General features: G+C 38.8%; 4 protein-coding genes and 2 long non-coding RNA genes across 11 annotated transcripts; 2 read left to right on the top strand and 4 right to left on the bottom strand.

Annotated features, from left to right (window-relative positions):
- Nucleotides 1-28,451: 28,451 nt before the first annotated feature.
- On the bottom strand, nt 28,452-45,409 carry SPRYD7 (SPRY domain containing 7). Of its 2 annotated transcripts, XM_027116359.1 has the most exons (6): nt 45,099-45,407; nt 43,370-43,582; nt 39,867-39,983; nt 37,505-37,671; nt 32,647-32,749; nt 28,452-29,347 (listed from the first exon to the last, which is right to left on the bottom strand). In XM_027116359.1, the coding sequence occupies exons 2-6, from the start codon at nt 43,383-43,385 to the stop codon at nt 29,250-29,252; spliced, it is 501 nt and encodes a 166-aa protein (XP_026972160.1). In that variant the 5' UTR covers nt 43,386-43,582; nt 45,099-45,407; the 3' UTR covers nt 28,452-29,249. The 2 variants fall into 2 exon arrangements, with proteins under 2 accessions (XP_026972160.1, XP_026972159.1); XM_027116358.1 differs by lacking the exon at nt 43,370-43,582 and having other exon boundaries at nt 45,099-45,409.
- A 2,030-nt stretch (nt 45,410-47,439) lies between these two features.
- On the bottom strand, nt 47,440-73,827 carry LOC113625634 (uncharacterized). The gene is made up of 5 exons (XR_003434757.1): nt 73,641-73,827; nt 71,809-71,950; nt 60,618-60,959; nt 48,922-49,005; nt 47,440-48,735 (listed from the first exon to the last, which is right to left on the bottom strand). It is a non-coding gene; the product is annotated as an uncharacterized LOC113625634 (long non-coding RNA).
- Nucleotides 73,828-80,700: 6,873 nt separating this feature from the next.
- Nucleotides 80,701-83,972, bottom strand: LOC113625549 (formin-like protein 20). The gene is made up of 2 exons (XM_027116121.1): nt 83,931-83,972; nt 80,701-82,883 (listed from the first exon to the last, which is right to left on the bottom strand). The coding sequence occupies exons 1-2, from the start codon at nt 83,970-83,972 to the stop codon at nt 81,945-81,947; spliced, it is 981 nt and encodes a 326-aa protein (XP_026971922.1). The 3' UTR covers nt 80,701-81,944.
- Nucleotides 82,529-94,921, top strand: TRIM13 (tripartite motif containing 13). Of its 5 annotated transcripts, none has more exons than XM_027116363.1 (3): nt 82,529-82,613; nt 83,192-83,308; nt 93,326-94,921. In XM_027116363.1, exon 3 carries the CDS (start codon nt 93,334-93,336, stop codon nt 94,555-94,557), a length of 1,224 nt encoding a protein of 407 aa, XP_026972164.1. In that variant the 5' UTR covers nt 82,529-82,613; nt 83,192-83,308; nt 93,326-93,333; the 3' UTR covers nt 94,558-94,921. The 5 variants fall into 5 exon arrangements, with proteins under 5 accessions (XP_026972164.1, XP_026972165.1, XP_026972163.1 ...); XM_027116364.1 differs by lacking the exon at nt 82,529-82,613 and adding an exon at nt 82,624-82,639; XM_027116362.1 differs by lacking the exon at nt 82,529-82,613 and adding an exon at nt 82,882-83,075.
- Nucleotides 94,922-96,015: 1,094 nt separating this feature from the next.
- KCNRG (potassium channel regulator) lies at nt 96,016-101,528 on the top strand. Its single transcript, XM_027116366.1, has 2 exons — nt 96,016-96,828; nt 100,424-101,528. The coding sequence occupies exons 1-2, from the start codon at nt 96,248-96,250 to the stop codon at nt 100,662-100,664; spliced, it is 822 nt and encodes a 273-aa protein (XP_026972167.1). The 5' UTR covers nt 96,016-96,247; the 3' UTR covers nt 100,665-101,528.
- A 70-nt stretch (nt 101,529-101,598) lies between these two features.
- LOC113625639 (uncharacterized) lies at nt 101,599-105,746 on the bottom strand. Its single transcript, XR_003434762.1, has 3 exons — nt 105,306-105,746; nt 104,781-104,836; nt 101,599-103,644 (listed from the first exon to the last, which is right to left on the bottom strand). It is a non-coding gene; the product is annotated as an uncharacterized LOC113625639 (long non-coding RNA).
- Between the last annotated feature and the right edge of the window lie 31,274 nt (nt 105,747-137,020).

The following is a 137,020-nucleotide window of genomic DNA, read 5'->3' on the forward strand; positions in this document are numbered from 1 at the left end:
AATAAAAAAATTGGGAAAAAAATGAAAAGGAGAGAACAGGGGAAAAAAAAAAAAAGAATCAACAGTGGTACCAACCCCAATTGAGTCAAAGCATTTGAAAAAGGTTGTTTTAGCCTTTTAAAGATTCCGTATCCAGCCTTGTCCCGCAATTCCAAATGCTGTCATTGAAGGACTGCCCCCACTGGAGACTGAGGAGGGAAAAGGGTGATGCCTCACAGAAGGGCATGAGGGTGCCAGCTCTCAGCCCAGGATCCCGACGGGCATAAACAGTGTTTGTTTGTAATCCTAGTTAATGGCCTACATTTATAAGTCAGGAGTTTTGCAAGCAAAATCAAATTTCTGGTTTCTTTAGATAACTGGAAACTCTCTCAACCCTGGGCCTGCAATCTCATGTGACAATGGCAGAAGCTGGCCAGTGGTGGCCCCTTAAACTGAACACATGCTCTCCTCTTGGACACAGCCCGTCTGTGGACACCTGGTCATTCATGTTCCGCTGGCTCCAGTAGTCACTGGAGATAAGGAGATGAGAGGGCATGTCCAAACACAGGGGCGGCCCCAAGAACAGACCAAAGGACCCAAGCACTCAGCACTCTCTCTCATACACACACCCTTGCATCCTAAACTCCAGCCATAATGAAATCCTTTAGTTCCTTTCACTTTTTCTCCTCCCAGCCTTTGCTCAAATTGTTTTCTTGCCTGAAATGCCCTCCCTCACCCTCTCCCATTCACTTGGCCAATTCCTACGCATCCTTCATGATGTCAGTCCCTTTAGGGAGCCTCCTGGGCCTCCAGTAACTGGGTTCAATTAGAAGACATACAGGTTCAGATGGATGCCAGCGAGGTCCCTAATAACTGTGATTTTTTTTTTTTTTTTTTTTTTTATAACTGTGATTTTTAAAAGGCAGATGTTTATTCTCTTTTCTGGGAGGGTCCTGTCTGGCGTGGCCCTCCCCAGTACCTTGGCTCTTCTCTCTAACTGCTCCACCATCCAGGGCTGACTTACCCATTGGGTGGCGCAGCAGGCAGTGCCCAAGTCCTGTGATATTTTTAGGGGTCCATGAAAATGTTTAATTTTAATTTGGTTTAGAATCAGAAGAAAAACATGAGTATTATAATAATGAATATATAAAAATGAATCCAGCCTGGATTACATGTGCCATTATATCGATGCAGTTGTAAAATATAACTTTTAATACTTTTTTATGGAGGAAGGGGTCCACAAAGGCAAAGATGTTTAAGGCTCCCCAAATTCATAGAGTGGCCCAGCCGCCATCCTGGGGGCAGTTATGATTGTCTGTATGTCTACTCTGTCTCAGCAGTGCGCTGAAGGGAGAGAAGGAAGGAGAGGATGTGACACTTCTCTTTAAAGGGCATAACCTGGGAGTTGCACATATTATTTTTGCAACCACTGTCCAAATCTCAATCCCATGGCCACACCCAGCCATATAGGAGGCTGAAGATGCAGTCTTTATTTTGGGCTGCCCGGTGCCTAGATAAAAAGTCTCTTGTGAGACAGGAGAGATGCTAGTGGGAGAACCAGCTCCCTCTGCTGCAGTGACCTTTCTGGGTGTTTCCCTGGTCCTCATCCAGCACATGCTGCCCACTGCCACAGCTCCCCACTTGTAGCCACCTCACTTGTGTACATACCTTACCAGGCCGTTGGCATTGAGTTTCCCACCTCTGGGCTAAAGAGATTACAGTGTGTCCAAGGGCAGACAAGAAGGTCGGGATGAGCTCTTTGTTACAACTCCAGTACTCAGCATAGAGTCTGACTCACAGGTGACTGAAAAAGAGTTCGGATCGATGCTTCTTTCCTAACATTTAATTTTAAAACTTGGTAGCCATGCACATTTATAGCACTCATTCAGCCTCTGACGGCTCAAGAAACAGCCTAAGTTTTCTGCCCTTTCTTTGCACCATATTTCCTCTTAGCCTGATTTCTTTCGTTTCGATTCTAATTTTTGTTTTATGAGACCAGACATGAAGTCTTCTAATATTCAACATTAAAGTTTAAGTTATACCATACTAGATAGGTAATTTTCCACTTGGTTCGCAATATTACAATACTGACTCGTTTAAAAAAAACTTTTTATCAGGAAATCTTCAAACATATCCAAAAATTTAAAAATTTTAAAGGGAGAGAGAATAGAGTAGTGAACTCCCCTACACATCTATCATCTAGCTTCAACAATTATTAACTGACAGCCAATCTTCTTCAAACATACCTCCACCAACTTTTCCCTACCATCAGATTGCTTTTAAGTCAATCCAAGACAATATATCATTTTATCCATAAATATTTCAGTATGTTTGCCTGTATCAGTTATTCATCACCGTTGTAACAAGCCACCCCAAAACATAGTGGCCTATGACAACGATTTATTTGCTCACACTTCTGCAATTCAGGCTGGGCTCAGCTGGGTGATCCTTCTAATGGTCTCCCCTGGGTGATTCATGCAGCTGTGGTCATCTAGTGGTTTGAGTGGGGTGGGCAGGTCTAGGATGGCCTCCCTCACTGTCAGGGGTCTTGGTGCTGGCTTGTCAGTGGTGGCTCTCTCTCCATGTCATCTCCCATCATTCAAAAGTCTGGCTTCGTTCCGTGGCAGTGGCAGCATTTTTTTTTTTGCGGTACGTGGGCCTCTCACTGTTGTGCCCTCTCCCGTTGCGGAGCACAGGTTCCAGATGCGCAGGCTCAGCGGCCATGGCTCACGGGCCCAGCTGCTCCGCGGCATGTGGGATCTTCCTGGACCGGGGCATGAACCCGTGTCCCCTGCATCGGCAGGCGGACTCTCAACCACTGCGCCACCAGGGAAGCCCAATGGCAGCATTTTAAGAGTATGTAAGTGGAAACTATGAGACCATTGGAGGTCTGGGCTTCTGAACCCACATGGCATTACTTCCACTTCATTCCATCAGTCTAAACAAATCAAAACATCAGCCCAGACACACGCAGTGGGAAAGTGGATGTATTCCCTTGATGGGAGGAACTGCACTGTGGCCAGGTTTTTCAATCTACCACAGTGTCTCCAAGACAAAGCCTCTGGTTTTGTAACAACCACGATTACACTGTCAAATCTAAAAAATTTTAACAATATAGTATAATCATTTATTATTGATTTGTAACTTCAGAATTATGAAACAAAAATCGTGTTAATACAAATATAATGGTGTTCTGGGATACTGTTTTTTTTTTTTTCTTGGTAGATATTATTAATGTGGATTTGAACCTGAAGAGAAAAACAGTGATGTAAATCTCCAAGATTTAAATTTTAATGTGTCTAACTGGCTCCTTGAAAAAGCAATGTAAAAAACAGTAAATGTTTCATGATTAGAAGAATAGGGAGCCTCTTCTGAGAAATTACATATTTAGTTCACTGCAATTTGATTTCTAATTTGCTGAAAGATAATGCAAATGGACTATGTTTATTCATGTTGTAATTTCTGAGACTTTAGAGAGACAAAGAGAAACTAACTGGGGCGGAATCCCCAGCCTCCTCAACAATAATCCTAAATGTGCCTTTGTGATAAGCCACGGCAGCTGCGGACCACAACGACTGCCAGGCTATAAGTGGCCCACAAATCCAGAATGCCAGGAAGTCGGCCAGGTGCGGGCTCTGTCCAGCAAACAGGGCTTCCTCCAATGTCGTTTTTAATTGTAGAGTCACTCTATTAACAGTTGAGGCCATAATTACATAACTGGGCTTATCAACAGCAAAAAGGATTCAAAACTAATTTACAAAAAAATAGAGAATTTACCACCCCCCCCCCCCAAAAAAAAGGTCTAAGGTGACTATGAGCTCTTCAGAGGGCAAGAATTCTCAAGGAACTTGAGAGGCAGCACTGAATAGCAGGAGTCATAAGGTTTAAGAGCCCTGGCTTTTATAGTCAGAGGCGGCTTGGCTCCCTGTTACTGTATGGCCTTAAACAAGTTACTCAACCTCTCTGAACTTCAATTTCCTCATAGTATTGCTTTGAGAGTTATATGAGACGATGTGTATAAAGTACTTAATGGCAAGCCTGGCACATTTAATCATGAGATACATAATGGCTATTATTGGGAAACATGTATCACTCATCTTTATATTCCTAAGATCCTGTCAAAGTGCTCAGGGCAATGTAGATGGTCAGTTAATGCTTGCTCAATTAACACTAATGAACTGACTGAATGTCGTTGTGCTAAAGATGCACATTATTTCCTGATTGGCACCATTTCTTTCTTGGAAAATTTGCCCCTGCTCCTCCCTTAACCCATCGGGTCTCACTGCGGCTATTTGGCCAATATTGATTTGCCAACAGTGGACACCAGCCTCAGACGTAGCCCATTACATGGTACTGGGCCCTGGAGCTGCGATGTCCTGAAGACCCAGAGGTAGGCAATCCACGACTGTAGAGTCAAATACAGCTCACTGCCTGACTTTGTAAATAAAATTTTATTAGCACACGGCCACACCCATTCACTTAGGTATTGTCCATGGCTGCTTGTGCACTACAAAGGCAGAGTCAAGTTGAAGAGTTGCAACAGAAAGCACAGGACCTGCAAAGTCTAATTATTTACTACCTGGCCCTTTATAGAAAAAAGTTGGCCCCATGATGTAGACCAACAATGATGTTTTGCCATTTGTATGTTAAAAGGTAAGCAGAGGGGCTTCCCTGGTGGCGCAGTGGTTGAGAGTCCGCCTGCCGATGCAGGGGACGCGGGTTCGTGCCCCGGTCCAGGAAGATCCCACATGCCGCGGAGCGGCTGGGCCCGTGAGCCATGGCCACTGAGCCTGCGCGTCCAGAGCCTGTGCTCCGCAACAGGAGAGGCCACAACAGTGAGAGGCCTGTGTACCGCAAAAAAAAAAAAAGGTAAGCAGAAAAGGTCATCTGCAGAGAGAAGTGGGAGAATGGTACAGACAACAGAGCATTTGGCCACAGTAAGCAAGAGAGCAGAGAAAGGAGTGGCAGAGACAGAGAGGCTTGAGGAGGACTGGAGGGTCCACTTCCAAGGGGGCTGCTCTCGAGGTTGGCAAGTAGTGGACGGGAGGCCTTGGCTCCTCCCCAAGTTCCTCTCCTGGGAACTCCTGAGTGTCCTCGGGAGATGGCAGCTGGCTTCCCCTGGGGCAAGCGACCTAAGACAGTGTCTTTTATGATCTAACTTCAGAAGCCACACACACACTGTCGTTTCCACAATCCTGTTGGTTACTCACAGGTCAGGCCTGTTCAGTGTAGGAGGCCTGTGCACCAGGGCAGGAATACAGGGAGGGGAGAATGAATCACTGGAGGCCATCTGCTGACCTTCCATCTGCTGAGGCCCCTCTGAATTCCCCACTGGGATTCAGTGAGACTCTGCTTATAAGAACTGTCTCCCTCTTTTTCACTTGACATGACAAGTACATTTCTATATCCTTGCAATAAATGAACCCTAAGAAAGAGATGAAGAATGAAAAAGACATATTATTTGTCCCATCACTTCTTATCAAATGAAGGGGTCTCTGAGGTCTTGGCCTTCCAGGGCCCTTCTTGGTAAGCTCTGTCTCTTCCTGGTATGCGGCACTCCAGCCTAGACCTTATTTATGCAACAAGAGTGACTGTCAGGCCCTGGGGAGACAAAACAGAAAAAGACCCTGCTCCCTGGAGCTTACATTCCAGTGTGGGGAGACCAACACTAAAGAAATAGAGAACATACCAGGTGGAGATAAGGGTTATAAAAATAATTAAAGAGTGTGTGTGTGTGTGTGTGTGTGTGTGTGTGTGTGATTTTATAAAGGGTGGTCAGAGAAGGCCTCTCCACTGAACCGACATTTGAGCAAAGACCTAAAGAGAGGGAGTGAGCCATGAGAATACTGGAGGAAAGGGGACCTGGGAAGCCAAAAAGTGGGCAGTAGGAGTAGGATGTGGGATCAGGGAAGAGTCTTTTAAGCTGGAACTAGAACACGTCCAGTAGCCAAGGAGCATCTCATGATTCAAGGATGGAGGAGAGAGAGGGATGAAATCCAGAGGCTAATGAAGGGCAACGGCCTCCAGCAGAGCTGGGACCCTTCTCTCATTGTAACGGGAGTGAAGATGGGATGTGGAAGCAGGTTGAAGATGTGATGGGAAGATGAATTCAGTATGACTGCTTCTGGGATTCTCAATGAAGTGTGAGGCTGAGTGATGGGCCACAGGGATTCAGAAGGTTTGAGGAGAAAGAGAAAGATGATGAATGAATTTCTGGTGATCCAAGAAAGCAAACCACTAGGACAGCGCTTCTGAACATTTAATGCGGAAATTAATTACCTGGGGACTTTGTTAAAATGCAGATCCTGATTCAGTAGGTCTGGGTGGGGCCTGAGCTTCTGCATGTGCAAAAACTCCCTGGTGATGTCTGTGCTGTTGGTCTAGGACCACCGCTTAAGTAGGAAGGGAAATATATAGGATTTGTGGGCAGTATGCAGGGACTTTTATGATCTGTGGCCATGAATTAAAGTGAGAACACTCACCCCAGCTGGTGTTCTTTTTTGGGTGATTGGGTATAGGAATAGAGTAGGGGACAGCTGAGAGTTAGTGGTATTTATAAGGAAGTGCTTTTAAAAATATGCCATTTAACCTAAGCTATGATGGGTGATGAAAAAATGATAAGGCCAATGAATCATGGGCATTGATGAGGTCAGAGAATTGCTGGGATGCGAGCATTAGAACCAATAAGCCAGAAGGAAAGAAAGAGGTGGTCAGAAGTGAGGGGCTTCACAACATAAGTGTCCATTGACAGATGAATGGATAAAGAAGATGTGGCACATATATACTATGGAATACTACTCAGCCATAAAAATAAATGAAATTGAGTTATTTGTAGTGAGGTGCATGGACGTAGAGTCTGTCATACAGAGTGAAGGAAGTCAGAAAGAGACAAACAAATACCGTATGCTAACACAGATATATGGAATCTAAAAAAAAAAAAATGGTTCTGATGAACCTAGGGGCAGGACAGGAATAAAGACCAGACATACAGAATGGACTTGAGGACATGGGGAGGGGGAAGGTTAAACTGGGACGAAGTGAGAGAGTGGCATGGACATATATACACTACCAAATGTAAAATAGATAGCTAGTGGGAAGCAGCCGCATAGCACAGGGAGATCAGCTCTGTGCTTTGTGACCACCTAGAGGGGTGGGATAGAGAGGGTGGAAGGGAAACGCAAGAGGGAGGGGATATGGAGATATATGTATACGTATAGCTGATTCACTTTGTTATACAGCAGAAACTAACACAACATTGTAAAGCAATTATACTCCGATAAAGATGTTAAAAAAAAGAAAAAAAGAAATGAGGGGCTTCAAATTGGGACTTAGAAGTGACGACAAGGTCAAGCATATGACCCCCAGGATGGAAACCTACAGATCACTCAAGGTGAGGTCAGGAACATAGAGGCCAAAGTGTTAGATAGATCATTCCCCACATAGTGACAGAAATGGTTGGTGAAAATGAAGATAGTGAGCTCAGTACTCAAGTCCTTAAGGAACAAGGAGGCTGTAGATGAAGGCAATTGGAGGGTGGCATGAACTTTGAAGGAGCTTTGTGCCAGCACAAAGGGATACAAGACAGACACAGTTCCCTTTCTGAGTGCAATGAGAAGCCATGAAGGGTTTTAGACAAGTGCTATAGACCAAATGTTTGTGTCTCCCCTAGATTCATATGTGGAAATCCTAACACTTAATGTGACAGTATTGGGAGGTGGGGCCCTTGGAAAGTGATGAGGCTCCACCCTCATTAATGGGATTAGTGCCCTTATAAAAGAGCTCCCTCGCCCTTTCCACCATGTGAGGACAAGAGAAAACACAGCCATCTGTGAACAACGGAGTGGGCCCTACTAGACACAGAATCTGCCGCCACCTTGATCGTGAATTTCTCAGCCTTGAGAATTGTGAGAAATAAATTTCTGTTGTTTATACACGACCCAGTCTATGGTATTTTGTTATAGAAGCCTGAACAGACTAAGACAGCAAGGAAGTGATATGATCCAACCGAGATTTTGCAAAGATCTCTTGGACTGCTATGCAGAGAAAGGACTGGAGGGAAGTTCAGTGGCATCTGGAGGCTATTACAGTTATTTGGTTGTCAAAGTGTGGACTCCAGCAGCATCAGAAATGCTCATTCTCAGGCCCCATTCCAGACCCACTGAATCAGAAACTCTGGGGGTGGGGCCCTGCAATCTGAGTTTCAACAAAAGCTCTCCCAGGGATTAGATGCAAGTTGAAGTCAGACAAAAGAAAGTGGTTTGGATTAGAGCAGTGGAGAGAGAGCGAGCATGGAGCTATATTTCACTGGAGGAAGGACCAGGACAGAGTATGGGATGTGTGGGTGAGGGGCAGGTCTCTAGGAGAAAGAAAAGGACAGATGCAGTGCTGTGCACTGGAAAGGGGAGGATGGAGGAGAAGCCAACTTGCTGGGCAAGATCAAAAGTTCACTTCTATCCACGGTATGGGGCAAATATGTTCTGGAGAAGTTGCTGGGAAGTAAAGTTGCTGGGAAGTAAAGCTGTGGGTAAAAACCACACTAGTTCCCAGCAGGAAGTTGGTGATGTGCTCCTGCAGGAAAGCTGCACTGGCCACTGTGGGACACAATGTGATGTGTCATCTGTGGCTCTCTAACAGTCTGGCCAAGTGTCAATATTTCACACTTGTAGTTGGGGGCATGGTGGAAAGAGCACTGAGTTTGGAATCCAGAGGAGTCAAGCCCCTGGGCTCAAGTCACTTCCTAGCGAGTCACCTCACTTCTGTGAGCTCCAACCTCCACATCCCTGCAAAGGACATACTATATCTGTCCTGTCTAAAGGGGCACTCTCAGAGTCAAATAAGAATTCATTGATAATTCTAAATCATTTTACAAATGTAAGGGAAGCAGTATTCTACTCTCATCATTATTACGAGATTCTAGTCTCAGAACAGGTCTCTGTTCAGTAGCTGCCCCCTTGCCGGGATACAATGACAATGGAAAGATGACCAATCCCTCCAAATACATTTTCCTTCCTGGTTATGACCTGCAATCTACTGTACAAGGTCATTCCTTTGACTGGACTTTGTGCCCTGGCAAAATACAGGTACCTCAGGGGAGGAAACACTCTTTACAAAAAAGATTTACCACATACCACATGCTTGTGTTTTACACCCATCACTTCCTGTGCCCAGTAGGAATTCTGTGCACTGGACATTACTATCCTCGTTTTACAGACAAGGACGCTGGGCCTGGAGACCAGGCGACTCACCCACATGGACAGAGCTTCTGATGGGTGGAGCCAGCCCCTGCCTCTTGTGCTGCCTCCTTCTGGACACTGTGCTCTTCCTGCTCCTGCAGCTTTGGATGGATGGATGAGGACACTGGGCACCAGGCTGGGGAAGGGTGCTCGGCCACGCACAGGGAGAAGGAAAGGGTGCTGAGGCCTGAAGATTTGATTCATCAGCACTACCCAAGGCACCGGAATTGTTCTGTAGACTTTCTTTTCTTCTATTATGACTTTCACCCACTAGCACCTTTCAAGTGTCTTCGTTCTCCATGACACCCAGTCACATTTACTTAGATATTGGTGATGGCACATTTGAACAAGGGCTAGGGAGGGCCTCAGAGGCAGGCGGGCCTCCCTGAGGCCACTAACCTATAGAACAAATGCACAGCAAGGGGTGGGGGACAGGAAGGCTGTCTCGGCCCTGGAGTCTTTTTTCCAGGGATCTCAATACAGTTCACCTTGCACACAGCATTATGCTTGTGAACTTTAGTGTGTGCAGGAGAGATGTTAAAGTTGTTTCAAAGCTGTAGCAGTTGATGACACCAGCTTGCAACACTTCTTGTGGAGCACGGGCTCCAGGCACGCGGGCTTCAGAAGTTGTGGCAAATGGGCTGTTGTTGTGGCTCGCGGGCTCTAGAGCGCAGGTTCAGTAGTTGCGGCACATGGCCTTAGTTGCTCCGCGGCATGTGGGATCTTCCAGGACCCGGGTTCGAACCCGTGTTCCCTGTACTGGCAGGCGGATTCTTAACCACTGCGCCACCAGGGAAGTCTCAACACCAGCTTGTGACATGAGAGACCAGCAGAGTCAGAAAGGAGCCTGTGTTCCTTGTTTTACAAACACAGAAGCCAAGGGCCTTGTCCACAGGCTCAATCTGGGGTTGGTGAGTGCAATAGAGAGGACCAGAATTCCAGCCTCCAGCTGCTCCTGTAATCACTCCTATACTCTTAAAAAGAATTGCTACAAGACCAAACAACAAAACATCCAGAAAGAACTGGCATCTTTTTCATGAGTATGTCCTGCATTAAAGAGTGTTTTCTGAATATGCATTTGGTGCCAGTTCTCCTGTCAGCGCTGCCCTGCTGGATCACAACTGCAGATACCTAGCAAGGTACACTCCTCCATGGTTTGCATGTTGTGGGCCCTGAACTATTGTCAGGATGGTAGGTGGATGGATGACTGCAGGAAGGAGCTGGAGAATATCACCTGGACAGCCGCAGAGTACAAATTCAGTGACACAAAACATCAAATTAACAGTAGTTATTTTCTCTGGCACAGGAGACCATGTCTTGGAGGAAAAACTCTGCCGTTGGCCAGCAGTGTAGACATCAGCAGTCAATTACATGTAGTTACTACTGTTGTTTTTTAATGTGTCCTGACTCCTTCAATGGAGAGGCAATAAAAAAAAAACACTTGCTCCTACACTGTCCTATATACTCCTTTGAAGTGACTGTGAAAATCAACCATCCTGAGGGATAGAGAACAGGAGAAAAGAAGGAAAAGGAATTAACCCTCAACACCTTCACCTTCAGAATTAGGGCGGTAAAAAACAAATAAATAATAATAATAAAAAATCACCAGTGGATGCAAAGAGAGACAGACATACCTAGGGCTGCAGAAGCAGCAGCAGGATCTGAGGAGAAAAGGCAAGTATTAATAAAAGCTGTTTTGGCCCTCTTGTCCCTGGGGTCTTCTGCTGGGCCCATGACTAGGCCTGCAAGTCACTTGGTCCCCGCTGGAGAGCTGGACACTTGGGGCTTCTGGCCACAAAAGTGTTGTGCTGCTTTTGGAGTCAGGCAGAGCTGGGTTCTATTCCACTAGCTGTGTGCTCTTGGCCACTTACTTAACCTCTCTGAGCCTTAACTTACTCATTTGTGAGAAAAGAACAGGACTGTCCAGAGTAAGTGATGTAGCACACTGGGCATCAGGGCACGCTCAGCGAAGCCCTGGAAAGTGAGCGTTTCCGCTTTCCCGAGTTACTGTGAGCAAACTGCCATGGGGAAGAAGCGGGACAGCTGGAGGCGCGCCCTCTGCCGGGCCTCAGATCCACTCTCCGCGTTCCTTCCGCCCGAGGGGCGAGTCCAGGCCCGAGCTCTGAAGACAGTGCGCCTCCTAGAGGCCGTCCTCTGGAGCAAGTGGAGCAAGGACTGCTTGCTACACAGGGTTGAAGACAAAGCTTAGGGTCTCCCTAGGCCAAGACACAGGGTGGAAAGGAGTTGCCCAGAGCCGGCAAAGCCTTTCACTGTTTTCTGAGGGCCTAGGGCGGATCCTGTCGGTAGCAGGCTGCATCCCCAGGCTGCCGAGCTGACCACAGTCGGGTAAGCTGAAAGAGCTATTTGGTTTATTCAAGCAGGAAAGACTCAGACTCAGCTAGCATTTACTGAGCACTTACTGTGTTCCAATGTGGGTGCTGGGTGCTCTTCATTTACCTTATCTCGTTTAAACTTCTCAGCAGCCCTGCAAGGGAGGGTTTATCCTCTGTTTTCCTGATAAGGTAACTGAAGCACCCTAAGAGAAGTTATTTGCATAGTTGAAGCATGGCTACATCGGAATTTGTATTATTTTGAGGGGGCTGCTATAATGAAGTACCCAAAACTGGGTGGCTTAAACAACATAAATTTATTGTCTCACAGTTCTGGAGGCTAGAAGTCTGAAATAAGGTGGTGTTGGTTCCTCCGAGAGGACTGTGAGGGAGGGATCTTTTCCAGGCCTTTCTCTTTGGCTTGTAGATGGCTGTCTTCACTCTCTGTATGCATGTCTGTCTCCAAATTTCCTCTTTTTTAAGGACACCAGTCATATTGGCCCACCTTAGTGAACTCGTTTCAACTTGATTACCGCTGTAAAGATCCTATCTCCAGATAAAGTCATATTCTAGGGAACTGGGGGTTAGAATTTCAACATAGGAATTTTTGGGGACAATTCAACCCATAATGGCATTTAACCCAGGACTCCTGATTCTAAACCTGGTGCCTGCCTGTATAGTCAAGCAGTAGTTCTCAAACGTGGGTGTATATTGGGTTTACTTGGAGAATTTTAAAAATATTGATGCCTGGGTTCCAGCCCCACAGATTATGATTTAATTGACACTGTGTATGTCTGGACATTAGGATTTTAAAAAGCTCCCCAGGTGGTTCTAGGAGAAGCCAAAGTTAGAACCACTGGCTTAGAACACCTTTCCATCACCATCTCTAGGTTCCACCTCAGAGGAAGGCAGCACCTCTCTCCTTGCTTTGCTGCCAGGGAAAGGAGGCCAAATTTGTCTTTAATGTTCTAGCCTTGGTCCCACTTCTGTTCCCCCTTTTTAATTTTTGAAGAACATTTGCTCTTCACATCTGTCAGAATCCGGACCTAGCACAGTGCCTGACCTGCAGGAGGCCTTAATAGATGTCTGAAGAAGTAGGAGAGGGAAAAGAATCACAGAAGAAGAAATGTGAAGGGATGGAATTGGGAAATTCTTGAAAAACTGGACAAAGGAGATTTCCTGATACTCACTGAAAGAGAATGTTAGCACAAATCTTGCCCCTTGATGGGTAATCTGCCAGGGACTGGCCTCCCAGTGATACGCAACAAATTAGATTCACAACTTTAGATTCAATAATTGTGCTTGGAATGAGGACTAATCCAATGAGGACTATTTTGGGTTTGTTTCCCCTTCCCCTCCAAACCCCCAGGGCTGGCAAATTACAGTCCAAGACAGTCTCCTTCTAATGCTGAAGATCCCTGAAAGACAAAGAGTAAAGTCCTGACTTCAGTGTTTTGTGGTGGGGAATGAGTGACCCTGGTTTTCTTGTGCCCAGGCTTCTTTCCCCACCTTGGGCCTAATCCACCCCACCCTCTGGGCTAACTGGGGCTGCCTGGGAATGACCTAATTAGGACTGGCCTTCCTCTCTATGCATTACCAGACAGAGAAACCTCTACCTCCAGGGGAAAATGAATTTACACATCCAAGTAACATGAGATTTGAGAAGCACAACTATTTGAAGTGAAAAATAACATATTAGATTACAGAATCCAAGTATACATATGAAAACAAATGACTCTAATTTAATTTTGGCCCAATAAACATACAAAGAGATAAAAGAATATATGGCAAGATAAACAAAAACAAGAAAACAAACTGATAAGAAATCTTAGATGTGAAAAACATAATAGCTGAAAAGAACCCATCAGATGGATAAATAACAGAATGGATAGGGCTGCAGAACAAATTAGCAACTTGGGAGACCAGGTGAAGGAAATCTTCCAGAGGAAGGAGGAAAGGACAAAGACAAAAAATATTTTTTAAAATCTAGGTTATTTGGAAGATAGAAGTAGGAGTACTACCATGTGGCTAATAAGAATCCTAGAAAGAGAGGAAAAATAAAAATGAAGAGGAAGAAATGTGAGGAGAAATTGAGATAATTTCTGTAATTATAAAAGATGAAAGATTGAAAGGGTTATAGAGGAGTAATAATGAAAAAATCCATACCAGGAAATTTTATAGTAAAATTAAGAATTTCAAAGAAGCAGAGAAAATTCTAAAATACTGCAAAGGGAAAGAGAAGATCACAAAAAGAGGACAGAAGTCAGGTTGACATCAAATTTTTCAACAGCAACAAGTGATTCAAGAAGATAGTGGAGTGGTATTTTCAAAATATTGAGGGAACAGAAATCAGAAACAGCCTCTTTCCTATGTCCAGTCTGCCACTCAAAAGCAAGGGCATGATTAAAAAATATTCTCAGGCATAGAAGTCTCCAGAAAATTTATCACACAAAGACTACATTGGAAACTGTTTTGGACCAAGGGCATAAATAAGGGGAGAGAAAATCTAGCAGATATTGCAAGAGATATGTGAAGTAAAGTTGATCAAGTCCACTGGTAAAATTTGTTTGACTTAAAAGAATAGCTATGACTAAAGAAAAAAGAACACATATTCCCAATAAGCTGGCATTAAAGTGTAGGTAATAACATGATGTAGATTTGGGGAGTAGAGATGAAGAGATATGAGGGTACAATAAAGCTCTCATTTGGGGAATATATACCTATTAAAGAAATGGTTAACAGTAAGTATAGAAAAAGTGGGTCAGACTGAAATAAAATATTAAGATCACAGAAACAGGTCCAAATATATAAATAATTACAGCAAATATACATGAACTAAATTAATCAGTTTAAGAAAAAGATTGACAATTTGGATTTTTTTAAAAATCCAAGCATGGGGACTTCCCTGGTGGTGCAGTGGTTAAGGATCCATCTGCTAATGTAGGGGACACGGGTTTGAGCCCTGGTCCAGGAAGATCCCACATGCTACGGAGCAACTAAGCCCATGCACCACAACTTCTGAGCCTGTGCTCTAGAGCCTGTGAGCCACAACTACTGTGCCCATGTGCCACAACTACGGAGCCTGCGCTCTAGATCCATGCTCTGCAACAAGAGAAGCCACTGCAATGAGAAGCCCACGCACCACAATGAAGAACAGCCCTCACTAGCTGCAACTAGATAAAACCCACGCGCAGCAATGAAGACGCAACACAGCCAAAAATAAATAAAAAATAAATTTATAAAAAAAAAATCCAAGTATGTGCTGCTAACACGAGACAAACCTAAAGCATAAGGAAAATGCAAAGGCTGTACATAAATGAATGCAAAATGATACATCAGGAAAATACTAATCAAAATAAAGTTGGTTTATCTACAGTAGTATTAGATAAAATGGATCTAAAGCCAACAGCAAAAAGATGCATAGCATCTATGTATGTAATAAGCAAAGGGATGCCAAATTCATGAAACAAAAATGATGGAACGACAGACAGAAATGGGTAAATTTACCACTGTAATGGGAGATTTCAACAATCTTCTCTTGATTATTGGTAGATTGAACAGACATCCCCCCAAAATATATTTTAAATTCATTGTAGAAAATTAGAGATAGACACAGTTAAGATGTTGGCATAGGGAAAGATATTGTAAAGAAGACACAAAAAATATTGACCATAAAAGACTGATAAATATTACTATATAAAATTAAGAACTTTTGTTCATCAAAGTTACCTTAGAGAAAGTGAAAAGTTATATATATAAGATATTCAAAATACATAAAACTGGCAAAGGATTGGTATGAATATGCAAAGAACTCCTACAGATCAGTAAAAGAAAACAAAAAAAGCATAAGTAGCCCAACAGGAAAAAAAAAAAAAGAAGAAGAAATATAAGGGCAATAAATATATGGAGAAATGTTTACCATAATTATTAGTTTGGAAGTATAAATCCAGACTGCAATGACATACCATTTTACACTCATTACGTTGGTAAAAATTTAAATAGTCTGATAATACCAAGTTTTTTCAATGCTCGTGGGAGTGTACATTTTTTAACTACTTTGGGAAATGGTTTGGCATTTTCTTCTAAATTTGGACACTTATATACTGTTATAGGTTGAACTGCGTCCCCCAAAAAGTATGCTGAAGTTCTGACTCCTGAAACCTTATTTGGACTTTGCAGATGTAATTCACTAAGATGACATCATACGTGAGTAGGGTGGACCTTAAATCCAAAATGACTGATGTCTTTATAAGAGAAGAGACAGAGAAACACACAGAGAAGGCCATGTGAAGACAGAGACAGAGATTGGACATATTTTTGTATTTCTACCATCCAGAACTAGAAAAGGATAAATTTCTGTTGTTCTAAGTGACATAATTTGTCAAGGTCTTAATTTTTGCTTTAGATGGTGAGTTCATGGGTGCTTATCTATATTTACAACTATATTTATATCTATACCAATAGAATCATATCTACTGGAAGAGGCCACCTAAGGACCATTGAGGAAAGTATGTCATAAATAGGATTATGATTAATCCTAATCCATAACTGTATACCTGAGGCTATCTACTTCCCAAAATAGTTGGGCTTGTCCAGATTGGTTCATGTTTCTACAAACTGGTCCTTCGAACTCACTTTGATTTTCCCAAAGGTCTGGAAGTTGGAACACTTTTTCCAGGCTAACGACGACTAGCAGTATGGTTAATCAAACATGCAGGTCTGGCTTGCAGGTCTGGCTTGCTTAGTGTGCCAATTAAGTTAGAAAGCTCCATTGATTAAAATAAAGGAATCCAGGGACTGAAAGTTCATTGAGTTCAAGTGCAATCAACATAGTAGATGAGAAAAGGAAAAAAGGAAGGGCATAAGTTGATGGGACCCTCTTAGATATACAGAGATACCAAGTAGCTTTGGCAGGAAGTGGCAGCCAAAAACCACGAAACTACAACCTTAATAAGTATTAATCAGAGGGTACAGCAGGGATAAGAACCAAAACCCAGGTGGAAAAGAACAGGAAAATGGAATCTTCACTGCCCATGGATCAGAATGTAATGTTTCAGGTATGTTCTTCTCAGCAAATATTCCTACCATTTGCTTTTGAAATGATGGAGCTGGTTTAAAAACAATATATGTCAGGCGCCTCAAGAACCCTACATTCTGTAGGCAAAAGTGAAGACAGAGTTAACAGAGCACAAATCTGTTTCATCTGACTGTATGAGTTTTACGTTTCTCCTTTAAAGGCCTGGCTACTGTGTGGTTCAGAAGCAGTATGACACAGGGATCTGGGAGGCTTCAGGGATACCCACACCCAGAGAGAAGTCTGCCAGTCAAGGAGCACTGAATTGTCATGGTGTAAATTTGCAAAACCTTGACAGCTTTAGTGATATGGCATTGGTCTTGAAATTCAGTGCACGGTAATTTTATTTTATGGTAAGGAAAAGGATATGAGAAAAGAGAAGGTAGTATAAGTATGTTTTTCAAATTTCTTCCCTCTTCTACCCTATAAATAAAAGGGCAAAGATATTACTGAGCAAATGTTCTTTACAAAAATTTGATGTATTCTCATGCTTAGAAATTTTGCTATAGGGAAAGTCACTGCTACTGTTTACATGAGACATTCCTACTCTGAAATCTAAACTCTGAAGTATTTACTATGCTTAGATAAATCACATATTTTTCCTTGTGAGTATAGCCTGTTCAGGTTTATACATACCACTGTGTAATTCCCCAAGCACTGTTCCCAGTTTAAAGCGTGATGTTGGATACATTTGTGGAAACTGATGTGAAAGGTATTTGCTCTTTAAAATACTTGCTAACTGGCCAGTTAAAAGCATGCCTTTGAATCTGAAACTGAATTTGGCTTTGGTCGGTAGAGGCTCCAGGAAAATTGATAAAATAGGAGAAAGAGAAATCAGCTTCTTTTTAAACTTTTTTTTTTTGGCTGTGCCATGCAGCTTGTGGGATCCTCGTTCCCCTACCAGGGAGCGAACCCGTGCCCCCTGCAGTGGAAGCGCAGAGTCCCAACCACTGGACCGCCAGGGAATTCTCTCAGCTTCTTTTTCTAGAATGTGAATGGAGAATCCAAGACTGAGGATGGGAATTTTGTCATAATGATGGCAAAATTTTAAAAAGAAGAGACACACATGAATGCAGCTCAGGAATCCAGAAACTTTCCTGGTTTCTGGCCCTCCTGAGGCTTTGATTCAAGAAATACCCTAATATCTTTCTGTAATCTTCTGCCATGCTCTAAAAGATCTGCAAAATCTAAAAAGTCTGTATTATTAGGAAAAAATTATTCAATTGTGAACGGAGCCCAGAAGATGGTAAAAAATATTTCTTTACTGTTCTCATCACATCATTGTTCATTCCTGACCCCCAAGCTATGCTCCATGACAAGGCCCAGAGCACATCTCCTTCACTAAAGCATTGAGAATTGCATTCATGAGTGGAGCCCCTGCAAGCTCTCTCAAAGGAGATCTCTGTAGTTGCTTTCCTTGGTAAGACAGGTAAAAGGTACTACCACTGATACAGTCTTTCCAATTCTAATGGGGATAATGGATCTCAGAGTGGCAGGGGTAGTGGCAGCACTTAATCACCAAAGACAAATTGGATGCATCTACTGTGAGGGGTAATCAGAATGCCTTGGCCTGCAGAGATCTTTGATGGTGGTTAATTTATCATGCTACTCCTAGGAATAAAACAGGTAGACAGTCTATTAGAGTACTGCTTGATCTATATGAGGGGAAAACTTCAGGTCTGGTAGCCAAACACCTGACTTGAGTCACCACCGTGGACAGTCAGGGCATCTTATCCAGTTTCCAAATGTAAGTCAATTCACAGACCCAAAGCTCCTTGATTAAAGAGGAGGCAGGTGCCCCTTGGGGAAGAACCCTGCTGTCTCCAGAACATAACCGGAACACATGGTCCAGAATCAAGGGGTGAAAGTAGGAGTGGCTCTTCTTACTGTTATACCCAATAACTCACTCACAGGTAATTTTCACTTGTCATCCTGATGAGAGCTCTGCTGGCTGGGAGGTCTTCGTCCCCAAAGAGAAAATCTTTCCACCAGTGGAAATAACAGTGGTTCTATTAGATTGGATGGTGAGGCTTCCACCTGGCCATTTTGGGTTCCTCATGCCATTGAACCAACAGGCAGAAAAAGTGTTACTCTAATGACTAAAGTGATTGACCTTAATTACCGAAGGGAAAGTGAGTTGCTGCTACACAATGGGGACAAGGAGGACTACATCTGGAACATGGGGGATTTTCTGGGGTGTCTTTAGGATTTCCATGACCAACGTTAAGGGTTAATGGAAACCATAGAAACAAACAAACAGAAAAACAAGATAATTGACTACTGGGTTCTTTTGGGAATGAAGGTTTGGGTTATTCAAGTAGAAACCCCACCAACTGAGCATCTGACTGAAATACAGAATGATTCTAGTCTACTTGTTACCGTGACATATTTTCACTGTAATGCTAGATAAAACAAGTCTATGTCAATTTCCTTCTGTTCCTGCTGGTGGAGCATACATGTTATGGAGCCATAAGCATGGTCATGTGCTTCCTTCAAGGTGAAGACTGCCTTACTCATCTTTCCATCTAGCCCAGCCTTGTGCTTGGCACATAGTAGATGCTGAAAAATATTTGTTGAATGAATAAGTTCAGTCTTCCCAAAAGAATCAAAAAGAAAATTTACTGTATCATGTTGAGATTTCAAGAGCTTATTTGGGTTCTACCACCATTTCTGAGAAGAGTTATGGATAATATATAAGTTATGCCAGTAAGTATACCAATCTTATTTTCCAAAATCCTTAACAAATAGGCAGGAACTGTTTTATAACTAGTGTGACAATTGCTTACAGGAAGATATATGTATGCTTCTAAAATGTGGGAACATTGTTCTTGTGATGAGTTTAAACATTTTCCCTGTAATTTAACTTCTATTATTATATTTGTTTTAAAGTATCCTTCAAAAAAATTTTTTTTTTTTTTTGGCCACGTCACGATGCTTGCGGGATCTTCATTCCGCGACCAGGGATTGAATCCGGGCCCCGGCAGTGAAAGTACCGGATTCTAACCACTGGACCACCAAGGAATTCCCCAAACATTGTTTTAAAAAGATGGGCTTCATTGTTTGAATCTTCATAAAGTCTGAATCTGTAAAGTCCATCAAATACTGAGCCTTTTCTAAAAATGAGTTTAATGGGAGGAACAAGGTCCAGGAAAAAATTCAGGAATGCCGACAGAAGACACGTTGTAGTAAAATTCATTAGTTTTTTTTTTTTTTTAATTAACCGCACACAGCACACGGGGTCCTGTTTCCCCAACCAGGGATCGAACCCTCGCCCCCTGCAGTGGAAGCATGGAGTCCTAACCACTGGACCGCCAGGGAAGCCCCTTCTTTAGTATCAAGTATTGTAAATTTCTAAGCCTCAGTGTACATAGTCCAATCTAATTACAACAATGTAACATAAGGCCAAAAAACATGTTTTCTCATTAATTGTCTTTGAGGCCACACCTCCATGTCTGCACATGACCCAGGAATGACAGTCAGTGAATCATTAACTGCTGTTTATTTATGCTAATGGAGAGCTGTCGCACAGATAATCCCGAAAGGCAGATATTTATTTCATCATTTTTGGCACCTTTATAAGAACCAGCCACTGAATAAGGGTAATCAAATGTGAATCTCTCTAATGATCTATCCTGGCCTTTGTTCAGTCTTGGACAGTTGTATTAGTATGTGTTTTGTAGGACTGCTAAACTATCTTTCATGTTCTCAGCGTTAAAGCAGATATACTCCTAGATTCCTAGCTTCTATCAAAAACCCTTTAGAAACCTTTCCTTTAGAAATTGTTAACGGATTTGTCTAATCACATGGCAGTGTAGAATGAACTTTATACAGTGCCTGAAGGAGTAAGTGCTTATATTTATTTAATGAATATTCAATTACCTGGATTTTACTGTATCACCTTGCCAAAGACACCTAACCTCTCTTGGGCCGCTTTCCCCATGGCGGGAGTGAGGATTTGGACAAATGGTCTCCAACATGCCTTCTCGTTTAACAATTCAGTTTCAAAACATCTCCCTATACCACCTCGCAATCCTGTTTCTTACACAGCATGAAGATAATATGGAGCTTTTTGCCTCTAAATATTCTTTTCCTTAAGTTTCAAGGGTTGCTGCCTTAATTTTTAGTGTTTTGGAATTTGACAGCAAGTCCAAGTTCACCGCACCCATCCACACTCACCACGATTTTATAGATTGGGGTAACGTTCCTCCTCAGCCTTGACTTCCAGACCGAAAGGCTGTTGTGTCTTGTGTGCCTTCTCTGGGTCACTCGTGCTCTTCTTCCTTGAGCTTCTTCAACTCACCTTTTCACCAGAAATGCAATAAGTGAACCAAACATAGGTCAGGAAGGACAAGTTTTGTGTCTTGTTTCTTATTATGGTTGATAAGATTCTCTGCTTAATTTTCAAAACCCTTTCTGATAATAACATTTTACATATGCTTTTGATTGTGACCACACATTGGACTGGCACTTCAGAGATCTCTGTGTGACCTTAAATAAGACCTAGGAGACCATCATACAATTTATCCCCAAATATACAATCTCACTGTTTCTTGTTCATCACTGGTAAGTCACTTCTGTCTACTCACAAAACTGTGTGAAATCTCTTATTTACCGTGTTGAACTAGCACTACATTCCTCAATAAACTATAGTATCATCTCCCCTTTTCAGAATTAACACAAAAATTTTTTTTGCAATATATCATTTTATATTTTATTTATTTTTCCTTGGTTCTTTGCTGTACTTTTTTATTTTTCTTAACATCTTTATTGGAGTAGAGTTGCTTTACAATGTTGTATTAGTTTCTGCTGTATAACAAAGTGAATCAGCTATATGTATACATATATCCCCATATCTCTTCCCTCTTGAGTCTCCCTCCCACCCTCCCTATCCCACCCCTCTAGGTGGTCACAAAGCACCGAGCTGATCTCCCTGTGCTAGGCAGCTGCTTCCCACTAGCTATCTATTTTACGTTTGGTAGTGTATATGTGTCCATGCCACTCTCTCACTTTGTCACAGCTTACCCTTCCCCCTCCCCATATCCTCAAGTCCATTCTCTAGTAGGTCTGTGTCTTTATTCCCTACTTGCCCTTAGGTTCTTCATGACCTTTTTTTTCTTTTTCTTAGATTCCATATATATGTGTTAGCATATGGTATTTGTTTTTCTCTTTCTGAGTTACTTCACTCTGTATGACAGACTCTAGGTCCATCCACCTCACTACAAATAACTCAATTTCTTTTTATGGCTGGGTAATATTCCATTGTATATATGTGCCACATTTTCTTTATCCGTTCATCTGTCGATGGACACCTAGGTTGCTTCCATGTCCTGGCTATTGTAAATAATGCTGCAATGAACACTGTGGTACTTGACTCTTTTTGAATTATGGTTTTCTCAGGGAACATGCCCAGTAGTGGGATTGCTGGGTCATATGATAGTTCTATTTGTAGTTTTTTAAGGACGCTCCATACTGTTCTCCATAGTGGCTGTATCAATTTACATTCCCACCAACAGTGCAAGAGGGTTCCCTTTTCTCCACACCCCCGCCAGCATTTATTGTTTTTAGATTTGTTGATGATGGCCATTCTGACTGGTGTGAGGTGATACCTCATTGTAGTTTTGATTTGCATTTCTCTAATGATTAGTGATGTTGAGCATCCTTTCATGTGTTTGTTGGCAGTCTGTATATCTTCTTTGGAGAAATGTCTATTTAGGTCTTCTGCCCATTTTTGGATTGGGCTGTTTTTTTGATACTGAGCTGCATGAGCTGCTTGTACATTTTGGAGATTAATCCTTTGTCAGTTGCTTCGTTTGCAAATATTTTCTCCCATTCTGAGGGTTGTCTTTTCATCTTATGGTTTCCTTTGCTGTGCAAAAGCCTTTAAGTTTCATTAGGTCTCATTTGTTTATTTTTGTTTTTATTTCCATTTCTCCAGGAGGTGGATCAAAAAAGATCTTGCTGTGATTTATGTCATAGACTGTTCTTCCTATGTTTTCCTCTAAGAGTTTTATAGTGTCTGGCCTTACATTTAGGTCTTTAATCCATTTTGAGTTTATTTATGGGTATGGTGTTAGGGAGTGTTCTAATTTCATTCTCTTACATGTAGCTGTCCAGTTTTCCCAGCACCACTTATTGAAGAGGCTGTCTTTTCTCCATCGTATACTCTTGCCTCCATCAAAGATAAGGTGACCATATGTGAGTGGGTTTATCTCTGGGCTTTCTTTTTTTTTTAAAAAATTTATTTTATTTTTGGCTGCGTTGGGTTTTTGTTGCTGCGCGGGCTTTCTCTAGTTGTGGCAAGCAGGGGCTACTCTTCATTGTGGTGTGCGGGCTTCTCATTGCAGTGGCTTCTCTTGCTGCAGAGCACGGGCTCTAGGAGCACGGGCTTCAGTAGCTGTGGCTCTTGGGCCCTAGAGCGCAGGTTCAGTAGTTGTGGTGCGTGGGCTTAGTTGCTCCACAGCACGTGGGATCTTCCTGGACCAGGGCTCGAAACCGTGTCTGCTGCATTGGCAGGAGGATTCTTAACCACTGCGCCACCAGGGAAGCCCTCTCTGGGCTTTCTATCCTGTTCCATTGTTAACACAAATTTTAATGTGACAAATCCTTGTATAAATCCCTGGAGATCCTGCATCTCCTATTTCCTTGTTTTCAAGTTAACTTATTTGGAGACTCGGCAATTGTCTGAATGAATCGGAATCACTGAGTTTTAGAAAACATCTAGTTTGGTCTCTAATCCAGTGGGAACCATATTTATGAGATCTCTGGGATAGTCATCTAGACTGTGTATTGATTATATTTTCTGTATTCTATTTTTTTTTTTTTTTTTTTTTTGCAGTACATGGGCCTCTCACTGCTGTGGCCTCTCCCGTTGCAGAGCACAGCCTCCGGACGTGCAGGCTCAGCAGCCATGGCTCACGGGCCTAGCCGCTCCGTGGCATGTGGGATCTTCCCGGACCGGGGCACGAACCTATGTCCCCTGCATCGGCAGGCAGACTCTCAACCACTGCACCACTAGGGAAGCCCTATTTTCTGTATTCTTAATGCTTTACTGAGGCCTTATTGTCAGAGGAGGGACTGCTTCACCACGGTTAGCTAATTCCTAAAGAAGGCAAACCACTCCTCCCAAGGAGCCTGACTTTCATTTGCAAACCAACCAATCCAGAGCCCCCCACCTTCCTTACCTGGCTCTTACTTTCCATGTCAATCAATATTTCCCTGTCCTACTCACCCCAGAGCCAGGTACCAGACAACTTGGGACAGCCTCTGTACCCCAGAGCCTGCTGAAACTATTCAAACTAGCCAATCCTGAGTATGCTTACCCTGCCTTGCACATGGAACCACAATAAGGGCTCACGCCCATGCCTTCCCCTTGCTCCTTCGGCCTCCTGACCAACCCTGATGCTTACCTGTGAGTCCCTGTGTGGCAAGGTGTGCCCTCTCCTCTTGGAAACTGTAACACTATCTTTTTCAACGGCAGTAGCTTCCTGCTCACCATACCTGAATAAGAACAAAATCTACATTTTAAAAACAACTGTTAAAACAATTCCAGGGACCAGAAGTTCATTTCTTTGCAAGGCAGCAATTTCAGTAGTGAACTAAGTAGGAAAGTTCTTTTCCATCTTAAACTAAAATCTGCTTCCCTGTACCTTCTAATAATTCTTACTCCAGGGCAACAGAGAATAAGTCTACCCATTTTTTTTCAAGTGATGAACCATCAGATATCTGAAACACATCTATGACTCTCTTTCCTGAAATACATTTGTGAGAATCACACACATGAATCTACAGATTTTTTTGGGGGCTTTATTTCTAGTCAACTTCTTCAAATGATTAGCATTTCACAAGTCATACCAGCTTCAACAGCCCAGTGGGTTGAATACATTCTTCCAACATTCCCAGTGTCACGGATCATTCATTCATTCATGCATGGATTAATTAAGCAGCTTCTCAGCAGCCTGGTAGCCTTTGCTGGTTTATCACTGCCCTTGATTTCAAGTGCAGTGTCTGCTGGAACTGGTCTACTCCACATGTGGCTTCATTAGCACTTACTTGCCTGGGTCTGGGGACCCAGTTTGTAGTGGTACCAGGCATGGCATAGACTAAAATTTCTGAATCCTTTAAGATGAATTGCCATGAAACACTTTTTATCCTGTACTTAAGTAATCATGTTGTGATTCTACTGCAGCCTTTTAGATTTCTAAGTGTGAATGTAAAATTCCCCCATTCTCTAGTGTACAGGGCTTCCTCCAGAGTCACGTGCTTTCCTCTTGTTTAAAATTCTTTTTCCCAAAATAGGTTTATTGTAAAAAAATTATCAGATAAATTTGCAATGAAAGAGCTAGATCCCTGTAGTCTTATTCCCAAGATATGGTATTTTTGATGTATATATTACATCATATTTTTCCTATACATAAGGCTCTAGTTTTCTGGGTTTTGTTTTTTATCGGTTGTTCTATGCTTGCAGGACCAGGGATTGAACCCCAGCCCCGGCAGTGAAAGCACTGGGTCCTACCCACTGGACCATGAATCAGATTATACACACAAATTTTCACAACTTTTTTTTCATTTATCAATATATCTTGGGTATTGTAGAGCCATACTTATGAATGAATTACCATTAACAGAGTTCCTTGAGGCCAGGGACTATTGTGTTTAAGTATTTATGAAACACAGCACATAAGTGATTCAATTTTTGAATGACTACATTGTAATGATTCCTACGGAACTACAGATTACACATTTCAGCCAATACTGGGACAATTTTTCCTTTAAATTTCTATAGAAGTCTTGGGTGGTGTGTGATTCATTTATATTGCTAATTATATCTAACGTTGTGTTTATACTCATTATTTCAATAATTTGGTCTCAGTTTTTTTAAAAGAGCAAGTTGAAAGGGAGTCTCATATCCTATTGCACGAGTTTAATTGATTCTATTGTTTCCACTCATTCACGTGCAGTCCAGTTAGCTCCCAAAAGTATTTCCCTGCCAGGTTGCATAAACAATGCAAATTAATGTAAGTGGTAGTTGATTATATTCCATTTATGAGTACTATGTACAGGGAAACTCCACAGTTTTGATTATAAATTTTCCACTCACAATATCCAGTGTTTTTACGTTATGTAAAGGAAATTATTGATTTAATGTAATTTATCAAGATTACTCTAAGATTTCACTTCCATTTCCAGCTATGCTTTTGCTGGTCCATATCTAGATTTACATTAAGAAGTAAACATACAGGGACTTCCCTGGCAGTCCAGTGGTTAAGATTCCTCGCTTCCAATGCAAGGGGCATGGGTTCCATCCCTGGTCGGGGAACTAACATCCGACATGGCGTGTGGTGCAACCAAAAAGGTATTAAAAAAAAAAAAAACAACTGTTTGGTTAAAAAAGAAAAAGTAAACATACAGTAAAAAAAAAGAGATGTGAGCAACACTGTCATACATGTGTCTGTTTTTGTTAATGATTTTTAAAAGCCTTAAATTATATTTTGTACCATTCTTAAATTATAATACTTTGTAATCTAAGTTGAAAATATATTCAAATAATCTTAACTGATGAGCCAAAAGCAGTTAAAAGCCAAATTCTCTTTTTCTGGTTTTTAATAATGTAAACTTATTATTTATGAGATTTTCATTGTTTCACATATCTAACATTGCAAGTCCCTTGCAATGTTTAAATCACTGAAATAATAATATGGATAATAAATCACTGATTAATTTTCAATGTGAGTATAAAAAGCTACACCAGTGGGCTTCCCTGGTGGTGCAGTGGTTGAGAGTCCGCCTGCCAATGCAGGGGACACGGGTTCGTGCCCCGGTCCAGGAAGATCCCACATGTCGCCGAGCGGCTGGGCCCGTGAGCCATGGCCGCTAAGCCTGCGCGTCTGGAGCCTATGCTCCGCAACGGGAGAGGCCACAACAGTGAGAGGCCTGCGTATCGCAAAAAAAAAAAAAAAAACTACACCAGTGTGAACAAATGGATTTTTGCAATAAACAGAATCAAGACAGTAGACAGTCTCTTCAGCCAGGAACAAATTGTGTGTTAAAATACAAGAATGTTTTATGTCCCATCCATGTCTATATTTATTAGCTATCATTGAATACTTAGGCTATAGGTATATATCATACTAATGGTCTACTGGCTTCAAGAAAGGCTTTATTTTTGAATTTTTCCTAGCTCAACATAGTTTCTTAAATAGACTTTATTTTTTTAGAATGGTTTAGATTTACAGAAAAATTGAGACAATAGTACAGAGTTCCTATATATCCCCTCTCCCAGTTTCTCCTTTTATTAACATCTTACATTATTATGGTTCATCTGCTATAATTAGCAAACATATTGATACATTATTATTAACTAAAGTCCATGGTTTATTCAGATTTCCTTAGTTTTTACCTAATATCCTTTTTCTGTTCCTGGTTCGCACATTACATTGACTTGTCGTGTTCCCTTAGGCTCCCCGGGATGTGACAGTATCTCTGACTTTCCTTGTTTTTGATGACCTTGACAGTTCGGAGTACTGCTCAAGTATTTTGTAGGACGCCCCCCTACTGGAATTTGTCTGATGATTTTCCTCAAGATTAGACTGAGGTTATAGGTAATTTTCCTAAGAGAAATTAGATACCTAGAAATTAAAAACACATCTAGACTTCATCAAACTGTTGCCATGGACATAACTCATGTACCATTTTTAGTATTGTACCTATTCTGTATGATTAGAGGTATCAAACATAGTCTTGAGAAAAGAATATGATGATTAAAAAAAAAAGTTTGGCTTTTAAAAAAATAAATAGGAGGTAGATAACATTATAAAGAGAGCAAACAGTAGTCATATTAATTCTCTTTCCAAAATAAGCATATTCTTTATGAATTAAAACTACTAGGCCAGAAAGTCAGGTAAAAATGCATAAACAATATAAAGTTAGTTCAATTCTATATATCTACAGAGGTAAATTTGGGATTTATGTAAATAGATGTTACTCAGGTATATCTATGTTTTCAAAACATTGTCACGTTTGTGTCTATCAAATGGAACAATAAATAAATATTGTGCAGGATTCTTTTGTCTATGGGGCAAAAATAAGTCTTAAATCCTTAGAAAATTTAGAGTAGGCAATCATTCTCAAAGAATTCTCTCCTGAGCAGTGGTTCTCAATCTTTCGCATGGATCAGAATCACCTGAAGGGCTTGTTCAAACACAGATTCCTGGGTGCTACCCCCAGCAGTTTCTGATTCAGTGGGTCGGGGGTGGGGCCTGAGTGTCCATTTCTAACAAGTTCTCAAGTGAGGCCGAGGCTGACGGTCTGAAGGCCACACTATGAAAACCACTGAGCAGAGAAAACAAAGAAGCTACGTTCGTTAATTGCCTACGATGACAAAAGTGTTTTACGTATGTAATATTATTTAACTAGTTACAGAATCTCATCAAGGGTATGATTATTCCTTTTATAAATGGGGAACCTGAGCTCAGAAAGACTGAGGAACTTGCCTGAAGAGATAATGGGATCAGGTGGCAAAACTACAATTCAGATCTCCTTCAATTCTAAAGCCCTGTTTTTCTAGTACAACATACTGCTCCACGTTGGTAAAGGAGTGAAACGCATGCATCCTTTGCATGCCCATCTGGAAAGGAGACTGTACCAGATATAGAAAGTGATTTGTTCAGCTTAGTAGGGTGTTATCTAAAGGTCAGGGATTCTTCCTGAAAACTAGGCAAAGGCTCAGGGTCGTGGAGAGAATTCACTTATCTCCAAACTTCTGAAATAATCAAGGGTGAAGTGAATTACTGTATAATTAACAAAACAGGAAGAACATGTATTTAATATACTACTGAATAGTCCTTAATTACTAATATTTTATTATTCCTTACAGAAAAATGCACATTTAAATAAAAGTCCTTAAAAGAATAATCTCATTTCCACTTAAGTTGAAAGCATGATACTATTCTAAATGTCTGCTGTGTAGGCTACATCACCAATCAACCAATACTTACTCAGGTATTGAAGTAACACAGCATGACGGTCTTCAACAAAATACTCTGACAGCTACTACGACACTTATCTCCTTTCACAAAGAAAATCAAAAGCAATGACATACAAACAAAATAAGCAATTTAAATTTTAAGAAAAGTGGTACATTTTATAGTAAATAAATCGCCAAAAATGAAGTTGCCAATAACATAAACTTGTCACTTTGTTATACTCTATATAAAAAAAGACACTGAGACACAAAATTATTGGACTGCAGACTTAAAATAGTTAATGAGGTCTACACTTCAGAATGACAAAAACCTCCACCCAACTCTGTATCTCTATCAAAACAAATATTTTATGTTAAGATTCCCTTTTAAATATCTATATACATATTTCCATTTAATACTGTTAATCAAACCCACAGTCATATTTATTTAAATAAGAATTAAATAAACTGCCCCAAATGCTGATTTCATTATCACAAAACCTAAGTATTTTAAATCACAACTTCAGGATGGTATATTGTATACTTTGGTTCCTTAGACAACATTAACGAGCATATTTTTAAGGATATATTGTCATCTGTAGGTCAGGTAAAGCTTTATTAAATGGTAAACACTTTTAACAGTGCAGAAATACAAGTTTCAAAAACAAATACATTCAGAAGATCTGCTGTTCAAATAATATCTTTTCAAAACCAGGTGGAGGAGTATGATAAAATTCACTGAACTGGCAATCCAAAATTGCACTGTCATCAACTAGAGATAGAAAAAAAAGAAAATAAATTAGAAGCAAACACCTTAATTTGAATGAATACATAAATTATAAACTGTTTTCATAATGCCATAACATTAATAGGCAGGAAGAATAAACGCATCTGCTATCCAGGTTACAAAACATGATCCTATTGGGTAAAAATAACCACAATGAAGAATAAAATCTATCAAGAACACTGAAAGGAAATACATCAAAATATTACTAATAATTATTTCTAGATGATGTAAATATCGGTAATGTGAGTTTTTCCTTCCTTACCTACCCGTATCTTCTCAATTTTACACATTAAGATAAATTACTTCTTAAAAAATATTTTATTAAAAAAATTATAGATTCACAAAGAGTAGCAAAAATAATACAGAAAGTCCTGTGTACCCTTCACTCAGCTTCCCCTAGTGGTAACATCTTACACAACTACAGTACAATATCCAAACCAGAAAACTAACACTGATACTAACACTGTTCATTAGACTACAGGCCTTATTTAGCTTCTACATATTTTTACCAGCATTTACTCAAGAGAAATGAATGCATATATCCACATAAAGCCTTGTACATGAATGTTCACAGCACCTTTATTTGTAATGGCCAAAAACTGGAAACAACTAAATATCCATTAACAGGTGAAGGGAAAAAACAACTGTGATATATCCACACAATGAACAATACTAATTGGTAATAAAAATCAATGAATTGTTGATACATGCTACAACATGGATAAATCTTAAAATAATTATGCTGAGTAAAAGAAGCCAGACAAAAAAAGAATACAAATTGTATGATTCTATTTATATAATACTCTAAAAATGCAAGATAATCTGTAGTGACAGAAAGCAGATAGTGGCTGCATGGGGTGGGTGGGGAGAGGTGAGTAGAAAGCATTAAAAGGGGGCAGGAGGAAACTTAGGGGTGATGAATATGTTCATTATCTTGACTATAGTGATGATATGGGTGTTCACTTTATAGCTACTTGTTAAACTGCACATATATGTTTAATACACATTAGTATTTTATACTTAATAATAAATGCAGAAAAAAAGTTAAGTACTGGATTTGACATTCATGAATCACTAGTGATTTTAACAAGGGTGGCTTCAGTGAAGTGGTGGTAAAGGCACCAACACCGGTTGAAGAACAGGTGAACGATACAATATAAACAGTGATGGAAGCTATTCTATAAGAAATGCAGCCATATAGAGAAGGGTAAACAGAGGACTGGTGAGGGTACGAGTTTAAGGGAGGGTATTTTGGAATGAGAATGATTCAGAATGTTCAACAGACATTGAAGAGAGAGGTTGATGACATGAGACAGAGATGAAATAATGACAGTAAAGTCCCAGAGTCGGGGAGTTTGAAATCTAGACCAGAGACTGAGTTTTCTGAACATGAAGGGCACCACTTCCTCTAAGATGGGATGGGAAGAAGGCAAGACTGGAGTAGATCCAGAAAAGCTTCAGGAGGATGGGGAGGAAAGCTGGAGTTTACCACTGATGGTCTGTTTCTCTATAAACTGGAAGGGGAGGTCAATCTATGGAGAATGAATAGGGAATTCAAGAACTACAATGAAAGTCTGGAATGTGCAGAGATGTAACAACACTTTTCTTTAGTGTTACGCAGTGTTGTCTCTCCATAGGTTGAACGCAAGAACTGACAAAATGAATGACTGGATGGATCTAGGATTAGGGATAGGATAGAAGACAAAGGGTAAGGGAATTTGAATTTTATTTTTATCTTTGATAGTATCTGGCTAAAATATTTGATTTAATTGGACTGATTTATCAATTTCAATTTATAAAATATATTACTATATATAATTTATTACCTTTAACTTTATTACATTAAAAATAATGCCAAATCAAAGAAACAGTTTAGAATAAAAATCTCATTTGCTATATTCATTTATAACTCAGTCATTCTACTGATATTTATTTCATTTCTCAGACTAAACTATTTTGAATATTAAGCTACATTCCCATGTATTTAAGTAAATACATTTCTTTTAGGCTTACCCAATATTGCAAATACACTAACCTATATCAAGCTTAAAAATACACCTTTACATGCAAAGACATGCAAAGATATAGAAGGCAAAAATCACTGAAAAGTAATAATTTAGGAAAAAAGAAGATAAATGAAAACCTTAAAATAAAGCACAGGCTATGACTGTTATTATCAAATTATTAAATATTTTTATTTGTTACTGTATATTTTTCTGCCATTCCGAACAAACACTGCTATTTTTCCAGTAAGTTACTACAAAAAAGTTAACAATTTGTTTTTATTATGGCTCAAATCCTTAGATTAATTGATTAAAGTAATTAAATGAGAAAATGTTTTTAAAGCAACTAAAACCACAGGCAGAAAAATCATATACCTGTTGATTTAAAGTTGATAACATAAAAAATGAAGAATAGAGTGATAAAGGCACAGTGCTTATGTATATTTTTTATAAAGAGAGACACCTTATTTTTTAGAGATACAAATAAAATAGTTAAGAATAAAATGGTATAATGTCTGGCATTTGCCTCAAAATACTACAAGGAGGGGGAGATGAAGAACAGGAGGACTGCAGGGAGGTGATGAAACGTGACTGGCTACTAGTTGATAATTGTTTGAAGTTGAGTGATGGGTACATGAAAGTTAATTATTCTATTCTCTTCTATACATGTTTGAAATTTTCTGTAATAAAATTAAAGTAACTAACTGGTACAGAGTCATCTCTAAGTAACCCAATTCTTGGAGGGATACACTTGTACAGAAACTATAGTACTTACACATACATGGCTATCAAAAGCAAAACAATCAATATGAAACCATTCTAAGTCAATATTTCTCTCAGAAGAGTTTTAACATTTAGGTAATTTTATAAAGGTAACCAATGCTCAATCTACATGAAATTCCCATCCCTATTTCCAAAATATTCTTTACAATTACATTTCCTGGCCATCTAACCCTCTCTAACAAATGGCAGAAATATCTTTTTGTAAATTCCATAAAGCTTTTTGGAACTTTCTAGAATATAAGACTATATGATATAAAAGGGAATATGGTTATTGCATATTTAAGTATAATCATTGTATTTAGCAAGTTTACTTTTTAAATATATGGGGAATAAAAACTTTCCTTGGTCCTGTCAAGTGGGATTGTGATAACCTACTGAGTACACTACAGAGGTCCTTATTAACTTGTCCAGCCTTCCGAATGACAGTTATAAAGTTAATGAAAATGCTAAGCAAAAGTTAACATATATCTAATAATGTTTAGCAATATTTTAGCTTACCATAAACAACTGGATACACTGTCCCTCGTATACCTGATGCTGGACAATGCATGTTTTTTCCATTCAAATATACATTTAATTCTACATGGTCATATGTAATACCCTAGGAAGCAAAGTAAATATTAAAATGGGTAAAAATATACATGTTCCATAAAAACCTGAATAGCCAGAAAGCACTGATTGGGGAGCATGGAAACACAAAAAACTAAGCAAAAGGTCACAACAGCTTGTATTAAGGTTTACAATTAGGTAGAATTCACTTGAACTGAGCTAAAAAAAATTAGTGGTGATTATGTGGGGGGAAAAAGGTAAAATCCCGAGAGTCCACATTAAAGGTAAAACTAAATCTTAGTATTATATTCAGATAATCTGGATTTTATATTTTGAATATTAAGATGATATAAGTACTATATACTGTAAACAAAGAGACCTTTTAAACTCATATAGAAAACACTGCTCTTTATATACAGAATTTGATCTCAAGGGGGGAAAACAGTGAAGTTTTCACCATTAGGGATTATTATCTGTCACTGCTTTCAATTGTGATGAATTGTCTTTATACAACTTATTTCCAAAAAGAAATGATATATTTCTGTATCTCTTTACCTTGGCTTCAAATATGTCAAGTGTATTACCAAGGTAAAGTGGGTATTTACAACTGCATATAATTGGTAATTAGTGTCAAGTTGAAAAATAGAAAAACAACAGCTCAAAAGACTTTAAAAAGACAATAGAATAAAAATATATTACTTTGTACATTATTAATGGTACACAAATCACAATTAATAACAATTATTATTATTAATGCTGGAAAACAAATAATCTGTATTATGTACCAAACACTATTCTAGGCACTTCATATTTACTCATTTAATCCTCGTAAGATAGGTATTTTTATTATCCCCATTTTACAGATGAGGTAGCTAAAGCACAGAGAGGTCAAATAATTTACCTGAGTTTGCACAGTTAGGAAGTGGCAGAGCTGGGATTTAACCTCATGCAGTATGGCTTCGGAAAACTTATTCTTTTTTTTTTTTTTTTTTTTTTTTTTGGCTGTATGCGGGCCTCTCACTGTTGTGGCCTCTCCCATTGTGGAGCACAGGCTCCGGATGCGCAGGCTCAGCGGCCATGGCTCACGGGCCCAGCCGCTCCGCGGCATGTGGGATCTTCCCAGACCGGGGCACGAACCCGTGTCCCCTGCATCGGCAGGCGGACTCTCAACCACTGCGCCACCAGGGAAGCCCAAAACTTATTCTTAATTGCCACGCAATTCAAAACTTCAAAACTTTTAAGAACTTTTATACTTTTAAAACTCTCTTTAAGACTTTGTACAATATTTACTAATTGATGACAAAAAGAGAGCTTTACTTTGAAGAATTAAGAATAGACAGTGGAGACCTTTCAAAAACCATCACAGACCAAGAAGCAACCACTTCAAGGATTTCTGACTGTGGATAAATTATATGAACCTACAAGCTTTTAAAGGTAGAAAAACATCTTACAGATGATGTAGTCTTAACTCCCTCACTTTCCAGTTAAGATAGCAAAGGCCCAGATGAGTCAATGTGTTAAGTGCTATAAAAGATTCTCAAATCTTAGCAAGGCCAGGGTTAGACTAAACAGAAAGATAAATGCTGCTTTTGTTTCACTTCAGTTTACGTACTTAAATAATAAAGCTAAGTGATGGCTAGGATTAGCTTTTTTAATGAAGTCGTCTTTTCATTTAGAAAACATGATTACAAAAGTAAATAAATAACATGATTCCATAAAAAGCAGTGTGTTACTCCCTTCACAGGATTACTGGGAATCTAGCAGTTCAGATCAGCAGGCTGTAGTCTGGGCACCCTTCCCCACCTGCTGGCAGCATCACGTACTGCAAGCAAGCAAATTTTCAACCCCTCCCTCCAGCACCAATACCTAGCACCCGAGAGAGAAGCGAGGAAGGATGTGAGAACCCCTGCCCTCCAGCAGCAGAGTTTAAGTTCAAGTATTTTCTAACTTAATCTGTCCTTTTTTTTTTTTTTTTGGCTGTGCCACGTGCATGAGGGATTTTAGTTCCCCGACCAGGGATCGAACCCATGGCCCCTGCAGTGGAAGTGCTGAGTCCTAACCACTGGACTGCCAGGGAATTCCCTTAATCTGTCCTTTTATATGCTCTAGAAACTAGGTTTGATTCTCTCATAATGATACCGAGAAATGTGATGTGTTCTAAGGATTTATCAATAATTATTTGCAGGTTTGGTGAAGCGACTCTGAAATTAGACTGCCTGAGATCACTCCAAATAAGAAGTTATTACTTAACTTCTAATCTGTAAAATGGTAATAATACCACCTATTTCACAGGGTCATTAAGAGGATTAAACAATTTAATCCCTGCCAGGCACTTAAAGCCATTCTGGCCCATAATAGATGCTAGAGAAGTGTTTGCTATTATTATTATTGTTACACAGAATGTTTATGAAACTTCTCTGAAATTAAACTGAAAACAGCAATTTTAAAATGTAATCTGCACTTTTCTAAACTATATATAAAAGGAAAAAATAAGCATAAGCTGTTTCAGGAATGCCTCCCTGGTGCTGTAGTAGGCCCTGTTGGTACTATTATTACTGTATAAATACAATCATTTGGTTAGATGTTGAAAGCTTGTTTTTCTTGATTCTCCTGAGAGAATGGTATATGACTGAAATTCTACACATGAGAATGTTTTTCCTGTCTTATAATTCATTCCTCTTTTCCTATGCTATTGTCAGTAATTTAGTGAAATTTGTTCTCAAATGTTTAAACTAGGAAGATAAAGTTAATAGAGTAGGATAATGTTTTACTTTTCAGGATTCTGCTTATATTTCATCTTTTTGAGTCCTCCTTTTATCAGAATGGGCATAAAAACTCAAAGTCTAATTTATTTATTTATTTTAATTTTTGGCTGCATTGGGTCTTCATTGTTCTGTGTGGGCTTTCTCTAGTTGTGGCGAGCGGGGGCTACTCTTCGTTGCAGTGTGTGGGCTTCTCACTGCAGTGGCTTCTCTTGTTGTGGAGCATGGGCTCTAAGTGCACAGGCTTCAGTAGCTGCAGCACGTGAGCTCAGCAGTTGTGGCTCACGGGCTCTAGAGAGCAGGCTCAGTAGTTGTGGTGCACGGGCTCGGTTGCTCTGCAGCATGCTGGATCTTCCGGGACCAGGGATCAAACCCGTGTCCCCTGCATTGGCAGGCGGATTCTTAACCACTGCGCCATCAGGGAAGTCCCTCAAAGTCTAATTTAATAATGCTGACAGACTAAAAATGACATTCTTAAATCTGTCAATTTGAGGTATCAGTCACCTCAGGGAATGAGACAGGAAGGCAAGAATAACATACAGCAGAAGTTCAGTATATCAACAAAGAAAAACATTTGTTACTGATTAACCTATCTTATGTTTGAATTTCATTTTTTAGTATAAACAGGTTGACGGCACCAACCTGACTTCAAGATTCTCTTCCACGAAATAACCATTTGAATAAGGGTGTTCTACATTATGGGTATCTGGCAATGACCTACAAACACAGAACCAACTATTCGAAAGGAAAAGCAGATTTTAAAAATGGTTTATGCCTTTAGTTTCCTTTAGTTAATTTAGGAAAAACATACTTTCAATAATTTACCTATTTGAAGACTCTTCTTCACTTTTTTTTTTTTTTTTTTGCGGTACGCGGGCCTCTCACTGTTGTGGCCTCTCCCGATGCGGAGCACAGGCTCCAGACACTCAGGCTCAGCAGTCATGGCTCACGGGCCCAGCTGCTCCGCGGCATGTGGGATCTTCCCGGACCGGGGTACGAACCCGTGTCCCCTGCATCGGCAGGCGGACTCTCAACCACTGTGCCACCAGGGAAGCCCCACATTTTTTAAATTGCATAAAAGATCAGACCATAATTAAAAATCATTTCCACATCTTCCTTCACTCTTTTCAAAATATTGTATACTTCTTTAATTCAATAACCTGGATTTACCTTGTCTGTTTTATCTTATTATTAGAAACTCTCTCTAATTGTTTACAGATTCCTTTCAACTTGGTATGAGAGCCAGGAACCGAAGTCTCTGCATAAGGAGACCCAAGAACTCTGTTCTCAGTCAATAGCTAATGGCCTGAACTCAGTGTATAAGGTTCTTGGACAACACTGTTTGAGAGGAAGTATCTGGAAAAAGGCAGAAAGGGATCTCTGGATTACATTTTCAATAGGGTGGCTTTGGTAGAGACTTAAATATATCTAGTTGGGAATAAAATCAGAGAAGTCAATAATATGTAACTCCTTCTATCCCCTGCTTTCCAAAAAAAGTTTTCTACAATCAAGCCTTAGAATATTGAGTCAGTTTTTTGAAGAGTTCTGAAAGTGAAGGAAGTTTAGTAAGGTTATGTTTAACGAGGACCAATGCTCCTGATAAAATGCTGTACTTCTTTAACAGAAGTTCATAACAAATTAAGCAATAAATGTCAAATTTTTCTCTAAGAGATCTCCAGCTGCAAAAATACCTAATATTTTCTAATATAAGGGTTAGCAAACTTTTAAAATTGTGGGCCAAGATTTCTTTTATGTGAGAGAAGCAGGAAATGATCAGCAGCCAACCTGTCATCAACTCTCCCTTAAATGGAAATAAGGGTTCTCGCTTATTTTCCTGGCCAGTGGCAGCTCTAGAAAGGAGAAGGCAGTTAGGTAAGGCAGCAGCATCGACATCAAGTGCTCTCTTTGGAAAATGTACTACCTCATTAGATCCAATTCTGGTGCTTTGGAATTCAAACCACAAACTCAGAGGCAAAAGTAGAAATACTAAAAGCAGTTCAAGTTTAATAATTTACAGTGGAAAACAACTCCACAAGAAAACTCACCACCACGTCTCCCTCCTGTGGAAGGCTGTTTGCTGGCAGCCTATTTTTCTCCTCATTGTTGTGATATAGGGCTCCATCATTTCTCATCACCAGACTATGCACATCTCGGCCAAGAGGGATCTGATTCAAGTTAACTTTCTGAGTTGCAACACCAATACCCCAGATTCCTAAAAATATAATAATTTAAATGCTCCCCAAATCTGCAGTATACAAATATGAAAGGAGTTGTTTTTAAAGAAAGTGGCATATTATCACTAAACTATTTTTTTGTTAATGTTTAAAAAATTCTTTTAAAAGTAGTTTGCAAACTATACCATGTTCTCCTGCAGATGTAGTACAGCCTGGGAGATAAGCGAGTGGGCCCTGGAGTTGTACTACCTAGGTTTAAATTCTGACTTTGCTATGTCATCTTGGGCAAGTTACTTAACCTCCCCCTGCTTCCTCACCTGTGAACTATGGATTCTAACAGTACTATCCTCTTAAAGTTATCAGAAGATACAGCAAGATCATCCAAGTGAAGCACTTGCAACAGTGTAAGTATTAAAAAAAAATGGGTAAGTAAAGCACAGAGGAAGTATTTTTAAAAGATACTAACTATTGTCATTATTATTATTATTATTCTCTAAAAATATTATTAAAAAGCTACACAATGAATATAAATGGCCTGGGGTTCTATTTCAAGCACCACGTCTGAGAAGCAGGAATTTACTGTCTTTACTTTTTGCATCTATAATATGTGACAAATAATATATGACCTGGTCAGTATCATGGAGAGGAGAAAAATAATGATAAAGTGTAAAATCATTTTCTTATCCAATACCTTAAGTTCATGAGTTTAAAACCTTTTGGTCTAAATTGACTTTTAAAGCAAGCAGCTCTCTTCTTAATCTAACAGAATACCTACAACTCCCGGTTACATCTCAAAGGGTTTCCTTCTCAGTTTTTATCAAAATCAGTTAGGAGAAATTCTATAGATCAAAGAATGTTTGAAGACCATGTTGTCAATCAATCAGTTTTCCTGGATTGAGTGAGACCATCAGAAAGCTGCATGTCTGGACTTCACTGTCTTGGCCTCCTAAATAATTTGATTATATAATTTATCCTCCAAGGTGGGACAAGAGTGACAGCAAGTGATAATACTAATTTCATGGGACAACAGTTCTAGACAGGGTTACAGAGTCCCCTTACTCCTAAAGAACTGTGCACACTGTGATACACTTGGGCACAACTGCCTGAAGCTTTCATTGAGGGAACAATGCTACAAACTCCAATAATGCACTTATTCTAGAGATATTATTGAGGATAGCACCCTTTATAGAAAATCCACATAAAAATTTGTATTACATTTCAGGCTCAAGGAACTATCTGCTTCTCTTGAGAAAAGGTATGTTATACTTGAGAAGATTACAGTAACCAGAGACATTATGCAGCCAGTGAGTTAACTTACAAAAGAATGGAATGGAGGACAGATTCAAATTTATTTCACACACTTAAGAAAAATCAGTATTTAAAATGAATTTAAAAAACAAGCCCCAGAGGAATATTTTATGTCATTCAAGTAAGAGTAAGAGCAGAATTAATTTACTCCACTCTAGATTTCCAATTCTGTACGTATATTACTCATGCCATGTTTCACTAGACATTTCTTTATAATAAAGCCTTAAAAAAATTTCCCCATATTCAACACTGCCACAAGTTAACTAATTAATAACTATCATAATACTCATGTAGAATTGCTATACAACTAAAGAAACTTCAGAATTAAAAAAAATTTTTTTAAATTTTTAATTGAAGTATAGTTGATTTACAATATTGTGTTAGTTTCAGGTGTACAGATTCATAAATTTTTAAAGAGACTTTAGACTTCTATCAGAATTCTAAATCTGCCAATTGCTTCAGAAGACACTGAATCAGGGAATCTTAACAAGAGTTAAGAGAAAACCTCAGGATCATAAGTTTAATTTTATCCTAAGATAAAACAGCAAGAGTCTACACCTTATATGCTTGACCAAATGAAATGGTTCATCTAGCTGCCACTAATAATTAACCATATTAATAATAATGCTTGTGCCTTAAACTGAACCAGTATGTCGTGTCTTTTAAACACTTTCATATATATAGCTCATGTGAGGCAGGAAGGGCAGCTCCTGTAATCCATTTTATAGATGAGAAAACTGAACCTAATATAACGAAATTGCCTAATTAAACCAGGATCACACAATAAGATGTGGAAGAAAATGGTCTTCTAAGTAAGCGTTTGGTGTTTTTTTAATTACCTCATTAATCTTTTTCATATATTGAAAATTACTCCTCATATTTTGAATAATTAGGACTTTTAATAGTCAAGTACCATTATACCAACCTGTGGACTGGATTTTGAATTCAAAGTAGCTTTTGTTTTGATGTAAAGGTGCACTGGCTAAACAACCTCCTGTTCCACATATTCTTCTTCCATTTTTTACAATGACAACATCCGTTCCTAAACAAAAGAATATAGACACTGTGTAAAGTTTTACATTCTCTTAACCAACAATCAAGATTAATTTGTTTCACTTTTAACTCTTGGTCTCCAAAAAATAGGGAGACTATATATACTTCGAAATATAAAAATACTGATAAATTATTTAAAATATTTAATTTACTTTTTTCCTGGGAGAACATTAATATTAATTTGTGGCTAGAAATCTTGTTTAATTAGGCAGTTTCAAATAATAATTCTGAATTATACTGAATATTTGAAACACTTTTAAGGTAGAAGTAGACTTTTTTTTTTTTTGGCTGCACCACGTGTCTTGCGGGATCTCAGTTCCCCGAACCCCGGACCACGGCAGTGAAAGCCCAGAATCCTAACCACTAGGCCACCAGGGAACTCCCAGAAGCAGACTTTCTTAAATTTTAGCCAATGAATCAATTTGATGATTTCATAAATATCTTGATTTAAATAAAAACATAAACACTTGAAAGAAACTGGCAAATTAGTACCATTTTCAGTTCAATCTAAACAAATCAATCTGCTAAAAACTGACTGAATGTCTACTAGGTACAAGGTCCTATGCTAGTGCTTTGGTCAAGTAAGAACTGAAGATGAATGGAACACAGAAAGGAACATACATCTATGTTCTTGAAACAGCTGACACGGGGCTTCCCTGGTGGCGCAGTGGTTGGGAATCTGCCTGGCAATGCAGGGGACACGGGTTCGATCCCTGGTCCGGGAAGATCCCACATGCCGCGGAGCAACTAAGCCTGTACACCACAACTACAGAGCGTGCACTCTAGAGCCCAAAAGCCACAACTACTGAAGCCCACGCACCAAGAATCCATGCTCCGCAACAAGAGAAGCCACCACAATGAGAAACCCGCACACCACAACGAAGAGCAGCCCCCGCTCACTGCAACTAGAGAAAGCCCGCACACAGCAACGAAGTCCCAACTGAGCCAAAAGAGAAAAAAAAAAATGGGGCTTCCCTGGTGGCGCAGTGGTTAAGAACCCGCCTGCTAATACACGGGACACGGGTTCGAGCCCTGGTCCGGGAAGATCCCACATGCCGCGGAGGGGCTAAGCCCATGAGCCACAACTACTGAGCCTGCGCTCTAGAATCCGCGAGGCACAGCTACTGAGCCTGCGTGCCTAGAGCCCGTGCTCCACAACAAGAGAAGCCACTGCAATGAGAAGCCCGCGCACCACAACGAAGAGTAGCCCCCGTTCGCCACAACTGAAGAAAGCCCGGGCCCAGCAATAAAGACCTAACGCAGCCAAAAATAAATTAAAAAAAAAAAAAAAGAAATTGCTGTCATGGAAAAATGCTAATTTTAGGATTTTAAAAATGTTTGTAAGATAGCTGCTGTCAATCATATTGCAAATATGTAAACAAGATTTCAACATCATTAAATGCATTGTATTTTCATGGAAAATTTTAGTTCAAGTAACATTTGATAGATGAGAGTGAGAAAAAGTCTCTTCATAATGTGACTCCAATACCAATTCTCTTCCAAATATTGATTTAGGAAAGCTTATCAGAGAACATGAAGAAAGTTAACAAAATTCTAATACGTAAGAAATATCCCGTAACATCGAGGCATGTGATTCCCAAGATCTGTAACCAGTATGACTTTTCTGGTAGTAAGTGTACAAGCCAAGCAGATCTGGCTGTGAGAACTGTAGGAAACTCCTCCAGAGGGGGTTAAATAAAACTAGAACATAGTAACAAAAGGAGGGAGGCAGGTCTCTCATTAACTCACTGTTGAATTCATACTTAAAAAATTATTTGGGACAAATACATAAGAGAAATACCAAATTTTCAGATTTTATCACAATTCTAAACTGGTTGATTTAAGAAGGACACTCTCTTATTTAAGGTAAAACTAAGATCCTATTATATGATTATTAAAAACTTATTAGCATCCTTTTTTTTTTCTAATTACAAATGTTAAACCGCAAATTCTGGGAAAGTGTCTTTATACATAATTTACATCTGGCTGCCCCATATACCTCAGCAGTTTCAACTGGAGAACATCCAGGGCCCAGCTCCTCCTTGATGGCAAAGACCATGGAGTGCTTGGCATCCAGCAGACGCTCGACAAATAACTGATACAGAATTGAATGAATATGCTCTGCTAAGTACTGTGAAGTGGACATGTAGTATCTGTTTTCCCTTTCCCAACAGACTTTGCTCTGGAGATCAAAACAGTTCCAAGGAAGCTGACTCAATCTCTGGTTTCAGGGGTACAGCTTTGACCTAGGTTAAGTTAATCAGTGCATTCCACATTTCCTGGCCACACTGACTGAGTGAAAAACGGTTATATGACCTAAGCCACTACCATCAGAGATAGTCTCAGGACTTTTGCAGAGAGAATGAAGGGATAAAGATTCTCTCATTCTTGCTGGATCTGAATGAGGAAGCCTACAGCCCAGGGAGAGGCTGCAAGTTATCATGGATGCCAGCCTTCAGGAACAAGCAGCAGAAGACAGAGGAAAGAGATGAAAAGAAGCTCAGTCCTTAGCAGCACTGAGTCTTCCTGAAGATAGTGCTGCTTTTGTACTTTTTAAATTTACATGAACCAATAAATTTCCTTCATTGTTTCAACTGTTTTGAGTTGCAGGTTTTACAGCTTGTAACTGAAAGCATCCTAAGTGAAAAACATTTCAAAGAACTACGCAAATAAATGTTTTTTTTTTTCATACCCAGCAATACTTTTTGGTTCTCGTACATATCTGAGTTGGAACCACAGAACCAACTCTGAATATGCTATTATTCTCTTACTTCAATCTCATTTCTTATCTCCAAGGCATTCTGCTAGGTACTGAGATGTTTTATACAGAAAGATGGATATATTCACAGAACATTTTAGAGTGTTTGTGAATCACTGGAGAATTATCTTAAGCTTATTCCATTTCTCTTTTTTAAGTACAAAGATATCCTACACTTGGATCTATGTGATTTGTACAGTTTCATTAATTATCAAGATTGCTTAGAAAGCCAAGGCAAATTTGAGTATAGCCAGAACACATATAAACATAGCCAAAGTGTATTTTTTAAAAAACATTAGACATTTCCAAATGAACGGCATCCCTTTCAAAGTAGCTACCTTGGAAGACATTTATTTCTAAAAAGTCAATTCACAATTAAATATGGAGGTTGTGGCAAAAATGAGGATATTTATAAAAACTGCTCCACAGAAAATCCCAAGAGGAATTCCAAATCGTTTTAAGTGATGCAGCATCACCAAAGTAAGTGACAACTTGGAAAGAGACAACATTCATTTGCATATGACGTGTATAGACTATTTTCTTAACAAAAAACGGCAATCACATTCTTTAGGTGACCTAATACAGCCTTTCACATATCCAAATACATGCATACTCACTCAGTGTGCTTCTCATATTTCAACTTAAGATCAACTGATGCTTGAAACCTGTTCCTAACTTGATGAGCCTCTCCTCTTATATTATTTGCTTTCTAAAATCATGCTTCTTCTGTGATTGAAGAATTTGAATTTACTGGAAGACAGGTTAAGAAAAGTTTCCACGCAGATGGTAATGGGGGATGACATTACTCTACTGAAAGATGCTGGGCAGCTCTGGAAAAAGGAGAACATAGTGGAATGAGTACAAGTGACCGGTTCTTCGTGGAAGAAGAGACTAGAGAAAAGGAATACTTTAAAGAGCAGATTGTAGTAATTCAGGAGTTTGGCAGTAGAGATAGAAAGAGCTAAAGCTGACCATATGCTCCAGGATCTACGCGTGGTTTTCCTTTACTGTGTTCCTAGCATCTAAAACAATGCCTACCGTATAACATCAGCCAATAAATATCAGTTGGGTGAACGAATAAATGAAATGGAAACATTTTCTGAGGGAAATTATAGAATTTGAACATCTGTCTATAAACGATGATGAATAAGAAATAAAGAGATATACATACATATATATTTATGTATCAGGGGTCTATATTATACTTGGGATATCTAAGAATTAAAATACCCACATACAAAGTGGTAAACAATGATCACATCTGTGATTTAGTACATGCTACAGACATATAATGAGCAGAGTATTTCCAGAATTATAGAGAATCTGGGCGGGAGAGGGTTTTGCTATAAATATTAAGAATTCCCTTTGTTATTTCAATGCACTGTCCTTTAGCCAAAGAGAGATGTGGGGAAAACTGAAAGTGCAGATGTATACTTTGAAGAGAATAATCCGCAAAAAAAACAGTACTCTGAAGTAATTATAGTGGGAAATCTCTCCTTCTAGAACCATATTCCAGAAGCATGGAACTACATGGGACAAGTCTAAGAACAGAAATAATAAGGTGGTAAAAGAGGCTACAGAGGGGAGGAGAAGAACGTTAGGAGAGAAGCTGTAAGCTCATTTGACAGTGGAAGGAAAAAACATAGATGCGAAGAAGCAAAGCGCTGTTTTATTTCTGCAATAGCCTGACCTGCTGGGAAGAGGCCGGTCAGGAGAAATTACAACACCTCTAAGCGTGACTAACAGGGGTCGGACAGTGGGAGGTTTTCGTTGAAATGACAGGTTCTGACCTGAGCGGTGGCTTCAGGCTTCTGCAACTTGCCTTGTTTTGACTTTAGGAGATGAGAGGAAAATCATTTCCAATAAAACAACCGATAAATGATGGGCTAAGAGAAAGCTGTCAGGGCAGAGGAAGGAGCCGAGGACAGCTGAAGCTTTCCGAAAATGTGTGGGACTGGACTGGAGCTAGGCAGTGGAGCATTGTAGGAGGAGAACAGAGTCCTCCCCACTCCCCTCGAAGGTGACGTCTTACACGAGTCCCAGGAGGCGGCAGCCGGGAGGACACTGCTGTGGAAACGGGTAGGTCCACACACCCATCTTCCCAAGACAGGAGCTGACAGGGCTGCGCAGCTCTGAACGCAGAGCCGAGCCGAGGTGGGGTCGGCCGGAGTCTGGAGGAGACCCGCGAGGCCAAACCGGGTCCAGGGCAGCGTCACAGGGTGAGGGACAGGGCGCGGAGCCCGGCGGGGCCCGGCAGCGTGCGGTCCTCGTAACTCCAGGCTGACCCCGACCAGCCGCGCCCGACCCGGGGTGGGCCACTGGGTCTGGGGAAGGGAGAGCCCTTACCCATGTGCTGCGTGTCCAGCTGCACGGCCGGCATCTCCTTCAGAGGGATGTGGCCCGTCCCGCCATCTCTGCAGCACCGCAGGCAGCAGAACACCGAGGCGGCCATATCTCAGGGACCTCCGACGCCGCCGCCACCGCCTACCGCGCCTAGACCGCGGCGACACCACCCCCCACCCCTCTGCTCCGCCTCCCGCCCCCTCCCGAGGGCCGGAGGGCGTCTGGGTGGAGCGCGGAGGCCGGTACCGCGACGCCGCAGGCCGGGAGGGCGCAGCGCAGGCTGAGGCGAAGCCAGCTAGGGCGGAAGATACGGAGGACCGGCTGGAGGGGCGGGGCCGAGCCGGGGGGCGGGGCTAGTGGCGAGGAGAGGCGGAGCGCGTGCCGGACGGGCGGGCGATGGCGTGCGCCTGCGCGCAGGAGACTTTTCCTTTCGGGCCGCCCAGTCTGTGTGCCGATATTGACGGCCGCGCGAGCTTGTCTGGTCTCTACGGAAGCTCAGGGGTCTTCGGGTGCTGTATTCTTAAAACTGTGTCCCGCACTTCGACGTTATCTTTAGGGATGAGTTGACAGAGGCAAATCTGGCTGGGGGAGTGGGAGCTGATTTAGAAGAGCCCCACGGTTTCCCCCGCGCGCCCAGGAGTGAGAGAAATTTGCCTCCTGGGAGAGCCTCCGCCACACACCCCCATCACGCCCCCACTACCGTGGCGGGTTTCTGAAGAGTTTTCTAAAGTCCTAAACAGACGCACACGGCCCGGAAGTAATGGCTGTTAGTGACTGCACCGTGGATATGCACCCGGCGCTCTAAATTGTCGGTCCTGCTGCATTTTAGGTGCAGAGATGGGCGTTCCGTGACCTTTGGTGCCGCGCGGCCGCGGGAGCCCCGGAAGCCACCTCGGGAGGGGACCTCTGGGGCGGGGCGGGGCGGGAGGGCGATTCTTGACCGGCGTCTAATAGGCTCACCCTGTTCGTGGACAGAGGATTCGGATTCTCATGAGTGTGATGGGAACTCGGAGGCAGTAGGAAGGCTGCGGGGCCTCCAAGGGAAGTACTCAGTTCCTACCGCGTGTTCTTTCTTGCGTCCACGTAGGATCCTCCCGTGGCGAGCGCCTGTCATCTCCGTGCTTACTTAGATCATCCGCCCCTGATCCATTTTTGCATCTTATGATATCATTTGGCGTCTGGAGATGGTCTGGGACAACCTCTAGAATTAACCTGGCTCAAACCTCTGTTCCCAAATAAGGTTTCCATCCTGAAGTCTTCCCCAGGGTTCAAGTCTTGTGAAACTGGATGCGAAATGCCCCCTTAGAATGTAATGGGTTCCTCTACACAACTTTTTAGTGACCTGAGTACAAATATCCTTTATGGAGAATTTTTCTCCTCAGAATAGGAGAAATTTTTCTGGGTCCTGGGTCTCTGATGTTTATACAAATGGTGTTTTCATTACAATACTTATGAAAACCTCCAAGTTTTGTACTTGAGATTTAGTTATCATAGGATTGGTAACCAAGGTGATTACTGAACCCCTCACTGCCTATAAAGTACTTTCTTGGTAATCACTTTACACATGAAATTTTATTTTACTGAAAACCTTGACCAATATTCTGAGAAGTGTTAACGTTCTAGTTTTTTCCATTGGGAAGGAGTGGGGAGTTGAATAGAATGCTGCAGAAACAAAAATTTTCTGCCTGTGTGTGAGGTAGGCACTCTTTCACATCTGTATCTAATTGAATTCTTGAAAGGTTTGAGAGTGAATATTGTCTCTACTTACAGATGAAGAAATAGGCTTGGAGGGATTAAATAATTTGTGTAGCCTCAGATGACTAGGAAATAAACAAGGTAGGATTCAAAACCCATCAGTCTGACTCCTAAGTCTGTATTTGCTCCACCAGATCATGCTGCCTCAAACTCTGAAGTTCTAACTCTTGCAATTAATGCTACAATCCTCTTAAATGTGCTCTCAGTTCAAAATGCAGATGTGTGCTTTATTTTTGTATGTTTCATTAATCTCTAAACTGGCCATAAACTTCCATAACTCATGTGTTTAGACAATAAAATAAAATCAGTTGTTATAAGGTAAAATATTCAGAAATATTATTAAAAGTAGTTCGTACATGTATTAAATATATAATAAACATTCAGGCCATTCAAGTTAGTCACATCTTCAATGAAAAGCCAGAGTCTTGGGCTTCCCTGGTGGTGCAGTGGTTGAGAGTCCGCCTGCCGATTCAGGGGACACAGGTTCGTACCCCAGTCCGGGAGGATCCCACATGCCGCAGAGCAGCTGGGCCTGTGAGCCATGGCCGCTGAGCCTGCACGTCCAGAGCCTATGCTCCGCAATGGGAGAGGCCACAACAGTGAGAGGCCCGCATACCGCAAAAAAAATAATAATAATAAAAAAATAAAAAAAATTAAAAAGCCAGAGTCTTAGATGGCTGTGAATTGGCCATTACTGTAGAGACAAAATTGCCCTAGTCTTTCCTGTCTAGAAAAGTAATTTGCTGGGGCACTGCCCAGTGAACTTTGCCCCCATTATAGCAAATCAAGTGTACTCAGCAGTATGAAGCAAGCAAAACTGGTTAACTCCTGAGACAGACTTCCCTGTCTTGGCAGATGAATGCCATCCATGAGCTCGCAGACCTTATTCCTTCTTATATCTGAGATTCTATTATCCTTTCATTATTATTTTCAAAGAAATTAGCCTTTCTTTTTGAACAGCACAATGTTAGAGCTATTTTGACGGTCTTTCACAGCTATCACTTTAAATAACCATCACAAATAAACCCTACAAAAAGTTTCCTAATAGTTAGTTAGAAGGTCGTTTATCTATGTCAAAAGCAATAACAGAGAATGACTACTTGAAAAAAAAGTCTATCTGCTTCAGCGACACTTGCCAGGAACTCAAGAACTGATAGGACAATAATGTAAAGCACGTGCTTCCGAGTTGACTTTAACATCGTGCTCAGGATTTTCTTTAATGATTTTTATGCCAGCCAGACATCTCCTGTTAGTCAACTCTACTCCCTGTACTGGGTCATACAAAATGGTTTCTTTCTTAAAAACTCATTTATCAGTGTATTAAGCCAAACTTCTTTTCTTGGAGTAATCCAAGCCACATTTGTGATCTTTTAAAAATCAGAAACATTACAAAAACTCAGACCCCTAAAAACTAACAATGTTACTAGAGCCTTGATCTATTCATTATTATAATTTTGAGTAATAGTAACTGACATTTATGTGGTGCTTACTGTTCCCAGTCACTGTTCTAAGTACTTTTTATAAACTGATTTAATCCTTGTAGCAACCCCATGAGGTCAAGCTGTCTTCCACTTTACAGATGCAGAAGCTGAGGCAAAGAAAAGATAAGAAATGTGCCCAAAGTCACATAGGCAATAAGGGAAGTTGGACTCAAACCCAGGCAAGTCTGGCTCTAGAGTCTGTGTTCTTAGCCGCTATGCAAACTGCCTCCCTAAGGTGCTATATTTAAGAATAAATACCCAATTTTCTTTTTGTTTCCTTCTCTCCCTTACTTCAGAAGTTGATATTTGATATTTCAATTTACCAGGCAGGGACTTCCCTGGCAGTCCAATGGTTAAGACTCCTCGCTCCCAATGTAGGGTTTGATCTCTGGTCAGGGAAGATCCTGCATCCCGTGTGGCACAGCCAATGAAATGAAATGAAATGAAATGAAATGAAATGAAATGAAATGAAATAAATTTACTTGGCATTAGTTGCACTCATTTAATCTGGGTTTGCTGAATTATAAGGTATATTACCGATATTCAACAACCAAAAATAAGGCAAATAGCATTGAGACACTTTTACTTACAACAGATTGACATTAGTCATGTTGCAGCTTTGCTGTCAGCAGCAGCGTAGAACATTTTCCAGCAGTGTCCTTTATCGGTTGTCTCTAGATGGCCCAAAGAAAAGGATATTTAGTACTTTCAATTGTTAAGACACTTAAGCCAGGTTGAGATGGAAAATACAGAGCTCTAGCATTAGGAAAGAAAAAGAAGATGGGGTAAGGTAAAGGAATTTGATAGAGGTACAGAAAAGTAAGAACAATAGAGGATAAAGCAGAACAATTTTTTAATATTAAAAAGGAAGAAAAAGAAGCCAATAGCAAGTGCTCTATAAATAAAGGGCCAGGGAGTAAAAAATGTGATTTACCAAAAACTTTCAACCTGGAAGAAGTGTACCTTCATCTCCTTCCCTTCTGTGGATGATAAAGCAGGCTATCCTTATCATGAAGTGCCTGTTCAAGTCTTTGCCTTTTTAAAAAAACTGAACTGTTGTTTATTCATATTGATTTGTAGGAGTTTTTTTTTAATGTATTCTGGATAAAAGTCTTCTGTCAGATATAAAATTTTGTGAACATCTTTGAAAACAACCAGGACCCTGTGGGGCCCTCCTGGGCACAAAAGTCTTTCTGTGTCCTCCGTTTTTATATTTGCAGGAAAAAGGCTTCTGTCTCCTAGACTGACCTTAATGAATACCAAAGAGCAGATTCAAACAGTTGCTGATCAGGGAAGTAAGGGAATGCAGAAACAAAGGAGGAACAATCAAAAAACTATAGTGCAGGATCATGGTTCCTCCTCAAGGGATATACGTGTAACAATACCCTTGAGTTCTGCAGGAACTAAGGTCCCCACCCAGGTAGAGGATGATAACTTCAGGCTGAGCTGCAAGATTATTGGAGCACCGCCCTGTTACCTCACCACCAACCAATCAGAAGAAAGTCTCACACCCTGCAGCCCTCACCCCCAATTTTGCCTGTATAAGCTTTTCCCCCCAGACCAGGGGAGTTCGGGGTTTTGGAGCATGAGCCACCCATTCTCCTTGCATGGCCCTGCAATAAACCTTTCTCTGCTCCAAACTCCAATGTTTTGGTTTGTCTGGCCTCACTGTGCGTTGGGCACACCAACTTGTGAACTTGTGTTTGGTAACATTTTCTCCCAATCTGTGGCTTGCCTTTTTGCTCTTTTAGTAGTGTCTTTGATGAAGCTCTTAATTATAATTAGATCCAATTTGTCAATTTTTTTCCTTTATAGTGAGTGCCTTTTGCATCTGTTCAAGAAATCTTTCCCTACCTATGAGTTTACTCTTAATTTTTAAAAGTCAGCATTGATCACCACATTCATTGATTTATGGAATCTCTCACTAGGAATTTTGGCTAATAAGCTTTGTTGATAAACAGTGCGGGCTCAGTAGTTGTGGTTCACAGGCTCTAGAGCACAGGCTCAGTAGCTGTGGTGCACGGGTTTAGTTGCTCTGCAGCATGTGGAATCTTCCTGGACCAGGGATCAAACCCCTGGTCCCCTGCACGGGCAGGTGGATTCTTAACCACTGCACCACCAGGGAAGTCCCTGGTGTTACATTTTAGGTTAGCTCCTAAATTTTGATTGCTGATCAAAGTAGCTTAGTATTTCATTTGTTGTGCACTCAATAACATTGGGAAAGAGTATACTTTTTCTATGAAATAATTTTTAAGGGTTCACTATTTGACAAACCCTATATGTCTATTGTCAATAAGTTTTAAAATAACATTTCTTTTTTTACATATAGGCAGTAAAACCTCATAGTCACACAGGTTATGTTTGTATACTTACATATTAACTATAATTCATCATACAGGTGATTTTTGACATCTTAATGATTTATTTCAAAGCTGTATCATTGCTTAATGGAATAGGAGAAATTATTTCATGTGAATTTCCTTTAATTATCGTACCAATAATTTATTTTCATATAAATTCTTCTCCAACATTATGTGGCTCTTCCCATTTTGTGATTGTGCCATTCTGTAAGGAACAAGACTTTTATCCTTTTAATTAAAAGATTGAAAAAAATTCCAATCAGATTATGATGGTTTTCTAACATTTCCTTTAAATATCAGAAATATTATATATTTTGCCAACTTTATCAATATTTCTCTGTAAAATGAACACTTAATCTTGATGGTTTCATTGCTTCACTAGAAAGGCATATTGGCACAACGGGTACTTTATCTGTGAGCAAAGTTATGAAACACAACTTCAAATAGCTAACTGAATGTTACCATCTCTTTTTTTAATATTAGACATTTTGAAATAAGAGCCAAATAAGAATGTTCATATATGTATATATTTACCATATATATATATGTATATATATATGCAGTTCTCACAACAATGAAAAAATGGAAACTATTCTGGCTAATGCAATTGGATGGGTGTTAATACTAATCACCAAGACACCAAGGTTTTCTCATTTGTGTCTTATTAAACCTTCACAACGACACAGTCGAAATTATGATCCACATTTACAAGATGTGGAAATGGAGATTGAGAAAGATTAAGTATCTTAACCAGAGGCATAACTAATAAGTGCTAGAACCAGAAATCAGGACTACTTGCTTCTTAAACAGGTGTTCTTTCAGTGTTATCTTTCGGCATTTGAGGGTATATAGAGTAGAGCTTAGATTAGTCAGACTAAGGCCATGACTATGCATTATGACTAAAATCTTAGATGGATTAGTTGTGGGGGAATTTCTTAGTTACATTAAATGGAGGTGATTATTAGACTTGGAAATTAAGTAACAAAATTTCTGCCCTTAGATTTAATTTAATAAACTCACACATGACGGAGATTAGCTTCCCAGGAGAAGTAAATCAAAAGACGATATATGACCAGAGAACATCAGGTGAGATGTTCTTGATAAAATCCCACAGAGACCAAACTGGACTGAGTTGAGGAAGGACGGCAAAGGTGGGAATTCCCTGGTGGTCCAGTGGTTAGAACTCTCTGCTTTCACTGCCGAGGGCATGGGTTCAATCCCTGGTCAGGGAACTAAGATCCCACAAGCCGCGCGGTGTGGCCAATTAAAGTTGTTCTGTGTGTAGATCAGTGAATAAAGCTACAATTGAAAAAAAAAAAAGAATAGCAAAGGTGCCTGAGAAGAGGCCAGTGAAATAGGATGAGAAGCAGGAGAGATTCTTGTGTCAAAAACCAAATGAAGAAAGGGTTTCAAGAAGGAGGGAGTGAACAATTGTGTCAAATGCCACTGAGAAGATGGATAAAATGAGGGCTGAGAATGGCTGCCTAGATTTAAGAACATGGAGGACATTGGTGGACTTGATGAGAGCTGTTACTGTAGGGTACAAAAGCCTGACTAGAGTGGGTTCAGTAGCAAATGGGAAGAGAGGAAGTGGACATAACAGGAATAAACAACTTCTGAGTTTTGGGGGGCTTTTTTTTTTTACTGTAAAAGAGAGCAGAGAAATGGCCTGGTAGCTGGATAGAGATGTGTGAGCCCAAAACATTGTGGGGTCTAGAAGTTTTGTTTTAAAGAAGGGAGACACTACTGTTTGTTTGAATGCCGATGGGGAGGGATCCAATAGTGAAGGGAAGATTCCTGATTCAAGAGAAAGAATTGCAGGAACCATATCCTTGAGTAAGTGAAGGGGTGGGATCTAAAGCATAAGTGGTGGAGTTGACCTTCAGTAAGAGCACAGATCATTCATCCTTAGTAAGAAAAGGGAAGGCAGAGCATAGAGGTCTATACAGTTGAAGTAGCTTTTGATACAGCCATTTAATAACCTCCTTGTCAATCATTTGATTTCTCAGGGATTCTGATACCAGGAAGAAGGTACCTAGCACAGCAGAAATGGGATATTTATGTTACTGGAAGGGAATATTACATGTTGTAAATTAATAAATCGACATTCTGGTTGGTTAGTGAGTGGCTTCGAGTCCTGACAAAGTACTGCAAAGCAATTTAGACTGCTGACAAACTGAACACAATCTTGCAATGAATTTTCAAGGAGTTAATACTCTAATATTTAAAGAGCTCCTAAAAATTGAGAGGAAAGAGACTAACAATTCTTAGAAAAATAGGGAACAGACATGAACAGTCAGTCCACAGATACAGAAAAGCCAATGGTCTTAAACATGTGAAAAGATACTTAACCTTACTTATAACAAGAGAAATGCAAATTAAAGTTACTTGGAGGAAATACTATGTTTCATATTAATGATATTTTATACTTAAAACATTTTTCAGAATAGCTTACAAAAAAAGAAAAATAAATCAATATGCCATTTCTTAACAACTAGATTGTCAAAAGCCCAAAACTTCGATGATACACTCTGTTGGAGAAGCAGTTACTCTCATACACTGCTGATGTATTGATAAATGCAAAATGGTATAATCACTACGGAAGAGAATTTGGCCAAATCTAGCAAACGTAAATATGCATTTACCCTTTAACTCAGCAATCCCACTTGTGGGAATCTAGCCCAAAGTCACACCAGCAAAAATGCACATGATGTTTATATAAAACTCTTTGTTGTGACTTTTGGTTTTTTTTTTGGCCACTCTGCGTGGCATGTGGGATCTTAGTTCCCCAACCAGGGGAACCCATGCCCCCTGCAGTGGAAGCGCTGGAGTCCTAACCACTGGACGGCCAGGAAATTCCCTGTTGTGGCATTATTTGTAAGAGTAAAAAAGTAGAAATAACCCACATGTCCATCAATAAGGGAATTAATTGAGTAAACCATGATATGTTCACATAATGAAATGCTATGCAACTCTAAAAAGGAGTGAGAAACATTCCTATATATTGAAATGAAGTAAACTCCAGGATATATTGTTAAGAGAAAAAAATCAAGCTGAAGGATAATAAAGCATGCTGCCTTTGGTGTAAGAAATAGCAGATGAGAATAAGAATATATAAATGTATATGACTGCATTTTTTGAAGGAAATAATGAAAGGATAAACAAAAAAACAATAAAAATAATTACTTAGAGCAGGAGGGAAGAAACAGGGTGGAGGGGATGACATGGAAGAAAGTGAGGCTTCTGTGAATGTGCCTTAGTATACAGTTTTGACTTGGGGACCATGTAAATATTTTACATATTTAAAAACAAAATTAAAACAAAAGAAAAAAAGTAATCCCTAAACAAAACAAAACAAAAACCTGAAACTAATGAACCCAAGTTTATGACCAAACCATGTCCCATTCTGGGTTTGGGGCACCTCACCTGGTTGGCCCTGCTAACCCTGGCTGGTTCCAGGTACCAGAGAGAGACTTAGAAAAGTTGGAAGAAGGAACTCCAAAGTGTGAGGTTCCCTGAAACAAGGGGCCCAGAGAAGAGGTTTAAAGGGATGGACTGATTTTAGGGCAACCAAATAGTCAATGATAGAAAGTTCTCCCTTACCGAAGAATCACAGAGGGTAAATGGAAGAAGAATGATACCATTTAAATGTTATCCTTAAAAAAAAACACAAATGGGGCTTCCCTGGTGGCGCAGTGGTTAAGAGTCCGCCTGCTGATGCAGGGGACACGGGTTCGTACCCTGGTCCGGGAAGATCCCACATGCCGCGGAGCGTCTGGGCCCGTGAGCCATGGCCGCTGAGCCTGCGCGTCCGGAGCCTATGCTCCGCATCAGGAGAGGCCACAACAGTGAGAGGCCCGCGTACCGCAAAAAAAGCAAAACAAACAAACAAACAAAAAACCACAAATGAAATAAAGGATCAGGGCAATGATCATCAATATTCATTGATGATTGATGATTCGTCTAAAATTATTAGATGAAATGCTGATGGAGAATTATACCGTACTGAAAGCAACTGAATCCACTGGATAGGCTGAGCATCGCTAAAACTGGAAAACCTGATGTTACGTCTCCTAACGTGGTGTAAGAAAAAGGACACATCACCAATGCAAAGTGTTTCTGCCTTAAAAGCTGAGCTTAAATCTGATGAAACGTCTAGATTTGGCTTCCAATTTATAGGCATAGAGAACAAGTTAAATGACTCCACTAGAGCACCATCAGCCAAATCCAAATATAGGACTGTCAGGATCTGTGCAAGGCCTTGGATTGTACCCTGCTTACAAGCGGTCCTGTTTTGTGGATGCCGGCAGAAGACCCAAAATTCCTCAGTCACAGACAAAGGACTTTATTGCTCACAGCAAAAGTAGTGTTCAGAGCTTTATGTTGATTTGTGTTGGTTCTCCATGTCCCACAAGCCCCACAAAGGTGACACAAAGGGTCCGTGATGGATGTCTGGGAATGCAGTGGGTTGTACTAGAGGAAAGAATCATGGACTGGGGAGATTCTCTGTATAGTAAGTGAAAGCCAGCCTGCTCTTTGTCTGGGAGAGACATTACCCCTTCTTCAAGGTTGCTTGCTACAAATACAACTCTGAAAAATGGCCCCAGGAAAGAAAGGTCAGAGGTTTGCATTCATGGCATACCCAGCAGGAACATGCAGAGACACCCAGGGCCCATGGCAGATTCCTCTCCACCCCTCAGCCCGGAATAATGCAGTCTTGGCCGAACTTGAGTTTTTACTCAAAGTGTGCCACTCCACCAGCTACTCTGATTAATCTGACCACAGAGACTGGGAGCAAATTCATTTCATTTGTCTCATTCAACATTTAATCAAAACTACTATCAACAGGACTCCAAGCAGCAGGATGGGGCCATCTTGTAGTCTTTACTTCAGTCACACTCTTCCCCACCAAGGGTACAGACTCAGCCAGCTATGAGTAAGTCCCATAGGGGATCAGTAGGTCTTATTTCAGATAGCCAGGATGAGGTCCAAGGTGAAGCTATAATCCATTATGATCCACACAAGGGGGTTTAGACTGACCTTCTGGTCTACAGTGTCATTGCAATAATTACAGAGTGCAATAGTTGGGCCAAAAAGCAATCCCATCCCCAACAGAGAGATTGTGGCCCACACTTTCCCACATAGAAAAATATAACCTGAGCACTCCACTTTGAGATTTGTCGCTCAACGTGGTTTGTATTACCATTACTTTGGTTAAGCTACAAAACCACTGTCACTAAGGAGTTATAGTCTTGATCACCATATATGACATAACCAAGGCCACTTGGGCATCAGGAGAAGCATATGATTTTGATTTTCTTTTTTTTTTTTTTCTTTTTTGGTTTGCTGGCAGTTTAATCAATGGATTCCTCAAGTACAGTTGAGTAAAAATAGGTAACAAAGGATCATTTGATCTACATTTTTATTTGTCTTCTGATTACTTTAATGGTCTTTCATTATGAGAAAATGGAGAAACTCCCTGAAAAAACAAAAAAAGTAGAGTTATCTTGCTCCATTTTATTCATCATTCTGTTTAAGTGAAGAGAATAACTTATTCCAATTGAGCTTGGGAATGGGGTTCCTGATGCCTAATTAATGTAATTCTGGAATTCAGAAAGAAAACCTCCCTTTTCCCAGACAAGTCGGACCAAGCTATTCAAGTCATATGCAAGATTAAATGTGTTGAAAATGGGCTTCCCTGGTGGTGCAGTGGTTGAGAGTCCACCTGCCGATGCAGGGGACACGGGTTCGTGCCCCGGTCTGCGAAGATCCCACATGCCGTGGAGTGGCTGGGCCCGTGAGCCATGGCCGCTGAGCCTGCGTGTCCGGAGCCTGTGCTCCGCAACGAGAGAGGCCACAACAGTGAGAGGCCCGCGTACCGAAAAAAAAAAAAAAAAAAAATGTGTTGAAAATGGCCTGGAGTCTGAAGGGGCGAATCACCATCGCCATCATACTCAGTATTTTGAAGGACCTACTGTGTGCTAAGCACAGTGCCGAGTGTGCCACAGGCCTTCTCTCCAGTCCTCCCAATGATCCTGTAAGGGGAGGTACCAGTGTCCCCATTTGCAAATAGATTTCAGAGAGATTGGTGGCTGTCCAAGGTCAGATTCTCTGGTCAGATTAATCAGAGTAGCTGGTGGAGTGGCACACTTTGAGTAAAAACTCAAGTTTGGCCAAGATTCTGGGCTGAGGGGTGGAGAGGAATCTGCCATGGGCCCTGGGTGTCTCTGCATGTTCCTGCTGGGTATGCCATGAATGCAAACCTCTGACCTTTCTTTCCTGGGGCCATTTTTCAGAGTTGTATTTGTAGCAAGCAACCTTGAAGAAGGGGTAATGTCTCTCCCAGACAAAGAGCAGGCTGGCTTTCACTTACTATACAGAGAATCTCCCCAGTCCATGATTCTTTCCTCTAGTACAACCCACTGCATTCCCAGACATCCATCACGGACCCTTTGTGTCACCTTTGTGGGGCTTGTGGGACATGGAGAACCAACACAAATCAACATAAAGCTCTGAACACTACTTTTGCTGTGAGCAATAAAGTCCTTTGTCTGTGACTGAGGAATTTTGGGTCTTCTGCCGGCATCCACAAAACAGGACCGCTTGTAAGCAGGATACAATCCAAGGCCTTGCACAGATCCTGACAGTCCTATATTTGGATTTGGCTGATGGTGCTCTAGTGGAGTCATTTAACTTGTTCTCTGGTGGGGAGGTCATATTTCCAATTTACAAAAAAGAAACTGCAAAATCTTCTATACTCCCTAGGCGGCAGAAACAATTCTTAGTACCCTTGATTCTCCTTTTTTCACAACTCTGGATCCCAAAGGACTGTCAGCCAGCATTTTTGGTCCCAGTGACAAATCCAGCTCTAATGTAGATGCTGTAGGGGAATAAGATACTCCAACAGTAAGATGGGCTATCACAGCCTTATGCCACTGTAGCTTTATGCCTCGGACTCACTTGGGCTGATTCCTTGTTCACCAGGCTACCTTCTAATTCCCATGTAGGTCTGAAGAGAGAATGGAGTATTTCTTTGAGTATTTCTGGTCCTTGTGACAGTGATTTCTCAGGCAAACCAGAAAAGTAACTTTTGATTAAGAGCTGTCACATCATATGTGTAGAATTCAGGGAGAAAATACACCAGTCATTCCTTCATCATCATCATCATCATCATCATCATTTTGGTTGCTTGTGGGCATAAATTCCTCAGTGTAAATTAAATTGGTAATATAGTGACTACAAAAGGGGGATGGGGAATATTCTGACCCACCTTGTCATCCAGAGCCTTAGTTTTGAACTGTTCTAGTTGATTCAGTTCTCATAAAGCCTTGCTTTATCTTTTTCTCAACTTCCAGGTTCTAAGCACTACTGTTCTCCCACTGTTGACTTTACTTGCCCTCTGACCTCATGCAAGGCCCATCTTATCAGCTGAGATCTTAGCTTCTGTTTCTCTACTTTTAGCTGTGTTATTTCAGGGTCCCTTGGGAAAGGCCCATCCTATCCAGGCCCTTGGGCCACAAGGATGCTCCAGTGGCTGGTGCACACTGCACACCCAGAGCTGGGACCTGTCTGGGCAGCTTTTTGCACATAAAATTCCATGACTATAAAGATTTCCACCTAGTACATGTTGACAAATAAAGGATATTGGTTTTAAAGACTTTGTTTTAACCAAAGCACACAATAGAACAATGACTTATAAACCAATATCTAGTGAAAACTGAGAGTATATGGAATATTTTATTTTTATTGGTTGGTAATTATGCCTGAATGATTCACAAAATTATTACAACATTCTTGATTTTATGGTTCCCCCAGGAAATCCTTCCCTATTTTAAATAAAGTGCATTTTATCTATTGAATGCATTTGATACCTCTATCCTGTTATACAATTACAACACTGTAAATAAATATAAAGAGCTATGTGGTTTGACTACTTCAACTATATAGAATTAGCTCCCTAGGAAGAGCAGTGTTTTTATCCTTTTCCCTTTAGAATCAAAAGGCGTCTGATGACAGCTCTTTGAAAGGATGATGCTGAGACGACTGAATCTTCTCAAGCCTTCATATCTCTATTCTGTTGTGTTAATTTGGATAACTATGAACAGACTGAAATCTATGTCTCTGCTAGGGACCCCAAAGAGCTCACTGCATAGGACCTACCCCAGCTTGGCTTTATATTTTCTGCATTTTTCTTCTGTCACTGTTCAGAAAAGCTATGGGGTTAAAAGAAAAAAGTGTGTGTTTGTGTATGTGTGAGAAACCATTTCAGTTACCATGTGTTTTAGTACTTAGTATTATTCAAATATATTCATCTAACATTAGGACTGCTCTAACTGGCACACAATTTTTATATATACTTATATACAGCCTCATAGCATACAGTTGAAGACGACTTAGCACCTCTGATGTGAAAGGCACTGGGCAATCTTTTTTTTTTTTTTTTTTGCAGTACGCGGGCCTGTCACTGCTGTGGCCTCTCCCGTTGCAGAGCACAGGCTCCGGACACGCAGGCTCAGCGGCCATGGCTCACGGGCCCAGGCGCTCCGCGGCCTGTGGGATCTTCCCGGACCGGGGTACGAACCCATGTCCCCTGCATCGGCAGGCGGACTCTCAACCACTGCGCCACCAGGGAAGCCCGGCAATCTTAAATCTCTTGTGCAACAAAGTAGGGTATAAATCAACCAACTAACAAACTATACAGAGATACAATCTGGGCAATGCAATGAGAACTGTTCTAGTCCTAACCTTGCTAAAACGTGGTAGATATTTTAAAGGCCAAACTCATACTTTAATAATTCATAAAGAATTATTATATAAGGGATTATTACTGAAATAACAACTAGAGCTCTTTTTATAACTGCATGAAGGAGAATCTATGTGTACTATAAATATCTATCATTCATCATTTCTTACATAAATAGTATTTATCATTGTTTCTATAATAGATAAAGTACTATATGTTACCCATTCTTCAGGATTAACTATTTTATGTTAAAGCTACATGAGACAATGCTATTTTAACCTCTCTACAGGATGTGTGAAATTCTAACATACCTGTGGAAATTCAACATTTTCATTTATCACCTGGCACACAACATTAGCCTAACACCTTCTCCTCTCCATCCTCATCCTCATTCCCACTGCCACCTCCTGTGAATTAGGACAGAGGAGAGAGATACTGTAAAAATACAACAAAACTGGGTGGATCTTCCGGTCTGCTTTTATTGCCACACACCAGCTGACCCGGGTCCAGAGAGTGACATTTGTATATTTGTTGTACACACTTTCACTCAGTTTACTTCACAAAGCTTAATGCGCTCTGTTCAAATTTGCTACAGGTACATTCTTAACATTTCAGGCATGCATAAAAATAGAGGTTTTGTTTCTGTTTTTTTGCCAATTAAATCAAATAAGGAGGTGGCTCTTGTTTTTGGCAATAGGTCTCACATATGCTGAGAATTAGGTGAGGATTTTTAGGGGTGGGAAGCCTGTGTATGGGCTTCCTGTGAAGCCATTAGCTGAAAACCTTTGGTTTAAACCACAGTGTCCAGGGCTGGCCTCCAGCAGGTCAGCATGCCACCACTGTCTCAGGGGCACACGGCCTCCCACCTGTCCTCACCCCCAGCACCTCTCCCACCCCTATTAGTGGCTATGCACTGAGGGCGGGGAAGAGGCTTTCACTTCTACATTATGCTCTCTGCACTGTCTGCATTTTCACGTATTTACTCTGTGTGTGTGTGTGTGTGTGTGTGTGTGTGTGTGTGTGTGTGACAACACTGAAGTTCTACTTTCTTTGCCTGCTTTTTTACAAAGCCACACATTTTTTACATTGTATTACAAATGTGAGGCGCTCACCCTGGTGCAGCCCGCCACCCACACTTGCCCCTTCCTCTCCGCCTCCCACCTCCTCCTCTCTCCCTTCTCACCTTTTGCTTTTTCTCTGCTCTCATGAGCTTCCACTTTTGTCCTTCTTTTGCGTAGATTTTTCCGAACTGCACTCTTTGCAGGAACCGTTTTAGAGATTCTTCCAAGGCCCTTATTTGTAATTACATCCACCTTTTGTTGCCATGATGGCTGTCCTTTAGGACTTGATTCCAAGACACTTGTCCAGAGTGACTCCTGAGTCGAGTGGCATATTTCTCCGCTTCTTATATTTTTCCCCCCTCATATATTTTGACAAGAATTTTGAAAAATGTGTTCTTCCTCTTCCTTTAAGTCCTTTTTCCTCCTGGCTTGTAGAGCAGGTTTTGTTACCGGCAGAACTTTCTCTAAAGTGAAAGGAGACAGAGAGTTAACTAAAAGACACACTGAATTGCTGGGTGTGTCCAGAGTCTGATTAGGTTTGAGAAGAGGAACAGAAAGAATTTTTGTGTTTTAGAAATTGAGGAGGCCTCCTGGCCTAGCGTGAAAAACTCAAACAGATAAAATTCTATTTTAAAAAATCCAGGACTTCCCTGGTGGCGCAGTGGTTGAGAGTCCGCCTGCCGATGCAGGGGATACGGGTTCGTGCCCCAGTCCGGGAAGATCCCACATGCCGCGGAGCGCCTGGGCCCGTGAGCCATGGCCGCTGAGCCTGCGCGTCCGGAGCCTGTGCTCTGCAACGGGAGAGGCCACAACAGTGAGAGGTCCGCATACCGCAAAAAAAAAAAAAAAAAAAAAAAAAATCCAACAAAGTCTAGTTGGGAAGTTAAGTTAGCATCTTGTTACTAAAAGCATCAGAGGTCTTGGTTATATATTTTTTAATGCACTTGTTACTTATTAATTTAATATGCAAATGCTTACATCTCCTCCTGGCCCCGTTCTTAACCTCTGTTCTTTCCCTGTTAAATCGTGACCTTTCCTTGCAGCCCCTCACTCTGAAGCGCGGCTTTCAGGACTACTCCCAGGTAGCCTGGGGCTTCAGGGGAGCACCGATTAGACTTGTCGCTCCCGTGCAGGCCGTAGTTTCTGCGCACAGAGAAAATGCTGGGGTGAGTCATAGTTCTTTCCCAACAAAAGGGCATTGTACTGTGCTGTTTGGTTCAGGCTCTTCCGTGCCACTTGTGGTTGCAAACGTATGGGACAGGAGGCTGGTTCCAGAGACGCACCGCTCAAGTTGTATTCTATGCGCTGCTTTGGGCGTGCCCAGATAGACCGTGAGATCCTTTAAGGTTGCGACGCTTTGATTTATCTTCGATCCCCAGCCCTAAATGCACTTGTGCCTAGCTCAGGGAGTGCTAAGCAAGTGTGGCTTGGTGGGAACCCTGCAGGAGAAGGGGAAGGGAGAAAGTTTGCTCTGTGCCCCAGGAGCAGGAGTGGCGCCCTTAGGAAGCCAGCTCACCTGCACATAGCCGGCAGGGGGCGCAATTGCATCAGTACTAGATAGAACGTGTTTCTTCGGCCCCACTTGTTAATTTAAGCCTTACCTGTTTGGTGAACCCAAAGGCCTGAGTCCCTAGAAATTTAAACTTAAACCTGCACATACGCATTAGAATATCACCTGTTGTACAGAACAAACCCGCATTATATTTAGTCCAAAAGGCACAGGAATAGTCCAGAGTTAGCTTACAGAATACTGAGTCAGGACATCTCACAGAGTCAGATGTAAAGAGGAAAAGTACCTGGTCAGTCTTCCAGGAAATTTCAATAATTTTGAAGTTGGAGGCTCTTACACTCACTTGACCAACCTGTTCCTCTAATCTAGCCACCTCATTTCTCAGATGAGAACCCAAGGTTTATGAAACCAGTTATCTAGGCTCCTCAAGAAGATGTAGCTACAGAAAAATTATACAGTACTTTTCTGGGTTTTAGGCATGTGTTGAAAACATGTGGAAAGGTGGCCATTTGGAAAAATTGCACCTACAATCCTCCTTTCTCTCTCTCTCTCATATTTACATAGGTACATACATGTACATGTATAAAACATGTAACATTTATGCACAAAATATATGTATATAATATGTATTTTATATATAATAAATATATATTAAAGATCTCTCTATCTATCTATATTTTTTCAGGCCCTTTAGAGAGGCAGCATAGCCTAGTGACCTCAGCATATGGCTGTGACCCACCCAGACTGTCTCAGTTTGAATTCTTGGTTCTGTCACTTAGCTGTGTGACCTTGGGCAAGTTACTTAACCTCTCTGTGACTTAATTTCCTTGTCTATAAATGAGGTTAATAACAGTATCCGTTTCATTAGGTTATTTTAAGGATTAAAAAAGTTAATCTTTGTAAATCTCTTAGAACGGTACTTGGTACATAAAAAAGTACTATAATAATTTTTAAATAGAATTTATATAATTTTGAAAAATACCATTTTAATAATGAATGTAGATAACACTGCAAGGGTACTTTTTAAAAGGTTGGAAGTTGGCTTTTAATATATCTTTTTTAGGGAAAATCGATTGTGTCATAAATGATAGAAGTGTGAGAAAGAATGTGTAGCTAGTGAACCTGCCCACCAGATTGAGTCTGAAGCTTTACATTATGATTCCAGGCGAGGCTCTGGTTTCCAGGGTGCAGAAAAGTATCTGACATTTTTTTTCTCATTTTGGAAAGCTTAAAAACAACCACCCCAAATTCAAATGCCCAAATCTTCAAAGAATTGTGTGCTTGGAGCATTTTAAATGTACCTGCCCCTTGCAGTCTACTGTTTCAGAGAAATCATGACTTTATTTTTGAAGCTGGCTCTTAATCAGCTTCCTCCCCTTTTCCTGAGTGTCTCCATCTGAGCCAGCCATTGCTGTATTCTGCTTGTCTGTTGGGGTTGCAGGGAGTGGCTGGCAAGAAAGATGAGCAAGGATAGTCTGTCCAGGCCACATGGGACATCTCGACTCCAGGGTCGGCCGTGGAAAAGGTGGGTCCCTGCCCTGCGATAGGCCACTAGGATCCAGCTGAGGACCAGGTCAGCGCAGTCGGGCCCAGCTCTAAGGGGCTGTCACTGGATAGGTCAAAGCAGCTCTAAGAGGGCAGAAGAGGCAGCTCTTGGATCGGAATTAGAGGCCCTACCTGGGGAGAAGCACAGCAGAAGAAATGCCCTAGGGTCTCACCTGAGGAGAGGAGTGGCGGGAGGTCTCCAGGAAGAGAAAAGAGTCCATAAAAGAGGTCCTTGCTGTGAGGGGGCAGGGCAGAGAAGCTGTCTGGGAAGAAGAATGGCTGGTCTACAGCTGGGTGGGGGCTCAGATCACCAATAATCAGGGAGATCTGGTGAGGCAGAAGAAGATGCTATCAGGAAAGTTCCTGAAGGGCCCGAAGCAGGCCCTAAATTCCCCACAGGCAGCTCTTCACATGCTACCTGGAGGCCACCATTGGGAGGCTTTGAAAGAAGATACCGGGTTACCTATACAAGCACTCGCCAAGCCAGGTGACCCATTGAGAGAAGCTGCTAATTGTAACAGAGGCAAAATGTTATCTGTACTAAGTTTAAAAGAGTTTTCCAGGGGGAAATGAGGACAGGCCAATGCAGCCAAAAAGAGCTGGGTGTTGGTTTTGCAGAAAGCTAAGTTACACTGACAAAGAGGGTTGCCAGGTGTCCTGTATTGAACCAGACAGCATGGTATTTTAGTTTCTGGTGTATTAAAATGCAGCAAATACCTGTTTTTTAAAAAATCACTATTATTTCAGATATACTTTTTCTTACATTTTGATTGATTTTTAATCAGCAGAGGTTTGTACTTTCAGCTTTTATTTACTCCTTCTGCTAACTATTAAATGGACAAGCACTACTTAAAGGAGCCTTATGATCCTTTTGAAATGTGAGGAATTCTTTTAGGTATCTGTGTGCAAGTAAACTGTTCCAAGACTAATGTTAAATATTCTGTTAAATAAAGTAAATGTCTGTCCCTTAGGAGGGGAGGGTACACTCTACAAAACAATTTTTTCCCTCAGTCTCTGTGGTGTGGATATTTTTGTAATCCTAGGAAATAGTTATCTTTAGGGCAATAAGAAGAGCTAACATTTATTGAGTGTTTAGCATGTGCCTGACACTGTGTGAGCAACGGTTGTCCTCTACCCTCTTTCTCACAACAATCCCGAGAGAGGTGTTCTAATTATCCTCATTTTACAGAAGAGGAAACAGGCTCAGAAAGATTAAGTATTGAGGCCAAAAACCTAGATGTTATTCTTTTTTTTTGGTTTATTATTATTTTTTTGCGGTACGCGGGCCTCTCACTGTTGTGGCCCCTCCCGTTGCGGAGCACAGGCTCCGGACGCGCAGGCTCAGCGGCCATGGCTCACGGGCCCAGCCACTCCGTGGCACGTGGGATCTTCCCGGACCGGGGCACGAACCCGTGTCCCCTGCATTGGCAAGCGGACTCTCAACCACTGTGCCACCAGGGGAGCCCCGTTTATTATTTTTTAAAATTTATTTTTGACTGCATTGGGTTTTCATTGCTGCTCATGGGCTTCCTCTAGCAAGCGGGGGCCACTCTTCGTCATGGTGCGCAGGCTTCTCATCACAGTGGCTTCTCTTTTGGAGCACGGTCTCTAGGCACATGGGTTTCAGTAGCTGTGGCTCCCAGGCTCTAGGATGCAGGCTCAGTAGTTGTGGCTCGCGGGCTCTAGAGCGCAGGCTCAGTAGTTGTGGTGCACGGGCTTAGCTTCTCCACGGCATGTGGGATCTTCCCGGACCAGGGCTTGAACCTGTGTTCCCTGCATTGGTAGGCAGATTCCTAAGCACTGTGCCACCAGGGAAGCCCTAGATGTTATTCTCAGTTCCTCTTTTTTTTCTCAGACGCCTCATTATTAACAAATTCTGTCAGCTGTAACACCAAAATATATCTAAAAATCTGACCTTTCTTCACCCTAGCTGAAGCCCTCATTATCTTTCTTGATTAGATGTTGCATTAACCTCTGACTGCCCCCGAGGCCACTCTTACCCCCGGTACAATCTTCCATGCACACTACAGCCAGAGTGGTATTTTTAAACTGTAAGTCAGACCACGTACTCTCCAACGACTGTCCTTCACATATAAAATAAAGTGGGGGACTTACAAGGCCTTACATGAGCTGGTTCCTGGTTGCTGTGTGCAGTCTTCATTCATTTAACAAAAAATTATTGACAGCCTACTATGTCCCAGGCACTGTTCTAGATGCTGGGCATACTGTTCCTGTCCAGAGCTTACATTCTAGTGGGAGGAGACAATAATCAAAGAAGTATGTAGGATGATACCCATTATCTTGTAATAAGCTATAATGGAGCATAATCTACAAAAATACTAAATCACGAGGCTTTACACCTGAGGCTAGCACAATATTGTAACTCAACTATACTTCAATTAAGAAGAAAAGAAATATGTAGGCTATCAGATGGTGGTGAGTGCTATGGACAAAAGTGAAGTGGGAAAGGAGAATAGGAAGTGTGAGTGGCAGTGAGGGGCCACTGGGTGGCTGAGCAGATGACCAGGAAGGCCTCCTGAGAAGATGACAAGGGAGCAGACACTGGAAGAAGAGGAAGGAGTGAGTCAAATGGATTCTGGGGGAACATTCCAGGCAGTGGGGATGGCAAGTGCAAAGGCCCCAAGGAAGAGGTGTGCTTGGCATGTTTGAGTAACGGCAAGGGGGCCGATGTGGCGAGAGCAGAGAGAGTAATGCAGTGGGTGAGCGGAGGGCAGAGAGGTCCTGGGCGTGGTCGGGGAAAGCGCAGACCATGTAGGAACTTGTAGGTCCCTCTCCTGCTCCACTGTAGGCATGGGACTTTGAGTGGGTGGCTGGGCAGCCCCGGGAGGAATATGAGCAGTGCAGTGATGTGACTGGGTAGCAGGGCAGCAGTGGCTGCAGGGAGACTTGTTCAGAGTCAGAGGTGGGAGCGATAAGGGTGGCATGGGCCAGGATGGTGGCAGTGGGGGAAAAGGGTTCAAATGTTGGTGATGAGCCTGTAAGTGAGAAGCGAGAATTAACCGTTGGATTTACTACGGTGAAAGATTTAGCAACGGAGGCAGTTTCAGTAGAATGGTGGCTCAAGCTGGGCTGCAGAGGGTTCAGAGGAAATGGGGGGAGAGGAAGTGAAGACAGTGAGTGAAAGTGGTTGTGCTGTAAAGAATGTCAGAAAATGGGTGGTGGCTAGAGGTGCAAGTTGGGTCAAGAGAAGCCTTTATTGAAGTGGAAGAAATTACAGTGATTTCTTATGATGATGGGACTGATGGAAGAGGAGGAAAGAAACTTGCTAGAGCAGGAGAGGGGGTGAGTTTGTGTACCTTTGGAAGGCCTTCAGCCCCCGTGATAGGAGGGGAGGTGGGGATATGGACACAAGCACGGGTGGGTGGGCAGGTATCGGGGTGGGAGCTTGTGGGCCTCCATTATTGTTTGCTTCTATTTTCTCAGTGAAATAGGAAGCTCATCAGTGAAGAGTAAGGGTTGGGGAGGAAGTGTTGGAAGTTTGAGGAAAGAGAAAATGGTATGAAGCTAAAAGGAGTTGAATGTTTACTTAGGGGAGTGATTATAATAATGGATCTCATATCTAAGCTGGTTAAAGAGGGACGTGAGGACATGAGGGAGGACGGGAGCAAGCAAAATGTAGGGAAACAGTAGACTACAGGATCAAATGGAGTTGGGGAATTTTTGGAGTTGGGATTGGAAGACGGGAGGTGATGGTGAAAAGAGGGAGGCTTCACGTGCCACCAGTCTCTCTCCTACACTCTGTGTCAGCTCACTAGCCTTCTTCGGTTCTTCCAACACTTCACATTTGTTTCTGCCTCAGGGCCTTTGCACTTGCTCTTCCCTTCACATCTTTGCATGATTTGCTCCCTAACTATGCTCAGCTTTCTGCTCTGTCATCACATCCTCAGGGAGATTTTCTCTGCTCATCTAGGTAAAAGGCAGCCTCTGTCCCCTGACCCTGTTTCATTTTTCCTTGTGGCATTTCTTGCCACCTGAAGTTATGCTATATTCATTCATATGGTTACATTCTGTGTCTCCCACTAGAATGTAAGTTCCACAAGGGTAGGAACATTGTCTTGTATACCACTGTATCCCTGATATGTAAAAGGCACTCAGTAAATAAATAAATTTAAATGAATAGTGAATACATGAACTTCCCAAGGTCACTCAGCTAATAGGTGATGCAGGCAAGATTCCCACCCAGCACTCTGGCTCTAGAGCTTTTGCTCTTAAACACTCAACAGAGAGAAAGAAGAACTAGAAGGAGAGAGAAGCTGCTGTAGCCCTCTTGGAGCTTTCAATCTCTGAGATTTTAGGAGCTTCCCTATAGATGGAGTTTGAGGGGAAGAAGGAAAATACTCCTCTACTGGAAGCTTTATTGGAAAAGGCAGAAGGTGAAAAATAATTTCCTGGATAGAAAAACAGAAGGACAAAAACAAACCAGTAACAATGTACAGGTCTGAGATTGGAGTATTGATCGAAGGCCACTTAAGACTTATTTATGATTTCTTTTTCCAAAGAAAATGCATTGAGGCAGTGCTTTTGGAATTAAAATTAAAAAATTATCCATTTTTTAAAAGAAAGAGAACTGCAGTCAATCTGGTGGTGAAAGCAAAGGGTGAGACTTTAAGTTCATCTTTCCTGGGAGAGCAGCTGGTTTAGAAGATAAAGCTATGCAGATGTAGGGCTTCCCTGGTGGTGTGGTGGTTGGGGGTCCGCCTGCCGATGCCAGGGACACGGGTTCGGGTCCTGGTCTGGGAGGATCCCGCGTGTCGCGGAGCAACTGAGCCCATGCGCCACAACTACTGAGGCCCGCACTCTGGAGCCCACGAGCCACAACTGCTGGGAAGAGGCTCGCGCACTGCGGTGAGGGGTGGCCCCTGCTCGCCGCGACTGGGGAGGGCCCGTGTGCAGCGGCGGGGACCCAGCGCAGCCAAAATAAATAAATAAAATTGAAAAAAAAAAGCTATGCAGATGTAAAGCAAAGATTTTGAACCATCCCTTTTCTGGGTTACACTTACATCTTTAGTTTCATGAAGGATGACTTGAAGCAGCCACACTTGTGATGCAAAACTTATTCCTCAGTGTTATTTTCCACTTGTAAATTGGTTGGATCTACTTGAGTCAAACTGTGCTTTTGTAGACTTCGTTGCTTCTTTTGGAAGTGTTCTTTCAAATTAGGTTACAGAAACAAGAGCTGAATTATATACACAGCTGCAGAAATAGACTGTACTTTCAAATGTAAGATGAAAAATATGAAAATTGAGAGAGTTCCTTTAGTGTTGAAACTGCCCAACGTTCTTGGTAAAGTTCTGTTTCTTAACGCAGTCAGAAATTGGTGGGTGGGGTGGCCACACGGCCTGAGGAGTCAGGCAGGCCCCCTTTAGAGCAGAAGTTGCAGTCACTCAGATGGATGTTTGAATCCAGTTCTGTTCCTCATAGTTGGATGACCTTGGTCAAGTCATTTAACCCGGTTACTTTCCTTACTTGCAAGAATCCATGTGCCCAGAGCTCCCTCATGGGGTGCTGTGAGAATTAATTGAAATGATGTATGCAGTGTCATGGAGTGATTTGCTTGATAATTGGAAGTCATTGTGTAAATTGCTGGCAGACTACTTCTTGCTTTTGTGCACTTGTGTTTTTGTTCTCACTCTGTTCATAGACAGCATGACGATATAATTTAACCTCCACACTGGGACTCTTTTGAGAATGAAAGGGGACACCAAACCAGAGAGAACTCTGGGCTTAAGTCAAGATTCTCCTCCAGGCAAACCAAGATGTTAGGGTCACCCTCCCGAAGACTGAGAAGCCTGTAGGAAGGAGGTGCCTGCCGGAGGGACAGAGAAGAAGGGGATGAGGTGGGCAAAGACGGGTTTTGTCTGTATTGGCATGCTGGTTAGGAACTAGAAGTCAGTTTGAAACATATTAAGAACAGAAGAAGCCCTCTTTCCCTTCTCTCCTGCCACCTTATAATTTGGCGACGGACCTTTCTCCATTGTGCCCAGATTGGGCTGGAGATTAAGCCAGCACGTGCCAAGATGGCATCAAATCACAGGGGTAGGCTGGGGACCCCAGCGTGGTTATGAGTAGGCCGTTTCTTCTGAGCCAAACTACGGGGATTTATGCTACTGTGTTTATTTCTCTTTGTTACTTGCCAGCACAGTGATACCCAAACCTGCAAGAATTTAAGGATAACTGACATTACTTTAAAATACCCATTCCCAGGCCCCCACCAGAGAACTGAAGCCAAATCTCCTGACATTCCGTATATTTAAATGAGTGTCTGGGGCAGTCTCTGTGACCGGCAAGGTTAGGAAACATTGCCCTTGCCTTGAGAAAAGCTGTTTACCAGTGGTCCCCAACTTTTTTGGCAGCAGGGACCAGTTTCATGGAAGACAATTTTTCCACAGACTGGGTGGGGGGAGGGTGGCTCAGGCGGTAATGGGGAGCTGTGGGGAGCGGTGGGGAGCGATGGGGAGAGGCAGAGGAAGCCTCGCTCGCTGGCCCGCTGCTCACCCCCTGCTGTGCAGCCTGGTTCCTAACAGGCCACAGACTGGTACTGGTCTGTGGACCCGGGGTTGGGGACCCCTGGGTTAAACTTTCTGGCTTTGACTTGATTGTGCCACGGGATATTAAGAAATGTCTTTTGTCATCTCACATATGGGCCTCAAATATGAAAGGAAGAATCAATCCGAGGAGGCTCTGATGGAGCAAAGATGATGAGTGTCCCAAAATACAGACAAATCTCCAGGACAGTGTGTAGGGTTCTGTTGTCTGTCTGCTTCTGGCCCTGCACTCACTGGGGCCTTTTTCAATGTCAACTTTGGAGGAGCTGAGCCTTATATTTATTATAAAAGCAGTGATTCCATGTCCTCATACTTTATTTAGTTATTGCTCTTTCTCTTCTTTCCCCATCATGCTTCCGGAAAGAATTGTTCATACCTCCTGTCTCCATTTCCTTAATTCTCATTCACTCCTGACTATAGTGGAATGAAGCCTGGCCTGGGTGATCTGCCCTGTGTGATCCTGAGCAGGTTAATGAATCACTCCAGGTTAGTTTCTCCACTTGACTTCTACACGAGGTAATGCATTTCATGCCCCCTACCCACCTTTGCCCCGCAAAAGGAGATGAACTTTCTCTTCCTGAAAGCATTAGAGACCTAACTGTAAGATTCAATTATTCAGTTATTTTTCAGGGCTCAATTTACTTTTCTCATCAACAGCTAAGACCATACTCAGTTTTTGAAATTCTTATTTTTTTCTTACATTTATGTCATTTTTCCCAGTTTTTGCCTCCTGGTTCTTTTTCCTTTACATATACCTTATACTTAGATGTATCAATGGAATTATGCGGCCATTAGAAAGTATCTCTATAAAGACTGTGGAAAGATGATTACTTGAACGTCTTAAGTAGAAATAGTGCAATGCAAAATGCTACATGTTAAAAATAGGTAAGGTGCTGTTGGTCTTAAGAAGGCATTATGGCCACATGACCAAAGATAACAGAATCTTACCCTAGACTGTGGCCACACCCACACTCACACCTAAGATCCCTCAGGGACACAAAGGGAACGTAACAAATGAGAATTAAAGTATCATTTGCTATGTGTACTCTGGTAAGCTGGGCCTGAGCACTGCTTTGGGCTTCACATCTGAAGACTTCCTCTATCTTCCAGGCATAAATAAACTCTTACCTCAGCAGGAGCGCATCAGATATGTATGCCTGGTTCTCTGCCTGAGAGGGAACAGATCCTGGTTTCAGCAGTGAACAAAGAGGCAGCAAAAAAGATAAATTCTCGCTTGAGTGTGCTGGAGCAGGCTCACATGACTTGAGAGCTGATTCTGATAACTCTTCCCAACTCTGCAGTCAGCATTCAGTGAACTCAAGTTGACAGCTTGCAGTCAGCCATGGTGGGAGAATTTACAACATGGAAACTGGTAAACACTGTGAAGTGTGGCTCCCTATCCCCCACCCTTGCCCAAAGCTGAGTGTTAACTGTTGATTAGCACACCACTGGGAGAGGCAGAAAACATGTTACTCCCCTACTCTGAGCTGGCTCTGGTTATGTGCACCACTCTTTCATTGCAGGAAGAGATAGCAACGTCTAGATTCATTATCTGCAATAATAAAGATGATGATAATGACGATAAACACTTAGTGAGCACGTCTAGATGCTGTGCTTCACTGTACCAAGTGCTTCCCCTGCATAGCCTTAATTTATACTCAAATGACTTTATGAAATAGGGACTGTCATTACCTCTATTTTACATATGAGGAAATTGAAGACCAGAGTAAGTAATTTGTCAAATGTTCCACTGCTGATGAATAGAAGATTCTGGATTCCAGTCCAGGCAAGGCCTCTCTAGAGTCTCAGCTCTGATCTCCATGACAACCCCTTCCTGCGGAAAGTAGGAAGAGAGGTTGGAAAGTGTCATCCCCAACTAGCAGTTGACAGCATGTATTACTATGATAGAAACATTAGATGTTACGGAAAAACCTGAATGAACTTTCTGACCAACCCAATATTTAAAAGATGCATCCTTGTGTATTGTGATACAACTTTTATATAAGATTTTCAAACTTGCAAAATAATACAACATATTTTCATGGATATTTACATATGTGGTAAAAGTGTAAAAACATACATGGAGATAATGTGGGTACCTGGCTATTTTTTATGTTACCACTTTTTTGTATATTTAAACTATTTTGTAATAAAAATTTAATGTATTTCTATATAAGGTAATCCGATTGGTTTTAATGTGAGATTATAGGTAGTTCTACTCATTTATTTTATTTAAAAAAATTTTTTAAAGATGTTTATTTATTTATTTATTTGCCACGCTGCACAGCTTGCGGGATCTTAGTTCCCTGACCAGGGATTGAACCTGTGCCCCCTGCAATGGAAGCACGAAGTCCCAACCACTGGACCATCAGGGAATTCCCTCTAATCATTTATTTAAAATTTTTTAATATTGTTGTATTGTCCTTTCTTTTTTTTTTTTCCTTGGCTGCATGGCGTGGCATGTGGGCTCTTAGTTCCGCCAACCAGGGATCGAACCCATGCCCCCTGCATTGGGAGTATGGAGTCTTAACTGCTAGGGACTGCCAGAGAAGTCCCAGTATTGTCCTTTCAATTACAAAAATTTTTAAAAGAGTGAGTGCATGCTAAAACTGGTAAAACCTGAATAGCCTGTAGTCTATTTAGTTGTCAATGTTAATTTCCTAGTTTGGGTACTGTACTATGGTTATATAAGATGTCATCATTGAGAGGAATGAGTAATGCAATGGATCATTATTATTTTAAATGGATTAATAAATAAAGGTTATTTTATTTATTATTCTCAAAAAGTTCAAGAATCTCGGGGCTTCCCTGGTGGTGCAGTGGTTGGGAGTCTGCCTGCCAATGCAGGGGAAACAGGTTCAAGCCCTGGTCCGGGAAGATCCCGCATGCCGCGGAGCAGCTGAGCCCGTGTGCCGTAACTATGGAGCCTGCGCTCTAGAGCCCGCGAGCCACAACGACTGAAGCCCGTGTGCCACAACTACTGAAGCCCGTGTGCCTAGAGCCTGTGCTCTGCAACAAGAGAAGCCACCACAGTGAGAAGCCTGCACCCTGCAACGAAGGGTAGCCCCCGCTCGCTGCAACTAGAGAAAGCCCGCGTGCAGCAGCAAAGACCCAATGCAGCCAAAAATTAAATAAATGAATAAATAAATAAATTTTTTAAAAAAGTTCAGGAATCTCTGTTTTAATGGAAACTTCCTCTAACCCCCAGGTACTGTTAGATGTTTTATTTTTTATGTTCCATCCCTCTATCATAGCTCTAACCATATTGTAGGTTGTTTATATATAAAGTACTCTATACATTTAAGCGCTATTCTTTTTCTCCAGGAAACTTTGATGGGCCATAAACTTTTTTCCATATTTAAGAATTGGGATATAATTCATATACCATAAAATTCACCTTTTAAAAGTGTATAATTCAGTGGGTTTTAGTACATTCACAAGGTTGTGTGACCATTACCACTATTTAATTCCAGAATTTTTCATCACCCCAAAAAGAAACCTTGTAACCATTAGCAGTCACTTACCATTCTTCCCTCTCCCCAGTCCTGGAAATCACTGGCTAACATTCTGTTTATATGGTTTTGCTTCTTCTGGACAATTCATCTGAATGGAGTCACACAATATGTGGCCTTTTTGTCAGTTTCCTTTCACTTAGCATGATGTATTCAAGGTTCATCCATGTTGTAGCATGAATCAGTATTTTGTTCCTTTTTTATGGCTGAATAATATTCCATTGTATGTATATACCACATTCTGCTCATCCATTGATGGACATTTGAGTTGCTTCCTTTTTTTTTTTTTTTCTATCCTGAATAATGCTGTTATGAACATTCAGGTTAAAGTTATTGCGTGAACATATACTTTCAGTTCTCTTGGGTATACATCAAGGTGTAGATTTGCTGGATCATACAGTAACTCTATGTTTAATCTTTACAGGAACGGTCAAACTTTTTTCCAAAGCATGGGCCAGCAACTTTAAAAGAACTTCTTTTTTATTACTATAAAAGTAATACATTATATAACCATTATAGAAATGTTCAAAAATTCATTAAAGAATCAGGACAAAATAAAAATCATTCTCACTTTTTACTATTTATGGATAACAACTGTTAATCCTGTGATGGCTTTTTAATATGTGCATATGCATGCACACACATACACACAAATAATCAGTACCATGCTACATATAGTTTTGAAATTTGCTTTTCTTCACATAATAAAAGAATTTTTCAAGTTGTTAAATAGCCTTCTAAAACATGATTTTTAAATGGCTACATATTATTATTTTGTTTGAATGTACCAGGATTCATATAACTCATGTCCTTTTGATGGATAATTAGGATATTTCTAATTTTCCCTTGAAAGTTCCATAACAATATCCTTGTTATACAAATTATGTTTTTGATTCTTTTCTTAGGATACATTTCTAGAAGTTGAATTAAATATATATATTTTGAGTGTTTTTGATACAGATTACCTAACTGTCCTCCAAAATGTTGTATCCATCTATGTTGGTTTCCAGCAGCAAACAGGATGGCCTGTACCACTCAATGCTGGCCTACTTGTCATTAAAAAAAGGCTGTATAAGTGTTTTGCTTGGTATTTCTTTATCAATGAGAGTGAAATTTTTTTCGCATGCTTATCAGTCATTTGTATTTCTTCTTTTTGTGTCCTGTTTTTCATGTTCCTGGCTTGTTTTTCTACCTTTTGTTTGATTTGTTATTCATTTGGAAGAGAACATAGTCATATACATTGCATGTATTTGTTCTAACTGAGTTTGTGTTTTTTACAAATTTATCTTTTTTCTTTTTTATACAGTATAAAAGTAATAGACACTCGATGTAAAAATACAAAAAAATTATAATAATATAAAACATAGATACTGAACATTTCCCATTTCCATCTTCTCACATTGATAACTTGGTGTATATTCCTCCAAATGTTTTTTCCTATCAATATATTATGAATTACATTTCCTTTCAAAATTGGAATCATAGTATATATACTGTTTTTAACTTGATTTTTCACTTATTATATCTTATACATATCTCATTGTTAATACGTACTGCTTTATAACTTCTTTTAATAGTTATATACTACTATCACTATATTGTATTTTTAACATAAAAGTTTTTTTTACATTTTTATTTAGTCATATCATTAAGTCTTTTTTTTTTATGGCATATTGCTTAATTTTTATGCTTAAAAAGAAAGTTCCCGGGCTTTCCTGGTGGCGCAGTGGTTGAGAGTCCTCCTGCCGATGCAGGGGACACGGGTTCGTGCCCCGGTGCGGGAAGATCCCATATGCCACGGAGCGGCTGGGCCCATGAGCCATGGCCACTCAGACTGTGCGTCCAGAGCCTGTGCTCTGCAATGGGAGAGGCCACAACAGTGAGAGGCCCGCGTACCGCAAACAAACAAACAAACAAACAACAAAAAAAGGGCTTCCCTGGTGGCGCAGTGGTTGGGAGTCCGCCTGCCGATGTAGGGGACACAGGTTCGTGCCCACCCCGGTCCGGGAAGATCCCACATGCCGCGGAGCGGGTGGGCCCGTGAGCCATGGCCGCTGAGCCTGCGCGTCTGGAGCAAAATTCTCTGATGGACTATTCAAAAAATTATCCTTTTTTAAAAAAATTTTTCTTTCTTTTTTTTTTTTTGGCTGTGCTGCACGGCTTGCAGGATCTCAGTTCCCTGACCGGGGATTGAACCCAGGCCACGGCAGTGAAAGCACTGAATTCTAACCAATAGACCACCAGGGAACTCCCAAGTTATCCTCATTTTTAAGAGACAAGCTCTACTGTAAAAGACTACTGACACATCTGTGTAAGCTATAGGAGGAGTATTGGAAAACTTTGTTTTGCAGATAAAGAGGGAAAATATTGTTTTGATAAAATAAAATATATTAGAGTGCCTATTTTAAGTGAATAAAATTCAGAATACATTACCATTTCATCTGGTGTTAACAGGTAATTTTTAGAAGTTTGAAATATACCACTAATCTCTGAAAAAGAGAATTCTTACTTCCCTAAAACATTCATGAAAAAACAATTATTATCACTGGGTTAGGTGCTGGGGCTGCAATGATGAGAAAACACGGATAAACACACTCATACAAACGCACACAATATCTGACTTTACGGACTTTACAGTCAAGTGGGGAGAGAAACATTATTAAATTATTACACAAATAAATATATAATAACAAACTTTAGCGTGTGCAATGGAAGAAGAGCATAGGATGGTATGAGATGATCATGAGGGATCTGACCTTGGCCTGGAACTTCTTGGAAAGCTTGACATACTTGGGATGTGTCAGTTGTGCTGTGCTTGGGGGATGAGGATGACGAAGAGGAATCTGGTGGCCAGTGAGGGGGTTCCTTCAGGAGAGAAGGGACTTCGGGAGCAGGAATCCTGAATCTGGAAGGAGCAGGGGCCTCGAGCAACAACACAGCGGCTAACACAAATGCCTGCAGAGAGGGAGGACTGTGGGAGAGGAAGAAGGGGCATACCTCGCTAAAGTGTATTTAAATTTAAAAATGGTGTAACTACGGGCTAACAGTTTGTGATCCCTGCTTTACAGGGATTGTGAGAGTCATTAAATGTTAGCTGAAGTCCTGACAGTGTCTTGAACCTGAGTGTTCAAAGAATTACAGAACTTAAATGCTGGGTACAACCCAGCAAGAGTCCCTGAAAGAGTTGGAAAAAGAAAAGCCCGGTGTGAGCATGATGTTACTAAACGCCAGGGAAAGAGGGCCTTTTACGGAGGAGGCAGTGAGAGCTGCTAAGAGATCAAAGCAAATGAGAACTGAAAAAATGTCCATTGAATTTCACAGCACAGAGGTCAATGACCTTCACAAAATGCCTAACCTGTGTTCATATTGTATAACGAGTCTCACACATCTTCTGGATTGTCTGTGTCTTTTGCCTGACTGGGAGGGGTGTGGGCTGCTTTAGATCCAGCGCAAGTTCCCAGAGATCCGGCCACATTCTAGCAACAACTAGCACAGTGTTATAAACAACAAGACCATTATAAGATAAATATATTTTTGACAAGGCATTTATTACCACATGCTTTGATATCAGAGAGACTCAACTGGACTTGTTAAAAAACAGAAGCATGGATTTCTTGTGCAATGCTGTATAGGTAGGTATCTGATAAATTTAGAGCTTCAGAACCAAAGTTCTATGAGATATACTACTGCCTTTACTTAAGATAAAGAAAGTACAGGAATCTACTAGCTATTGAAAACTATAATAGAAAACTGTTGTACCTTTATTTGTAGAAGAAATGTTCTAAAAATGTCTCATAGAGCAGGGTGAGAGTAGTTTTCTAAATTGAAATTATAAAATTTATTATTATAACTGACATTTTTCAAGATAAAACTAGAGCACATAATGATTAGTGAATGCTACACAAAGATTCCAAAATAAACAGTTTCTACAAATCAAGTTCTCTTAAACAACTGCAAATATTTATACAACAGTAGTCTTTACCTGAATGAGTCATTTCTTAAGGCCCTCATAAAGTGACTTTCATCAAGAATAAAATTCTACATGTATGGAAATTAAGTTTAGAGAAAAAATTATTAACATAATTGAGTGTAATCATTGTTAAAAATATCAAAACAGAGCACTACATTTCAGAGTATATGTAATGATTTTTAAAGCTCTAGTGAGGCGTACTCTAAAATGTAGTTAATATTTAAGCAACATACTAACTTTAGTCATACAATATAGTTAAGATCATTATATTAAGATAATTTATATAGGATTGATATATATATATATATATATATATATACACATAATTTCCTCTCATAGGACTTTAGGAGTATTTGTCATTGTTAATTCTTTCTACATTCATTACATTTTATTTACAAATTGAAAATTTTAGTAAACAATACACTTGAAATTAAATGGTTCAATGGAATTTAACCTAGGCACATATGTTGTACTTTTATATACATTACTGCATTAAAAAAATCTATAATTTTCAATAACCTCAAAACTATTAAAATAAAGGAAATTTCTTCCCCCTTAAATCTTGGACCCTGTTATCAGATTAGTCTTCCCAAAATTCTGTTTTCATCTTGTTAGTGCCATATACGTAATTATTCAGTGGCTTCCCATTTCCTACAGAATGAAGTTCAACTCTTTATTCTGACATCAAAACATTCCACAATTTGGCCTCAAACTTTTTTTCCAAACTAGGCCATGCTCTTCCCTGACTCAGTATCAGTATCAGTGAAGCTAATTCCCACCCTGAACTTGTGTTCCTCACCTCCAATGCTCTTCCTCTTACCTTCAAATCCTATGATCTTTAATTCTGTTTGACTCCCACCTCCCCTGTGAAATCTTCGTGATGCTTCCATGCCTTCCTCTGATCTTTTCTTCACCACACCCCTCACATTGACTCTTAAACAGCCACTATTACTGAACTAGTTCATGCTGTTAAGACTTTTCTCTTCAACCAAATGGGAAATTCCTCAGTTAGTGTCATTGGTGCCTAGCACAATCCTGAGTACATAATTATAAGCATATGTTAATATCATCTTAATTACCTCTGACATTTTATTCTTATAACTTATTTTTCCATCTAAACAAACGGCACAACTAAAGGCCAAGTTTACTGTTGCTTAAGCATCTCTCATTCTCTCCCAAAGCTAACTGATATTGCTGTTTGCTCCATCTAATGCACGATCTTCACTGTGCAACTGAAATATATGCAACCTGTAATTTTCTTCAAACCAAGGACTAATTCCTTTAATTTCATCAAGTCTTAGGTAAGTTTCTGTCTTTTGTGATAAATGTATTTTTACAGGTAGATTCTTTTCCTTTTAATGGAATGTTTTGGATGTTCCAACAATTTCACTGAAATTGTAAAGCTTTAAAAAGCACTGCAGAGTCTTCCTTTCATTAAGTGAGATGTTTTTTCCTTTTCCTCTCCTTTCCCTAAGCACAAGGAAGGAGGTACAGCAGTGGAAAGATAAATGCTTTTAAAAGGCCACCCTGGGGACTTCCCTGGTGGTGCAGTGGTTAAGAATCTGCCTGCCAATGCAGGGGACACGGGTTCAAGCCCTGGTCCAGGATGCGGAGGAACTAAGCCCGTGCGCCACGACTACTGAGCCTGTGCGCCACAACTACTGAAGCCCGTGTGCCTGGAGCCCATGCTCCTCAACAAGAGAAGCCACCGCGATGTAACAAAGAGTAGCCCCCACTCTCAGCAACTAGAGAAAGCATGCACGCAGCAATGAAGACACAACGCAGCCAAAAATAAATAAATAATACATAAATAAATATATAAAATAAAATAAAAGGCCACCCTGGGCTGGGTGTAAAAAAAGCAGAAATGATGGTGCTAGCTTCCTCTACTACGTAGGCAGTTTAGCTCTGCTTAAGACTATTGTGCTTGAGCCTCACATTACAAATCCAAAACAACCGTTATTCAAAACCAGCATGGTTTTCTTCTCCCATATAGCAGTAGCAACCATTTATTAAGTACCTCCTATATGTCAGATACCATGTTGGTTGCTTTGTATGTTATCTGATTTTCACAATCAAGTGAAACATTATCCCCATTTTACAGAAGAGAAAACTGAGGCTTAGAGATGCTTAGTAACTTGAACAACTTGTATATGGCAGAGCTAGACTTTGGATGCAGAATTGATTCCAAAGTGTCTGCTCTTTTTGCTGCACCTTGCAATGTCAGTGCCTTGTATTGCCAGGAATTCTCATTGGGGAATGTCGGGGCTTGCATTCATGACTGGCAGCTATTGGGAAGGGAAGGACAGAATAGTAATGAAATGTTCCAGTATATCTAAGGAGGCTCACCAGCACCCCTCTCCTGCACATAACTGCTCCAGTCTTAATTATTAGACGTTCCCCATTCTGATAATTTACATTTCAGTGTACACCAAATTTGGCACTGTCCCTTTTGTTATGGAACATCTGATCACGTCTTGGTAGATGGAAGGAAAGCTGGAGGATTTCACCTTTGTCAAGGCTGAGGACAAAAACAACACCATGAAATAAATCACAAAAATAAGTATATGTGTGTATATATATATTTCAAATATATAACATTAGAAATTCTACCTGTAAAAATATGTTTTTCACAAAAGACAAACTTACATAAGACTACATCTTATTGCTGTGGTGACATATGAATTCCAGTCTTAAGCTTAGTCTGCTTATTTGAAGAACAGTCAATAAAAGGAAATTCCAGTGTGATAAGAATTTTGACAGTCCCTCGGTATGGGATCTAGTTATAGTGTGCTCTTCCAGGAAGGAGGTAGCTGTGTGGGTGGGTTTTAATCCATGTATGTAGGTTTTTAAAATTTTTTTAATTTATTTTATTTTTGGTTGCGTTGGGTCTTTGTTGCTGCGTGCAGGCTTTTCTCTGGTTGCGGCAAGCAGGGGCTACACTTCGTTGCAGTGTGCTGGATTCTCATTGCCGCGGCTTCTCTTGTTGCGGAGCTCGGGCTCTAGGCGTGCAGGCTTCAGTAGTCGTGGCACACGGGCTCAGTAGTTGTGGTGCACGGGCTTAGCTGCTCTGCGGCTTGTGGGATCTTCCTGGACCAGGGCTTGAACCCGTGTCTCCTGCACTGGCAGGCGGATTCTTAACCACTGCACCACCAGGGAAGCCCCGTGCATGCAGGTTTTAATCTCTTTTTCTAGTCACACTATATGTGGTGATTCCCTGATTGGCTGTTTTATTAGGACCATGGGAGGGAAAATAGGTTATTCTTCCTTCCCTATTTTTCTACACGTAAGAGAGTTTAATATACGATGGTCTCTTAGTAGTTTATTTTTTTGTTAACAATCTAGGGATTTCTATGCAGATTTAACCAACGTTTTACATTTAGTTGGTTATAAGTTAATTAATTAGTATCTACCAACAACCAAGTACACATAGGACAATTTCTGATTTATGAGTTAATAACCTTTCACTCTTGTATCATTTTAATATTAGGGTATTCAAAATGTTTCTACAAATCAGGAGTTTGATTTTCTTTTAATAACACTTATTGAGGAGACTGGGCTGCAGTTTTCGTTGGCACTGACAGTTACCGTGCTGTAGAAAGACCGTGTACCTGGAACCTGACTTTAGAGTCTCAGCGCTGCCTCTTGTTTTTTGCCTTGGAGAAATCACTTCATCCGTTTCCTCATCTATAGGATGAAGATCATAATTTCCATTCCACAGTGTTCTTATGAAGACAAAATGACATAAATATAGGAACTGTTCTTCAAAGGCAAAATTGGGTTTAAGGGAGACACACACAAAACTGGATTTAAGGGACCCTGGGCATGGTGAGGAACTGGACATCTCAGAAGGGAGTGGGGAGGAGCTTTTTATGGGGTTTGAGCTAGTATTAGTAGTCACCGGGTCCAAGTACTGTAAATAGACCTTGAATACCTTTCCCCCCAATTCTACTTCCAAATCCCAGACTTCCCCAAGTGGGGCGGGGGTGGGGGGCGAACTCAACCCCAGGGCATATTCTGTGATTTTTGTCCATGCTTCACATCCCCCAAGATGGCAAGTTTTGGAGAAGCCATTCTTTCATCATTGCAATCTTCTTGCAACCGCTCCTTGGTAAGTGCTTAATGCGTTTGCTAATTAGAGAAGGTCCCTATACAGGGTGCCGGACATCAGAAGAGTGAGTCAGACTAGCGGCTGATAATTTAGAGCCATACTTGAGTTTTTCCTTCTCTCCAAAGAAAAGGGCAGTGGTGTTTTTCCTAAAAAGAAACCTTGAATTGGGTGGCTAGTGTTCGGCCTAAAGCCTGCAAAGAAATACATAGATGCAAGGTGTGGGTGGGTGCAGTAGTTAACTATTTTGATTGTGCTGCGTCTGGAGCAGCGCGGGCGCCCGCCCCACCCACCCCGGGTTGTGGGGTGCGGGGCGGACAGTCGTCTCCGTCCCCCCAAGCCGCTGTGGCCGGGCCTCTGGTCCTGAGAGATGCAGATGAAGCGGTGTGAAGGGTTGGGCTTTTTTTTTTGTTCCTAAAAATGCAACGAACAAAAAAAAAAGTACAACAATCCAAACCCAACCATCTTGTTGCGCGCCGGCTTTCTTCCCAGGCGGCTCCACCGGGGACAACGCCGCCTCCCGTCGCCCGCGCTCGGTCCAGGCCGACCCCGCGGGTCTGCGCGATCCACGTCCCCTTCCCGGCGCCCGGGGAACGGCGCTTCGCGGGCGCGCGCAGCCCCTCTGGAAAGGAGAGAAGCCAGCAGCCAGCAACCCTCCCCTCTCCCAGGCGCACCGCGGCCGGCGGCGGTCATCGGTGGCGGTTGGAGATACCGGAAGGACTCCGCCTCCCCTCACCCACTCCCTCCCCGGGGGAAAGGCGAGGCCTAGCCTCGGAGGCGGACCGAGGTGCCGGCGGAGGAGGGCCTTGGGGCGGGGCCCGTCGGCGCCGCGAATCCATTTTGCAGCTGTTCCGACTCTTAGCGCGCGGTGCCCGCGGCTGGAGGACTGGCCGCGGCGCGGCTCCCGGTGGGTACCGTCCAGCGGCCCCGGAGGTCCGAGATAAGTACCTGCCGCCCGGGTCCTTACGGGGAAGGGGGGTGGGGACTTGCCCTGGCCGGGCAGGCACCTGCGTGAGTCGGGGGGGCTGGCGGAGAGCTCAGTCGGCGCTCCAGTCCCGGCAGCACAGCGGAAAGCAGCCAGGCCCCGGAACGGGGGGATGGGGAGCAACGGCGTGCGGGTGGGCGGCGGGGGCAGCGCGTCCGGGCTGCTGAAAACCTGGTCCGCTACCCAACACGCCTGGGTTCACTTCCAGCGCCTCGGGATCGCCTACAAAAGAAAAGGCGACCATGAACCGGAGTCAGAGCACGCGACCACCCCCTGGCACTGAACCTGGGGAGGCTGCCTGGCCCCGTGGGAGGGCGCCCTCACCGAGAAGCTCCTTAGCACAGAGATGGCCAGCCTCTCCCATGCTCCTGGCTTTTTCATCAGGTCCTAGCAGGCTGGCTTTATTTGTGGGGGATGATTGAAAAAATTGAGGGTGAAGACTAAGGACCCTTTGCACATAAATGCATAATACCCTCTCTTTCTTTGTTCTTTCTTTACAGTAGCCTCCAGTCACGACGTGGAAAAAAAAAAAAACCAAACAAACAAAACCAAAACCTGATTGCTCTGCCCTGGGAAATTGTAACCCTGACCAATACACCTGCTTGCAGGGGACAGAGGTAAACTACAATACTTTTCCCTACGTTAAAAACCAATAAACAAACAAACAAAAACCAACAAAAAAAGAAAGCACCCAATTTCGTCAGGCCCAGAACCTTTCAAAATTGAACTCTGTGCAGAATGTATGTGTTCCCACCCTCATGGATGGTCTTTGTTCTTTTCATATTTTGTCAAAACTCAGAAAAATTGATTATATACTTGGAAATTCTTTATGTGACAATTATTTGAAACATACTATAATCCAGAGATTCACACTGCAAAGGAAAAGAGGCTACAGCAGCTTTTCTTTCTTTTTGATAATAGGTTTCTTTTTCCTTCTGTGTCACTGCTGCTAGGGCTTATACAACAGGGCTTCAGTTTTCTGACTCTACAGACCTTTATATAAAAGGTATTTTAAATGCAGAATTTCTTTTACATAGCCACTTCCTCTGGTAGAACTTGATGGAGCTATTGATTAATTGGTTATACTTCTGTCTTGCACAATAAGCACATATGTTTCTTCATGCTCTCCTATCTTTCCCTAAAAATACCATCTTTTTTGCACCAGCTGATGCACTAAACCTCTCTGGCAAGTCCTTCCATAACACCAGGTTATTTTCATTCTCTACATTTATTGGTTACCTGGCCCTGCTTCTGCCATAGCTGTTGTTCAGCTATGCCCATTTCCACGAACATGCTTTGTACCTGCTATGCAATGTAATACTTACTTTGTCCTCCCTTGAAATTACAGTTCAAGGGAGTCCAACTCTCCTTTAGGACCTTTCTTGGTTAATACACTCATGCTCTAACATAACACTGTAAATGAGTATTTACAGTTTTCACAGTATCTGTACACATATGTAATTAAACCACCTTACACTGATGTAGCTCAGTAGTTTACAAAATTGTCACACATTACTTAGTCTTTCCAAGAACATTATGAGGTAGGTACTGTAAAAATCCTCATTCCATGAAGGGTAAAACTAGTGCTTAAAGGTAGGTATTCAGATGCAGGTTCAGTGCTCTTTACCCTTCACTGGAGAACCTGTTACAACCTACTTTGTAAAAATTATAGAATTTTAGAAGGGATTTAGAGAGCTCATGCTTAAGGTTCTCCATTTGATGAATGAGGATACTGAATTCCTGACCCACTTTCTGGATAGTGCTAAGGTCTGAGAATTGGGAAACTCAGGTCCTATGCCTTGCTTGCTGTGTACAATTTGGGGGAGCAGGGTAGGCTCAGTTTTTTCACTTGTAAAGTTAGGTATTTAGCTAAATGATCTCTAAGATGTTTTTAAGCCCAGTACTTCTGTTTTATTCCTACTCCATAACTTTTAGCACCATATATTCTTATATATTGGTAATACGTAGACACATACTAATATTAACTGCCTTAAACTGTTTTATATTTTAAACTTAGGTAGGTATGGTAAAAAAGTGTATGGTAAAAAACTATGCCTTTTTCTTATTTTTTTACTAAGCTCTATAAACGTATGATTCTGTTGTAAGGTTGGGAATTGCATAGAGAGGTGGAGTACTGTCATACATCATTGGTCAGAGTTCAGAAAGTGGTATGCCCTTTCTAGAGGGAAACTTGGCAGTCTTTTCAAGAGCCTTAAGAATGTTCCTACTCTTTGACCCACCTAACAGTTGGACTAAGACTTTTCTACAGAACGTTCATTAAAATGTTATAATCCACCCAAAACAAGCAGTCAATAAGAAACAGCATATCCATAAGATAGACGGTCATGTTCTAGAAGAATTTATAATAGGGGAAATGCATATGATAAAACAAGTGAAAAAAGTGGATACAAAGTTGTGTTATGCTTCCAGTTTTGTTAAAATATGTGTGTGTGCAAACACACAGTATTGGGAGGAATGTGCCAAAATAATGTTAGAAGAAATATACCAAAATAATAATAATGGTTATTCCTTGCTGATGTAACTATGGGTAATTTTTTTCCTGTATTTTCTGAATTTTCTATAATCACAAATTACTTTTATAATTTTAGAAAAACAAAGTCCACTTGCATGGATAACCTCTCCCAACTTCAGTATGGTGTCAGCTTTCTATGTCCTTTTGTAAGGCAGTTATCACACCTTTTATAGTAACAATACCTTTGTAAATGTGCTATATTTCTGAATTTAGGGCAGGAATTGACTTTTGGCTTATATTTCATCTTTTAAAATATCATTGGATTATCCATTTTTGTTATTCATGAAAGACACTGCCATTGTCATTACCTTGCCTTGGGATTTTTAGATACTAGAATGGTGCTAGAGGAATAGTACTCATAACAGTTAACTAAAAACAGGTGTCCTTTGACATACAGAATAGTTACATTCCAGTTAAGCCTTCTGTAAATATAAAGCAAATTCCCATAATGTGAACGCTTTCTAATTCATTTGCATTATAGATGTAAATATATTTCTAAGGAAAAGTTGAACTGAAAACTTTTGCCAATAGTTTAAATTATTGTCTTTCCTGTGGCATAAGCACCACAAGTATATCTCCTTGGCAGTAATCTGGCTCCCCATTTAAAACTCCCAGAGGAGCTCTTCCTTTCTTCCCCTGCATATGTGCAGTATTGAATATGAGTGAGGAGTGCCAACATAGTATTATAGAATACAGCCAACCTAAAAATTGCTTAAAGTTTAGCATAATTAGCTTTCTACTTGAAATATTTTCTAGATCAGTTTTACTTAGAATAAAATGCGTATGTAATTCTACACTGAGCAAAAGGAACTTTGTTCAGACCAATTACATTTCCATCTCAGAAGTAAGTGCTTATTAGCAGGTAGGTAGTACTTATTAGTTATCCACTAAATACTTGTTTTCACTTGGCACAGTATTACATACTACGTAAATAATTTCACTTATCTACATAGATCTAGCTTGCTGTGTACTGAATGCTAGACTTTGACATCACTTTCTGAAAGCTGGAATTAACCTCAAATGCAGAGCTAGATGATGAAAACTTTTAATAGATACCAACCTGTTGGGGATAATAATTTAGGTTAATGATTGCCAAGTTTATTGTTGTGAAAGAAGACAATTTGTTCTAGGGGTAGAATTTTGCTACCTTCATTTAAACCTGTTTACATTTATTTGGGAGAAAAGGAACCAGACATTTCTAGTTTGTAAAACCTTTGCAGAAGTCAGTAGTTCCAATTTAAGTTAATTTTAACTCTTAACAGGTAAAGATAAGTAATCTGGGTTTGGTTCCTACCAGACCAGGAGAATAATTTGGGCTATATGTATGTTTCCTTCAAATTCAGACCCTCATTATATTCAAATTGATTTCATCTGGATGGGAGAGAATGGGATTCACCACCATTCGGTGTCCTCATAGATTTCTCAGTAGTTGTACAAAAATGGGATAGGGATATCTGATCTAGCTGGTATCCTAAAACTATTGATTTAATGCTGCCGATTTACAGGATTACAGAATAATATCTTGGGTGATTATCAGGTGACACAGGGAAAAGAAAATAGGGAAAGAAACATAAGAAGTAAGGTAAAGAGGAGGTGTGAGATAAGGAAGGAATAAGAGGAAATCAAAAGATTGCATTCCTTGAAATAGAATGGGGAAGATGAGTTAAAAGAAGAATAAACAAAGGAAAAGTCGAGGCAAAATAGTGGCACAGAGAAGAGAATGAAGGAAAGGAAAAAACTCATTTTTTCCAAGTTTTTCTGGACTATGAAGGTAATGACCTAGTTTTTTGTTTTTGAGACTGTCACCTTAGTCCAAAAACTTGTGAATTTTCTGAGTAGGTAGGCCTTCCAAGCTGCTGGACCTTCTGTACTAGGTTTATTTTGCCCTACTTATCAGGAATTCTACTAGAAATACCTTGGAGGAAATTTTGACTACTACTTATTCTAGGATAATGCCAGAAAAGGTAAGTTACTTATATCTTATATGGACACAAAGGTAAATTATATTTTGTTTGCAAGGGCCACATAACAATTAGATGAGCTATTTTAGATGCTATATGTGGTATATTTATTTTATTTTTTTATGGCTCCTTAAGGTTTTATTTAAACATCTTTATTGGAGTATATGGTATATTAATTTTAATATTCCTTTTTTAAGTTATCAGAAATTTTGTCTTTTTCTTAATCTCACTTTATCCTGTTTGGATCATATAAGTTTGGGAACAGTCTCTAAAAGCCAGAATGAGGTGTTAATAACACATTGACATAGAGTATTAAAAAAAAACCCCAAAACTTGAGGGCTTCCCTTGGTGGCGCAGTGGTTGAGAGTCCGCCTGCCGATGCAGAGGACGCGGGCTTGTGCGCCTGTCCGGGAAGATCCCACATGCCGCGCAGCGGCTAGGCCCGTGAGCCGTGGCCGCTGAGACTGTGCGTCCAGAGCCTGTGCTCTGCAACGGAGAGGCCACAACAGTGAAAGGCCCGCATAGCGCAAAAAAACAAACAAAAAAAAACAACAAAAAAAACCTTGGTAAATAATTTTCATATATTGTTAGATACCTTTCAAAACACTTATTCAATGAGGAGAAAAACTAATATGTATAAGTGGTTTGTCAAAGGTCATAGACTGAGAGCAAAACAAGTATGTCAGTCTCCTCACAGGCCTTGATCCAGAGATTCCAGTAATATATTTTTTATTTTATAAAAGATAAAACAATATTACAGCAGATTAAACTCTCTGTGAAATTTATCATAGTTAGCTAATGTTTTTGAAGTTTTACTTTTTTAGCTCAATATTGTTTTCTTATTATTGGTCCCCTCTTTAGGTTTTTTTTTCCAACTTTTTATTCTGAAAATTTTCAAATATACTGAAAATTAAAAATATATTACGGAGGGCTTCCCTGGTGGCGCAGTGGTTGAGGGTCCACCTGCCGATGCAGGGGACACGGGTTCGTGCCCCGGTCCGGGAAGATCCCACATGCTGCGGAGCAGCTGGGCCCGTGAGCCATGGCCGCTGAGCCTGCGCGTCTGGAGCCTGTGCTGCGCAACGGGAGAGGCCACAACAGTGAGAGGCCCGCGTACCGCAAAAAAAAAAAAAAAAAAAAAATTACAATAGATATCCTTACATCCTCTACCTAGATTCAGTAGTTGTTAATAGATTCTTAGTAAGTTTCAAGAAATGATTATTAGTGGATCTCATACTAAAATATCAGTATACTACTTGAAAATACAGTATACAACTTGAAAATAAGATTAACTAGTGGGATGAGGGGAAGTGGTTTTTTTTTAAAGGTGAGCTCTTTTATTCCAAGCTTTGTTCCAAGATAAGGTTGATTGGTGGCTGTCTGTTTAGTAGAGCTCATGTAATTTAGTTTTGTCTATGAAGTGAGTTTCAGAATTTGCTATCTAGTTACTTGTTAGGTATTTAGATACTGCTTTGAAATTCCTGAATTCAGAGATGCCTCAAAGCAGGATGGAAATTTGATTTAAATCTCTCAGATATAAGGTATAATATATTGGCTTTTCTTTTTCTTCTGTAATGGGATTTGGGAAAGAAATCATGGGTATTATTTTGAACTTTATATTGCTATCAACTAATGAAGTTCAAAGATTTAATAGGAAAGTTTCTTTTAATTAAAAGGTTTTATTTATTTTTTAAATAAATTTATTTACTTTTGGCTGCATTGGGTCTTCATTGTTGCACCCAGGCTTTCTCTAGTTGCGGCGGGCAGGGGCTACTCTTTGTTGCGGTGCGTGGGCTTCTCGTTGCGGTGGCTTCTTATTGCAGAGCATGGGCTCTAGGTGCGTGGGCTTCAGTAGTTGTGGCGCACGGGCTTAGTTGCTCCGCAGCATGTGGGATCTTCCCGGACCAGGGCTCAAACCCGTGTCCTCTGCATTGGCAGGTGGATTACTTAACCACTGCACCACCAGGGGAGCCCAAAAGGTTTTATTAAAATTACCTTTTAAGAGTGAATAAAATGAGCACCTGTTCAATTGTAATCATTTTGGGTTGATCATATAAAAACAAAAGGGCTTCCAGGAGGGAGAAGTCATATATATTAGCTTTTACTTCTATTTTATGACTCCTTTATAAGTGTTGGCTTTTCCATTTTTAATATTCTGGTTGTTGTGTTACTGTTTTCATTTGCAGAGACTGTTGTTGCTATATACCTACTCAAGGTTGTATTGATCAAACAGTTTTCATAGTCTTCCTTAAGTGTGGATATCTTGAATGTTTGCTTAAAAATAAATCTGTGGTGGTGTTATACAACTGTGCCTTTGTCAAAACTCATAGAACGGCGTACTGAAAGGAGTGAGTTTTATTCTACATAAATTAAAAAGTATATTTTAAAGTATAAATATGGTAGGAAAATGAAGTGGAAAACCAGAGAGGTGGTAGATAACTAGGTATATATTTGGCTACTTTCTTTGTTGGTATAAAACTTGGGAAATTGTTGGGAATTCCCTGGTGGTGCAGTAGTTAGGACTCCACGCTTTCACTGCTGAGGGCATGGGTTCAATCCTTGGTTGGGGAACTAACATCCCAGAAGTCGCATGGCGTGGCCTAAATAAGTAAATACATAAATAAGTAAATAAATAAATAAATCTTGGGAAATTTTTAATTCAAAAGAAGAAATGAATCTTGGAAAACTTATTTGCCTTTATATACTTAACTTGACATTGGTTAAGTTGAAATTTTATCACTGGTGAACAGTAATTTTGTTCACATAAAATTTCTTGATATCTATATTTGTCCCCCAGAAGGGGGGGATATGTACTTTGGTTTCATCAAAGGAGTAAGCTCAATTGATTTATTTAGATTTTTATGTGTTAGCCACACTTTAGAAAAGGATCTATAAGTTCCTTTACTGTGAAAAGCATACCCTTCACTTAGTGAGACTAAAAACCTTATTATGTATTTTCCTTTAAAACTTTTAAGGCAACAAACTTGCCATGGTTTCTTGGGTTGTTAGGCTATATGTCTCAGTTTTCTCTAAAAGTCAGCTGTGCAAGTGGTCACATAGTTTTGTGATTAAAGTTTTGAGTATAAAGCTAAGAAAAGAAAATAGTGTTTAGTTTTAATGTGGATTAAAATGAGAATCTTTAAATTATAAACCAAAATTTGTAAGTTATATCACGAAAAGTGGAACAATAGGATCTACCATGATTTTGATGCAATTTTTTTAAAAAAGGGACTTTCCAAATACCAACTTTTTTCCTCTGGTTCATTTTAAGAGCTGTAAATTGATTGTGGCTTTGGGATGACTGTTTATTATTTCTAAATTTTCCTGTTTGTGACATTTTCCTTTTGATCATACTTGATTGCCTTAAAATTCTTCTTGGTCCCTCAGTTTTCTCCAAAGTTTCTCTTTGTCTTGGGTGCCTTTTTTCTCCTTCTCATGACAAAACTTGGTATCCTTTGTTTTTCCTTTTATTTATTTAATGTGCTTGGATAGGATTCTCTGGAAGTGTTAACCTTGCAAGGATGAGTAAATTAGGTTTACTTTATTGAATGCTGCTGCCACTACTTTCCTGTTCCTACAGTTTACTCCAAAATCTAGCCTTAGCATAGAATTCTTAGGTGAAAGATGACAGAGATCAATGGAGGTGATAAAGTGTAGAACCCCAGGACTAGTGATGGAAGATCATCAAAAGTTTTCCTTCTTTGCTCTAAAGAGTGAGAATGTTTTATAGCTGCTTGATAACTTCTTAGAGAGCACACTAACCTCAGTCTCTGTAGCCGTTCTCTTCTCAGTGCTTTTCAAAGGTTGTATGATTTGCCATGTCACAAAAGATTTTTCAGAAAAATAAGCTTCGTCACCATTTTTGCCGTGTAACACTAAATTTGACAGAATACTCTTTGCTTTAATTCTACATATATATGTATTATATATTTGTTATACATATATCTCTCACAACCTAATAGAAAACCATAAACTAATTAGTCTTGCAAGTTCAGCTTATCTTTTAAATACTATTTATCTTCTAGATTGTAGCTCCAATTGTGATTCTTAAAATTACTGTTAAAATTTATTCACTTCCTGGGACTTGCCTGGTGGTGCAGTGGTTAAGACTCCATGCTCCCAATGCAGGGGGCCCAGGTTCTATCCCTGGTCAGGGAAATAGGCCCCACATGCATGCTGCAACTAAGGAGCCCACATGCCGCAACTAAGCTGGCAAGCTGCAACTAAGGAGCCCACAAGATGCAACTAAGGAGCCCACGAGCCACAACTAAGGAGCCCACCTGCCGCAACTAAGACCTGGCACAACCAAGTAAATAAATAAATAAATAAATATTTTTAAAAAAAGAGTATTATATAATAAAAATTATTTACTTTTGGTTATAAGATGGCATAGAGATTAGTAGACCCTATTTTGTTACTTTGGTGGTAATGTTATATGTGTGTGTGTATATATCCCTCAGTAAACTGAATGAGGACATATTTAGCACTATTTTTGGTTCTAAAACTTCAGGGATAAAAGTTTTAAAGTGTACATTTTGAAAGAATAAACTTGAATTGAGAACTGGTATTCTCTATGGTATCCTCTAGGTCAGAGATCTCAAATATTTTGGTTGCAGGACCCCTTTACACTTAAAAACTAAGGCTCCCAAGAGCTTTTATTTACATGTGTATTATATATAGATATTTAACTGTATTAGAATGTATGATTTATAACATGCATTGGTGATTTGAACCAATTAGTTCACTGTGTAATATAGATCTCCAAATAGTGACATATTTCATTATACACGATCTCTCCTCTAAAAAAGCCAAAGCCCACATGTTAATATCACCACTTGTTTCATTACAAGCTCTTAAGTGGCAAATATGTTTTCCAAAATCCAATTTTCACTCAAAAATTCAACTTTTTATCATTGGCGAGAAATACTGTCATTTGTTTCCCTTGAAGTGATGGGTTCATTTTGTTCATTTTCAAAAAAAAATCTGTCAGATACCTAAGCCTGCACAGCCATAGTTCGTCATTTGTTGTTTCAAGTAAAAATGGTGTTTCACGAAAAAAGCGGCTGATTTAGCTTGTAGCTCAATCACCTAATTGCTTTTCCTCCAGACAGTATCTGCTGGTATGCAGTAGAAATGCTTTGTGGTTACTTCATATTTTGTCACACAAAATATTAAAAAGACATGTCCACAAGGATCAAGATTTAGTAAAATGAGTAATTTTTACTGCTTCATCTAGAACATTCTAAAATGAAACTGGCTGCCCTCACCCCTGCCCCCACCGTGGGTACGTGGTGGTGAAGAATACAATAACCAGGAATCCAGTTTGGTGCTACCTATTGCCTTGTTTGATTCCTGCTAAGGCTCCAGCAGTGTCTACTCACCATTGCTCCTTTTACAGTGCACTGTCAACATTGTGCCAGAAGTAAATAACATCTCAGTATTACTATGAAAATAGTATTGTCCTCACAGATGCCCTGGAAGAGTCTTAGGGACGCCCAGGTTTGTCCCCACTGGCTTTGATTACTGTTCCAGTGGTTTGAAAAAATATTCACTTAATTCTCAAGGGAAGAATGAATTGCAGCTGTCTCATTTTATGTTTTTACCTCTGATTTTAATAATTGTAATCTTGCCTTTGAAATAGAAAAATATGCCAGTTTTTAATAAAAGTCTACATGACAGTGCATGCTTGGATTTATATTTCTGTGCTGCTTTCTTTAAATAGCATACCATTTTATAATTGTGGGCCCAGACTAAAGAGCTCATTCTCTTCAGACACTGAGTGGCTTTGTTTCTGACAGCTAGTAGTCAGCTCTGTTTTAAAACAAGCAGTTGGGTCCTGCTGGCTCAACTTGCAGTTGTCCTAGTCCTAACCCTGTCTCAGCCAAAGACTGTTGTTGGAAAGCCCACACAAAGGCCTTGTGTACAGGGAGCCCTACTAATAAGGAGCGTGTTCTAGTCCCAGCAGATTAAATCTGCTTTGGTGTGCATTCCCTTCACAAATTTCTCACTTATTTTCTTTGTTTGGTTATTTCAGTGAAAAATCATTTTTAATGGCTGTGAAGATAGTTTCTTCTAACTAGTCCGTAGTCCAAATGAAGGGGTTACTGGAGTAAAATAAAATGTTTCTTTCTCTCTGGTAGGAGATGTGATGGAGCTGCTTGAAGAAGATCTCACGTGCCCAATTTGCTGCAGTCTGTTTGACGATCCTCGAGTTTTGCCTTGCTCGCATAACTTTTGCAAAAAATGCTTAGAAGGGATCTTAGAGGGGAATGTGCGGAATTCATTGTGGAGATCATCTCCATTCAAGTGCCCCACATGCCGTAAGGAAACTTCAGCCACCGGGGTCAGTAGCCTGCAGGTTAATTACTCCCTGAAGGGTATTGTGGAAAAGTATAACAAGATCAAGATCTCTCCCAAAATGCCAGTGTGCAAAGGACACTTGGGGCAGCCTCTCAACATTTTCTGCCTGACTGATATGCAGCTGATTTGTGGGATCTGTGCTACTCGTGGTGACCACACCAAGCATGTCTTCTGTTCTATCGAAGATGCCTATGCTCAGGAAAGGGATGCCTTTGAGTCCCTCTTCCAGAGCTTTGAGACCTGGCGTCGGGGAGATGCTCTTTCTCGCTTGGATACCTTGGAAACTAGCAAAAGGAAATCTCTACAGTTGCTGACTAAAGATTCAGATAAAGTGAAGGAGTTTTTTGAGAAGTTACAACACACATTAGATCAAAAGAAGAATGAAATCCTTTCTGACTTTGAGACCATGAAACTTGCAGTTATGCAGGCCTATGACCCAGAGATCAACAAACTCAACACCATCTTGCAGGAACAACGAATGGCCTTTAACATTGCTGAGGCTTTCAAAGATGTGTCAGAACCCATCATATTTCTGCAACAGATGCAGGAGTTCAGGGAGAAAATAAAAGTCATCAAGGAAACTCCTTTGCCTCCCTCTAATTTGCCCTCAAGCCCTTTAATGAAGAACTTTGATACCAGTCAGTGGGAAGACATAAAACTAGTAGATGTGGATAAACTTTCTTTGCCTCAAGACACTGGCACATTCATTAGCAAGATTCCTTGGAACTTTTATCTGTTATTTGTGGTAATCATTCTGCTGGGCTTTCTCATTTTCTTCAGTCCTACCATATTCCTAGAATGGTCTTTATTTGATGAAATCACAACTTGGAAAGACAATCTTTCAAACTTTAGTTCCTACCTGACTAAATCAGCTGATTTTGTAGAACAATCAGTTTTCTACTGGGAACAGTTGGCAGATGGGTTTTTCATTTTCAGTGAAAGATTAAAGAATTTCACTTTGGTGGTGCTGAACAATGTGGCAGAATTTGTGTGCAAATATAAACTGTTATAAAATCTGTTTGAAGTACATAGTTCTGTGTCTTTTGTTAGAAATTTGTCAGAATACAGAGTGGTAGTTCAGATTTGGTCAAGATTCCAGTCAGATATTTTCCTCCACAAGTATTCCTTTCAAAAACAATGTCCTACACATGTTGTTGAAATTAGGTAGTATAAAGATAAAAGTGAAATTTAATAGTGTAGTCCTGAGCCCTCCTTCCTTTTTAAAGTGCTTTTGAAATAAGCATCCTACCCCTAATACTGGTTGTGTTTATGCTATGAAAAAAGGGGATGTGAGAGAGTACATGATTTAATATTGATGAGGTAGTGTAATAATGATTGTTCTTAAGCATGTAATAAAGACTACTCTTGTAAAGCAACTTTTTTTTTGAGAGTGAACATTCTTTAAAAAGGAATAAGATATGGATTGAATTTCCAACTTTTTCTGCAGAGGGTTGATTTCTTTTTTTGGTACAATGTAAGTCTCATGTAAACAAAAACTGGCATTACCTTATGCGAAGTTTACGTTTTAAGGAGGGTGGAGATTTATTTCAGCTTGCCTTTTATCTGCTTAGGTTTTGTAAATTTATCACCAGAGGAGTTTGGAGGTAAACTACAAAACTTAGGTGACTGTGCAAGCAAAGGCATGGGTAAAAACAAACAAACAAACACATTGCAAGAGCAGGAAATGGAAAAGCCGCCTTTTTACTGGCAGCTAAGTGTTGTTCCAAAGTACCATGGCAACTGTACAACCAATCAATTCACTTGTTTAAAGAATTTTTTAAGAGTAGTAAGACTAATTTAACGATAGATGAAACAATCTATCAGCTATTATAAAGTACAAAATGATCAGCTAAACACTAAGGCTGTCCTGTCTGCTCACATGAGATAAAGATGCCCTGTCTCCCACAGAACAAAAATAATTTTTTCACCTTGTTTAGAATTCAGATGAAAACAAGAAGTGACTTTATCTTAGAACTGCTTTCAGTCAACCTTATTTCTGTCATGGGACAAGACATTCCTTGACAGTCCAGAGGGTCTTTACCCCAGTCCATTAATTTGGTTGAGAGGAGGTAATACAAGCAGGGACAGGAAAAGAAGGTGGCAACTAAATTTCAAGTACAGAAGAATCATTCTAGTTATGAGAAGAGTAGTCAAAATAAGCTGCTAGTTGAGGTAATGACTGCCTTATCCCCAACTGACAATCCAAGATTAGCTACTAAATTTCTAAAGGGATATAAAAAATTAAGACAATGTTTATAAATATTACCTCTGCCATGAGGACTCATAGTAGATAAGAGGTTTGGAGAGGGGGAATGCTTTTCTGCTCCCAGTATATTTTATAGATTTGCAAGAGGTTTTTATGAAGGTTCTTTTTTTTTTTTTAATGAGATATAGTAAAGGGATCTATTTGACATATGTCCTCAGACATATTGGCAGTTTTCCTTAAACTATGGAGTTCCTCATCTGTTATTTTTTCATTCTGTATACTGTACGTTCCCAGGCAACTCTCAAATTTGTAAACACAGCTATGGACACACTATTTGCTTTAACAGTAGTTACCTGGAAATCGAGGTCTCTGTTTTTGTTACATTCCACTCCCCTACATTTCTTAATCATATGTAACGTTTGTGGGCACAGGTTGATTTTCAAGTTCCTAAGTCTGTGCCTGATGGTGTGTAGCCTCTAGTGTGAAGCAGAGGAAAATGAGTAGTCAGGAACTGGTCACTTTGAACGTGGGAGGGAAGATATTCACCACAAGGTCTTCAACCTTAAAGCAGTTTCCTGCCTCTCGGTTGACACGTATGTTAGATGGCAGAGACCAAGAATTCAAGATGGTTGGTGGCCAGATTTTTGTGGACAGAGATGGTGTTTTATTTAGTTTCGTCTTAGATTTTTTGAGAACTCACCAGCTTTTATTACCCACTGACTTTTCAGACTATCTCAGGCTTCAGAGGGAGGCTGTATTCTATGAACTTGATCCTCTGGTGGATCTCTTAAACCAAGAACACCTGCTACAGCCAAGACCTGCTCTTGTGGAGGTACATTTCCTAAGCCGAAACACTCAAGCTTTTTTTAGGGTGTTTGGCTCTTGCAGCAAAACAATCGAGATGTTAACTGGGAGAATTACAGTGTTTACAGAGCAACCTTCAGCACCGACCTGGAGTAGTAACTCCTTCCCTCCTCAGATGACCTTACTTCCACTGCCTCCACAAAGACCTTCTTACCATGACCTGGTTTTCCAGTGCGGCTCTGACAGCACGACTGATAACCAAACTGGAGTCAGGTATTTTGTATTTTGAAGCCTCTATTCTACACCGGTTCCTGATGTATCCCCTCAAAATTGAAATTTTCTCATTTCAGTTTTGGAAAAAAATGATTACTCAAAATGATTTTTTGGTGGGAGTAACCAGCAGAGTTGGGTGGAATGACCAGATAATTATTGTCCAAACTGGGATACTTTTCAGAGTGAAAGAAGTTGTTATTATGTGGGACAATAAGAATAAATCAAAGTTGTCCAGGGAAAACTGGGACTATGGTCATTCAAGTTGTAGGAGGAAACAATTTTATAGATTATGTTCCATTACTATGGAATGAGAAGCCTTTTTCTCCCCAAGGGTTTCTTTTCGTTGCTGGTATATAGTAAAGGCTCAACAGTTTGTCATGATTTCATTACACTATGTACAGTTGTTCTTTCAGTCCTTCTGATTTGGCTACTGATTTTTCTCCATTCCACTTTATTTTTAAACACCATTAAGGCAGATATATCTCATGGCAAATCTGGTCTCCTCTTACATTGTTGGCACTCTTTACACAACTCAAAATACTGGGATAGCCTGTCAGTATATTAAGGATAGTTGCTTCTGAGTCAGTCACTTTCTCCCCCTGTTATTCTTGGCTGGACCCTAAGACGGATTTCCACTCTACTGTCACGGACACTTTTTTCGCCGCTTAGAAATGTCTTAATGCTGTCCCACTGTTATTTTACTGTGAAAGCTGGCTTTAATTTTCAGGAGGGGAAAAAAAATGTCTACATATGTTCTTTACTGACAGTATTTAAATCAGATACACGTTTTTGGGGTCAAGGTAGACAGACATATTTGGGGATATTTTCTTAACTTTTGCAGTAACCATAAGAAATGACCAATGTTTACCCCTCCCACAACATACCCCTTGGTCCTGCATACCAGCTGAAGAACCAAGTAGGACAGTAGGACAATTCTTAAGTTTTTACGCTTTATAATTTCCTGCCTTTCCAAAGAGGCATGAAATGTCATTTTGGGGAAAGAGATCCAGCTAACAGGCTGATTGAGAAGAAAACCTAAGACCCTATCTTCACCTCAAAATGTTTTAAGATACCTCTGGGCACAGTTGGTGGGGTACTAACATAAATAGAAGGGAAATTACCAGTTGTTGTTTTTTTTTAATTTGTGTGATTAAGATCTTTGGGGATCCCTTTCTAAAAAGTTAAAAAACTAAGAAAAAATGGTGTCATTGATTTCAAGAAGGAACATGCAAGATAAAAAGGTATCATGGAAATACTAAATGATTTTTAAAAGCTATGCATTTGGAGAAAATGACTATAATCTTGAAAAACATTAGAAACTCAAGTTGGGATATTCTTTGTGTGTACACAGTGACAGTAGTTTTCCCTTTGCTGTTAAGTGTTTGTGTTTTACAAATAGTACAAAAAATTTTTTCATCTTAATGAGAGAATGACATTATATTTAAATTCCAAAACCAGAAGCTATTTTTTAAACTGACTTTTTCTTGCATCCCCAAAGAGTATTCTTTTCAGTTGTTTGAAGTTTAGAATTTTTTTCAGCCTATAAGTGGTCATGATTTTCTTCTATAGGTCCAATTTCAAAGTAGAGGTAGAAACCCAAATAAGGTGACATTATTGGGAGTTCAGGTGATCGGATGAAAGCTCTTGGTCTTAAGAGGCCCACCTTAGGTATATAATTATTTAGCTAGCAATCATTTTTATTTCTTGCTCACTCCTTGTGGTCTGAATCTGTCCATTCAGATGTTTTTCTTGATGGTGGAAAGTGGAGGAGTGAGCCTGAATGGCTGCTCAGAGCCTGATGTATCATCCAGCTGTTCAGTATGCTCTACTAATATGATTTATCACTCTGAGGTCTTGGTAACCTAGCAAGTTGCTCAGTTATTATCTCTCAAGTTCACAGTACTAGAAATACTTGGCATGCATCTTGCAGAGGGCCATACCACATTATCAAGTCAAGTTATGGTCACAGGATTCTAGAGTCTCTTTGGTAGCCATCTTCTATCTGACCGTTCCTGTATAAACTAGCTCAAATGGAAAAGTGTACTTGCCTTATAAGTTTTTAAAATAAGTTTTGATTTTCCAGTTCCCATTAGTTTCTTTTATCTTTTTCTTATGCCTTGAAATCTTCCATTTTTCATTTTGGCCTCTTAGGGAATCAAGTATTTAGGCCAAGTGATTTCTTGCAAGTACATTCCACTTTGTTATCACCTACTATATACTATTTGCATCTTAATTTTGTGAGACATTCTGTAACATTTTTTCTCTTTGACAAAAGTTTCTAGGCTATAAAATCAAGATCTGGGGTTTGGGGGTAGATGAAATGATTTACTAATGTTAAAAATTTGCTGTATTAAACATAAATGTGCTTTTGATATGTACTTTTATAATTTTTACATTTTATTATTGAATTTTTTTCTTTGCCTAGAATGGGTTTCTAAATGTGAGCTACAATAACCACTCTATCAATCATAATTAAAAGGAGGCTAGGGATGACCCCAAGGCTCTTTTTATCCCATAAAACCACAGACAGTTTAGGTAGCTGCCTGGAACTAAAGCCTTTTTTTTTTTCACATCTCATAAACAAATGGTGGCAGGACACAAAGGATATAAAAATATCCTGATGGGGCTTCCCTGGTGGCGCAGTGGTCGAGAGTCCGCCTGCCGATGCAGGGACATGGGTTCGTGCCCCCGTCCAGGAGGATCCCACATGCCACGAAGTGGCTGGGCCCGTGAGCCATGGCCGCTGAGCCTGTGCATATGGAGCCTGTGCTCCGCAGTGGGAGAGGCCACAGCAGTGAGAGGCCCGCGTACCCAAAAAAAAAAAACTCCTGATGGTAGATAAAGAAGGGGCAATATAGCTATATCTTTATGGACATGTTATGTTGACATTATTAAAGCAACATATAGTCAATCTGAAAAGTTCAGGTATATTTTTCTTGAATAATGTGTATCTATCGAGTTTTCCAGAAAGTTTTGTCATTTTGACTCCAGAAGCCTTTTGACCCCATGTCTTGCTCTTCAACAATGGACAGTTATTGAGAAAAATTGACAATAAAGTCTTCTTGACATTTAACATCTGCAAAATTTCACCTGCAAAATGCATTTGATAGGAGAAAGTCACAAAAGAAAATTTGTAATGTCAGTGCTGGTAATGGGTAAAATTAGATCTAGGGGGAAACTGTAAATGTATCAGATGTTCATTAAAAAGATTGAATCAATTAATTAAATCGATTAGAACAATATTTAGTAAGTTGAAAACAAAATTTGGAAATAGTTAAATTACATTATATGAAAATTAAGCTAATTTAATTGCTTGATCAAATTGTTTGCTCCAGACAATAATTTCTCAATGAAAATTCATCAATGTTAGCTATATTCCTAAATGTGGAATTAAAATGACTTTGGAGATCACAGCAAAGTCTCTGTTTTCAGTAGCCTGAAGGTACTGGCTTGGATTTATAAATGAAGTCTTTAAAAATATCTGATCAGAAAATGGTTTGATACCTTTATTTGAGGTTATAAATCAAATATTTCTGTTTAGTTTTGCTGGTTATTAAAGGGATGTTTTATAATTGAACATTTTTGTGTGTCCTAGGTATGTTTCTATAAAACCTGATAACCGAAAACTGGCCAACGGAACTAATGTCCTCGGCTTACTGATTGACACTTTATTAATGGAAGGCTTCCATCTGGTCAGCACCAGAACAGTATCCTCTGAAGACAAAACTGAATGCTATAGCTTTGAAAGGATAAAAAAGCCTGAAGCTCTTGCCATGAACAAAACACTGAAACCAGAGACTACCCTCATGCCAGAGCAATCTCAGAAAAAGAAATGAGGTTCTCTGTTCTCTTTTACAGTAAAAAGAAATTGCCATTTTCTGGTTTGGAAATTCCATATTTAGGGCATATATGTTAGTCAGATATGTACTCACCCTAACTTTCTGGCCTTCTACCATGCCATCTTTGGGCAACCACAGCTTAACAGTGCTTAAGACACACTAACTATGTGCTGCTCTCTAAACAACACCGTGCACTTGGTGCTTTGGTGCACATTCCTTCTACCTTCAATGCCTCTTTCCCTTTCTCTTCTTCATGAACACTTACAAAGCGTTCAAGAATGGACTATGGAATCAGACTGCTTGATTTCTAATCCCAACTAAGTCACTTACTAGCTATGTGGCTAGGGCAAGTCATTTAACCTCTCTCTGCCTCAACTTTTTCATCTATCAAATGAGGATAATAAATATATCTCCCTTATAGGATATATGAGGATTAAAGGAGATAATGTAAAGCGTTCAACACACTGCCTGGCGCATGGTAGGCACTCAGTAACTATCAGTGATGATAATGATGAAGAAGATGGGTAACCCACTTTCAACTGTACCTCTTCTGTAAGGCCTTGTTTTCCTCCTTTCCTAGGCATAGTAATCAGCCCTTTCCTCTATCTAGACTTACATGCCATCATAAAAACAAATTTTTCTCACTTGAATGTGAGCTCGATCCACTCAACAGTTTTAACTCTACTATGTGTAAAGCACTGTGCTGAACACTTGTTGAGAAATACCTTTGTTACCAATTAGCACCTACTCTGGTAAAAAGCTTTTTGCATATAACTTCTACTAACATTTAAAATACACATATTACTTTTTAAAAAATATTTATTTATTTGGCTGCATCAGGTCTTAGTTGCAGCATGCGGTATCTTTTAGTTGTGGCATGAAGAATCTTTTAGTTGTGGCATGCAAACTCTTAGTTGCGGCATGTGGGATCTAGCTCCCTGACCAGGGATCGAACCTGCATTGGGAGTGCAGAGTCTTAGCCACTGGACCACCAGGGAAGTCCCCTACACATATTACTTTGACTTAGTGAGTCCTCTTGTAGGAATTTCTCTTATATACACGTCTTTAAAATATTAGGATAAATATCTAGAAAGGGAATCATTAGATCAACGAGTACAAAGTACTCTGCACATAGTAGGGTTAAAAAACATTGAGTGGAAGCAGTTGAGCAGCATTTTAAAAAGTACCATTCATTCATTCAAAAACATCCGTTAAACGTTTGTTGAATACTATACTAAGTTTTCAGAATTAAAACATTTACTCATGACAAAAATCCTTATTCTCAAGGAACTCACATTCAAGTGAGACAGTGTATCATCATAACAGCGAAAAATTGGAAGTAAACTCAAAGTTCATCAACAGGTAATGGGTATAAAGTATGGTTCATACAGTGAAATACCGTGCAGCCTTTAAAAAGAATGAGACAGCAGTTTATAAACTAAGAAGGAAGGATTGTCAAATATATATAAGTTGGAAAAAAGCAAGGAGTAAGACAATGTATAAAGTGGAAAAATATATTTCCACTTTATATGCAGTATCTAGTTTCCATTTGCAGAAAGATATATAATACTCATATATCTATATTCATGGAATTTTCAGCAAAGATATGTGTCACCTGTAGAGAGGAAACTGGGTGAGTGGGGTTTGGGTGTGGGAGGAAGATTTACTTTTCATCAGACCAGGGAGGTCTTTTTTAAAAAAGAAAGAAAAAACCATACCTGAAAGATTGTGTGTGTGTGTGCCAGGGTTGGAGGCATGTTATGGCATAGTATGGCCTATTATCTCATACTGACATAAATTTTACTCTTCCATCCTTTCTGTGAAACCCCTACACTTAGTAAAGAAATTACACTCCAGAAATTTCTAGTAATTACTTATAGATTTGTGTACTAAGTTGCAGGGAAGAAAGATTTAAAAAAAAAATTTCCTAATAGTACGTCAAAAGATTATGTATAATGGAAAAGTGCAAAATACTTCAAGATTAGTAACGTTAAGGTTAGCAACGGAAAATAATGACCCAAATAAGAAAAAAGCCTTATGAATGAGTGTTTTGTTTTTGGTGGCACACATCCTCTCTTTACTGCAGAAAAAACCAACTTAGTTGTTTTAGTCTGTCATCTTAGTTTTGGGGATGATGTGTCTGGCCTGGTTCCCTTGCTAGCATCATATTCGAGGGCACAATATTTCTAGTTTGCTAAGTTTTGGGCACGCGTGTGATTTAACTAGCTCGGTGTAGTTGGCATGGTTATATATGTTACACTGTTTAATTCTGTATACGGCTTTGCTGATAAGATGATTCAAAACTGATAACTGGTTAAAAGAATAGTGAAGCAAAAAATACTGTAACTACAGGTTGGCAAGGAATAAGATAGGAAATGTTTAAACTGCTATTATGTGTTCTTAGTCATTCACACTTGCCGGAAATTAGCTTGAGATGAGAAATAAAATGTTCTTTTTAATGTGCTAATAGAAACATTACCCTATGGAAACATGTAGTATATATACGTTTAATTAATTCAGTCAGAAAATATTTATTGACATCTACTGTGTGCCAAATACTATTCTAGACACTGGGGAGCAAGGAGCTGCAAGGAGCAAAATAAGGTCGTCCCTTCTAGAGCTCACTACAACTACAGTTCATAACACTGACAATGGGTTTAAATTAAAATAACTTAAGCCTTTAATTAAACAGTTCCTCAAAAGTCATGGGTTCACAATCCAGAGGTTTTCAGAAGGAGATAGATAACCAAAATTTAAAAATGTATATTATTCATTAGGAAAAGTGTACTTTCAGAGTGGATTGAGTTTCTTATTTTAGTAAATATTTTACAGATGATATTATCTGGAGACACATCTGTCAAGATTATCTAAGTAATAAGCCTCTTGTCTTCACTCCAACATAGAGTGGGGCACTGTAACTGGTATGTCAAGACGTGCAAAAGAGAGTCTTGTTTTAGAAAGGGAGGCAGGCATATGGCTGGAAGAAAACAGGCTTATGTTAGATGCACCACAGGCAAATTTAAACTCTTGCCTGCTTTAGAAAAAAAAAAAAAAGACTTTAACATCTTCATATGAGCATCACTTAACTTCTTGACTGAATTGATTATAAGAAAATCATAAGAAAAAAAAAAAAAAAAAAAAAAAAAAAAAATCATAAGAAATTATAAGAAAATAATGGCAGAAGCTTGTCTTGGCCAACCAAACTGAAAACTTTGGTCTATCAAATCATATACTCCTATCAATCCATCTCAGATATACAGGTATGAGTCATCACAAAGCATGGTTTGTCAGTCTTAACAATACCAGTGATAGTTGGGTCTCCCCTATTCTCCCACTTATGTTTGTTTCAGCCTCTTTCCATCACCTACAGTTTCATTTCTGATAAGGCACTAAAGATTTTAGCTTATTCTTGAACCTCAACAATGTAACCTTATAAATTGTTGGAAGTTCTCCCTACAAAGATTTTCTGAAAAGATGCTCTGGTGTTGAATTTTACTCTCGAATTTAATATACAAGTCATAATTACAAAGAATCTACAAGTCATAATTACAAAGAATCCTTAGGTTATGTTAAAGTCGAAATTAATTCGGGCTGCTTTCAAAATATATCTGAATTCAGAAGCCTGAAGTAATATAAAATGGTCAAGGGAAAGCAGCTTGAGAAATATATGATTTAGGGAATTGTAAGCTGTTTCTATTTGTCTTGTATTCTGTTTACATCTGACAAATGTCAGCTTAGTTTTATAAGTCTTTGTATTGGTTCTCTATCATAAATAACAGAAATGGTCACATTAACAGAGACCTTGCTGGAATAACAAAAGACTTGCTAAGACTTCTAACTATCCCGTATTCTACTTTTATTTTTCCTCTGTGCTGGGGAAGTTGACTCTGTAATAGCACACTTAGCAATGTAAAAGCCACTAAGAGGAAATTTTTAAAAAGAAATTTGGGAAATTTTATTACCTTCCTGGAGCCAGTGAACCCGTGGAAAACACCAGTGTGACATCAAACTTATTGTTTTAAACAAAAGTATAGAGATGAGATGAAAATATATTACTAAAAATACTTAGATTTCTGGAAAATCAACAACATCATAAAAACCATAATTACTCACCAGCTTGGTCCCAGAACAGCTTTGTCATGAATTGTTAGGCCTTCTATTGGATCTATCTGAGATGAAAAGTTATGTGCAAATTTTACCAAAAGACTCATCATCTCAATATTTCTGAGCTCAGAAAATGCCTTAATATATATCTAAGCTATGAGGTCGATCCAACTCCCAAAATATTTTAATAGATAAAAAGCTAACACCTTACATGGTGATGGGGAAATGAGTATTAAGCATGGCACAGAATAAATAAGCAACAAAATACAGCAAAATAAATAGGAATTTGCTCCTAAAACTGAAATGTGCCTAAGACTTAGTTAATCATACAGAGCTTTCTGCACCTTCAGATTTCACACCAACACCTCAAATCCATAAATCATTGTTTTAAAGTGGTTTTTTATCAGTTGAGTAAAACACACCAACTACCAAGTGTTTCTATTTCATGTTACTTTTCTCATTTCACAATCTGGTAAGAATTTGAATGTCTTTGAGTTCCCAAGTTGGAAGCCAAACAGGAGAGGTTTATCTTACCCTTCTTGTAATAAGAGACCCCAAGAAAGTCTGGCTGCAATGTCTGAGGTTCCATGAGTTCTTTTAAGATGAGGACTGGGACTGTGCTTTATATTGGTCTTTATATTCCCCCGCAGGGCTGGACATCTAAGAGTCTTAACTGAACTGAACTGAAAAATTTGGAACACTATAGCCTCAGTAAACAGGCACTTGGAAAAACAAGAATTATAGTAGATTCAAAGATAGATGAGTATACTTTACATAAAGAGTCTGAAAGAGTTGATTCAAGTTAAAGACTACAGAAAAAAACCCATGGTATTTTCTACTAGAAGTTTATGTGGGTAATCACACAAAAAATGAGATGAAAGTCTAGATGTATATAGAAATACTAAGTAATTGAATGTTATGCAAAACTGGACTTTCCTGGTGGGGCAGTGGTTAAGAATCCGCCTGCCAATGCAGGGGACACAGTTTCGAGCCCTGGTTCAGGAAGATCCCACATGCCGCGGAGCAACTAAGCACGTGCGGTACAACTACTGAGCCTGCGCTCTAGAGCTTGCAAGCCTCAACTACTGAGCCTGTGTGCCACAACTACTGGAGCCCACGCACCTAGAGCCCGTGCTCCACAAGAGAAGCCACCACGAGAAGCCCGCGCACCACAACGAAGAGCAGCCCCCGCTCACTGCAACTAGAAAGCCCGAGTGCAGCAACGAAGACCCGACGCTGCCAAAAATAAATAAATTTTTTTTAAAAAGTTATGCAAAATTATACATTTAATCAGAGTAAAACAGCTCAGCCAAAACTGGAATATACCATAATTTGCTAGTAAAAATGCAATGCTACGAGTGCTTAGTAATTAAATAAATATTACAGGAATACAAATTCCGAATGAATGTTACATGACTATAATCAATATTAAATCTTGACTTACCTCCATAATTTAGGAGTCATGAAAAGATAGTCGAAGTCATCAGACCAGGCACATGAGTCAGTTGCAACTAGGATGGAAATACAGAAACAAATGTTCCCAGTTCTGGATAACCTGACTTGAAGACATAGGTTCACTGAATTCGGATTAATCAAATAGTTCAAGGATTTAGGTAAAATGGTATAAAAGACTCTGGTATATTCAGAAGACATGTTACTGAGTTTTTTAAAGGCATTTTGGAGGCATAGATTAACATTTTAGGTTTCCTTACATATCATTAAAGTAGAACATATTAGAAATTTAAAACGTAGAGTAATGTGGTACTTCTGTCCCATGATGGGCATGTAATTACTAGGTAAACAGATCAAGATACTTTGACTTTCTAAATAGGAATCCTATAAAACAAGGTTTAGCTCCTAGAAAATCAAAATACTTGCTTTCAATTAATTAAAAAAAATTTTTTTTTGTTTTGATTTGGTCACTTTTTAAACTTCTGGCTACAATTTAAGCAGTACTGAATTCCTATTTGATTTTTTTTGGCTAACACTTTTCTTCAGAAGCAAACCCAATTTAGGGTGAAAAGGAGAAAATATTTTAGACCTCTTAGACAGAAGCTTCATTTCCTCTTAACTGTGTTTCTCCATCAAAAACAAGTATTCAAATAAGGAATCTCAATTATCTAAACCTATTTTTGGCCATCTTCCGGAATTTCTTGTTATATCTCTTTTGAAATACCACAGTTGCACTCTTGGAAAACTTGTCTTCCTGGTTTTCAAATTTCTGTTTATTATTATAACTCTTCAGCCAGAATGCCAGGTCTTTGTGCTGTACTGTGTCTTGAAACTGGAGACCAGCACATTTCCCACAGTTCAATTACTTGCTTTTCCATTTGAGAAATTAAAGCCATGTCAATTTTACAGTTTTAACTGACTGAATTATTTGGACTTTAAGTTCTCAATTTCATTCCCTCAATGTAATACTGGGAAAGATATTTGTTTAATGAATAGAAGCAAAGGTGAGGTTCAAGAATAATTAGGGGCTTCCCTGGTGGCACGGTGGTTAAAAATCTGCCTGCTAATGCAGGGGACATGGGTTCGAGCCCTGGTCTGGGAAGATCCCACATGCTGTGGAGCAACTAAGCCCGTGCGCCATAGCTACTGAGCCTGTGCTCTAGAGACCACAAGCCACAACTACTGAGCCCATGCGCCACATCTACCGAAGCCCGTGTGCCCTAGAGCCCGTACTCCACGATAAGCGAAGCTACTGCACTGAGAAGCCCATGCACCTGCAACGGAGAGTAGCCCCCGCACACCACAACTAGAGAAAGCCAGCACACAGCAATTAAGACCCAACGCAGCCAAAAATAAATAAAATAAATAAATTTATAAAAAAAAAAGAATAATTAACACATTTTAGTCACTGACCTTCATAACTGATACCAGTGTAGGGTTTTCCTATAGGCACAAGCTTGAGATATGACACTCTAAGAAAAAAAGGAGAGTTTTAATTCCATTTTGGAAATGTTTATTTAAGACTACATACCTAATCAAATAATTTTTTAATGTAAATGTATGTGTTTATGTACTTCTTTTTAAAAGAAAGGGATATACTGTCTTTAATAAATAACTTCAGTTAGCTTGTCTACCCTTATCAGTTTTGAGTGGATAACTGATGAATTTACCTCTCCAGCCAGACTTTTACATAGGATTCCAGTTCTGTATATTCAGCGACTTTTAATCCAAGCATTTCAAAAGGAATGCCTGGATATCATCTTAAATTCAATATTACAAAAATGGGACTCAAAATCTTTCCTTCTCAAACTATCTTCTCTTAACTCTCTCCTTTCAGTGATACTATCATTGTCTTCCAGTAAAGAAAATGTGTAATTTTTGACACCCCCCCTTTTATCCAACTCATCATGATGTTCTACAATTTTTCTTTTGAAATATCTTAAATTTATTCTCTTATCTCCATTCTTATTGCCACCATTCTGTTCAAGTTTTCTTCACTCCTAGATCACCACAGTAGTCACATGCCCAGTTTCTTTGCCAACAGACTTTCTTAGAATCCTTCTATATATAGTATAGCCACATTTAATTTCCAAAAATTCCATTATTTTGTAAGTTTTCATTATTTTGTTTCAAGAGGCCATAATTACCTCCCTATTCCTTGCTATATCAAGACTAAAAGTCCTCTAATTGGTTATCTAGGCAAAGGCCCAATAACTTAGTTCTAACCTGGTTATCTAAATTCATGTAACCTTTGTCTCAGGTCTTAAGGCAAAGGTCCCAAGTTACTTTTGGGGGAATACTGCATTCTATTTTGGCTGCATTCTATTTCTCACCCAGAAACCAGAAAAGTCCACTACTTGACAATTCAGTGCATCTTATTTACAAGCATACAGGCCACAAATTACAAAATGAAGACATTTTTTTATTGAGTCAGCAGAGACAACTGTCTAATCCCCCTGCAATTCCCTAAAGTTACTTACAGTTTTGAACTGAGGAGACCATCTCATGTGGCATTTATCGCCCTTTACTAGAGTGAGCTGTTGTCTGGCACTTTGCTCTGTACGGACAATGAGTTTTCTGCTTCCAGTCTCAGTCCTTTCTCCACATGGTCTAGGTACCCGTGATATAGTCAGTTCTCACATTTTTTTTTTTTTTTTTTTTGGTGGGGGCAGTGGTGATGTCAAAATAAGTGCCTAGAAAACAGGTCATAAGGCAAATAAGTGTAGAGGGGAAACTGCTTCACCGTGGGAACCATTATTTAATTGCTGGTTGAATTCCTGACTTCTAGCTAAATGTTAAGTATAACAAATATGTCAACCTCCCTCAAAGCCAAACCCAACCCAACAGCAACATTAGACTTTTCAAAAAAAAGTAATTTATATTTATATAGGTTCTGGAAATCAGACATAAATGTCCTATAGATTTTATATAAAAGCTCTTAAGGATACATAAAAATAAATCCTTATCACATTATAAATATGACTTAAATGTCCTAGCAGAAAACAAATGCTACATATTTGATCCACAATTTTCTCTGCCTTCTGAGATTTCTGAAAGCTTTTTTGTGTGACTTGGGTACTGTCTTACAAAATTGTCCAAGAAAGTTTATAAGAAAACCCATTTCACTCAATAAGGTAGCTCTAGTAAGCGGAGGGATTCAGAAGCATACAATTAACTTTAGAGAGTCACTTTAAAGAACTGCAGCAGATGTTCAATACATTTATTTTTGTGATTATGGTAATGATGCTTCTTGAAAAAAATTTTTTTGAAAAGTATTTTTTAATGTAAGGACTTTTCATTCTACTACCACCTCCCATCTCCTCAGAGAGACAACAAATAAAAGCCAATAGGGAACAGTTAAATTATACTTTGTTGGAAAGTTTTAGATGATCAATCAGATCATTTATAACCCTCAAAATTTCATAGGCTTTCCAGCTATTCATACCCCCACCCACAGGTTTCTGGCTTTGATTTTTTAAAAAAAACTTTAAGGTAGCTAAGACTTGAATGTTAATAGGTAGCATAGAATGAGAGGAGCCCTGACCCCTGGTAAGTGAAATAGTAAAAGGTGGAGAACTTCTAAATTACCAGGCAAGAGCTTGGGCATTTCTATGTTTATCTAGCTGGTATTCAGCCTTTCCAAAACATTAATTTATCACCAAATCACTACTGATTTTCAGCAACCAACTGCCATTTATCAAGCACCCACTATGTTAGACTTGCAGAGTATACAATACAAAATGAAATAGCCTCTGCCCATAAAGCAGGATGTATTAATTGTTCTAGGTCAGGTATAGGAGCACAAAAGAGAGAAATGGTATTTCTGGGTGAGGAAGGAAAGTGAACTGGGAAAATTTCTTGCAGGGGCTAGATAGCCTAAGAATATTTAGACAGCTGAAGATGAGGGAAAGGACATAACTTGAGCTAAGGTTTGTATGCAAATTAGAGGTTTGGAAAAGGAGTACAGTGTTTTTATTTGGCTTAACAACAGTACTGTGGTACTTGTGATCATTCCCATAGTGATAAGGTCAATCTCACCTGGGCAAAAAATATCCCTGATAGTAGACTTTTGGCTATGCAACCCCTGCCTCTCAAGATTTCTCACTTGATTTGCTCAGTTAAAGGCTATAGACCCCCAATATTTCAGGTAAACTCGTCTAATTTAAGCCTAGATTCCTTCCAACATTTCTTACAAATCGTGATTTTTTTCTTCAAATATCACACCTTGATTTTCGAAGGGCTGCAGGCAATCTGAATATACTCTCATTTTCTTCAATTAGAAATTAGGGCATTTTATGCAAAGGAAGGAAAACAATCTCAAGCATGGTTACACTCACCTCCCTACCTACTCCCCAATACCAACCTGTTTTCAACCCAGTAATTCTACTTTACTCCTTCCTACTTGATCATCCTTTGGTTCATGTTTTCTGCACTTGTAAGTCTCCAATTCCTTCATTTCACTGAATCAGTCCTATCTATTCTTTAAGCCCAGCTCATTTTCAACCTCCTCTAAGAAGTCTTCTCTGTTGTCCAAATCCACATTTTCTTTGAGCTTCTATTGCCACTTCAGATCAGCAAGACAGATTACACTCCACTCTTCTCTAGTTGTTTCCTGTAAGTTAGTATAATATTACCATTTAGGCCAGAAGTTCTTTGCCAACAGTGACCATCTTTTTTAGACTATAGTGAAGTACTGGGCATAGAATATGTCTTTAATAATAAAAGATTATCTCACTTGAAAAATGCCAACAGAAAACTTTCAAGGCATTTTAAGTATTATTATTATAACTATTCTTGATGAGATGAAATTATAATCACTCTCATTTACAGAATATGACACCTCAAATTATCACCTCAGATTTTTCACACTATTCAAAAATAGATTTGCATATGATAAAACTGTCCTACTCTACTTAGGTAGAGTATATAACACACATTTATGTACATAACCATGATCAAAACCAGTAGCCATTCTTGGGATTCCCTGATGGTCCAGTGGTTGTGACTCTGTGTTTCCATGGCAGGTGGCACGGGTTTGATCCCTGGTCGGGGAAATAAGATCCCCCATGCCACAGAGCCAAAAACGAAACAAAACAAATCAAAACACCAGTGGCCATTCTTGATAATTTAGTCCCTTCTGATACAATTTCTGCCAGTAAGAGAAACTTACAAGTACATGGCCTTGCTTACAACCAACAGATTATAACTGGAAGGTTTGTAATTTGAAGCCTTTAGAGTGTACACCTTTTGAGTGTGTTGTCAAATTAAGAATACAACATAATTTTGTTCAGTTTGAAATAAAGTGCAATTTTGCTTAAAGGAAACTGGAATTCTTCAAATTGAATCCTTAGTTAACCTGAATTTGTCTCTTGCACTCTACTTCAAGAAAAAAGAAGTTAACTTTAAGAAAAATTATAATCAAACACCCTCTGGATGTTATGGCTTAAAACACATTAAACACTACTCTCGAAACTTCTATACTTATTATTACATAATACTTTATATGACTTGATCCTTACATAAAATTTAACAATATTCAGCATACTGTTTGATATACTGAAATATTGTAATTTTTATTAATGTTTTACAAAATATTCAAACAAGGTTTAAGATCATTGTAAACGTCAGTTAACTAAATCATCTGGTACTCCAGTGTCCCATTAATTCAATTAAATGCTTTCTTTATCTGATAAACATTAAAAGATTTCTTATTTTTCATTTACAGTGAGTGCCTCTCCTTCTTCAAGTTTCTATGGGGGTTGTTTTCCTTTTGTTGGCCATGTCTCATACAGTCAAGGTGACAATCTGACAAAAGGGTAGGAGAAACAAATCTAATTTTTTTTTCTAGAATGGAAAACTTAAATATATAATATCCAAAATTCTAAGGTGATAACTAAGGTTTCCACATAAATCTACAAGATTATTTAACTTTTTTTCCTTTGCTTTAATGAGTAATATGTCAGCATACAGAATTATTCATAAAATAAATACATTGGAGGCTGACTCTGTTCTAGGATTATAAAACTTTGGGACAAAACAGATCCAAGTTCAACTTCTTACTTAAAATTTACAGCTGAGGCTTGGAGAGAGCAATTTGTTTAAGGTCACACAAATTTAAGCCAAGCCAATTTTTAAGTATTTGAATAGGACCACATTTAACTTCTCTAGGATAGGAACAGTTTAAGCTTCTGTTTACATTGTCATTCCCCTGGCAAAGTAACCAAGCTACCTGAACACTTCTTTAGGATAATATTCACAAATTTTATTATACTGAATTATAACTTTTTATTCTGCTTCATTTCATGGTCTTCTAAACCAGGGGGAAAGCTTAAGCTTTCCTACATGCTCAATTGTCATCTTAATAAAATGCATTTTGATGACATTGAAGATACTAGTATCAGAGGCAAATGCCTCTGAACAAAGTGACTTGTTGAATGAATAGCTGTATACACATTACTGAATGAGATTCAAGTGATGGAAGTTTCATTGTCTGAGACTTTAAAAATGAGGACAAAATGATAGAAAATAACTTACAGATTCTCATGTCTAGAATCATCAAATTAATCTAATGGAAATTTTCACTTCTAATTTATATTACTTGATTTTCTACAGTGTTCTTAATTCTTGTATGAATTCTTGAAGGAATCCTAATCCTAAATTATTTCTTTAGAAATGCCTATTTTATTGCAATTTCTTTTCCCTAGGAGCCAGTAACAGAACCAAAAACATAGTCTAAAAAGGATTATTTAATCTAAAAAAATTATTTTGTTTCTATGAGAAGCTTCATCTTTTCAACTGTGGGAAATTAAATACAAAAACACTGAGCATTAAAAATAAACACTTTGAAAACACAGAGAAGGTTGAAAAGTTATAAGACTATTTGTCGATAACAGAATTCTAAAAATTCTAACTTACCACCATGTTAAATAAATTTATTAATTCATTCAATATTAATTTAAATGTTTATTGGATATCTACTCTGTGTCAGTTTAATTTTAATGTTGTTCTTATATGTGTAAGGAAATTATGTTACTTGAAATACATCAGATATCACAAATTATAAAATTACACATTCTACACATGAATAAATTAAAATTATGAAAATTTAAATAGCACAATTTCATATAAAAAGATTATCATACTAAGACAGGAAATGAAACAAGATGAAAAGTAAACTTAGCCAAAAAAAGGAATTTCCAACAATTTTAGTCTTCTCCGTGGCAAGCAATTAGGCAGGCCTGGATTGAAGATGAGGTTATAAGATGATTTCATCATTCTCATGCTTCCTTTCGTAGGTCTCTGGATAAATTCTATTGAGCAATTATCTATTTAAAGCTAACTAATTGTTGACACTGTGCCATGTGTTGTATTTAGAATCTTGATGCCAAAATCCTATACTAATGCAACAGTATCTTAGGCTTTTTCCTTATCTAAAAATGAGGGTAATGAGTATTACTGGCAGTGAGCAATTAATTTTAGAAAACATCTTAAACATAAAAACAATATTAGAGTAGCAGACATATCAGGTATATTATCAATGCATACATTTATTAATTATAAAACACCCAAATATTTTGTTGACAGGTAGGCCAAACCTAGTTTGGAAGGCATTAACTATGAAGAGCAACAGAGGCCACCATGTGAAATCGACCCGAGAGCAAAAGAGTATTAAGGCTAGAGCTTCAGTTAATTTGGGAATATACTTGGGTCCTCCAAACAAAAGTAGAGCCCGGAAGCCAGATGATTTCCCAATGTAGGACAAAGCATCTGAATGACATGGATTTAGGCAGGTAGGATTTAGAGGCTGGGTACTGTGGGTTCAGGAAGCTGGTAAAGTTCAGAGTCTGGGAGATAGCAAGAAAAGAACACAAATACAGTGCTAGGAAAAAAGGTCACACCGTATGACCTCAGTGCGAAAGATTAAAGTGAAAACTATTTCTTGATGAGGTAGAAACAGAGGCAGTCACAAATAGTTGTTCTGGTTGTATTCTTACATACAAGCTGGTATGAATTCATTGGCCTAAGCAAGGCTGACTTGGATTTTAAAAGCTGTCTTAAGCAATCAACTGTAGGGTCAGTCAGATGAATGATGAAGTGGGAAAAACAGCAATTAAATAATTTTAACCCTTTTAAAAGCACTTAATATTTTTTGAAAACCCTGAATCTTGAGATAGTAGCAAAGCTAACTGGAATTCCTGACCTCCATAGTGTTCTTGTGGCACTTCAGGAAGAACATCTGGGAAACAATTTCAATCTGCTAGAGACAGTTTTCCTGAGACTTACATAAGGTATATTGTCAGTTTCTTTTGTCTGTTACCTAGGAGATAAAACATGCTCTGTGAAATTTTTTATTCCTTAACTAATGCATCATCTCAGTAAGAGATAAAGAGCCTTCACAAAGACTTATTTCACATATAAAACTTGCTACTACCTGGCAAGAACTATTTCATGTTTCTCATTTCTCTTTCCTTGTGATCCTTCAATGAAACTGATATTTGTGATCTGGAAATTTCACCTAATTGATCCTAGGAGGATTCCATTGAAAAGATCTATCTTTTGGCTATCTAACAAGTGAGTTGTTTTGAGTAGCCATACTAATATTGGTATCAATGTATTCCATGATAAGGAAGGGATGTAACATAATACTGAGTGCTATGTGCGATCATGGGCTCTATTTACTATATCAGTCACCAAATGAGCTAAGATAGTCTGGGCTCAAGCCTATTAAGCTTACAGGTTAATCAGAGAGAAATAAGAAAAATAATCACAATATGATGTAACATAAGCAATAATGAAACTACTATAGGGATGATAGAACAGAAAAGGGAGCTATTAATTTTCTGTGTGTGTATGTGAAGGGGGTGGGAGGAGGTTGCCCTTCTGAGGCAATACCCGAGAGTATTTCTGAAGGCTCAGTAAGAACTTGCTACACTGCCTGCAATTGCTCTCTAAGACAGAATGAAGTTAATGATTTTTAAGCCTGCCAGAAGTCCAATTCTTTAAATTAACATAAAATACAAAGAAAATGGTATGTCTTATAGCTTAGGAATAGGTAACCTGCAAAATAAGTTTACAATTTAAATGTGTAATTTGTCTGCAGCCTTTTAGTTACAAAAGGTTTATTTTCTCTTAGATTTTGATTAGCTTCCAAAGAGACATGTGAAGTGAGAGAACAATGCTGTTTGATGCTTTGACACCTTAAAAACAGTACAACCAAGTATGACCTATAGATTGTATAGACTTACTCTGGACAATTAGGTGGGGCAGTTTTCTCAGGGGAGGACAATGCTACTAAGGGCTGACTGAATTCATATAGCTGCATGTATGTTCATGGACTACACATACATACAGAAGGACATGGACACATAAACACCCACATCCAGTGTTACCAAAACACACTTCTCAGAGCATGCCTCCTTGCAGTGGGATGGTAGCACCATCATGGAATATTTGAGAAGGTAATTTGTGCTTAGTATAGTACTTCCACATACAAACCTATTTTAAAGTCTTAACATTCTTTGGAAGGTATCACTATCATTTTGAGCATTTTAGGGCTTAATATTTAGTTTTCTCTCCCCTACCTTTTGTTAACTATAGGACAGAGGTTGTAGATATAATTATTAAGAGCATGAGCTCTGCAATGAAACTACCTGAGCTTGAATCCTGACTCCCCCACTTACTAGTTATGTGACATCAGGCATGCTATTTCCCTGTGATTGTTTCCTTACCTTATAACATGGGAATAATGACGTATCTCCCCCATAAGGTGGTTATGAGAATTGAAAGGATTTTTAAATGTAAAAGTTTCTGGCAAAGGACAATGTGTCAGCAGTTATTTCTGTCACTAATAGCACCTAAAGCTTGAGTGGTTTCCATATGTACTTAAAAAAAAATTCATCCACAACCCAAGGGGTGGTATTTAAATGTTTTGATTTTATTGATTTGGGTCACTTTCACTAAAATAAGCACTCAAAATAAATAATAAATATTTACAGGCCTATTTCCCAGAGGGGCAAATAAACATTAACAAATGTGCCAGGGCTGATGTTCCTTACTGTATTAATAATTCTCTCCTATCAAGAATCTCTATATAAATTTGAAAGAGAACCAGAGTAGTCTGAAAAGTACTTGAACTGTAAAAACTAAGAAGCCTGCATTAAAAGACGTCATAAAAGCTATCTTCTCAGCCAAGGCGTAACACTTCTTAATCAAGTCTCAACTATGATTTAGGCTCAAAAGACTGGCAAAGAATATACAGATTATTTCCTGTTTATGTGATGACAGAATCAACTAGACCCAGTGCCAATTCCAGAGTGAGATTGATCTTCCTAGGAACACTCCACTTAATAAATAACTGAGCATCTACTATGTGTCTAGTAAGGTAAGAAAAGCTCCAATTGAAGCTGAATCCCCCCCTATATTTAACTACAGAAAGAGAATTCCAAAAGTGGCAATTCTAAGCCCAAGCTATGGCGCAGCAGTCTTCTGAAATATCCAAGCACCCTGGAATATAAGTATCAGAGAATGTCCCACTGACACTATGATTCAACTCTCTTCAAATCAAAACGGTATGATTAAGAATTTCTCTGGAATTGGTTCCTTCCTGTTAGTTTATCCAAATTCTTCAACTTTATTCTCCTCTGAAGTCTTAAGAGGAAAATGAAAACTTAATGATCCAGTTCTATACTGGACTTACCCAACAGCCTTGATAAAGTAATCTTTCTTGAAACCAAATGCCAACTTTTAAGTTTTAGTATTCAAAAACTATGTTCCAATTTCAGTAACTTATTAACATTTATTTTCATTATTTGTTTTCAGACAAGTGACACATACTTCTTGAAACCGTGATCTTGAACTTCTTAAGGGAGTACCTTCCTTAGATACTGTCAGTTCTGTTAAAATAATAGTTTTCAGTAAAAGCTGTGCTGAAACAAAAAATCTAGAAATATCCCTGTAGTTTCCTTTAGTCAAAATGTGTTAGCACAAGTGCGCTTATTTTAAAGGCAAGAATTTGTTCAAGCTGATGTATTGATTTTCATCATCTCAAATGATGTCTTTAAATCTTATTCCCTTCTCCGCCCCCATGTCATCGCTCTGAGGTCCTTGGTAAAGCAGTCCATTTCCATAATGCACACACACATCCATAGTCAGTAGAAATCCCTTGCTTAAGAGTTTATATTTGCATCCCTGAAACTCAATCTCCCCAGTTTTGCCCTTCTATATTTTGCAATACAGAATAAAAGTCTCAATATTGTTCTTTTTCAAGCAAGCTTCTTAATACCTCCACCCACCCCTGAGGACATTTGACATCTCATATTTTTTCAGTTCTCTGAATGCCCTCTGAAACTGGTTCACATCCATAGTCTGCATGTGTCCTGACATGAACCATACAAACCAAGACTTTCAATCAACAATGATTTGGGAGAACACGTGTTTATTAGCATATAGCAATAGTTTATCCTAAATAAATGAAGAATTTTCATGCTAGTTTTGAAATTTGTTGAATCTTTACCTAAATTCCAAACTAAATTATCCAATTTGACTACCCAAAAAACCATCCACAATTCTTTTTAAAAAAAGGAATTTAATGAATATAGAAATATTGTAAAATCACAAATTTTTTCCTGAAGAATATAACTATAAGGAACTTTTTAGAAAGAGTAAGTAATCAATTTTTAAAGATCCAAATTCCTTGGGTTTTAGGGGTAAATACATCTAAAGAGTTATATTCAAAAAACTGGTCTGATAGCTTAACTATTATGGACCTGAGGCTTTACTTTTGGGTGCTTTCCCTATTTTTTCAAAGGATGCAATGCCCACTAAAATGGTGACAAAAGTGGCATAACAGAGGGTCTAACTTGACATCTGTACCATAGGTGAGTTCTGGTGACAAACACCCCTCTGAGTCAGATTTTTAGACTCCCAAATGTTTATTTGATTAGCCAAGTTGTCAGATTCTAAACCTGCCTGTCTAAAACTACTGTTAAAGAGGTTTAGTTAAATTATAAAATATTGAAATGTGAGAAATTGGTTGAGACATACTATTTTTACATTCTAAATGGGTCACTGTAACAGACAGGCCATACACTATGAATTTATATATGTGTCGTGTTTACATTTTGATAACCATAGCCATGTGTTTGAACTGAAATGTCTGTAATTAGTAAATGTTTTTTGAATATCAAATGTGAATTCCACAATTTTAGAACACCAGCTCAGCTTTTTGATAAATTTGATGTGATTATTGGGGTACAAAAGCAGCATTTCTCTAATGGTCCTAGATTTCCTTCAGCAAATCTTGAGCAATACATTTTCAGTAATTATTTTTCTTTCTCTCCCAATGAAAACCCTTCAATGACATCCCTTGCCTCAGAAAGGCTCTCAAACTATGCAAAGGTACGCTTGGGGATGACATGCAGGTGTGAAAGAGGAAGCCAGAGGGTAAACAAGATGCATCTTCTCATGTACTCAAATTTACTAAAATATTTTGAGAAAAAAGAAATTTTAAAATGTATGCATTTTTACAGTAAAACATTATGGAACAAATGATAAAATTAGTGGTATTTTTTGGGTATACAGTTGACCCCTGAACAAGGGAGTTAGGGGAACTGACCCACCTTGCAGCTGAAAATCCACGTGTAACTTTAGAGTTTGCCTCTGTACCCGCGGTTCCTCATCCTCAGATGGTGTAGTATTGTAGTACGTATTTATTGAAAAAAATTAAGTGGACTCTCACAGTTCAAACCCATGTTGTTTGGGGATCAACTGTATTGTAGATAAATGTAAAGAAAAACCTTTTGAGCCAGGAGCATATCTCATATCTCTTTTCCAGAGGGTGATGTTCTTTCCAGTTTCTGGCATAGTCATGAATTAAGAAATAAATTTGTTAATCCAACTACACAACTAGAAGGAAACAATATACTGCTAATAATAGTTGCCATTGGATGGTAAAAATGTAATTTTTAAATAGAATTTTTTGCCTTTTTCGAGGTTTCTATGCCTATACATTATTTTTATGCTGGGAAAAATTAAAACAAACTTCATTTTAAACAAAAATTCTTTTAAGATCTGAAAGTCAGTTTCACTGTGCTATTAAATATCTATAACTATAAAATAAACCAGATTTGTTTTTCTTTACAGCTTATTAATATAGTTTCAAAATTAAAATAGATACCTACTCCTTTTCTTATACTTACCTTTTGAGGTTTTGGGGGCTGGAAGACCGGGGAAAAGACAGCAAAACCTCTCAACAGAGAATTCAAGAAGTGATTCTTGAATTCCTTTTCACCATTCCTTTGAGAACACAGAGTAGATTGCTCCCCTGAAGCTGATTTTAAAGTTATCTGATTTTTGAAATTACCTGTTCAGTCCTTCCCATGATAGTTAATTCTTCATTATCACTTCTAAATTTCCTGAACCCATAGGAACTTAGGGTTTCCATTTACAGATTTCTAAAGGAGGTGATTAAGTGGTGGTAAGGCTGCTGCAAGTAACTGTTTTTATTTTTCAAGGAGCTCTCTCTCCTTTTCAAAAAACAACCTCCCTCCCCCACTCACAAAAATCATACATGCTTATTTACCATAAGAATAAGTAAGATTTATCTCACATCCATAGTGAACCAGTAATAACATTTTAGCATATGTATTCTTTTAATGAGTCTGTTCAGGCTATTTGGTAACCTTTTTTCACTTAATCATGAAGTTTCTAGCTCATTAAAATACTGATTACATTATTTTAAACAGCTGCATCGTATTCCACTCAGCATGTTATTTAATCAGTTTTTTATTATTGGACAGTTTAAAAACTTTCAATCTTTTGATATTATAAACACTATAATAAACACATGGATTACTTTTTAAATGAGAATATTAATAGCTTTTACAGTATTAGAAAATTGAAATAGAGAATCCAGTATTCTTTAGAAAAAATTTTTTTTTTCTCAATCATTCAGCTCTTTATTAAATGCCTTTTTATGTGCTATGATGCTCTAGGTCACTCAACTTTGGCCAGATACAGATCAACTATAAAGCTTTAAAATCATGATGCCTGGGTCCTACTCACAAAGAATTTTTTTAATTTGTTAATTCTTTTAACGTGCTAAAATCCTAGAAATATATTATGACTGGTCCACACTCTACTGTATGTGATATATATTTTAATATAACTGAGGAAAAAATCAACTATATCACTTGTCAGCATAAAATTAATATTTGAACTTTGGGACCTAATATTTAGGCTGGTGTTTTGAAGTTCTGGATATCTTAGTCCACTTGCTTTTTGTTCTTAAATTTAAATTTTTTCTTCACGTTGCCAATACATTTATAAAAGGTTAATATGCATGAATAAATGAGATACAATTAATGATTAATGATAATGAATGTACTTCTCTGTTAAGTGAGAGAAAAAGGTTAAGAGCTACAGGTATAAACCATTCATAACATGGGAAGGAGGGATAATGCCAGACTGTTAAAGTCAGGAAACACTCAGCACACACAAGAGGTTTGACCTGCTTTTTAAAAATGTACAGGAATTAGTTGGGGGAGAACTGGGGTGGTGAAATGGCATAAATAAGGGCACAGAGATAGAAAAACAGATGGAGCAGGACTAGTTTGCTTGAAGAAAAATGGAAAAACTTAAAGGCTGGGGCAAGATCATGAGGTCTAAGTTAAGAAGTCTGAATTTTATTTAATTAGCAAAAGCATGATGAAACAATTACAGGCAAAGAACTCTTCAGCTAAAATGCTAATAGGAATAAGTGAGAAAAATGGCAGCAATTCCTAGAATGGAGGAGTTGAAGACAACTGTGATTTGTTTGAGTAAATGACAAATGCGAACAAGTTCAGAGTGTCTCTTGGAGCTATTAGCTTTGACTACCTAAACTGAGCAAGTAAAAAACAATTTCAGACCAATCAAGTCACAATTCATAAAAACCTGATCATCACACATACACCTATTAACCATTTAAACATTTTGTTTATGTTCTAAATGGTCTCAGATGGAGGTTCTAACCTTGAGTGAGATCCAAAAAAATATTCTATCTACAAAGGTCACATAGGCTGATGCACATACAACTGTCAAGTTTCTCTTAAAGTAAGGAAAATTAAATCTGTACATTAAGCTAAGAACTTAAACAGCCCTAAGATCTGGCTCCTATAAACTTTTTGGGCTATGATTCTCCTTCTTGTATATTTGATCATAGCCATCAAGACCTTTTTGCTGCTCTTTTTGGTACACACCAAAAATATTTTAGCCTCAAGGTCTCTGTAGTTGTTATTTCACCTGCTTGAAAGGCTCTTCTCCCAGAAACCTAATGGTTTGCTCCGTTTTTTATATCTTTGTTCAAATGTCATTTTTGTGAGGCATTTTTGGACCACACTATTTAAAAACACATCTGCCTGCCTTCCAAACACGTTTAACCCATCCCTCCCACTTCCCTTGCTTTTTTTCTTCATAGAACTTATCACCATCTGACATAGCACATATTAGTACTTATCAGTTTGTCTATTCTATTACCCATGCCTCACTCCCAAAATTGTAAGCTCATGAGGGCTGGAATTTACCTGTTTTGTTCAGTGCTGATCCTCAGTGCCAATATAGTAGAATAAATAAATTTGTAGTCCTCTCTATATAAACGCTTCAAATCTATTTTTAATGCTCCTTGTTAAACATAAGCCAGAAAAGACATTTATGGAAAAACAAATTAACATAAAAATCTGCATAGACTATGTTAAAATGTACAAATTCTCTTAAGAAATGACGTACTTAAACTTTCTTTATTTCTAACTATGGGACAACATTCTACTTTGTTGCTTCATGCTAAAGTGGTATTTTTAACTGATCACATGAAAACTTAAAAAATTTATCCTATAGTTTAGTATCATATGCATTAAAGTCCAAACAGAAAAAAACTTTTAGTGGTTCTGTTAGAATTTATGTCCCTGAAAAATGTTACTTTCATAAATACAAGCATTCCCAAAGATTTTAAAATAATGAGATGTGGAAATAAGCAAACTCTGGAGTGATTTTAAAGTTTCTACTACTTCCTAAAGATATTAATCCATGCTAAGTGCTTAAATTATAAAATGAAGATATACAGAATAACTTTAATAACAAGTTAATCAAATTGACATTTAGTGTAAAGGTGGCTTAAAATTTTTTCTCAGCATAATTTCTCAAACAAAATCTAACCCTATAGCATAAGATAAATAGAAACAATAACAAGATTCTCTAGGCAGTTTACATTTTTTCAAAACACAAAAGTTCAATCACAAGAATATGATAAGTATCAGATTATTCAAAGTTCCACAGAATTAAGGGAGACCTGTACTCATACATATGCTAATCTAAATGTATTGTTCATGAAGTTTTTGCATGAATCCCATGGATTAAAAATCAAGAAATAGACCCAAAGAGAAATGATAAATGTTGAATTTAATTTCAGTATAATAAAAACAAAAACCCAGCAACTAACTTGTTACCTTGCACAGTAATTTTAACATAGTTTAAACTTATTTATTTTGCCAACATTTTCTTCATTGCAAATAGCCTAAAAAAAAAAAATCAGAAATCTGTGAGATCTATTTTATAAATAAACAAGGTAAGAACATAAACTCTTAAATTCTGCTGGAGAAATTAATTCTCCATTAAAGGGGCTCAAGCTATTAGTAATAAAACAGAAATTTTAGGAAATCCCTTGATAAGAGGTAAGAAAATAAAAAATTTTAGCTGGAAATGTACTGATGATGGTCTCTTACTTCTTCTCCCAGACATGTAAGTATTGGGTTGGCCAAAAAATTCCTTAGGGTTTTAAGTAAAAATAAAAGACACATTTTTCATTTTCACCAAGAATTTTATTGAACAACGTATTCGCCCTTTTGTTCTACTACCTTCTGTCATTTTTCAGGCAACTTCGTAATTCCTCCTTCCCAAAATTTTTTATCTTTTTGAGCAAAGAACTATTCTAGGTGCCTTTTATAGTCTTGCAGGGAATTTAAATTTTTTCCATTAAGAGAATTTTGTGAAGACTGAAGTAAATGGAAACCCGAAGGTGCAATGTCTGGTGAATATGGTGGATGAATCAGAACTTCCTAGCCAAGCTGTAACACTTTTTGCCTAGTTATCAAAGAAACATGCAGTCTTGCGGTATCCTGATGGAAGATTATACGTTTTCTTTCTTTTTGCTTCTTAAATTTATTCATTTATTTTTGGCCGCGTTGCGTGGCATGTGGGATCTTAGTTCCCTGACCAGGAATCGGACCTGCACCCCCTGCGGTGCACGGAGTCTTAACCACTGGACAGCCAGGAAAGTCCCAGATTATGTGTTTTCTGTTGAGTAATTCTGGATGCTTTTCATCGAGCGCTGATTTCAGTAGGTCTAACTGGGAGCAGTACTTCTTGGAATTAATTGGTTTTCTGGAAGGAGCTCATAAGAGGGGACTCCCTTCCAATTCCACCAAATACACAACGTCACCTTCTTTGGATGAAGACCGGACTTTGGGGTGGTTGGTGGTGGTTCAGTTCACTTGCCCCACGATCTCTTCTGTTCCACATTATTGTACAGTATCCACTTTTCATTGCCCGTCACAATTTGTTTTAAAAACGGAATGTTTTCGTTACGTTTAAGTAGAGAATCACACGCAGAAATAAGGTCAGGAAGGTTTTTTTCGCTTAACTTATGTGGAACCCAAACATCAAAGCGATTAACATAACCAAGCTGCTGCAAATGATTTTCAAAGCTTGATTTGGATATTTTGAGTATGTCAGCTATCTTCCACGTGGTATAACGTTGGTTGTTCTCAATTAATGTCTTGATTTGATCCCTAACAACTTCAATTGGTCTACCGAACCGTGGAGCATCGTCCAGCAAGAAATCTCCAGCACAAAACTTCGCAAACCACTTTTGACAGGTTCGATCAGTCACAGCAATTTCTCCACACAATGCACGAATCTTTTTTTGCGTTTCAGTTGTTTTTACCTTTCTTGAAATAATAAAGCAATAATATGCCGAAAATATTGCTTTTTTCTTCCATCTTCAATACTAAAATGGCTACACAAAAATTCACCAATTTTGATGTTTTTTTTTAAATGCACTCTGATATGACAGCTGTCACAATACAACCTAACAAAACTGTTTCGAATGAAGTTAAAGACAACTAAGCGCTCACTACTAGAGCCATCTTATGGGAAAAAACCGAACGAACTTTTTGGCCAACCCTATTAATAACAGATCTAAATACTTACTAGAGCCAAATCTATCTCAAAAGTTTAGGACATTAATTTTTCTCCTTTTTGCTAATACTCAATGAGAAACAACACTTAGAATATAACTTTTTCCATGAATAAGGGATAGTAATATCCACCTGCAAAAGGAAAAAAAAATTGATTTAGAATGTCAACTTCTAAATAAATAAATACATTAACTTAGAAATCATAGTTTATTAAAGTATAATCTTGCTAATCCAGTTATGGCTAACCTGAACATATATCAGTAATGATACCTGGTGGCTTAAAAACACCTCTAATTCTATAACAATTAAAAGGTTACATAATTGATTGAAGAAAATCTTTACTGTTAAATATGGCATTTAGTCTATGATCAAATTGTCAATTCTACTTTCACATATATGTGATCTTAAGAGACTTGAAGTTGAATATAGTATGCAAGCTGAATTGTTCAACTATTACGATTATCCCTCTGACTACCTCCTGAATACTTGCCTGTGGTCCTCTGAGTTAGCTCCAAACTCAATCCATACTCCAAGTAACAGATTTAAGATGCTCAATATTGGAATTATTTGGCATCAACTTAAACCTGAATGAAAAAGATTAGGATTTTTTTCCAAAGAAGGTGGAAAAAATGAAAGCTTAATATACACCCATATATAGTTATTTCTTCTTTGCAAAAAAATAAATGGCCATATTAAGACTAACATGAAAGGGTATAACTTTTATTTTACTATTTGCTCTTTGTGTTTCAAAATTACACAAAGATGGAAATATATTAACTCTTACAAATAAAACTTTAAGTCCTGTTGAGTTACCTAAATGAGTGTTTCATTAGGTACTGACAGGCTATTTCACCTTCTCTAATAAGAGACTGGAAAGAAGTTGCATACTGTTATAATGAATTTCAATGCAACAGTTTTTCTATACTTTCTTACTCTCCCAATATTTCAATTTTTCTTTAATGTATTCTCAGGATTGAATTAAATAAAGTTTTTATTTAGCCCCAAATGATCCTTTTTCACATCTTGAGCACCTAGATATAAAGATTTATTTAGTACATATAAAATGCATTTAGAAGGCAAATTAGACTAAATATAATTTTCTAAAATCTGACTTCAAATACATTAAGGAAAACAAAAGAAAAAATAGAAATCTAATTCCTGGGTTCTTCCGGAAAATACTGGACAAACTTTGTAATTCATTCAATAAATATTTCTAAGTATCTATGTATTAGTTCCTGAAATATTCTCAGTGGAACCAAAAATTACCATATATTTGTTACGGTCTTTCATGAAATGGCTGAGATAAAATAAAGGGAACAGGCTAAAAGCTTGATGAATGACTTTTAAAAGCCCCAAGGCAATATTTCCATGTGAAAGCTGGCATTTGATTCTCGCCAATATGGTATACTACTTCTTTATTTTGGGAAAAAAATTTTGCTGGAAAAAAGTGAGATTGTTCTTAAAAATGAGAGCTTTGTCTTATATATTTTCTTTACCTTGAAATAAGAATTTAAACAGAAGATGCTCAAATACAACTCCTTAAATTACATCTGAAATACTTTTAGGGTTTCCAATATAGACAATTATAATTGAAATGATTTGTTAAGAACTGCTTGTATTTTATAGATTTCCTGCTTGGTTACAACTGAAAGGAGATATTCCTTGTAGGAAATAAGACCAGGAGTATAGTACACTACACAACCACACTCTTATCCTAAACATCAATTTTTAGTTTAATGACTTAATTAAACACCAACAAATAAGGAATAGAAGGTAAAGAAAACATTTTCCTTCAAACTTCAATTAAATTAAAAAATTTTGACTGTTTGCATCTATAAAATTAGTGACTATCATAATAATTTTTGGTCTTATGCTAAAGTTAAATATTAGATATAAAAAAAAGCAAACAAGGCCTTCATATTTTCGACTTTACTTTCTAACGAAAATCTGTGGCTAAGGATTAAAAAAAATTTTCAAATAAAAACAATAAAAAACCAATATGATAGGATAAAGTCAGAAGACGTAAGGTTAAAGATCCTAATCTGCATGTGTAGCAGATTACTTAATTTGAGTTTCTGTTTCCTGAACTAACCAACAAATATACTTGTCATTTACAAGGTCTTTCCTACTTTTAAAGTTATGATTAAGTCTATTTTTGAGACACAGGATTTCAGGAATTTAATTCACATGTTTTGATACTTTCCCCTTTCCCTTATAAGAGAATATTTAGAAATATTACTAAAAATTATCCTCTAAATTCTGTTCAAAATGTGTATTTTATAATGTACATTTATCTGTGAGATAAGCAAATGTCTTAATGTAATTTCATTTTACTAGAGAAATAAAGGGAAAACTAATATTTCCGTTCTACCTGAAGTAAAAATGGAATATTTAGACTGAATACAAATATGCATTAAAATAAATTTATTTGATGCTGTATGAGCTCTTTCAATAAACTTGATGGCATTCAACACAACCATTAAACTGCAATTATACTATTTTAATAAAAACATCTAAAAGTTAGTACTAACTTATTTTTATTGAATCACACTAAAAATAACAAGATTATCACTAATACTGAAAATTAATTATCAATAAAGCTGAAAATACATTGGTAATATTAATATACATTAAAATATGACTGTAGAGTATGGCCAACCTTACTTCAGCAGCACAGTTAATACTGGAGATAATTTTAGAAGTTTAACGCCAATATTTACGTGCTGCTAAGGCACTGCTGACATTGCTATCATAAGAGCTATGAATAAAAAGAAATATATTTTCTTCAGAAGATCAGATCCTTGTATTTTTGAGGCAGCACAATATGGCCTGCACCTTTTCAAAATCCACAAACCATTATGTGCTGCTACTTTACTCCAAGGTTTTGTTTTTTTAAACACACATTAGCACCTAAAGATACAAAAAAAAATTTCTTTCAGGAAAAGAGAGGGTAAATACATTAAAAAACCCATGTTTAAAGATTCTAACATTAACATAGTATGCATAATTAGTTATTTCTTGGAAGCTTTTGAGTAACATAATAAAACTTATTCCTACATTGAAAATTTAAGGAAAAGCCTATTATGTGCGAAGCACCTTGCTATAGGTTAGGAACACAAAGTTGTATAATATGAGAAAAATAAAAGCATTTTTTTCTGTGTCAACTTAATAAGTAAATACAATTAAATATTTAATCAAACTTTTGAATGTATTAAATATATGAAGTTATTTTTTCCTTTTATAAACAAACAGTGAATTCATAAAATTTGGTCTTTACCTTGGTAAAAGCATAATTTACAAACAGCATTTAATTCCTTGCAGTACACCATTCAAATGACATCTTCATCAAGTAGGTAAGACTTCATGTCAAGGGAAAAATAAGAAATGACATACAAGAGCTAAGTTTCAATAAACTTAAGCTAGCAAAACGCAAATATACTTTTAAAGGAAAAAAATCAGAAGTCATGTGAAATATTTTAATACTAAATACAGTAAAAATATACAGAAGGCCTAAAACAAACCAATTTTCTCTTAATTTGTTAAAAAAATCCAAATATTATTTTACCCTCAACATTTAGCTATTAGAATAGTTATTGTTAGACTTGGATATCACTTTATATAGGAAGTAATTCTAAAATATGAACCTTGGAAAAATGAGTTAATTTTGTACCCAGAGATGAGAAATAAAACAGGAACCCTGTGGCTCTTGATCTTCCTAGTCTCTTCCTGTCCCCACTCTTCACCAGGTAAGGAATTTTACTCCTAAACAGTTTCCACATACTCAGATGTTGGAATGAAATTTCTTCTCTCTCTAGAAGATACCAGAAAACTACCACCACTGTAGCTCAAGCTTCGACAACCTCTTTTATCGCAGTTTTCTTACCACTAAAATGGCTATGCTAAAGCTACACTACTTCTATTACAGAATAAGGGGATGTGCACTGAAATTTGCCCCTCCCTTCTAATATCTAATTGTTTATACAAAGCATAATTGTCCTATATCCCACATTAATTTTTTGTGAATATTTTCCCATTAAAAGTATATGTAGCTAATCTTTTCTTTTTTTTGGCCTGCCGCTAGGCTTGTGGGACCTTAGTTCCCCAACGAGGGGTTGAACCCGGCCCTTCGGCAGTGAGAGTGTGAAGTCCTAACCACTGGACTGCCAGGAAATTCCCATGCAGCTAATTTTCTATTTGAGCAACCAGTTTCATATCTTACTCTATTATTGTCTCAAGTTTCGGCACAGTTTTTAATATGTAACCAAAATAAATGTTTGTAATGACTTGAGAAACACATATCTGTATTTATCAATTATATTAAGGAACTGTCCTTTTAGGCTACCCTCCCTGCTCGAACAGACAAAACTGTGAACAGATTTTCAAATATACATAATTTATATATGCACATTTTTCATTTAAAAATATTTTATTGAACATCTACTATGTTCCAGGTACCGTCCCAGTTGTTATGTGAGTCGGTATACTGGTGTACCGAACAGACATAATCCCTTCTCAAGAAAGAATCTAAAATCATTTAAATTATAAGACACAAAAACATAAAGCAAATAATTGTTCAAGACTGCGTATTTTTCTTTGCCCATGCAAAGCAGACATATACATTAAATGATTATTCTAAAATCAAATGGGTTATTTCAATTCGTATCTTTTTTTTTTTGCAAAATCTATATGTATCTCTCTATATACATATTCGGCAGTGAAAGTGCAGTCCTAACCACTGGACTGCCAGGGAGTTCCCCTAAATCTATAAATTTTAAACTAAGCCAAGTGTGCCAACTTGAAAGAAATAAGTGTGAATACTGCAAAATACAAATAGTTTTATAAATCTTTAAAAAAACCTTCACAGTGAATGTCTTCACTTATTATTGTTTTATTTTTAAAAATTGTGGTTAAATATACGTAATATAAATTCTACCATTTTAAAGTGCATAGTTCTGTGGTATTAAGTCCATTTACTTTGTTGTGCAACCATCGCCACCACCCATTTCCAGAACCTTTTCATCTATATCAACTGAAATTGTACCCACTAAATACTAACTGCCCACTCCCCCAATCACCTCAGCCCCTGGAAACCACAATTCTACTTTGGAATTTGCCTATTCTAGGTACTTCATGTAAATGGAATCATACAGTATTTGTCATTTTGTGTCTGACTTTTTTTACTTAGCCTAACTTTTTCGAGGTTCAACCACGTTGTTCCATATATCAGACTTCCTTCTTACGGCTGGGTAGTCATTCAATTGTGTATATTACTACATTTTATTTGTCCACTAATCTATAGACATTTGTTTTGTTTGATCTTTTGGTTATTATGATAACTGCTGCTATGAACATTTTTATAACTATCTATGTGAGTCCTGATTTCAATTCTTTTGGGTATATACCCCATTAGGCATCACTGGATCATACAGTAATTCTAATTTTTTGAGGACCTGCCATACTGTTTTCCAGTGGTTGTACAATTTTACACCTCCATCAGCAGTGTACAAAACTTCCAATTTTTCTACATCCTTGTCAAGACATATCTCTTTTTTTGATAATGGCCATCTTAATGTGAGTGAAGTACTATCTCGCTGTGGTTTTGATATTCATTTTCCTAATGATTAGTGACATTGAGCATCTTTTCTTGTATTTATTGGCCATGCGTATATCTTCTCTGGAGAAATGTCTATTCAAGTCTTTTGCTCACTTTTTAACTGAGGTTTTCTTTTTTTTTGTTACAGGAGTTCTTGATATATTCTGGATATTAATCCCTTATCGGATACATGACTTGCAAGTATTTTCTAGGTTGCCTTTTCACTCTATTAGCGTCCTTTGATGCACAGAAGTTTTAAATTTTGATAAAGTCCAATTTATCTTTTGCATAGGCCTGTGCTTTTGGTGTCATATCCAAGAAATCATTGCCAAGTCCAATGTCATGAAGCTTTCCCCCTATGTTTTCTTCTAAGAGTTTTATTGTTTTAGTTCTAACATTTAGGTCTTTGATCCATTTTAATTTTTGTATATGGTGTGAGGTAAGTGTCCAACTTTTCTTTTGGATATCCAGTTTTGCCAAGACCATTTGTTGAAAAGACTGCCCTTTTCGCATTTAATTGTCTTGGCACATTTGTTGAAAATCATTTGAACATATATATGCAAGGGGCCTGGGGCACCTCATTTATTTTCTTGGGCCTCTACTTTATTCCAATTGGTCTATATGTCTGTCTTTATGGCAGTACCGTACTGTTTGATTACTACAGGTTTATATTAAGTTTTGAAATCAGGAATTGTGAGAGCTTCAACATTGTTCTTCTTCAAGATTGTTTTGGCTATCTGGTGTCCCTTGAGATTCCATATGAATTTTAGGATGTAATTTTTCTCTTTCTGCAAAGAATGTCATTGAGATTTTGATACAGATGGCACTGAATCTGTAGACCACTTTGGGTAGTATTTCATCTTAATACTCCCAATATATGAACATGGGATGTCTTTCCATTTACTTGTGTCTTCTTTATTTCTTTTAGCAATGTTATATAGTTGGCAGTATACAAAAGTCTTTCACCATTGTGGTTAATATTATTCCTAGGCATTTTATTCTTTTTGATGCTATTGTAAATGGAACTGTTTTCTTAATTTCCTTTTTGGGTTATTCACTGTTAATGCACAGAAATCCAACTGATGTTTTGTTTTGTTTTGTTTTGTTGTTTTTGAGGTACGCGGGCCTCTCACTGTTGTGGTCCCTCCCGTTGCAGAGCACAGGCTCCGGACGCGCAGGCTCAGCGGCCATGGCTCACGGGCCCAGCCGCTCCGCGGCATGTGGGATCTTCCCGGACCAGGGCACGAACCCGTGTCCCCTGCATCGGCAGGCGGACTCTCAACCACTGCGCCACCAGGGAAGCCCCTCCAACTGATTTTTGAATGCTGATTTTGCTTATTAGTTACAACAGGGTTTTGTGTGTGTGTGTGTGTGTGTGTGTGTGTGTGTGTGTGTAATCAAGGTTTTTCTACATGTAAGATCATGTCATCTGTGAACAGAAATAATTTTACTTTATAAATCTTTTATACCTAAAATCGGTTCACAGCTGTCTGGCAATCTTGGCCCATTCATTCATTCTTCTAGAAAAACATCAGACAGGTGTCTCTTCTCTCTTCAAACTTCCAATATCTCCCTTTCATCTTCACTTTCACTCAAAAACCAGAAGCTATGAGAAGAGAATTTCTGCCAGTTTCCACCACACCTATCTACATACATGTATCTGTCCCCATATAACTCTTTCTTTGAATTATGGATGAACAATCACTGTTCATAAGACCAATCCCTTCCCTTTTATACTAAATTTTATCCTCTCTTGCTTACTTAAGGATATTCCTGTAACACTCTCCCCTACATCTTTAATTTTTCTCTCTATTGGATCATTCCTATCAGCAAACATGTTATAATTTCTCTCATCTTAATTTCATCCCTTACAGATTATTACTTTGTGATAATATTGCAATTTTATCACTGATTTTTTTTTTTTTTTGCGGTATGCGGGCCTCTCACTGTTGTGGCTTCTCCCTTTGTGGAGCACAGGCTCTGGACGTGCAGGCTCAGTGGCCATGGCTTACGGGCCTAGCTGCTCCGCGGCATGTGGGATTTTCCCGGACTGGGGCACAAACCCGTGTCCCCTGCATCGGCAGGCGGACTCTCAACCACTGTGCCACCAGGGAAGCCCTATCACTGATGTTTTAATAAACGCTCAGAGAAAATTTTTTTCCTATTTTTATTTCTATTTTTAACTGAGACAAAAATCATAGCTTTCGATATGAAACCTGATAAATTTAAAATATTAGAAAACATTTATTTCCACATGCCAGAAAAATATGGAAATTCTTTATTTAAATGTATAATAAAGTGAAAGATTCCAGGGGAGCAATTCCAGAAATAGGGAAGGTACATCTCTCTTTACCTGTGTTCAACAGCAACAATAATCTCTCGAGCTGGTAAGCTTTGATTTTTCCTTTCCATTTATAATAATCTTCTACTTTGGGGTGCCAAAATAGGTTTTATATTATGCCTTCAGGAAGGGGTTATTTTAAACTCAAAATTTCTTTAATCTATAGACAGTTTCCATTGTCACATGATATGAAAATATTTATGCTACTTTGTTGTTTACACATATCCTTTATGTGTTACTAAATTACTTTAGATTTTTCAAATACTTAATTTTACTTTTAATCTGGTATTAACACAATTTATAATAGTAATTACTTTCTTCAAGTATGCTTCAAATTATGCACATAAACCTCTAAGGAGCTGGCTATATATAGCCCCTGGGCCACAGAGTGACTATCCTTGCTCAGGACAGTGGAATACTACACAAGTGGTATGATATATAGATATTATACCTGGAGAAAATAAAATTCACAGAAGACAGATTAAAACTTGCTTTTCTTTTACTTCTGATTTTTGGATACAAATGCTTAAAAACAAGGATTTTATTAACAAGATACATTTAAAATTCAGTGTTGAGAACAGGCTTGAAATAATATTCAGATATAATCCAGAAAGCCTGTTTTATAATCCAAAAAAACCTAGTTTTTCAGTTTAAGTGAATATAAATTTGTATTGTTGCTACATTCCCTTGATTTTTTTCTGATGAAGAAATTAATGAATGATTACTTAAAAACTGTGTGAAGTGGATTTCAATCTATATAATTTACTCCAGAAAAGTCAGGAGATATATATATGTATTTACACAACATATATATATACATATATATATATATATATGGTACAATATATAGAGTTACATATATGTTATCATTTTATTATTAGATATGTTATCATTTTATTAGATTTCCTAACAATAGTTTCCTTATATACAAAGTTAAACTACTTACAAGCTAAACATTTATATTGAGTTTTAAATTTTTGATGACTTTACTCCCTAGATATGAATAAATTATAAATATACCATAATGTCAGCCAAGAAATGCAATATAAAAAGTTTAATGAGAACATAAATAAATATGCTGTTTATCTTAACTTTTTTTCTTAGACACATTCTTCTTTTGCATTCAAATTATGGATACTTACCCATTGCTATTCTCTCTTTACAATTTTTATGCTGTGTCAATCATTCCTTGTATTCAGTTGGTCAGTAAAACCAACTGACCCTTTCTTTGAGATCGCAATTCATCAATTTCTTTGCCATTCTTAATGTCATACCTTAAAATCACGTCTAAGTACCTGATAACTAAAATTGCATTTCAGCTTGACTTCCCATCTTTAGTCAATTAATAAACTTCCTGAAACTCATATATTCAAGAATATATCTGTGGTTTCCCAAGTGGAGTGTGTACTTCTCTGCCTAGTATCAAGGTCTATATAATCAGGACCTAACCAGTATTTTCTATTTCTCTCCAATGAAAACACTCTACAATTCAAGTTAAAAGATATCTTTTAAATGCCTTATGTGGACCTTTTTGAAATAATCAGAAATTTTAACAGGAACTAGATATTATTACAGTAAGGGATTATTATTAATTTTGTTAGTGTGTTCAAAGTATGGTGGCTATATATTTAAGGGAAAAGGGTCCCTATAAGTTAGAGAAGTACATGAACTATTTGTGAGTGGACAAAAGACTGATCAAGCCTGATGCTACTGTGGCCACCAGGTGAGTAGCAAGTGGAACAAACACAATTACTCATCATTTGAGTGTGACTATCCTCTCCCATTGAGTGATTTTTCAAGGCTCCCGCAAGAACTGAGATGCTTATAATAAATTGTTTTTCAGTTCCTTCCTCCCCTAAGCTGTATATTCCTACCCCATCTTTGAATCTTCACTAAACCTACTGCTGGAGGCTAAAATATTCACTAACGCCTTTTCCACTTATGCCTACTTTTAAGGACAATTTAAGTCTATCTTCTCTGGTGGATTCTTACTTCAACCTTTCTGAAGGTTACTAATACTGAACTGTCCATTCACAGTAAGTTTTGAATACAGACTATTATTCCCAGGATTTAGTACTGTGCTGAGCAGATAACTGGTTTCATTATTTCATACCTATCCTCCTTTCAAACTGGACTATGTGGCAATGCTTCCAATGGTATGGACCATGCCATTTCTCCACTCCTACATCTCAGTCCACTGGAAACCTCATAGTGCCTACATCCTTTAATCTCTCCTTCCAAGTTTGCTGGCTAAAACAAGAGCCACCTTCAACAAGTAGATATGGAAAGAGCCCTGATGACTAGATGCAAAACCAAAAAAAAAAAAGCTATTAAAAAAATCAGAAAATAAGAAGTTCTAGACATGTCTCCTAAGCTCTTAAATCATCCTGACTGCAGTGGAATTCACTGGTCAATTTCTGCATTTTTAACTTTATCAATGAAATGAATAGTAGAAATAATTTATTGAGGCAGCAATTACATAGAGCAGTGAATTTGAAGGCAGAAGACCCAAGATGAAATCCTGGCTCTGTCCCTTAGGAATCAAGATCTTGGATAAATTACTTCAGTACACAGAGCCTCAGTTTCCTCTTTGTAAAATGGGCCTATTAACGTCTACTTCACGAAACTGCAGTTAAGACAGCACAATCTTAAACTTTTATGAGCACATATAGTAGTGAACAAGTATTCAACAAATACCTGCTGAATCTAAATTTATAGGATTTGAAACGCACCTCAGACAAACTTAGGGTTTTGGTGGACTGTGATTCAATATAAACCAACAGTACTGATGACAAAGAGAAAGTGGAATCAGGATGCATTAATAGAAGTATCTTATTCATAAGAGACATACTGTGTTTTGTACCTCAAAACACATTGAGTATACTGGGTTCAGTTCTATATACAATATTTTAAAAGGAATACTGACAAAATGTAGCAGATCCAAAGTGAAATACCCAGGATACTAATGGTCTAGAATTCATATTGTGAGAACCAGTGGAAGGACTTGGGTACGTTTAGCTTAGAGAAAAGATACAAAAACTATTTTTAGAAGATAAATCTAGGGCCAAAAATTAAGTTGTATGCTAAACTGAAACCTGCTCTTTTACAAGAATTTTATTTTCTATGATTTATTAATGACATAAATACAATTTATAACACTAAGGAAAAAGTCTATTTATTATGGTTCTAATTTTAATATTCTGAGGGCTAAAATAAAATGAATACAGATCAGTTTAAAAATTGACTTTTGGGCTTCCCTGGTGGCGCAGTGGTTGAGAGTCCGCCTGCCGATGCAGGGGACACGGGTTCGTGCCCCGGTCCGGGAGGATCCCACATGCCGCGGAGCGGCTAGGCCCGTGAGCCATGGCCACTGGGCCTGCGTGTCCGGAGCCTGTGCTCCGCAACGGGAGAGGCCACAACAGTGAAAGGCCCGCGTACCGCAAAAAAGAAAAAAAAAAAAAATTGACTTTTAGGAAAATTCAATGTATTTTACTAAGCTGTCTTGTTAAGGATTTGGAGGACAAACTGCCAATTTTAAGTTCTGACTATAGGGCACCAAATTCCAGAGGCATAAGAAACAGCTTGTAGAGCCAAATTAAGGAAAACAAAACTGAAAAAAATTTTAATAAACTTACTGGATATAACAGGAAGAGTGAAACTGACAGTCTAGGCAAAAAGGCAGGTATGACTGCTGACAAGTGGATACATGTTTAAGTCAATCTGCATTCAATTTCTGTTTTTACAGGGAGATAATTTTGAAGACTCAAATTTCAGACAAATAGGCAAAGGGCAAGACTGCAGACAGTAGTCTGGGATGTTACCTACTGTACTTATACTTAGAACTTGAAATCCCTATCATACTAGAGTTCATTATATTTGTATATTCATTTCCTATTTAAAGCAAGGCCTGTGCTATTAAATTCTGACTTGTTTTCATTTCCTAAGAAAATATCCAAAGTAAGTTCACAAATAATAAGTTTTCTATTATCCTTCTTTGAATCACCCATCTTGAACTGAGAAGTTGTTCAGGGTGGGAAAACAGCGAATTCATTCCCTTTCTATAGTTTTGGCATTAAAATTCAAATTTTATAGCTATAATTCTTGTGAGATCAGAAACACAGCACTGCCGTAAACATTAAAGCTCAAATTTAACTCGTTCTCTTAAACATACATGTGTCAAATATATAAAATTTTGAGGACAGGAACACCTGGCATTTGATTAAGCATTGTCTACTTCTCAAAAATAGCTGTTATTTGAACAATGACTGAAAAATGGCTGTTGCATATTGTCAACTTTCTCTATGTTCACAAACTGTAAAACAATATACAGCTTTAAGAGCTTAGATATGATATGTTTATTAAATTAATATCAATTGATGATGTTATTAAGTTTGCAAATCCTTCCTTACTACCAAATGCTGACAGTACCTAGCATCCTTATAAAATTTTCTGCTTTGGATTATAACACTCTTTACTAATCCAAGTGCCAAAAAAGCAATTTGTTTTTTTCTCTTTTGGCACACGTCTTTCTCTCAGAAACATTCACATTATAAAATTATTCAAGATGATTAAAATTTCCCCATGAATGGCATAGGTAGACAGTAATTTACACCAGTAAATTTCCATCACAAATAAA

This window comes from Aethalodelphis obliquidens, unplaced genomic scaffold, assembly GCF_003676395.1.
Source record: "Aethalodelphis obliquidens isolate GAN/ISIS:26980383/991018 unplaced genomic scaffold, ASM367639v1 scaffold16, whole genome shotgun sequence".
Lineage (NCBI taxonomy): Eukaryota > Metazoa > Chordata > Mammalia > Artiodactyla > Delphinidae > Aethalodelphis > Aethalodelphis obliquidens.

Excerpts from the sequence above, each read along its gene's own strand:
- SPRYD7 (XM_027116358.1), bottom strand. The coding sequence starts at position 45,204 with ATGGCCGCCTCGGTGTTCTGCTGCCTGCGGTGCTGCAGAGATGGCGGG. Across the intron at positions 39,984-45,098 it reads GCTGGACACGCAGCACATGG|GAACGGATGTTGTCATTGTA; the intron begins GTAAGGGCTCTC and ends TCTTTTGTTTAG. Across the intron at positions 37,672-39,866 it reads ATTCAAAATCCAGTCCACAG|GAATCTGGGGTATTGGTGTT; the intron begins GTTGGTATAATG and ends TTATATTTTTAG.
- LOC113625549 (XM_027116121.1), bottom strand. The coding sequence starts at position 83,972 with ATGGGCATAGCTGAACAACAGCTATGGCAGAAGCAGGGCCAG. Across the intron at positions 82,884-83,930 it reads TATGGCAGAAGCAGGGCCAG|GCGTGTTGGGTAGCGGACCA; the intron begins GTAACCAATAAA and ends AAGTGAACCCAG.
- TRIM13 (XM_027116363.1), top strand. The coding sequence starts at position 93,334 with ATGGAGCTGCTTGAAGAAGATCTCACGTGCCCAATTTGCTGCAGTCTG.
- KCNRG (XM_027116366.1), top strand. The coding sequence starts at position 96,248 with ATGAGTAGTCAGGAACTGGTCACTTTGAACGTGGGAGGGAAGATATTC. Across the intron at positions 96,829-100,423 it reads GATAACCAAACTGGAGTCAG|GTATGTTTCTATAAAACCTG; the intron begins GTATTTTGTATT and ends TGTGTGTCCTAG.